Source organism: Arachis ipaensis, chromosome B4, assembly GCF_059453495.1.
Source record: "Arachis ipaensis isolate K30076 ecotype BB chromosome B4, ASM5945349v1, whole genome shotgun sequence".
Classification (NCBI taxonomy): Eukaryota; Viridiplantae; Streptophyta; class Magnoliopsida; order Fabales; family Fabaceae; genus Arachis; species Arachis ipaensis.
Genome location: NC_142439.1, coordinates 138,769,658 through 138,913,836, shown reverse-complemented (window position 1 = coordinate 138,913,836; position 144,179 = coordinate 138,769,658). Strand labels below are relative to the sequence as shown.

At 34.3% G+C, this 144,179-nt stretch overlaps 10 protein-coding genes and 1 pseudogene across 15 annotated transcripts in view; 6 read left to right on the top strand and 5 right to left on the bottom strand.

Moving 5' to 3' along the window:
* LOC107635191 (putative purine permease 11) overlaps window positions 1-1,828 on the top strand; it is a 2,520-nt gene extending 692 nt beyond the window's left edge. Inside the window, exon 2 of the mRNA XM_016338585.3 lies at window positions 461-1,828. Within this exon, the coding sequence (XP_016194071.1) occupies window positions 461-1,548 (1,088 nt within the window). The 3' untranslated portion in view covers window positions 1,549-1,828. The remainder of the gene's footprint in view (window positions 1-460) is intronic.
* Window positions 1,829-7,588: 5,760 nt separating this feature from the next.
* Window positions 7,589-9,137, bottom strand: LOC107635190 (uncharacterized). The gene has a single exon (XM_016338584.3). The coding sequence runs from the start codon at window positions 8,756-8,758 to the stop codon at window positions 7,829-7,831; it is 930 nt and encodes a 309-aa protein (XP_016194070.1). The 5' UTR covers window positions 8,759-9,137; the 3' UTR covers window positions 7,589-7,828.
* Window positions 9,138-17,299: 8,162 nt separating this feature from the next.
* On the bottom strand, window positions 17,300-22,672 carry LOC148569432 (uncharacterized). Its single transcript, XM_088485037.1, has 4 exons — window positions 22,104-22,672; window positions 20,364-20,645; window positions 18,301-20,015; window positions 17,300-17,709 (listed from the first exon to the last, which is right to left on the bottom strand). Exons 1-4 carry the CDS (start codon window positions 22,670-22,672, stop codon window positions 17,300-17,302), a joined length of 2,976 nt encoding a protein of 991 aa, XP_088341163.1.
* A 5,575-nt stretch (window positions 22,673-28,247) lies between these two features.
* On the bottom strand, window positions 28,248-33,736 carry LOC107635189 (flowering locus K homology domain). Of its 4 annotated transcripts, none has more exons than XR_015881344.1 (9): window positions 33,198-33,734; window positions 31,871-31,972; window positions 31,125-31,346; window positions 30,583-30,641; window positions 30,384-30,475; window positions 30,158-30,287; window positions 29,388-29,450; window positions 29,021-29,097; window positions 28,248-28,549 (listed from the first exon to the last, which is right to left on the bottom strand). XR_015881344.1 is itself a non-coding variant. In XM_088485773.1 (9 exons), exons 1-9 carry the CDS (start codon window positions 33,648-33,650, stop codon window positions 28,416-28,418), a joined length of 1,332 nt encoding a protein of 443 aa, XP_088341899.1. In that variant the 5' UTR covers window positions 33,651-33,736; the 3' UTR covers window positions 28,248-28,415. The 4 variants fall into 4 exon arrangements, 2 of the variants coding, with proteins under 2 accessions (XP_088341899.1, XP_088341900.1); XM_088485773.1 differs by having other exon boundaries at window positions 28,248-28,566; window positions 30,158-30,270; window positions 33,198-33,736; XM_088485774.1 differs by having other exon boundaries at window positions 30,158-30,270; window positions 33,198-33,735.
* Window positions 33,737-56,731: 22,995 nt separating this feature from the next.
* Window positions 56,732-60,336, top strand: SHOT1 (Mitochondrial transcription termination factor family protein). 2 transcript variants are annotated; one of them, XM_016341275.3, is made up of 3 exons: window positions 56,732-57,065; window positions 57,521-59,028; window positions 59,917-60,336. In XM_016341275.3, the coding sequence occupies exons 1-3, from the start codon at window positions 56,905-56,907 to the stop codon at window positions 59,967-59,969; spliced, it is 1,722 nt and encodes a 573-aa protein (XP_016196761.2). In that variant the 5' UTR covers window positions 56,732-56,904; the 3' UTR covers window positions 59,970-60,336. The 2 variants fall into 2 exon arrangements, with proteins under 2 accessions (XP_016196761.2, XP_088339220.1); XM_088483094.1 differs by lacking the exon at window positions 59,917-60,336 and having other exon boundaries at window positions 57,521-59,287.
* A 198-nt stretch (window positions 60,337-60,534) lies between these two features.
* Window positions 60,535-67,405, top strand: LOC107635188 (uncharacterized). Of its 2 annotated transcripts, XM_016338580.3 has the most exons (15): window positions 60,535-60,831; window positions 61,277-62,012; window positions 62,091-62,403; window positions 62,491-62,637; window positions 62,748-62,836; window positions 62,958-63,050; window positions 63,341-63,467; window positions 63,825-63,889; window positions 63,974-64,148; window positions 64,746-64,937; window positions 65,042-65,089; window positions 65,482-65,628; window positions 65,778-65,860; window positions 65,941-66,056; window positions 66,995-67,405. In XM_016338580.3, the coding sequence occupies exons 2-15, from the start codon at window positions 61,420-61,422 to the stop codon at window positions 67,063-67,065; spliced, it is 2,259 nt and encodes a 752-aa protein (XP_016194066.1). In that variant the 5' UTR covers window positions 60,535-60,831; window positions 61,277-61,419; the 3' UTR covers window positions 67,066-67,405. The 2 variants fall into 2 exon arrangements, with proteins under 2 accessions (XP_016194066.1, XP_020977589.1); XM_021121930.2 differs by having other exon boundaries at window positions 60,570-60,831; window positions 63,825-64,148.
* A 16,959-nt stretch (window positions 67,406-84,364) lies between these two features.
* Window positions 84,365-93,398, top strand: SYN4 (sister chromatid cohesion 1 protein 4). Its single transcript, XM_016338579.3, has 14 exons — window positions 84,365-85,040; window positions 86,413-86,674; window positions 86,770-86,867; window positions 86,987-87,036; window positions 87,449-87,541; window positions 87,735-88,491; window positions 88,910-89,353; window positions 89,455-89,605; window positions 89,966-90,102; window positions 90,356-91,311; window positions 91,614-91,641; window positions 91,899-91,995; window positions 92,169-92,298; window positions 92,791-93,398. Exons 1-14 carry the CDS (start codon window positions 84,917-84,919, stop codon window positions 92,887-92,889), a joined length of 3,426 nt encoding a protein of 1,141 aa, XP_016194065.1. The 5' UTR covers window positions 84,365-84,916; the 3' UTR covers window positions 92,890-93,398.
* An 825-nt stretch (window positions 93,399-94,223) lies between these two features.
* LOC107635186 (uncharacterized) lies at window positions 94,224-95,280 on the top strand. Its single transcript, XM_016338578.3, has one exon. It carries the CDS (start codon window positions 94,416-94,418, stop codon window positions 94,986-94,988), a length of 573 nt encoding a protein of 190 aa, XP_016194064.1. The 5' UTR covers window positions 94,224-94,415; the 3' UTR covers window positions 94,989-95,280.
* Window positions 95,281-97,371: 2,091 nt separating this feature from the next.
* LOC107635184 (phosphoglycolate phosphatase 1A, chloroplastic) lies at window positions 97,372-100,751 on the top strand. Its single transcript, XM_016338577.3, has 10 exons — window positions 97,372-97,807; window positions 98,572-98,639; window positions 98,743-98,835; window positions 98,930-99,001; window positions 99,142-99,213; window positions 99,379-99,438; window positions 99,521-99,573; window positions 99,697-99,794; window positions 99,950-100,049; window positions 100,320-100,751. Exons 1-10 carry the CDS (start codon window positions 97,528-97,530, stop codon window positions 100,528-100,530), a joined length of 1,107 nt encoding a protein of 368 aa, XP_016194063.1. The 5' UTR covers window positions 97,372-97,527; the 3' UTR covers window positions 100,531-100,751.
* An 11,255-nt stretch (window positions 100,752-112,006) lies between these two features.
* Window positions 112,007-117,293, bottom strand: LOC107638101 (protein FAR1-RELATED SEQUENCE 5-like). The gene is made up of 4 exons (XM_016341274.3): window positions 117,030-117,293; window positions 112,299-114,584; window positions 112,130-112,205; window positions 112,007-112,041 (listed from the first exon to the last, which is right to left on the bottom strand). Exons 1-4 carry the CDS (start codon window positions 117,045-117,047, stop codon window positions 112,007-112,009), a joined length of 2,415 nt encoding a protein of 804 aa, XP_016196760.2. The 5' UTR covers window positions 117,048-117,293.
* Window positions 117,294-130,741: 13,448 nt separating this feature from the next.
* On the bottom strand, window positions 130,742-131,572 carry LOC107637192 (uncharacterized; annotated as a pseudogene).
* Window positions 131,573-144,179: the final 12,607 nt, after the last annotated feature.

Below are 144,179 nucleotides of genomic sequence, written 5' to 3'. Positions count from 1 at the left end.
TATATAATCAATTATTAATGTTTGATGTTTGAAGACCAAGTTAAAAGTTTAACTGATCTTAATCTATAACCTATTTAAAATAATTAATTCTGAATTTGTTGCTGATTGTTTATCCAAATTTTACTTTACAATTATATTCTTTTATCCAATCTTAAACAGTCATGGCTACATTCAAATACGGAACTCTTCATGCTGTATTTATATATTGCATTGAATATAAATGCTTTCAATTTTCATATATTCACTCTTCAATGTTAGTGTATTGAAAATGGTAATGTATTGAGGACTACTATGTAGTGATAGTCTGATAGAGAGGTTGTTTAGGTGTAATTTCTATTATATTAATAGATAGTCTCTTTGTATAAAATAGTATTGTAGTAGTTTTATGTACCTATTGATTCAGTTTATAGGAATCAAGAATAAAAGAAAAAACTGAATTTGATGTTGCATCCTTTTGCAGATAACCAAGAACCCATGATTACAGATGGGACGATCACAAAATTACCATTGACTAAATACCAGCGTTGGCAATGGTGGTTCCTGGTTGCACTTAGCATATTGTTCCTTATTGTTGGCCAAGCTGCTGCTGTTCTACTTGGAAGATTCTATTATGATCAGGGTGGCAACAGTAAATGGATGGCTACTCTAGTCCAAACTATTGGCTTCCCAATATTATATATTCCATTCTTCATAATTCCCTCTTCTCCTGAAACTTCAACTTCTTCAGCTCCTCCTTCCATCAAAATCATTGCCTCAATATATTTTGTTCTCGGGATAATAATCGCTGCCGATAACATGATGTATTCAATTGGGCTCCTATACCTCTCCGCATCTACCTATTCACTAATTTGTGCATCTCAATTAGCCTTCAATGCGGTTTTCTCATACTTTATCAATTCCCAAAAGTTCACTGCTTTGATTATAAATTCTGTGGTGGTTTTATCATTATCTTCTGCGCTTCTTGCTGTTAACGATGACAAATCAGAACCGTCGGGTGCTTCCAAGAAAAAATACATTCTTGGCTTCCTCCTTACCCTTGGAGCTTCCGCGGTTTACTCTCTTTTGCTCTCCCTCATGCAACGGACATTCGAAAAGGTCCTTAAAAGGGAAACATTTTCCGTTGTTTTGGAGATGCAAATCTATACTTCACTTGTTGCCACTTGCGCTTCCGCTGTAGGCCTATTTGCAAGTGGGGAATGGCGTACTTTGCACGGAGAAATGGAGACTTTTGGTAAGGGACATGTCGCGTATGTGATGACTTTGGTTTGGACCGCAGTAGCCTGGCAGGTTTGTTCTGTTGGTGTTGTTGGCCTTATTTTCTTGGTGTCGTCGCTATACTCGAATGTTATTAGTACTGTCTCTTTGGCGGTAACCCCCATTGCTTCTCTTGTAGTTTTTCATGATAGCATGAATGGGGTGAAGATAATTTCATTGCTTTTATCTCTATGGGGTTTTGCCTCTTATATCTATCAGAATTATCTTGATGATACAAAAGCAAGAAAAAGACAAGCTGTTGAACCGAAATCACGCAATGATTCTTTATGTTGAGACTAATTAATTAGGAAGCATAACCAAAGAGATGCAATTGAATGACCCTTTTAGGTTTGGTTTTGAATCATTCAGTGTAGCTTATGGTTGCTTTAGATCTTTATAGCAGGAGTTAGTATAGTTATGGTTCTTGATCATTATAGATTTTGATCTATACTTCATTTGGCTTCTAATAAATGTAAAGGTTATATTTTGTGCCTCATTGATTTAATTTAAAGTGCTCCTTTTTGGATGGCTTTTGTGATCAATTGAAATATAAATTTGGTGGTTTTGTTAGAAATACTCGAATGAAACAGAATTTCTTATGTTCATCTTTAATGATCAGATAATATTCCAAAGTTTTGCTTTCTTTTAAATTTGGGTGTTGTTGGCCTGTTATGTTTTGGAATGCTTGGAACTAGACTTTTGTCATAAGAATAATTTTATGTTGTTGCCTATTTTTTTTCCTTCTTCTTAGTTATCATATATAGTACCAATTTGTTTTTAATCATAGCAATTCTGATTAACTGCTATAGTTTCAGGGATTCATTTCGGCAGTAAAGATCAACCAATTGGATAGCTGGTTGATCTTTATTAATATAACTATGAGAAAAATATTTTAAAAGATATCACACTTTAATGACTTGCTATATAACTAGTGAGAAAATTAAGGGAGTTTGAATGGAAAAAAAAAATCAGATTCTGAACCCTTCTTTGGCTGCAAAGCTCTTCCCAAGATATCCTTCAGTGCGGCAGGTCAAGGATTAATCTATCATACATCTTAACTTCATTTAAGAGTCTGGTTATTCAATAGATTGCTGTATATACAAAGTAGGATTCGAACTCTTGATAAACGCAAGATAGTTCTAAGGCTCTAAACTTTGCCATCCAACTAGTGAGATCATTGAAGTTGTCTACATGAAATAATTTTCTTAGATCTTGAATCCTTTTTTGGTTGAAAAACTTCCCTTCTAAGTCCTAACAAATCAAAAGTTTTAATGGAACAATATTATCAGCAAAATAACACTAGTAATGTCAGATTGTTTGAAATGGGTTCAACAAAGTGGTTATTAGACGGTTGAAGTAGGCATTGTTCTTTTGAACCAGAAAAGAAGGTGTACTGTGTATTAAAGACTTGGGTTTTCCAGAACAAAGGTAAAAGACATTGGTAATCACATTAATTGCCCATGAACTAATATGGGTCATTTATGAAGATAGATTTTATTTTAAAGTAAGGATTGTCCTTTGAAAATTTTAAAAACAAATTCTGAACTAACTATCACTTGATATATGAAACCGGCATAAAACTATATTGAGTCAAAGCTTAAAAAAAAAAAAAGAGTGACAGCCCTTTAAAAAAAAAAAGAGTGACAGCCTAACAGGAAAAGAAAAAAGTTGCATTGATTATATTTTGAAATATATTCCTAAGAAAAATAACACTCCTTCAAATTTCGTTGGATGCATGGAGACTTTTTTATTCTGGTATACGATAACTAAATCCTATCCTTAATCCTTAATAATAATAAATTGGATTCCGTCAAATCCACCATTTGAATCATTATAAATTAAAACAATCCTTATAAATGGACACATTAAAAAATATGCTAATTTTTTTTTATAATAAGCCAAATAAATAGTAAGGTAGCTGTTTAAATAAGTGATGTGATATGTGATCTTCTAAAAAATTCTCAGAGGTTGGAGTCTCTGAGAGTTTTTCCCAACCCATCCTCATAATTGCTCTTTCTCTAACTTGGCTAAACTTTTGTCCACAAGATAGGATTGATTTCTCAACTTCCCTCAATATAAGACATTATGACTTGACATTTTGCATTTTTAACAACATAAATCATATAACTACACAGTGTATAAATCATTTGTCAAATGTAATAAGGATAGACTAATATAATCAAATAATTATGTTTTACGCATGCAATTGAAAATCAATATGTTGATTTTTGCTAATGTATGGTAGAAGAATATCATTGAGAATCTTGTTAACGAGCTATTTAACATACTTGTTAAGATTATTAAAAGAATTTTTTTTTTGTATTTATTTATTGTATTAGAACTTGAAATTTTTAGTTTATTATATTAATACAATTTCTTACTTTTGTAAATTTAACCACGTATTGTTAGGACATTCATTTCAAAATGGGGGAGTTTGTTGTAAGAATTTAATCAAAGCTATTTCTTCTTCTCCGTTTTCTTCTTCTTCTCCTCTTTCTCCTCCTCTTTGTCTTTCTTCTTCTTCTTCTTCTTCTTCTTCTTCTTCTTCGTTATCGTCATCACCAATAATACCAACATTTTGCGAACATCTTTATTAGTTTTGATTTTTTATACTACCATCATTAAATAATTTCGGTTCATTTCTTAATTTATTTCGATTCATTTGTGTGTTAATTGAGGTTCACTTGATGCTGCTGATAAGTATCAACCAAATTTTTTATTCCTTAAGTAATTTCAATGTATTTTTGTTAATGATCGAGTTTTTTCTTAGCAAAAAAGAATGAAATTATTTATTATTACTTTATTCAATTGTATTAGATTTCATTCCATTCAATTTAATTTGTCTTGAAAGTCATTCCAACCATTGGAACAAATTATTTATCGACAATACACCTGAACTGCAAATGAACCGAAAATATTATTAAAACAAAATCATTGTATAATACCAAATGAACTGAACATTTATCCATTATATAAATTTAAATTCAGAAACACCTACGTCTAGAATAAACCGAAAATATTATCAAAGCGAAACCACTATATAATACTAAATGAACCGATTATTGTCTATTATATAAATTCAAATTCAATTCAAAATGTTAATTTTTGTTAGCAAAATATTGGTGTTGTTGGTGATTACAATAACCAAAGAGGAGAAAGGAGGGAAAAAGAAGAAAAATCAAACAAAAAAGAAGAAACAAGAAAAAAAACATCAAAACTTCTCATCATGCTCTTCTTTTCTTGTCTTGTTCATCTAATCAAATAAAGAAGAAGAAATACATAATGCTGCAAAATCACTTAATAAATTTGGATGTGTTTTTGTTCATAATTCAATTTTATTTGTGTTTGTTTTCGAATTAAGTTTATGTGTCGCAATCATTAAGTAATTTCGATTCATTCTGGATTTAAATAAGGTGCATTTAGTCTGTACTTGTTTTGAAACAAGTTTACATTTTGAATTTAATTTTTGGTTCATTTTGAATATAATTTCGATTCATTTCTGTTTTGGACAATTCAAAACTCTTCCTCCTCATCTTCTACTACTTTTTCACCGGGGAGAGAAGGAAGAAAAGAAAAAAAAATACAGCAGTAACAACAAAAGAATGACGATAATGAAAAAACACGTGAAGAAGAAGGAACGCGAGAAGAAGAAGAAGATGCACTTGTAATCATGCTCTTTTAATGAGAGTGATTTTTATTAGTGTTGAACTTACTTGAATGAATTTAAATGAAAAAATATTTGAATATGTAGCAACCTGTTTAATCTATGTATGCAATAAAAACTTAAAATTTTTTATTTTGTGTAAAATATTTCAGTTTTGACTCTTTAGTAAGTGTTTTTTTTAAAAAAAGGTTTTAACAAATATATATCCTAAGAACACATGTTAAATTTATAGACTCAAAATTTTTTTTATTAAAAATATAAAATTTAAATTTTCAACATATTTATTACATATAAAACAAGAAAAATAATAATGTTATTTCTATTTTATTAATATCACTTTTTTTTTACAAATTCATACAAACATATAACAATAAAACATGTGAAAAATGATATTATAAAAAATAAAAATAAAAACAATTATTTTTATAAAATAAAAATATTTAAAAATAATAATTTTAATATATATTTTTAGAACACATGTTAGCCTACCCAAAATAAAATGTTAACAGAATCTAAAAGTATATATATCCACCAAAATGAATGATATTTACTAGGGCCACCATGATCCATCAGACCATCACACACTATTGAATAGAATAGTGTATGGTATACTCTACTGTATAGCAACATTTAAATGGGGACAGCAAGGGGAATTAAGTGTTGCGGACCCCATAACATGAGAGCATTACCAACACTTTTAAAGGTTGTGATACAATCTCACACTTTTGTGTGTTCCAATTCATCACCACGAAACTCACTCAACATTTATTTCAAATTCAACTCATTTTGACCCCACCACTTCAACTCCTATTATAACCCTTTAGAGTGGGTAGCACCATTCATTTCATTTCATTATGCTTCTCAACCTTCACCACTATCTCCCTTTTCTCCAAACTTCATATGTCTTCCATTCACACTCGTTTTAATGATCACCCACTCACTAGTACCCAGCTAATTGTAAAGCTACAAACATTTATTTTCAAATTATAATTAAGGTAAATGAATTAATTAATAGCCTTAAGTTTAACATTTTGTACTTGATTCTTAGTTTATAAACAAAAATGTACTTCCATTCATGATTCATTCATTGTCTCATAAGCACTCCATTACTTTTTGGTTTTTTATTTTGATCTGATAAGCACTTGCTCTTCTTCAAACTTAATCCAGTTTAGCACATATTATGAAGAGGGAAGAGTGCACTTTTATTACCAATCTAAAACAGTTGCCATTACCAATCAATTTCTCTTGGAACCAAAATATTCCTAAAATGATTTTATTTGTATTGAATGTAATTAAATTGAATTGATTTTAAAATTGATTAATTATTTTACATTTCGTCCCCTTCTTTACACTGATATTTAGAGGATAAAATAGTTTTTTCTAAGGGTTTAAGTCCAAAATCAATGTAAATCTTTAAAAAAAATGAAAGGTTAAATACAAAGGGATATAAAATAAATCCATTAAATTTCAAAATTAATTCAGTTATCATTTTAAAAAAATCCAAACAAGATAATTGCTCTATAAATTAAATTAATTCCAGTTCCCAGATTTCCCAAACACATACTAATACTAAAAATACTTGAATTAAGTAAAATCTCTATTTCTTTGTATTTGTTTTACACTTCAGTTAAGATTAGTCAACTCTCCATTTTTTGTTTTACTAAAAGTATTGACACTTGATACTTTTTTCAATATGACTATAAATTTTTTTCTTGTTTTCATTAAAAATATAAAAAATTCAAATTTTTAATATATTTATTTTGTTTTTATTAAATAAAATATTTAAAAATTTCTATAATAATAAACTTATCATGTGTTCTTAGGCACATGTTAGGGCATATATTAACTAAAACTAAACCCTTAAATAAATTTTAGTGCGTTATAAAGCAAAAAAATTAAATATATGATTTCATACAACACCAGAATCGAAAAACAAGAAGAAATGGCTCAAAACCCTTCCTAATAGTTTAATACTAACAGGTTACATAAATAAATTTGTTTGACTACTTCTTAATTAGATAAGATTATCATTTGTAGCCAATGTACTATATTATTTTTTTATCGGAATTCCATTTAAGAATCAGTCCTTGGCTAATAAATTGCTGCATGCATAGGATGGAATTTAAACCCCACACTTGCTTAAAAAAATAGATTTTTATTATTGTTTTGATATTTTCAAAAATTAAATATACATTTGAATTTTTATCCATTTAAGCTTTAAGAGAATAATTCGGATAACGAATTAAAACTCTTAATCATTATTCTATTTCAAATTATCACTAAAAATAAACTAATCTGGATATTTGTACTTAAATTAAACTTGTTTAAATAATAAATAATAATAATAATAATCATTATCTTCAATTGAACCTCGTGATTTCAGTTCAAATTCAGTAAACGATTTTCAAACTCCTTCAATACATGGATTGAAATCTCCAGTTAAATGCTACCAACCAAGAAGGTGAATAAATACACCTTGAAAATGTTATTTATTCGTAATCCAAACAAGCATTGTTTGTGCCGAAAAGAATCAAATAGTAAGAATCATGAATTAATTATCACTAGACTCGTAGTCATATTAAGCATACATTAATCTAACAATGTAAGCAATTAAGCAAGAACAAACTGAGTTAACAAAGTAATAACACTGTAATATACAGAGGGACACTATATGCAATTTCAAAATTACATCACTCATATTTTTACCTATATAAAAGGACAAGAGAAAATTACTTTCTGTTCATCGCAGTGAACAATTGTGTACAAAGAACATTTATAACCAAAAAAAAATGTTTCAATTTTCTTCTATTTTCTTTTTTTCTGAAAAGAAAATTAGAATTTGCACAAACGAAAAGAATTTTTCTTTTAAAGAAAAAAGAGATGACCGTACCAGATGAAATGTCAACAGAATCAACGGTTGTGGTTAACTCTTCCAAAATCCGCAAGCTTCCTGGACCGGTTAGCGCAAAACGACGCTGCGGCGGAGAGGTGCGGCTTCGCCGCCGCCGCCCTAACCTCGACAGCCGCCGCCATCTTCGGACTCGCACGAACCAACGGACTCAAGCAAATAGCCATGCCTGAACCTGAAATACTCTTCGCATGCCCTAGCCGCGAGCGTCGCGCAGGTGTCGCCGTCGACAACGGCGTCCTTCGCCACTGAGGAGACGACTCTGAAGCGTATCCGCTTCCCGACGGAGACCGATCGCATTCGTCACCGAAATCGTCCGTTCTTACCGGCGACATTCCACGATCCGTCACTCGGTGGTGGTACCGCCGCCGTGTTCCCGGTGCGTGAGCTGAATTCTCTGCTGTTCCAGTCCGATCCTGATTTTTCCGGCGAGAAGGAAAGAACGTAGAGAACCACGAAGGAGACGCCGACGGCGACGGTTTCTCGCACGACGGATCCGTACGATACTTCTCCGATCTGGTCCTGAAAAGATTCGAGAATTTCCAGAACTTGCTCAATCGCTTCTTGGACGGCCTCGGTCCGCCTTCGAACTCGGAATTCCCGCCGTAGGTTGGGCCAAGCTGAGGCGTGCTGTAAAAGAGCCGGTCGCGGGCGTCATCGGAGGAGTTCCACGCGGCGGCGTAATCGGATTTCCGACGAGAAACGTAGGGAGATACGGAGCGAGGGAAGACTAAAGGCGGCGGGTTAGCGTCGTTGTTTCTGGAACGTTCGTCGGAGGTGCGGGAGGCGTTTCGAGTGAGTTGAACCTGAGCGTGGGCTTGGGCCTGGGCCTGGGCCTGAGCAGCGAGTATAGCTATGAGGCGTTCACGGAGACATGTGGCACAGACGCCGATGGTACTGCTAAGGTCAGGTAAGTGTTTCTTACACCTCATTTTTTTTTTTTTTAAATTTTCTCTGTGTGTCTTTTGCGATGCTTGTTGTGTTACGACGCCGTTTTGCAAGTTATGAAGTGGTTGCGATTGTGGTTTATGTTGGTGGTGGTGGTTGTGATTAAATTGGGTAGTGGTAGTAGCAGTAGCATTAGCGTGTGTATGGGTGTGTGTTGTGTTGTATTATATGAAGTGAAAAGAGAGATCTGATGGAGAATTGGGAAGGGTTGCGTTGTCTATTTCACACAAAATAGAGAGAGAGTTGGTTGGGGCTAATAAGTGTGTAGAATCTCTATTAAATTTAATTTAGCGTGAGAACGGGGCAGAGACACAGAGAGAGGGGTCAAACTTTTACTTAGCTTAGCTTACGGAAAAGGATGGCCGAACAGATTTGATACCAAGGCCTAGCTAGATAAGGAAGGATGCATGCTACAGTATAATGGAACAGATTCATCCACATAAAAATACAACATGTACAAGGGATTAGCCAAACTTATTTTCTTCAAAATATATTTTATATCTATAATTTAGATTTTCTTTGAGGTCATAATTCATCTTTATTATTGTGTCACAATATTCTTGTTAGTTTCTTTTTTCTTTCTTGATTTTTCCCTTCAAAGTATTCATAGTCCATAGCAATGACAAATCTTTTCTCTATTCATTGTCTGAAATTTGAATCTAAATGCTCTCCATTTATAAACTTAGGATCAAATTTCCACCACTTGATTAAGATATTTAATAAGGTAACTGCCAAACTACATTACGGTAATTTTTGTATTCTAATTACTTATTAGGATTAAACTAAGGATATATATGTTAAGATTACTAAAGCTTCTATAAAAAGTATATAAAATTAAAGCTTTTAATATATTTGTTATTTATTTAAAGTAAATTTTTTTTATAAAGTTATCAATAGTAATCCTAGTCATTAAAGCTTCGATTAATTCTTCAAGCATATAGTTTCATAAGTAATACACCAAATTAGTTTGTAATATTTTTCGAAAATACTACATGCACATAAAATATTAGTCACTATATATTTGTGTTGACTTGTTAGAATATTAGACAATTTGGTCTTAGAAAATACAAAATAAATTAGTTCTTAATTTTTTTTAAATTATAAATTAATTTTTTATCTTTCTGAAACATAATTCATATTTGGTAGAATGATTAAATTATCTGAAATTTTTTTAAAAATATATATATAACTAATATGTTCGAAATGAAAATTGTCAATTAAGGACTCATGTGATTCTTTTTTTACAAAAAAAAAAAAAAAATTGGAAATTGGAGATCATTCTCTTTAAATCATATACAATTAGTAAAAAGGTAAGATTTATCTCTTTCGAGTTTCTTTTAACGAACAAAACTACTAATTAAGTTAGAACACTTTTTGGTTAGATGACTAGACTACTAGAGTTAAAATTGTCAAAGCTCAATAAACATCAAATATCGATATTTTAAATAAATGAAAGAAAAATACAGATTTGCTACTAAATTTTTGGAAAAGGTAGCTTAGACCAATTTTATTTAAAATATCAAGGATCAGAATGCTAGAGTAATTATTTTGGACAAAAACATTACATTACTTAATTATCTACCATCCGTGGTGTAAAATTATAATTTGTAGTAGTGTCCATGTGCTTAAAAGTCAATAATCACAGCATATACTTGGGGAAATTTAGGGAAGTAAGTTACTCCATTATGACAATGTTAGTACATTTTTGTACGTATATGATATATTGACAAAGTTATAGCTATTATCGAGAACTTATACTAATCAAGCAAATGTTCTCATCGAAGACATTCCTGTGGTTTTCTAAGATTCATCAAAAAAGAGCTATTTTTAAATTTTAAGCATTTTAGGCTTTGATGTAAGTTTTAAAATTTCACAATTTTTAACTGGAGTTTTATATTAGAATATAATTTTATTTTATATTTTTATAGCTATCAGTATTGACTCTATTTGGTAACTCTTGGTGATATTTGTAAAAATAACATATGCCCACTTGAATACTTGATCATGTGATCCGCAAAGATGTTTTAACCTTGAATACTTATGTAGTGTTGGTGTTTGACTTTTTATACCGTGCGATACGGTAATTATGATGGTTAACTAATGACATGTTTGCCTTTGATGGTCAGATTTCTTGCTTTAATTTGTAGGCATACAAATATACAATGCGATTATTCCTTGGTTGAATCTCGAATCTTTCTGGTTTTTTTTTTCACAATTTTTTTTTCTTTTCAATTTTTTTTCAATAATTTTATAGAGTTTAATTTTAATGTGTTAACAGTATAAAATGTGTTTATACAATCATGTAATAACATCTATCCTTTTAAATAATTATTCACGTAATTAATGAAAATAATAATTATTGTACACAATGTATTAAAATTAAATTCTAATTTTATAATATTTATATATATAAAATTATGTAAAAACATATTTTCAGAAATTTTAATTAAAATTTGTGGATTTATGTGCGGTTTCAAGAAAGATCTCACTAACTAAAAATAATAACATTATTTAAAAAATGGAAAAAAAAAGTTTTAAATATGTATTATTTTCGCACAAAGTTACCAATAGTATTATATAAAAAATTTGAATTAATACTGGTTTCAGTGGGACTCAATTCTGTTGTTATATGAGTTACATAAAATAATGTTAGAGATAAATTTTAAATCGGTATCTAAAAAATTTTATTACTGACAAAATGGTACTTGATATTTGTTATTGATAAAATTATCCAAATTTTAAAATTTGATAAAAATGACTAACAGTCCTTATGAGTGATGTATCAGTTAACTATTATCGTAATTATAAAAGTTACTTATTTTTAATTTTTATAATTTTAAAACACTCTAATTTTAATTTTTTTAAAATCCTAATCTCTTTTTTCTCTCTTTCTTTTTTCTATAATTCTCTCACTGCACATTTCCAGCAATTCCCCTTTTTTCTTTCCTTTCGTCACTCGTCTCGGTTCTCTTCTCTTCATCAGCCCCTTTAAGTTCATCTCCATCTCTATCTCTATCGATTTTCATCCTTCCCCTCACTGTGAGTCAAGTAGTATGGGTTTCAATTTCGATCGTTCTTCTCTTATACTCTGAACTCTTTTATCTAGAACTAACAACATTTGCAATCTTGTAAGAGAATAGTAAAGAATGAAGTCAAAAGATTCAAGTGAAAAGATGATGGTTTGGAGACCCAAGTTTAAGCCCTTATTCTGTTGCCTGCAAGATTTATCGGTTACAATTACTCTTCCTCCTCTTCTTCCTTCTTCTCCATCTCCTCCTCCTTCCCCATGGATCCAAAGATGCAAGATTCAATTTTCAGTTTTACTTATCAGTCAACGAAATTTAACAAGAACGGACGGTTATACAAGCATGATATGTTTCTGAGTTTCAGGAGCACCAACACTCGCAACAATTTTACCGATCATCTTTATCATAATCTCATCAGGAAAGGAGTTTTCGCCTTCAAAGACAACGAGAGACTTTAGAAAGGAGTATCTATCTCATTTCAATTCCTACAAATTATCAAAAATTATTGCATTTTTATCGTTGTCTCTTAAGTGATTATGCTGCTTTCACATGGTGCCTCGATGAAATGGCTACCATTGTTCACTACATGAAAAAATTCAAAGAATTCAAACAAAATTTTTTTGGTTTTCTATGATGAGATCCTTTCGATGTTAGGAAGCAGGATGCTTAGGAAAGAAGGGAAAAAAGATTAAGATTTTAGAAAATTGAAATTGTATTTTTAAAATTATAAAAATTAAAAGTGGGTAATTTTTGTAATTATGATAATTGTTAACTGACACATCACTCATAAATATTAACTCCAGATAATTCAATTAATAGCTGGTCACTTTTGTCAAATTTAAAAATTTTTTAAAAATAATTTTATTAATAACAAAGATCAAGTACTATTTTGTGAGCGCTAAAATCTTTGACAAGGTATTAATTTAGTATTTACTTCAATAATACTAATATCAATTTAAGTAAATGCTATATTGTTAAATAATTTTGTATTCCCGTAATTTTAAAAAGTAACCATTATATTAAGATTTGTGTTATAGATCATTTCTAAAAAATTTTATATCAATCTAAAATTGTTTTATACTTTTTATATACTTAAAACTCAAATTACTTATATAACCACAATAATATATAATAAACATTATTTATGTCAGACTTTATTAAAATCTGACGCAATATCGTATAATAATTACAAGCGATAAAACTTTAATTGAGATGTGATAATGAAACTCATCTCGTTATATTGATGGTAACGTGATTACGAATACCTTTATACTTGTATATTCTTAATAAGAAAAAGAAAGCCATTAATCCATTTATAATTACTCCATTTTGTTTTTGGTATGACGTATCTGTGTTAAATCATTAATGGAACATTAAACACGTCAAAAATAAAGTAAAGAGCATTATTGTCACGCTTCATACGGTGCCTTAATTCATCTAAAGAAAGAAGTCAAACTCTGGCCTTTGTTCATCATTTTCATATGTGCGTTGTGCCAATCAGCTTTTGATCAATTAAGAGTCTACTTATAACGGTTATAATCTCCTTTATTCTTCTTTTGGCTTTTGTTTAGCAAAGTTTTATTTCAAATTTCAAATTTTAGAAGAGATGAGTTTTAAAGTGGTTCTTAAATTTTTATTTGATTTTTAAATTGGTTTGTGTTAATGGCATGCTAGCGTGGATAATTAGTTTCACGTGTAATAAAGTAATTAGTTTCAATGTGTTATCTGTGGGTTAGTAATATGTGATCTGTTAACATAAATGATAGTATTACTATCATGTTCTAAAACAGTCTGTATGTGGCGTTCTGTGTCACGTGTCAATAAATTCAAAATTTAGAATATGAATTTAGTATGTAAAATTAAAAGAGAAGAAACAAATTCGTTTTTTGGGCCAAATTTTTCTTTTCTTTTTTCATAAATTCAAAATCTCAATAATTTTTAATGTACTAATTTTTCTTTTATATTTTCACACATAACTTAAATAAACTTAGGATAAAGTTTAGTGTTGAACTTTTCTTTAAAAAAAAAATAGGATAAAATATTATTTTATTTCTCAACATTTAAACTAGGTATTAATTTGATATCTGTACGAGATGTCTCTGGTACGGTTTGAAAGGTGGATCGGGAACCCGCGGGCGAAGCTGGAACCGGATTGCTTGACTGGAACAGTGGGGGGAGGTACCTGCAAAGACACTCCGACGCTCAAGTCAGAATGGATCTGAGAGGTAGAAGGTGTGAGGAATCAATGAATACCTGGAGGGACCTGGGTCCTCTTATTTATAGGCGATGGTGAATATCTTTATCTTATCTTATTTGGCTAAGATAAGGGAGATATTTGAGTTCGAAAGTTGGTTAGAGGCTTAGAAGGGCCGGTTTTTGGGCCTTCGGGTCGAAGCGGGTTGTCCCCGGATAACCGGGTATGCGGGATCCGTGGGTCGGATCCGTAACAGTTGCCCCCGCAGCGGGAGAGCGAGCGAGGTCGGTCTGTCGCTGGGAGACGTTTTGTTATGGGCTCGATTTTTCCTCGAGTGCCCGTCTGATTTCTTTGAGATGAGGTCGGTGCCTCGGTCTTCGTATCGTGGAAGATTCGTCTGACCGTTTAGGTCTGACGTGACTCTTCCGTTTTAGTCGCGTCTGTTGCGTTCTTCGAGGCGTTACCTTTTTCGAGGGGGTATTTATTGCAGGCTTGTGCTTTTTCTTCTTTGCCCTCGCGTTTGCTTTGCTTTCTAAGAGTATTTTCGTCGCTTTACTTTTTTCAAAAACCGTTTTGGTTTTTCTTCTTCAGTTCCCTCGTTCTGCTTTTGCTTCTCTATTGCCTCTTTTTCTAACCAGAGCATTTCCCATTCTCCATTTTTGCTTTCTGTGGTTTCGGTCGGTCTTCTTCTGCGGAATCTTTCCTTCGGATTTTCTTCCTTTGATTTATCAGGTTAGCATTTCTCTCGTTTCTTTTTTTTTTTTTTTTGCTTCTTCTGCTTTGTTTTTTGCAGTTTTTTGTTTTTGCTAAGTGTGATTTTAGAGTAGTTTTGTGGCGTTTGTATGGTGGTTAGATAGTACTGTTGGGTTTTTAGAAAAGGGCTGGGGCGAGTGCCATCGTATGATTGGTGGTGTGCAGTGGCGGTGTTTGTTTTTGGTTTTATACCCGCCGTCGTTTTCTGCCGTGAGGTTTGGCTGACGGTGGTGCTCGTCGATATTTTAGGTATGGCTCGCCGACGGATGGAGGGTGTGAGGGCTCCGGTGGCCCCGGCGGGGGGTGTCCCTGACCTTTTTTCTTGGGTCACCACTGATGTTTGGGGGACACCGTCGCGGATGACGGAGGCGGACCTCCAACGGCTCCGTGATGAAGGGGCTGTTTGTGGGGGTGGCGATGCCGAGCGCCACTACGAGCTTGCCCTCCTTGGGGTTGACGAGAGGGTTTGCTATACTAATCTCGACTCCCCGACAGTGCCGGATTGGATGTGGGTGTATGAGGCGATGTTCACCCGGCTTGGTGTTCGGCTTCCCTTTTCTCCGTTTGTTCAGCAGTTGTTGAATCGGTGCTCCGTGGCGCCGTCCCAGCTACATCCGAACAGCTGGGCGGCAATACGGTCTTTTGAACTTGTTTGTGATTATTTAGAGCTACCTGCCTCAGTAAATGTTTTTCTTTTCCTTTTCTTGTGTACTCTTCCGACTAAGGAGGGGAAGCATAAGAAGGGGTATGTATCTTTCCGAGCTCAGCCCCACCGTCGGGTTTTCGGTTTATATGAAGACTCCTTCCATGGTTTTAAGAGTGGTTACTTTAAGGTTCGTCCCGCGAGGGGGCATCACCCTTTTTGGTTGACGCTGGAGGGTGAGCGTCGGTTCCCCACTTACTGGAACTTTAAGGCTGGTCCGTCCGTTTTTACTCGGGTGTCGAAAGAGTTCTTGTCCTCGGAGGAGCGGGATATCGCTCTTGTCCTGTGGCAGTTATTTGGGGAGCATCCTCTTAATCTTCGGGACGTGATGGGTGATCCGGTTGCTTGCCGGTCGTATGTTGGTGTGTGTCCGTTCTTTTACTTGTTTTTATGTTTTGTTTCCCGTTTTCGTAACTTGGATTTTTGTTTCTTGTTTCTTTTGCAGTTGAGATGGCTGGTGGCTTGACATCCTTGGCGCGTCTGAAGGCGGCGATGGCCCAAGAGGAGGGGTCGTCGTCCCCGGCTACTCCTGTTTCTAATCCTGCCGTGGAGTCTCAGCCGGTTTCTCAGGAGGTGATTTCCTCGAGTGCGCGGGCCGATGCTCAAGTTTCCCCTGGCCCTGCGAACTCTCCTGAAGTCGTCGTGGTGACGGCTGCTGAGGCTTCTCGGAAGAGAAAGAGGCCTGAGGACCCGAGCAGTGAGACTTTTGAGGATGAGGGTCTTGTGCCCAGCGTGATGGATCGATGCTTCGATGCCCCGGGGTTTATTGATCAACACTTGATGCCTGGAACGGAGCCGTTTTTTGATGGCTGCGACGTTTCGTTCCAGGCCAAGTCGGTGTATCGTGCTCTCCTCCGATCTGCCGTTGTTGTTCGGAAGGCTGAGCCTGTGATGGCTCAGGTCGGTTTGCTGGACAAGAAGCTTCGTCATTCTCATGCTGAGGTAGCCAAGTTGAAGGGGGAACTTGAGGCTGCCGAAGCTGCGAGGGAGAGGGCTGTGAAGTCTTCTGAGGAGGCCGGGTCAGAGATTCTCCGACTTGCCGAGGTTGAAACTTCGCTTCTCTCTCAGTTGGCAGAGGAGCGGCAGCGGGCTTCTGATGTAGGTTCTCAGGCTGCCATGCTTCTTGCCGAGTCGGAGGCTCTAAAGGCCGAGGTTGCTGCCTTGAAGAGGGAGAGGACGGAGTTACTAGCTGATGCGAAGGATGCAATTGCGGCTACCGAGGAAACGATGAGGGCTCAAGCTTCAGTGCTGGCTCCTGGTGTGGATATGTCTGTGATGGGGGCCTTCAAGACTGTTCGCGATGGCCGGATCGTTGACCTCGAGTAGCTTTTACTTTTATCTCTTTGGATTTTTTTTTTTTTGAACTGTGCTTTTGGTTATTTCCGGATGGCCGGGGGCCGTGTATTTTGATTTTGGAATACTTTATTTTTGTTTTAATGGTACTTATCGGCCGTTCGGGCCTTTTGTATGTTCCGTTGTTGTTTTTGGGCCGTCCGGGCCTATCATGTATTCCGTTTTAGGCTATTTAGTGTGTATTTCGTTTGTTTCCTCGGACCGTCGTTTGGTCGGGTTCTTTTGTGGATATCCGCGTGTTTGGGCCTGGGGGGTGATCAGTCCCCCAGTTGCGGCCGTGTCTTTGTTCCGTTTTTGGGATACTAAGGAAAATAGAAATAGCTGTTCTAATGGAATTTTTATTGATGGTTGGGCCTCGTTAAAACCCTCCGTTGGTGGCGGGAAAGAGTACCCGAGTTTAAAACTTAGATGGAAAATAAAACCTTAGAATTTGTAAACTGGTAAGAGAAGTACAAAAACAGAAATGAGGACAAGGGTGCGACCTTTGTAGGTTGGTCTAGGCGTAGTATCGTCGCAAGTTGGCGGCGTTCCATGTTCTCGGGACTTCGTCGCCGTTGAGCCGTTCGAGTTTGTACGCTCCTTTTCCGATTACAGCCTTGATTCTATATGGTCCTTCCCAGTTGGGGGTGAGCTTCCCTTTTCCTGGGGTCGGGGGACCGATATCGTTTCGTCGTAAGACGAGGTCGTCGGCCGCGAATTCTCGCCAGATGACTCCGTGATTGTATCTCAGGCTGATTCTTTGCTTTAGGGCTAGCTCCCTGAAATGGGTTATGCTTCTGGTTTCGTCGATGAGGTCTCGTTTTGCTTCTTCGTCGTTACCTCCTACCATTTTCCTGGGGCTTGGGTCTCCGATCTCTACCGGGATGACCGCCTCGACACCGTATGTTAGTCGGAAAGGTGTTTCTCCTGTTGTCGTTTGAGGTGTGGTTCGGTATGACCATAGGACCGACCCGAGTTCGTCGGCCCATAGCCCTTTGGCTTCGTCGAGCCGCTTTTTAAGTCCTTTGACGATTATTTTGTTTGCGGATTCCACCTGTCCGTTTGTCTGGGGGTGTTCTACCGAGCTGAAACGGTGGGATACACGCAGCCCCTCTAAAAATTCTCTGAATTTTTTGTCGGTGAATTGGGTTCCGTTGTCCGAGATGACGATCTCGGGGATCCCGAATCGGGTGATGATCTGGCGCCAGAGAAATTTTCGGCATTGGGTTGCCGTTATGGTGGACAGAGGTTCGGCTTCGATCCATTTAGTATAGTAGTCTATGGCGACGATGAGGTATCTGAGTTGGCCAGGTGCCGTAGGGAAGGGTCCGACGAGATCGATGCCCCAAGTGCCGAATGGCCGCTCTGCCGATATGGTGCTGAGCTGGTGTGGTGCGGCTTGGTGGATATTGACGTGTCTTTGGCATTTGTCGCAGTTTTTAACTATTTGTATGGAATCTCGGATAACCGTGGGCCAGAAGTAGCCTGCTCTGATGATTTTTTGGGCTAATGTTTTGCCCCCGACGTGGTGACCGCAGCAGCCTTCGTGGATTTCACGGAGTATGTATTCCGTGTTCTCGGGTTCGATGCACTTGAGCAGGTGTTGCGAGAATCCGCGTTTGTATAGCTGTCCTGCGACAATGGTATAGTTGGCGGCTTCCCTTTTTATTCGTTTTTCCTCTTTGGGGTCTGGTGGCAGTGTTCCATCGAGGAGGTATTGCAGGATAGGGTAGGTCCAAGATCCCCGGTTTGAGATTGTCAGATGAGCATCGGTCGTTGTTGACACGGAGGGTGTCTTGACGACTTCCTGGATCAGCGACTTGTTACTGTGTCCGGGTTTGGTGCTGGCTAGCTTGGAGAGTAGGTCTGCCCTGGCATTTCGTTCCCTAGGAATGTGCTGTATGGTAATGTGTTCGAATCCTTCCTTTAGTTTGTTTACATTGGCGAGGTATTGTTGGAGTAGGGGATCTCGTGTCTGGTAGTCTCCGTTAATTTGGGAACTGACTACCTGAGAATCGGTATTTACTTCTAGGACCTTTGCTCCGACTTCCCTGGCTAAGGATAGGCCTGTCAAGAGGGCCTCGTACTCTGCCTGGTTGTTTGAGACCGGGAATTCGTATCGCACTGATTGTTCGATCACGACTCCGTTTTGGCTTTCGAGAATGACCCCGGCGCCTCCGAAGGTGGTATTCGAGGAGCCGTCAACGTGTAGCTTCCACGATTCAGGGGTGGAGTCTCCTGGTGTCATTTCGGCGATAAAGTCGGCCATGGCCTGTGCTTTGATCGCGTATCGAGGTTCAAACTTGATATCGAACTGGGATAGTTCGATGGACCATGCTAGCATTCTTCCTGCTAAGTCGGGTTTTTGTAGTACCTGTTTGACCGCTTGGTCGGTTCGGACCGTCATGGAATGAGCTTGGAAGTATTGTCGTAGGCGTCGGGAGGCTATAAGGAGTGCGTAAGCTAGCTTTTCTATGCGTGAGTAGCGAGCTTCGGCATCTTGTAAGACTTTGCTTATGAAGTATATGGGTTTTTGGTCTTTTTTCTCGTTTTCTCGGATTAGTGCTGCTGCAAGTGCCTCCTCCGTTATGAAGAGGTATATGTAAAGTGTTTCCCCTGTCTGAGGTTTGGCGAAGATTGGTGGTTCTGCTAGAACTTTTTTGAAATGTTGGAAAGCTTCTTCACATTCCGTCTCCCATTTGAAGGGTGTTCCTTTTTTCATTAGTTTGAAGAAGGGGATTACCTTTTGAGCCGATGCCCCGAGAAAACGTGATAACGCCGTTAATCTGCCGGTGAGCTTTTGGATTTCTTTGAGGTTTTTTGGGTTTGTCATTTCAAGGATGGCACGGCATTTCTCTGGGTTTGCTTCGACTCCGCGCTGTGTAATCATGAAGCCGAGAAACTTTCCTACTTCCATTCCGAAGGCACATTTTGCCGGGTTGAGTCGCATTTGGTGCTTTCGTAGGGTGTTCATTATGACCTCGAGGTCGTTGGTTAGTTGTTCGCCGGATTCGGTCTTGGCGAGCATGTCGTCTATGTAGACTTCTAATTTGTTACCGGATAAGTCTCGGAAAATCTTGTTAACCAGTCTTTGATAGGTTGCTCCAGCATTTTTTAGACCGAAGGGCATTACTGTGTAGCAGTACGTCCCGTCTGGGGTGATGAACGCTGTTTTCTCTTCGTCTGGTCGGTGCATCGGAATCTGGTTGTATCCGGAATATGCATCCATGAAGCTGAGGTATCGGTGACCGAATGCAGCGTCTACCAATCCGTCGATGTTTGGTTGGGGGAAGGCGTCCTTCGGACATGCTTTGTTGAGGTCCGTGTAGTCGACGCACATTCGCCATTTCCCATTAGATTTTTTCACTAGTACGACGTTGGCTAGCCAGGTCGTGTAGGGGAGTTCTCGGATAAGGTTGGCCTCGAGTAGGGCTTTAACTTGTTTTTTGACTTCGGTGGCTCGGTCCGGTGACATTTTTCTTCTCCTTTGTGCTACTGGTTTGGCTTTGGGGTCCACGGCTAGACGGTGGGACATTAGGTCAGGGTTTATTCCCGGCATGTCGGCTGGCGTGAATGCAAACAGGTCTCTATTTTGTTTCAGGAGTTGAGAGAGCTCCTCTTTGAGGTCATATGGGAGGTTCCTATTAATGAAGGTGTATTCATCCTTGGTTGGCCCTATTTGTAGTTTTTCCATATCTCCTTCTGGCTCTGGCCTGGGTTGGCCGTCTTGTCGGGCATCCAAATCGGCTAGGAATACTCCGGCCGCATCTCGGGATTTCTTCCTTAGGGCTAGGCTGGTGTTGTCGCATTCGGCTGCGACTTCTCGGTCCCCGTGGATGGTGCCGACGGAGCCGTCGTTGGTTCTGAATTTCATAAGGAGGTATTTGGTAAAGATGACTGCGGAGAAGTCATTGATTGTTTTCCTTCCGAGGATCACGTTATAGGCTGTGGAGTCTTTTAGGACTACGAATTCAGATAGGATTGTCTTCTTCTGGCTGCTCGTTCCTATGGTGATGGGAAGTGTGATTGAGCCATCTGGTTTGAGGAAGTTGTCTCCGAGTCCCGTGACGCCATGGCGGTGTGTTTGGAGGTTGTCGTTGTGGAGTCCGAGTTTATCGAAGGCTCCTCGAAAAAGGATGTTTGAGTCTGCCCCGGTGTCTACCAGTATCCTTCGTACGAGTCCTGTTCCGATTCTAGCTGAGATGACGAAAGGGGCATCCTCGGCTGAGGTGCCGTGTTGGCAGTCCTCTGGTAAGAACGTTATCGTATTGTCGGCTGCGGAGATTGGGACTTGGTTCCTTACAGCCATTACCTTGAGGTCTTTCTTCATTGTTAGTTTTGACTTGCTTGATGCGTCCTTGCCTGTGATGACATTTACTATGATGGTTGGATCTTCCTCTGGGCTTTCCCTGGGGGGTTGCTTTTGGGTTCTCGGGTTACGTCCTTCCTTCTCCGACGACCTGTCTCTCTCCGCGCGTCTCGGTTCTCTGATGATTTTGGCAAATTCTGGGAGTTTGCCGTCTCGTATGGCTTGTTCAAGGGCGTCTTTAAGGTCGAAACAATCTTGTGTTCTGTGACCGTAACCTCGGTGGTATTCGCAGTAAAGGGTTTTGTTGCCTCCTGTCCTTTCTTTGAGTTGCCGGGCTTTCGGAATGATGCCTCGATCTGCTATTTGGTGGTATACCTCGGTAATTGGTGCTGTCAGGGGCGTGTAATTAGAGAATTTGCCTATTCTTGGTGGTCGGCTTGTCGGCCTGGGGTGGTCCCGTTGATTCTCTTTGAGTGTTGGGTTTTGGTGAGAAGCCGAATTGCCGCGCTGGGCGTTGCCGTGCTGCCGCTTGTTGGCGGCGACGACCTGGCTGACTTCTTCGTCGTTGATGTAGTCTTTGGCGACGTTCTGGATCTCATGCATGGTCCATACCGGTTTGGTGGTGAGGTGTTTGCAAAAATCTTCGTTCATTAGTCCATTGGTCAGGCAAAGGCTTGCGACGGAATCCGTGAGTCCGTCGACCGTTAGGCATTCGTCATTGAAGCGGTCGAGGTATTTTCTTGTGGATTCTTCTTGTTTTTGCGTGACCCCTAGTAAGCTGATGGGGTGTTTGGCTTTGGTGATCCTAGTGGTGAACTGGGCCATGAATTTTCGTGTAATATCGTGGAAGCTGGCTATGGATCCGTTTGGGAGGGCGTTGAACCATTTGATCGCTGGCCCAGCGAGGGTTACCGGGAAGGCTCTGCATCGGACCGCGTCGGCCGCTCCTTCTAGGTTCATTCTGGCCTCAAAAGCCGTTAGATGTTCTTGGGGATCCTTAGTTCCATCGTACTTCATATCGGTAGGTTTGTCGAAGCCTTTGGGGAGTTTTGCTCTTAGGATTCTTTCTGTGAAGGGTGTAGCTCCCATTATTATATGGTCGTTTCTCGTGCGTTTGGTGTTTCGGTCCCTCCGATCTTCGTCTGAGTAGTGTTGATAACTCAGATCTCGAGAAGCGCTGCGGTTATGTTTCTTGTTGTATCGCCGTTCTGGCAATTTCTCGTGTCTGTGATCTCGTGATGAGCTGCGACCGTCTCTTCTGTCGTGTCGTCGGATTGGCGACCTACCGCGGCGTGATCTTGATCTAGAGGTTGCATGGCTTCCGTGCTCGTTGTTGTGTTTTCCTTTATTGGTTATCTTGCCTTCGAGTTCCTGAACTCGGAGGCAGAGATCCTGGATGATCTGCGCAGCTTTGTCGCTGGCTTTCTCAGGATGTCGTCGGTCCGTGACGTCGTGATCGTTCGCGTTTTGGACAGTGCTTGCTATTCTCGCTTGGTTTGTGGCTTCACGGTGCTCGGGGGTTGGGTTAATCAGTTGAGAGTCATTCTGGCTTGAGGGGGTTTCCTCTAGGGCGTCCCCCATCAGGCCCAGCTGGCGCAGGTTTTCCACAGACGGCGCCAATGTACGAGATGTCTCTGATACGGTTTGAAGGGTGGATCGGGAACCCGCGGGCGAAGCTGGAACCGGATTGCTTGACTGGAACAGTGGGGGGAGGTACCTGCAAAGACACTCCGACGCTCAAGTCAGAATGGATCTGAGAGGTAGAAGGTGTGAGGAATCAATGAATACCTGGAGGGACCTGGGTCCTCTTATTTATAGGCGATGGTGAATATCTTTATCTTATCTTATTTGGCTAAGATAAGGGAGATATTTGAGTTCGAAAGTTGGTTAGAGGCTTAGAAGGGCCGGTTTTTGGGCCTTCGGGTCGAAGCGGGTTGTCCCCGGATAACCGGGTATGCGGGATCCGTGGGTCGGATCCGTAACAATATCTAATATTTTAAATGTTATATTTATCTTCGAATTTAATGTTATTCCACCTTTAAATTTGATACGAATAATTCGTATATTGAAAAGCCAATAACATTCGATTTCAATTTATAAGTAAAATCGATCTACCAATGATCACTAGCGTAAAAACTTTTTCTTTAATTTTGGAGTATTGATAATTAATTATTAGAATTTGAAATTTTATACAAAAATAATTTGAGAAAAAGAAGTGTTAGAAGAAAATTTTAGTTATATTTTTTTAATCCGTACAAAAAGATATAACATAACTGATAAAATTGTAACATCTACAACATTCACTTTATTAATTATTCATGTTAAATTTAACATAGAACAATATTAAATTCATTTAAAATTTTTTGAAACAAAAATAGAACGTTTGTAATATTAAAAACCAACTTAAAAATTTAGTCCAAATGCTAAAGATTAAAATAATATTTTATTCATAAAATTATCTTTACATAAAAAAAACTATTTTAAAATATTCATCATACAACAAATTATTCATGAAAAATAATAGCAATATAGCTTAACTTATATATTAAAAAATATTAAGTCACCAAAAATAAAATATTAAAAAATATTAAAACATTATATGAATACTCTAATTTCATTTATAACGATAACATGTATATACATATGGATAAATTATGTTGCGATATACCATATACACCACTAATCACTATGTCAACATCATTATACGTGGTGAAATTATATTCTTATACATGACAATTTTTTTTATTGGACAGGATCTACTCCCATATATCAACATGCAATGTTAGCATATGGTTAACTGAAAATACTTAACGAATTAATATGAATAATTGAAAAACAACTTAGTAATCGTCTTGAGTTAATTAACAATTTATTGACTAATTTGAGGCTTGGATGAAATGTATTTGAGGTTTAACTCTTCGGAAAAAATTTAAAATGTATGATTTGCTAGAGAAAATAGTTTTAATTGTTAATATTTTAAGTGCGAGAAATGTACGAAGTTAGTCTCACATAAAAAAAATTATAAAATAAAAGATCTATTGACTTAATATCTTAAGGTTTTGAGTTTGTAGTGATGACGATGAGCCAACAGTCTTGCTATATTTAGGGATGGCAATATCACCCAAACCCGAGAGTATCCACCCCGCCCCAATCCGTTCGGAGCGGGTTCTTAGGAGGGGTGAGGCGGGGTCGGGTTTAGGTAATACTTGCCTCTACCCGTCCCGCTATATATATAATATATATAATTTTAATATATAATATGTATAATATATATAAAATAATTAGTAAATGATTAATAATATTGTATCATATTTAAATTTTTACTTTAATTTATGTTATGTATGTGATGATAGTTATATAAATTTTAAAATTTAATTTTATTTATTGGATTTTAATAATTATAGAGGCGAGTAGGAGCGGAGCGGTACCCGCAGGAACGGGTTAGACTTCAACGTTTTACTATCCGTGAGTAGAAGCGGGACAAATTCTATGCGAATTGTTGTACGGCGGAGCGGGGTCGAGTAGAGCAAAAATCCGCTCCTACCCGCTCCGTTGCCACCCCCAGCTATATTATTAGAGTCAGATTTCCTCAGACTGTATGATTAACTATCGTTTGGTTGCAAAAACAGTATGCATATATCAGCGGATACGTACATAAGTATACTTTTTTCTTTTAAAGAAGTATTTATGAAATTTTGGATAGAAATATTGGTCATGTGGAACCTTTTTTTCTTGGTCCAAATACTATTCATAAAAATAGCAATTTCAGAATTTAAACACCGGATGTTACAAATAAAGTGTGCGCGGAGATCATAGACTATTTCTTTACAAAGATACCAATTTTGGATAGATAGCTGTCGGATTTCATTTTACTCATTTTAAAACACCATACTCTCATAATTTATTCAGAAACATCACAATTCCACAATTTGGCCTTTAGACCCAATTTTCTCAAATATTAAGTCAAACAGAAGCGATAGATACGTGCATTGTTTAGCATCCAATAATTAGGGTTTAAAAAAAAGGCGAGATAAAAGTAATCTGCTAAGAGATTTGGATATTTGTAATATAATTTTGTTTTAACACAAGATAAATGTATGAGTTTTATCCGCATCAAAAAAGAAAAGAAGCAAAAGAAAAGTATGAGTTATATATACCAAAAAAACAAATATTTAACTTACATAATTAGATTGTGTAAAAGAGAATCAAATTTTAAATTATTTATAATAAAATTGTTGAAAAATAATTTGAATGATTAAATAATTTATCTCACGTGATATATGCCATAGAGGATTAAGAAGCATGCCAAGCTATGAATATGTCATCAAATAGTTCAAAATTAAATATAAAGGAGTTTAAACATATTTGAAAAATAATAAAAAAATCAGTTCAAATATTTTAAATTTTTTATTTAATATTTATTGATTATCATGAGAATAATTATATAATTTTAAATATAATAAATATATAATTACTAATATTCTGTATATAAAATTATAAATATTATATTATATAAGATAATTTTAGATATTGTTTTTTAACATTATCTAAAGTAGTTTTATAAATCCGGTTTCTTGTTGTATATGGGAGTGAGGGAGTCTCTTTCGCTGCTTTTTCTTCCCACGGTTAGTTGTAAGAGTTTTGTAAAATTAGCTCTAATAATACAATTTAGGAATGAGTTTTGCAAACGAAATATAAAGTCAAATTCTAAATTGAGCTCTAAACTATATTCAATCTTATAATACCTATACAAATTGTGAAACTAGTTGAAGCGATATTAATTATATATAAGTAATTTTATAGATAACCTGAACCTTTATCCACATTTTTAATAAATGGAAATTCGTGAAATCTAGTTTAGATAAAATATTATTTAGTTGACACTTGACAATGCTATCTAAGTTGTAATGGCTTGACATCATCACACAAACGTCATAAAGACTTTGACATATAGTAATGAATTTAAATTAGTCATCATTGGTTGTTTCTTCTCGTGTAGAATAGTATTTGTGAATTTTGTTCTATTTCAATCTCATGCATTAAATTGATGAAAATTCTTCATGTGGAGTTCTCTTCTTTTTTCTTTTTTTTTTTTTCTCTCTCTCTCTTTTTCGTTTTCTTTTTCTGGTTATCACTCTGTGTGTGTATTTTAATTTTTATCAAAATTTGAGAACAAGTTTGTCTTGAGTCTTGACTTTTACAGTTTTACTTTGCTACTATCCATTGACTTCCTTAAAACGTGCATTAATTAACCACTGCCATACTTTCACCTAAGCGTAACAAAAGTGACTAAGGGAGCCATCAATCAATGACTAGGTTTTCATTTAAATCTTCCTAATTACTTGAAGATTTTTATTTTATTTTCTTAAAAGTGCTCCTGTATAATTTTTAGGCACTAGTTAAGAAAGTTGACAAACAAAAAAAAGTGGATTTTAAAACTTTTCTTTTTAATGGCACTCTTTTTCTTTGCGAAATATCTAAATAATATTGTCTTTTTTTTTATATAAAATGAACATTTTTTTCATGCAAAATTAATATAATATCATTGTAGTCTATTTTACCAATATACCGTACAATAATCATTATATTATATAATAGTGATAATTATTTGGTTGAATCAAGTTAAATAATAATAATAATAATAATAATAATAATAATAATAATAATAATAATAATAATATATTATTTTTGTAATAAATTTTATTTATTTTAATATTTTATAACATAATATAAAAAATAACTTGTTACAAAAAGTTTAATCTAAAGTATTTTATACATTTCAATATTAATGATAAAATAAATAAAACTTAGTAATTAATATATTATTATTATTATTGTTTAAATCAACCAAACAATTATCATTAATATATATATAGTGATTATTGAAAAATATTTTGGTCAAATAGACTAAAGTGTATATTATTTGAATCTTGTAAAAGAGAGCGTATAATTTATAGATAGAGGTTAAGAAAGTGGCATATAGATATATTGCAAAAGAGCAGAGTGTTATTTTATATTTTCTTTATCTAATTGATTTATGCCTTTTTTTATAAGAAAATTAATGAGTTTATTTTATTCTTTATGATGAAAAGATTACAGAAGATATAATTCAATTTTACAAATATAACTATTAGGGCGTGCTTGGACCCTAAGAAAATGTATTAATCTTGTGAAACAAATAACACAACACGTAAGTCGAGAGTCTGCGCGAGGTTTATAGACACGAGAAACCTAACATAGTGAATTCATTTACCAAATCTATTCCTTTCAAGCAATAAATAACGGGGTTTGCATTTAGAAAAAAAAAAAATTGTTCAAAGCTGAACTATTCAATGTGTATTTAATATTTTATCTAATAAAGAGCTTTCTTCTTCAAATTAATGTTTTCAACAATCAAAGATATCGTTTGTTTGAATCGTAATTTATACGAAAGATATATGGTTGGCCGCAAGTAATACATTTGTTATATATGTATTATGTAATGATAATTGGTCTCAAGGCGGAAGAAAATTTTAAATTCTAGTGTAGATAAAATTTAACCAAGAGCTTTTAATTATGATAGTGAGAGAATTTACAAATGATTAAATGATCATCTTTAAATTTAAATTATTCTGCTCTCTAGAAGCTCGGCTCATTTGTCTGAACTCTGTAATTTGCATTATTTTAATCGTGGTCCTCAGAGACTAATATCTCAACTCTCAAGCAACAATGATTGATGAAAATGATCAACCTAAAAAGTAAAAACTTTACCTCTTCTTTCTTTCTTTATGCTTTTGGGCTTTTGGCTCTATTTTAAGGATTTCCACCCCCTTTGACTTTGAAGCTTTCTAACCTTCTTTCTTCCAGCAAAAATATTTCCATCTATAGGTAGCCTTTGACATCATTATCATCAAAACTGACTCTGATTTGAGCACAATATCTTTCCATTTTGCACTTTAGTTTAACATACACAGTATCTCTCTTTCATTTTATGAGAATCATTTATTTAAAGTAAACCATAAATAACTTTACGGACATACGGCTTTCAAAAGCCTTAGCAACACCCTTTAGTCACAAATAAATGAATAATAGCATGTAAGACGGCATAAACTCATAAAGCCAGTCTTAAAAAAAAAATTTCAAAGCTAGGCCAAAACCTCAATGTGTAAACACAAGATTTTTATACTAGAAAACATATATATCTTGAACTATACTAAAACAATTCATATGATACATGCTTAGAGAAGTTTCAAAATAAACAGCTGAATATCCACTACAATTATAATATATTAATATATTAATATAACATTATTAAATATACGGCAAACCAAAGCTATCCACTAAGTCAACATCTTAATCTTATTAACATAAACAAGCACCAGACCCAAGGGCAAGGGGAAGGGAACCAACATATCTGGGATTCATGGCAGTAGATCGAGTGATAGACAGGAATCTTTTGAGGTTTGTCATCTTTGGCAACTGAATATACCAGAAATCTATTAATTTCAGATGAAATCATGGCAGGTGTTCACAGATACAGCATGAGATGAATTTATGCTCCATATGCGTGTGCGCGAGCAGCCGCACAGGCGCACATCGAGCATGACATGAATAATGTAACTATGTAAGCAAGCCAGCAAAGTAAACTAAAAAAGCTGCAACTTTATTTAGAAACATCTGTTTGTGAAAAAAAGGGTATAACAAAAAAATGTAAGCCAGACGTGAATACCTTGTATCCAATAATCATTTAATAAGACCAATTTAATTTAATCAACTAGAACGCTAAACAATTTTGCACTGTCAATGAGCCACAAAATCTTGCCTTTTGAAAAAAAGGGTTAATTACAAGAAGTAAAGAAATGTAGCTATTACAAGGATAAGGCTCTTTCTTGTTTGCTAACTCTAACAATAGTTTTACAAGTTCAGTTGACCAAATTCTTGATTACTTACGTCGATTGTTGAGCGCCAGCTTGTTGTATCAACTGAGAGTATATATATTCATCAACTCTCTGTTTTGCCAATGCTACCTGCTCAAAAAGTCAAGTTACAACAAAAAGTATGAAAAGCATTGAAATAGTCCAAAACCAAGGGGAGAAAAATGCTTGTTAGTTATGACTTCCCCAATACCACAAATTTACAGCAATAAACAATAAAAAATATATTCAAAATTCTTGGACAAGTAAAAACTAACACCAAAACATTTTTGATAGAGGGACCAAGTTAGAAAAATGTCATGCATATGGACCAAAAATACATTTTAACATTTTTTTTTTAAAAAGGAAGATTACTATCTAATAGTCAGTAATAAATGAGACACCTGTTCAGCACTGCCTCCAAATTGAATATGCCTATGCTTCTGTTCACCTTTTCCGCCATAAACCTGCAATAGTTTTGCAATCGATTAAGGTATAAATCAGTTCTGCAAATTCAGAAAAGACAGTAAAGAGTATTATAAATAGTGACTGAATTCAACAACAATCATTTAATTTACACCATATATAATGGAATATAAGAAAACACATTCTTTGATTTATGTACCACTCGCCTTTAACTTTTATGTCAACAACAACCAAATCTATGAGACTGTTGATTTCTCAAGTTACCTACAGCTGAATTGGTGAAATAAATTAAGTAATAAAACATGCTAATTGCTTTTTCAAATAAAGAACTTAATCACAAAATCCTCAAAGGTTTTCCATAATAGTCATTCAAGTAATGCAGAATTTCAATTTCCTCATACTTGGTAATGTTTTATTAAAACTTTTTTGTTCCCTAATGCAGTGTCCATGTTCAATATAAGCACTGAAAAGTTTTTCACCAAAAAGGTAGAACACAAATATAGGTCCAAAATGGATATTGGTATGTCTGAGTTTATGACTCTATGTTTTACAATTTTGAGTCTTAAAATGGTTTCAAATATATTCACTTCATTTGTGACATGTTTCTGATCCTATGCTTATGTTAGTAGCATCATAACATGAATGCAAGTAGCCCCCCCAAAAAAACGACATAGGCCTTCAAATTGATGCTCACATACTTGAGCCATGGATCTGCTTCAATCCCAGTAGAAGAGACTAGACCACTAACCTTTATCATGGCTCCAGACTCACTTCTGATCCTTGATATATTTGATCCGCATCTACCAATCAACCCACCAACCATTGTTTCCGAAATCAGCATCTCGAACGTAACATAATCAACTGCAAGATTGGTTGTCCTAGAGATGAAGTGGTTGTAAGACAATATCCAAAACTTCTTATAACTGCTAAAAAGGCAGCTGAAAGTTGTTCTTATATAGAAAACAATAAATAACCTGAAGTTGGATCAAGATATGTTTGTGATGGTCGAATTGCAGCATAATTATATGTTGGGCTGATTGAAATAACTTGTCTCGGGGGGTTTTCCCTAAAACAATGAGTAGATATATAATGTCACACACAAAAGAGAACAATATAAATTTCAAATATATATTGGAAGCAGATTTGAAGATTATACAAAGTTCACTACCACACCTTAGTTGACAACCTATCTCCTCCAAAGCCTTCATTACTGCAGGAACATCTCCTGATAGCTAAATTAAGATGAATGTTGATTGAAATTCAGTTGCAGAATCAGATAATTGAAAGAATTACAGAGTAAAGCATCTAGAGATTTGGAATCCCCTTAAGAGCAGACATAAGTATGTATAATGATCTACATCAAATTATAAGTTTGCTGATAAGAGAATTTACCAGCAAAATTTAGAATATTTAGATCCAACTAATTATAGCAGCATTCATATCAAGGAGAGAAATTATCTTTAGTCTAAGATTTCATAATACATCTAAAACTTTGATTCGGCCAAATTAGATAGATAATCCTTCATCTAAGAAATAAAAATAATATATTATTCAAATAATCATTTTTTATATTTAAACCATAGAATCAGGTATACTTCATGAAGATTCAAATAACAGAACCCCCCCCCCCCCCCAAAAAAAATTTAATATAAATTAAGTCAAAACACTTAATCTTCCATAATTAAAATGGATGAGCAACATTTTAGACATCCAACCTGTACAACTCTATCAGATTCAAGGGCAGAAGCACATAAAGGCAACTGGTTTGGTGCAAGAACTGTAATTGTGGCACCAGAGGAATTCCTCAACTTCTCAATGTTTTGACCAGATACCCCTATCAATCCACCTGCCTGGGACCCAGCAATCAAGAGTCTTATTGTATTGGCAGCCACATGTCCTACTGCAACTTTTAATGCTTCAAGATTGCTATCATCTTCCTGTTATAAGAAATATAACTTCATCAATTCATCTACTGGCAAAGACGGACAGAAGTAGCACCCAGTAGGGCCAACAAAAAAAAATTACTAACTTACGTGCATATTGGTCTCAAAATAGTGGACACAAATTTCTAAGTGGTAAAGTACCAAGCATAAGTACTCAACAATGATTAGGTTAAAATACCGAACATGGTTTATATATTATAGTTGATCATGCAAAAAAGATCTTCCAAATTGTGATTCATGACTCACGAGTATGTATTGTTTCCAAAACTTTGCTCTATCACACATCAATTTAAAAGTTGATAGATAGAGTAAATGAGTAATGACATGGTAGTGTTATGAATTAATAAAATATACACTTTCTATCAGAATATAAATATAAATATTTAAATTATATGCATATATAAAATGAATAATAATACTAGATCATTTTTTTAACGGTAGTGTCAATGAATTCAAGTCATAATGTAAATGAGTGAAAAGCTTAACATTGTAAAATCACTCACTCAAGATCACTTTACCTTCAAAATTAAATTGGCTATTTGCTCTAGAGCTTTCTCTGCGTCAGTAACCTTTTCTTCATTGTCTTTAGAACTAATAATGATAACACGCTCTTCATGTCTCTGCCCAGACGGTTCAGCAAACAATAATTACTCAGAACAATAAAGTAGAAATTATCTTATAGTTGTATGGTAAAATTCTCCCTAGAATCTGAGTGGTGTCCCTTAATCACAACTAACACCCGAAGCTCCTTTCTGTTTCATCCACTTAGGTTGGGTCCTATTAATCCACCCTTTATTTTTTCATTAAATTAAATGTGTTGTAATAGTAAAAAATGTAGAATTGGTCAACCTGATAAATGTTTTGATTTTTAAATCAATTGTCTTGGAATGTAAAACATATTTTATGATATTTTCTTTAAGAGAGGAATAAGGAAAACATGGCCACCAACACTATCCTATCCCTTTTATGTATAGTAGAAGTAGATAAAAACCAAGAAACACAAACTGTTTGAATTGTTATGTTATTATATCTTCCCAATTTGCACCTCTAAGCTAGGAATCATAAGCTTCCTGTGAAACTTTAATTCTATATACTTTGTCTTACTTTTATTAATATAAAATATAAATGATAAAAGATAAAGAAAACTGCTTCCAAAGCTTGTCTCCACAGCTCTATCTTCCCATTTATTTCCTCTTCCAATTATCTAATAGGACTATCTGCCTCAAACATGCACTATACAGTGACTTGGATATGTTCAATAATCATATCCTAGACCAGGTGAAAAAAGAAAAGAGGAACAAAAAAAAGCCTTGTACACTGATGTAGTTATACTGTTATAGGAAATTTGTTGTCACTCAAATTGTGTTCTTACTTCTTACAGTAGTTACATTATCCTTCTTTTTTACTGCTCGAATGCACACAACCCAATCTCCATTCTGCTCAAGAGTCTTCACAAAACCTCCATCAAAGCTTAATTCTATGTATTTTCCACATCAAGCAAAATCAAACATGAATATTTTTAAATCCGCCCAAGCATAAAACTACGTTAATATGAGTCCCTTCTTGTCTTAAACTGTGCAAGTGTGCATAATTGCACATTTCAAAAGCTTCAGAGCATAGCTGAGAAGCATAATGTCTCGGATCATAGCAGATTAGTAACAGTAAAGATAAACACGCTTTCTGAGCTACCAAACTTGGTTCCAAATTCCAAATCCAAATTAGGGATCCCAAACAGAAGAAAAACCTAACCAAGATTTTACCCAAGTTACCTCCCCGAACTATTTTTTTCCTCTCTCAATATTCAGCAACAAAAGACACTAATGAAAAAACAAATTACGTGCTTACAGCTATAGCGTCGGCGATTTTGATGGTGGCTCTGGTAGCTTCTCGAATCTTCTGTATTCTGCAACCTTCTTTCCCAATGACCTTCCCGATCTGCCTTGACGGAACCACAATCCTGAATATCACGTCCTGTCCCTTGGCGCGCTTCGCCGCAAACAAATCTGCATCGGCGGCGGTGCCGGGAGCCTCGTCCTCACGGCGGCGCTTGCCGCCGGACGATGGGGTTCCGGCGATGGAGGAGTCATAGGAAACCTGGAGCGGAAGCTGGTGGTGAGGGAGTGGAATATGGTGCATCTGCATCTGCATGGGAAGAGGCATGCTCATGGGCATGGGCATGTTGATGTTCATGTTGGGGATATGCATGTGCATGTTCATGTGCATAGGAATGGATGGTGCCATTGGGTTCTGCTGGGGAACCATGGGATTTATTGGAATTTGACCTTGCTGCTGCGACATAGATATTAGATAGAAGTAGCTGGTTTTGGAGGGTTTGGGAATTGGGAGATGGAGATCGGAGAAGAATAGAGGAGCTGGTTTTCCAGGGAACGACGATATAGGGTTTTGTGGATGTGCAATGACCAATATGCCCTTCCTTTCTCCAGCAGGTACATCCGTATAAGTTTTTTTTTTTTTTTTTTTTTTTTGGTTTCCCAAGGTATCCCCCAACCCGGCAGGTCAAGGACTAATCCGTCGCGGTACTGAGCACCATTTAAGGGTTTACCGCTGGCCAATGGGTTGCTGCATGTACAAGGCGGGATTCAAACCCCCGACACTTGCTTAAGCGGACTAGTGAGCTAACCACTAGACCAACCCAACTTGGTTACATCCGTATAAGTTTATTAAGGGCTTGTTTGGGTTTTTTTTTTTTTTTTTGAGTTATTTTTTTAAAAAATCTTACGAAGAAATAAAAGTAATTTTATATTTGGATATTTTATGTAAAAAATATTTTTATTTATTAATTATATTTAGATATAATAATATAAAAATATTTTTTTATTTTTTTAGTGTTTTTATTTTTATTATTAAAAATTTACTAAACACGTTAAAAAATAAAAAAATCTTTTTTATTACAATTTTTTTTTATCAAGATAATAACACCCAAACAAGTACTAAATTAATAAAATTATGCATTCAAGCAAAATATTTAACCAAGTTTAAACAAGTTGTTATAACAATTTTTCAAATCATGTGCTTTTTTCTTTTTCTGTTTCATTCTTATTCTCTTATTCCTTCTTCTTCTTCCAATTTGCGCACGCAGGTTTTTCTTCTTCCCTTATTCTTCTTTTTCTCCTATTGCTTCTTCTTCTTCTAAATTCACATAGGCAGGTTTTTCTTCTCCAATATTGCATCTTCTTCTTTTTCTTTTCTTTTTTTTCGTTATCGTCATTACCATTTACCAATAACACCAACATTTTGCAAACATCTTTATTAGTTTTGATTTTCTCTACTGCCGTCATTAAATAATTTCAGTTCATTTCTTAATTTATTTCGGTTCATTTGTGTGTTAATTGAGGTTCATTTGATGTTGCTGATAAGTATTGACCAAATTTTTTATTCCTTAAGTAATTTCGATTTATTTCTTAGTTTAATTGAGGTTCATTTGGATCCAGAAATGAATTCGATGTGTTTTTGTTAATGATTGAGTCTTTTTATTATTTGTTCAAATCTAAACTAATTTTGGTTTATTTGTCTGCTAATTGAAGTTCACTTGATGTTGTTGATAAGTATTGACCAAATTTTTTATTCCTAAGTAATTTCGGTTCATTTGGATTCAGAAATGAATTTGATGTGTTTTTGTTGATGATTGAATTTTTTTTTACTATTTGTTCAAATCTGAACTAATTGAATGGAATAGAGTGGAATCTAATACAATTGAATAAAGTGATAATGAATAATTTCATTCTACTTTGCTAAAAAATTTGGCCAATACTTATCAGCAGTATCAAGTGAATCTCAATTAACACAAACACATCAAATTCATTTCTAAATGCAAATGAATCTCAAATAAACTAAAAAATGAATCAAAATTAATTAAGAAATAAAAAATTTGGTCAATACTTATCAGAAACATCAGGTGAATCTCAATTAACACATAAATGAATCGAAATTAATTCATAAATGAATCGAAATTATTTAACGATGGCACCAGAAAAAATCAGAACCAATAAAGATGTTAGCAAAATATTGGTATTGTTGATGATAATTATAACGGAAGAAGAAGAAGAAGGAGAAGGAAACAGAGAATGAGAAGGAGAAGATGAAGACGAAGAAAAATGTATTTTGCATTATTGAAACGCACGTGTGTACACGCTGGTGTGATAAAAGTAATTTTTGTTGATTTTGGGCCAACTTGATTGGATTTAGTTACCAAAAACAATTAGATGTATAGCTAGACTGTTATTAAACTCAATTCGCAGTGATAATTCGAACTCCCCATCTCCACTTGAGTTTCACATCCGGTTATAAAAATTAAACTTCTAGAGTTTAATTTTGAGATTTTTTTTAAATAAATAAATTAAATATTTTATTTATGAATATACGTCATTTGTAACTATTTACTAATTTATGTTGCTTTATTTATTTTATTTATAGTGTAAACAAAATAAGTTTGCACGTATCACGTTTACACATGTGATATCTGGAGAAGAACGATCAACACTGTAAATGAGATATTGAAAAAGTTATGACGTTTGCACTATAAATGAGATAAAGTATGACAAATTTTGAGCCGCTATAAAAGAATCTGTAACTGTTCCGAGGGTTACCTGAAACTGGAGGTCGATCTCGGACGAGATCTTCTGTGCTGGTCGGAGATGACGTGTCCGACTGGCTGGTAGCGGCCGGAGCTGTTGTGTCCGACTTGTTGGACTGGCTGTACTGCTGATCCTTGGTCACCGGAGGGTGGGGGTACCTGCAAGAGACTCCGATGCTTAAGTTAGCATAGGTATTAAGCAGGTTTTATGTAGAATCAGAGTATGAGTTATACTTGGGTGCTCCAGTGTATTTATAGTGGTTGTAGAGTGACCTTTCTAGATAAGATAAGTTGGTTATCTTATCTTATCTTATCTTCTGGTGAGGTCAGCTTATCTTCAATGGAACCGCCTTTATCTCTATAGGCTTGGATTGCCTTTGGATTTGTGTCGTGTTCCTCTATTTGGGCCCTTTATTGGGCTCTCCTGTTGATTTGGCCGACCTCTTTGAGAAGAGGTCAGGTAGCCTGACCTGAAGAGGTCGGTCGCTTTGTCGCCAATCATCCTAGGTCGGGTAGCTTGACCCAAGGTATGAACAGTGCCCCTGCTTGAGCTCGGTCTTTTTGTTGAGGTCGAGTCTTTGACTTCGGTCCTTCTCTGACGAAGCCGAACTCAAACATTTTGTCGATTTCTTCCTTTTGTAGAATCTTTTGAATGTAGAACGTTTTTCTCTAAAAACGCGCGCTTTTATATCAGCGCTTTGTTTTTGGGAACGTGAGAGGGTTTAATACCTTCATTAATTGGTATTAATTGCCCCGTTTTCTCTTGGCTTTTTATTTTGAATTTCTCAATCAAAAACGGTTTCTCTTCTTCGCTCTTCTTCGTAACTTCTCCCTTTACTCTCTCATTTTCTGATTCTTGCCTGGAGTTCGTAGTTCCTTCCTGCAACGTCTGTTCTGCTACTGCTTTCTGTGGAAGAGGGTTGATTTCCAGATTTCTCCTTTCATCTTCGCAGTTTTCCGCTTCGAGGAGTGGCTTTGTTGCTTCTTCTTCTTCAGCTTTCTTTCGAGGTTTTCTTCTATTCTCCAGGTTCAATTTTTCCTCCTCTGTTTCTTTATATGTCTGTTTTTAGAAAGTTTGATTTTTGCTCAGAGAAAGTTTGGATCTTTCTGCTTTTACTGTGCCTGATTGTTGCGTGTTCTGGAATTTCTTCGTTTTTTGTGCGAATCTTTTTGCTTTTCTTGTTGCTTGAATCTTTTTTAGGGCTTTTACATGTTGTCGCCGTTTCTGCTTGCGCCTTCGATGATGGTTTTTGCTTGATTCTGAAAAAGGTTGCATCTTTGATGATTTTCTGCTTGGCATTTTTGATGTTTGACAATGCTTTTTGCTGATAGACTGTAGAAAGGTAGTGACTTAGATGACTTTGTGTTTTTACTTCCTTTGTTTCATTTGAAACCTTATTTTCTTGTTTGATGAGTGCCGGGACGTAAGCTGTAGAAATTTCCTGAAACCTTGCTTTGTTACTGCCTCCAAAGGATGCCCCAGGACTTTGGTTTGAGTCTTGGGGTTTTCCTTTTCTGTTTGTTCGCCTGTATCATATTGGTCGAGTTGTTTTGCCCCTCGTCCGAGATGTTTTTGGTAATCTTGTCTTCTTTTCTTATTGTAGGATTAGTTGGTCTCGTGTCTTCTCGCAATAACGTTGTAGAGATGTCTTCCCAGGTTCCCGAGGGCATGGCTGATTGGGTGGACTCAATGGTTCTTATGTGTGTCTCTTTGGTTGATTCCGAATTTTGTGCGCAGTTTAGGCAGTTTCATAGGGTCTGTAGTAATGCTGGTGATGAGAAGAATTATGAACTTGTCCCTCCCTCTTCTGAAGAGAGAGTTTGTTTCTCTACTCGAGTTGTTAGAGATCACCCTTTTTTTCTATGCTTATGACTTCTTCTTTGGTCAGCTGGGTATCACCCTTCCTTTCACTGAATTTGAGACCAACCTGTTATGGTCCTGTAATGTTGCTCCCTCTCAACTTCACCCTAATTCCTGGGGTTTCATAAAAATTTTTCAATTGTTGTGTCATGGTTTTGGTATTCCCACCTCACAATCTCTCTTTTTCTATCTATTTGTCTTAACGAAGCCCGGAGTAGTAAAAAAGAAGGCGGCTTGGGTCTCCTTTCGATCCTCCCAGGGGAAGAAGGTCTTTTCCATGTTTGACGAATCGTTTTGTGATTTTAAAAACTACTTTTTCAAGGTCCGAGCTGTTAAAGGAGCTCGGCCCTTTTTTCTGGATGAAAATGATGAGCCCACATTTCCCTTGGAATGGCAAAAAGATGTGAGAGTGTCCAGATACACGTGGGAAATGTTAGATGAAGCTGAGTGGGCTTTCGTGACTGTCTTGGAAGAACACTAGGGTCAACCTCCCCATCTTGATACAAAGAAATTTTTAACCAATCCCTCTCTTCTTCAAACTGAGCTGGGTATTTTACGTTCCTAATTTTCCCTTTATTATCTGTTTATATTGCTCGTAAAAGCCTTTCCGACCTGCAGCTTAATTTCTTACTGTTGTGTTTTCTTTGCAGAGGCAATGAAGAATAATGAATCCATGAAGGCTTTTAAAAGAGAACAGAAGGTGACTGCTGCTAAAAACATCTCGGCCAAGGCGGCCGGGGAGGGATCTTCCCAAGTGCGTGTGAAGCCGTCCATGATGAGTTCTCCTGGGGCGAGGAAGGTGATCCCCACTCACCGAGTTCGTCTGGCTGACCCTCACCCAACTTCTGCCGCTTCTTCTGGCGCTCCTCCCAATAAGAAACAAAAAACAACTGAGCCTTTCAACCTTGATGCTCCCGACTTTAATGCAATTGAATTTGTGGATCAGCAAATCGGTCCCTATGGTGCCCTTTCCATGGACGATGTGTCCATCCTTCATCATTTGGAATTTATGACCCGAAACATCGTTAAGATGGCGTATATGGGGGCTGCTCTGTACCGAACTGCTCAGAATCTTCCTCTCCATGCCACTAAAGAATTTATGGAAGAGACTAAACAGGAGTTCGACCGGATGAAGGGCCTGAAGGAAGAGCTTGAGGTAAAGGTAGCCAAGTTGGAGAAGGATCTGGAGAATGAGAAGGCGAGTTCCCTCTCTCTGGCGGCTTCGGTGAGGCTGGCCGAGGATACGGCTATGGGACATAAGGACAGTTATGTGACATCTTATCGGGAGGTTGAGCGCCTGAGGGAGGAGTTAAAGAATGCCCGAGCTGATTACTCCGAGCTTCAAAGTCATCTTGTTGGCAGCGTAACTGGTGCTTACGAGAACCTGAAGGAACAAGTTCGGGTTATTGCTCCCGAGGCCGACCTTACCCTCTTCAGCCTGGATAACGTTGTCAGGGATGGCAAGATTGTCCCTGATGACGAGGATGATGATGTTGAACCTCCCCCTGTGTCCTTTGTCAAAGTGTCGACTTTTTCAGCTCCTCCAGTTGTAGTCGATCCGGATTGCCAGATTCTGAACCGGGAGGATGAAACTGTGGATGCTGTGCCTATTCAGGCTCGCCCTCCTTCTCCTTATCCTGATGCTGCCAAGAAGGATCCTGATGTTTGCTGATCTCTCTCTGGATATTTATGCAGCTGGCCCGGCTTGTGGGCTTTTAAACTTTGTTTTGTTAATTGCTGACATTTTCTAGTTTCTTGCCTAGCAACTTTTTCTTTGAAAAACAAAAGTAGCTTGCTAGCCTTTTGAGGTAAATTTTTGGTGGCCTCTAAAGCTTTATAACTTTGTAGATTATATCATGCTTTTTGCGCTTGACTTGGTATCTCTTCTGTTCTCTGATAGTGTTGGAACCTTGCGGCTCGACCTCTTTGGATTGCTTTGTACTTTATTGTTTGTAGCTTGGATCCTTTGAGGCTGTGGGTCCAACTTGCTTTTTCGGTTTTCTCGCTCTTGCTTGCATTTTTAGCACTTCATAACCGATTTCTTTACGTTGGTCCTCTTTCTAGTTATTTCTGTAATCCTCTTTCTTGGACCTTTGTCAGGTCTCTTTCAGGGATTACTTTTATAACTTGGTTTTTGTAGGAGGCCGACTTCGTTAGGTCGATCTCTTCTAAGTTATTTTTGTAATCCTCTTTCTTGGACCTTTGTCAGGTCTCTTTCAGGCATAGTTGTAAGAACCGGACCGGTAATCAAACCGGTCAGGTCACTGGTTCATTGGTTTATTGGTTCAACCGATAAACCGCTGGTTGAACCGGTAAAACCGGTTTCACATAAATAAAAAATATAAAATACTAAAAATAGTCATAAAATTAATAAATTCAAAATACATATCGTTAGTTCTTCACCAACATTTTAAAAACAACCAAGTTTCAAAGTCTAAATATAACTAATACAAAGATAAACATGAAAGTAGTTAGTACTAGTACATTAGTATCTTAATTAAACACAATATGGATAACAATTCATAAACTAAATCCAAGGAGTGATTTCAAAGTCGGCAAGTTGCTCTTCATCTGACAAATGTGGAGCTACATCCTGATTGGTTTCATTTTGATTTGCATTTTCCACAGAATTATTAGCTCCATCTTCATCCCGATCATTTTCCACAGAATTATTCGCAGCAGACATTCTAAAAGAATATGGAGTAGCAAAACCGCAAAATTATAAAACAATAACAATCCTAAATTAGTAAATTCCCTAGTTCCTATTCCCTATTCACCAAGACAGCAACCTTAAATGCTTAAATAGTTAAATTCCCTATTCAGCAAGACAAACATATTCATATTTCATAGATTCAAATCAAGCATATAATTCAACAGTTTCATATTTCCAGTACAAATCAACAAAACAAGTAAACAACAAATTTACAACTTACAAGTCAGCAAGGATATTCAGCTTAACAATTTCAATAAGCATATTCAACAATTTCATATTTCAAGCTTTCAACAAGGATATTCAGCTTAACAATTTCAACAAGCATATTCATATTCATAACAGCAAGTCAGCAAGAAGTGTAGAAACAAAGTAAGTTTTTCACAGAACAGAGCGGGTGTAATGCATTTTTCACAGAACAATCATTAAATTTAAACTTCTAGTGCAGAACAGAGCAGAAGCAGATTACAGAACTGGTCAACTGGAGCTTACCTGTTTCACAGAGTCACAGAGCAGAAGGGCGAGGCAACGGCGAGTTCGACCGGAAAAGCAACGGCGACTGGGCGACGGCGACGGCGCTGGAACGGCGAGTTCGACTGGGCGACGGCGACGGCGATGGAACGACGACTTCGACTGGGCGGCAACGGCGACTTCGCGGCAACGGCGAGTTTGCGGGTGGCGCCGTCGCGGGTCTGTATCTGTCTGTCCTGTTCCTACTCCCTTGGTTGAGTTGGTTCCTTCAGAGTTCAGACCGGCGGTGAGACGAAGAGGATGACGGCGGGCGGCTGGGGGCTGGGGGCTGGGTGAGTGAGGTGAGGGGGGCTTAGGCGCCGTTAGGGTTGGGGCCTTGGGGGGAAAAGGGGAAAGTGAAAACTGAAAACTGGGGTGGGGGGCTTAGGCGCCGTAGGACTTTTCTTTTTTTTTTTTTTAAAAAAAAATAAACCAAAACGACGTCGTTTTGGAAAAGAAAAAAAAAAAAAAACATTTCCGAACCGGTCGGTTAACCAGAAACCGCCGGTTTTCTGGTTTTCATCAAAACCGGCCGGTTCAACCCGGTTCGAAACGGCTCTCTTCCTTATCCGGTTACAGCACTCAACCGGACTGGTTATGGGTCCGGTTCACCGATTTTCCGGTCGAACCGGCCGGTCCGGTCCGGTTCTTACAACTATGCTTTCAGGGATTACTTCTATAACTTTTTTGTTGTAGGAGACCGACTTCGTTAGCTCGATCTCTTCTAAGTTATTTTTTGTAATCCTCTTTCTTGGACCTTTGTCAGGTCTCTTTCAGGGATTACTTTTATAACTTTTTCGTTGTAGGAGACCGACTTCGTTAGGTCGATCTCTTCTAAGTTATTTTTGTAATCCTCTTTCTTGGACCTTTGTCAAGTCTCTTTCAGGGATTACTTTTATAATTTTTTTCATTTTGGGCTGACTTTGTCGTGTCGGGCCCTTCTAAGTTAAAGTAATCCTCTTTAATAGGGTTGGCCAGACCTCTTTCCAGGGTTTACTTATAACTTGGGTTGACTTGGTCCGACTTCTTAACGTCGGCCAGTCTTTAAGTTATTATTTTAGCAATCCATAAGACCTCGTCAGGTTCTTTTCCGGATTGCTTTCGATAACTTCTTACATTATTCTGTGTTCATCTTTGCCAATTTGTAGAAAGTGGTTGTTATCTTTAGATCGTCTTTTGGGTGAATCGCGTTTTCACCTTTATCGGACGGTTATCTTTATCGTGATCGTGCAGTGAAATTGTTTTTCACTTTCTGCCGATCCGTTGCTTTATAATCGGGCGATGAATGCTTCAGATTAATGCGTCTTGAAATCTTGTAGAATATCTAAAATATATTTTATTCAAAGAAAAGTGCAAATATATACATGTGGGAATTTTTCATCCCTTTAAGTCGGATAGTGTCTAAGTCTCAACTTGGTGCCTCGTTAAAAAACCTTTTTAGGAAAAAGAGTGCATCCAATAATAAGGTCTTTTACTTTTTCTAACTGTAGTACCTTCTTAGGTTGCATGCGTGCCATGATCTGGGAAGCTCTCGTCCATCGAGTTCGGACAGTCTGTAGTAGCCCTTCCCAAGTACTTCTACAACTCGGTAGGGTCCTTTCCAGTTAGCTGCCAGCTTTCCTTCTCCAGGTCGAGTTGTTCCAATATCATTTCGGATTAGGATGAGATCATTCTCCGCGAAACTTCTCGGCACTACCCTTTGATTATATCTGGAAGCCATTCGATGCTTTAGTGCTTCTTCCCTGATCCGAGCTCTTTCTTGGATTTCAGGTAGTAGGTCGAGCTCTTCCCTCAGAAGTTGGGAGTTTGCTCCCTCATTGTAATGAACCACTCTAGGCGATCCTTCCTCGATCTCTACTGGGATCATTGCTTCTATTCCATATGCTAGCCGGAAGGGGGATTCCTTCGTGGTGGAATGTGGCGTCGTTCGATACGCCCATAGGACTTGTGGAAGCTGTTCTGCCCAAGCTCCTTTTGCATCTTGTAATCTCCGTTTTAACCCAGCCAATATAACTTTGTTGGCGGCTTTGGCATGTCCATTGGCTTGTGGGTGTTCAACGGAGGTGTACTGGTGCTTTATATTTAAGTCGGCTACTAGTTTTCTGTAGCCTGCATCTGTGAATTGAGTGCCATTGTCTGTGGTTATTGAATATGGAATCCCAAACCTTGTGACAATGTTTCTATATAAGAATTTCCGGCTTCTTTGGGCGGTGGCGTTGGTTAGGGGCTCTGCCTCGATCCACTTTGTGAAATAGTCTACCCCTACTATGAGAAATTTAACTTGTCCTGACCCCTGGGGGAAGGGGCCGAGAAGATCGAGTCCCCATTTTGCAAACGGCCAAGGCGAAGTCACGCTGATGAGCTCTTCTGGCGGGGCGATGTGAAAGTTGGCATGTTTCTGACATGGTGGACATGTCTTTACAAATTCTGTAGCTTCTTTCTGTAGAGTTGGCCAATAAAATCTCGCCCGGAGTACTTTTTTGGCGAGAGCTCGTACTCCGAGATGATTACCACAAATGCCGCCGTGTACTTCTTCTAGCACTTCCCTTGTGTTGGAAGTCGGCACGCATTTTAGTAATGGTATTGAGATCCCTCTTTTGTACAGGATGTTGTTTATGATGGTGTAGTACTGTGCCTCCCTTTTTAACCTCTTTGCCTCCTTTTCTTCTGTGGGGAGTGTTCCTGCTTTGAGGTAGTTGATTATGGGGGTCATCCATCCTTGGTCCTGACTTGTTATGGCTAGGATTTTTTCTTCTTCCGAGATTGACGGGTTCTGTAGCATTTTCTGGATGAGACTTCTATTGTTGTCCCCTGGTTTGGTGCTGGCTAGTTTCGAGAGTGCGTCAGCTCGGGCATTTTGTTTGCGGGGTATGTGGCAGATCTTATATTCCCCGAGTTGTCCGAGTTGTCCCTTGGTTTTATCCAAATACTTTTTCATGGTGGAATCTTTGGCTTGATAGCTCCCTGTTATCTGTGAGGTGACTACTTGTGAGTCGCTGTAAATGTTGAGTTTTTGAGCTCCAACCTCTTTAGCCAGTTTCAAACCAGCTAATAACGCTTCATAATCCGCCTGGTTGTTTGAGGCCGGGAACCCGAACTTGAGGGAGAGCTCAACCTGGGTTCCCTAGTTGCTTTCTATTATCACACCTACACCGCTTCCAGTTTTATTTGAAGAACCGTCCACATAGAGATTCCATTCTGTGGGGGTTTCCAGGGCATCTGTGAATTCTGCGATAAAGTCGGCCAGATACTGTGATTTGATGGCCGTCCGAGCTTCATATTGGAGGTTGAACTCTGATAACTCAACTGCCCATTGTAAAATTCTGTCTGCTAAATCTGTTTTCTGCAGTATTCCTTTTATGGGCTGGTTAGTTCGAACCTTAATGGTATGAGACTGGAAGTACGGGCGAAGTTGTTGAGATGTTAGGATGAGAGTATAAGCAAATTTTTCTATTTTCTGGTAGTTCAGCTCGGATCCCTGTAGCACTTTGCTAATGAAGTAGACGGATTGTTGCCCATTTTCGTCTTCTCTGACTAGTGCTGAGGCTATTACCCGGCTTCCTACTGCGAGATATAATATGAGCGGTTCTCCTTCTCGTGGTCGAGATAAGATAGGCGGCCGTCCTAAGAATTCCTTGAAGTCTTGGAAGGCTTGTTCACATTCTGTCGTCCATTCGAACTGCTTTCCCTTCCTTAAAGTAGCATAGAAGGGGAGAGATCTTATCGCTACCCCTGCTAAGAATCTGGATAGGGCGGCCAATCTCCCGTTGAGTTGTTGTACTTCTTTGACACAGGTGGGGCTCTTCATGTTGAGTATGGCTTGACATTTATCCGGGTTTGCTTCAATTCCTCTTTGTGTGAGCATGAAACCTAGGAATTTGCCTGCTTCTACTGCAAAGGTGCATTTTGCGGGATTGAGTCGCATGTCGTGCTTCCTTATAGTGTCGAACACTTGAGCCAGGTCGGACAATAATAGATCTTCGCTTTGTGTCTTTATCAACATGTCGTCCACATAGACTTCCATAATTTTTCCGATGTGATCTAAGAAGACTTCATTCACTAGCCTTTGATAAGTAGCTCCTGCGTTCTTGAGACCGAAAGGCATCACGATGTAGCAGTAATTTGCTTTCGGCATTAAAAACGAGGTCTTTTCTTGATCTGGTGGATACATGGGAATTTGGTTGTATCCCGAGTATGCGTCCATAAACGAGAGATATCTATATCCAGAGGAAGCATCTACTAGAGCGTCGATACTTGGGAGTGGGTAAGGATCTTTTGGGCAGGCTTTGTTGAGATCAGTGTAATCGGTGCACATTCGCCACTTCCCATTTGATTTTCTCACCAAGACCACGTTGGCTAGCCATAGTGGGTACTTGACTTCTCTTATGAATCCTGCCTCCAGTAGTGCTTGCACCTGTTTTTCCACAACTTGGGATCGCTCTGGCCCAAGTTTTCTTCGTCTCTGCTGCACCAGCCGAGATCCTGGATAGACCGCCAACTTGTGGCACATTAGCTTGGGGTCTATGCCTGGCATGTCTGCGGCTTTCCATGCGAAGAGATCGACATTATCTCGTAAGAATTGTATCAGTAATTCTTTTGAGTCTCCTCTTAGGATCGTTCGGATGTTAGTTGTTTTGTCCGGTGTGTCTCCGATCTGAACCTTCTCTATCTCGGCTTCTGGCTGTGGACGGAGTTCTTCTCGTCGCTGAACTCCGCTAAGCTCAATTGTATGAAACTCTTCTCCTCTGCCTCTGAGGTTTAGACTTTCGTTATAACAGCGGCGTGCCATCTTTTGATATGCTTTTATCGTGGCTATCCCCTCTGTAGTTGGGAATTTCATGCATAGATGTGGAGTCAAGACTATTGCGCCGAGTTGATTGAGAGTTGTTCGACCTATTAGAGCATTGTAGGCTGAACTTACGTCGACCACAATGTAGTCTATTTTGAGGGTCCTGGATTGATTCCCTTTCCCGAAGGTTGTGTGTAGCGATACGTATCCCAGTGGTTGTACCGGGGTATCTCCTAGTCCGAACAGACTGTTCGTGTATGTTCTAAGTTCCTTTTCTTCTAAGCCGAGTTTGTCGAATACTGTTTTGAATAAGATGTCGGCAGAACTCCCTTAGTCTATTAATGTGCGGTATAGATTGGCGTTTGCCAGTATGATAGTGATGACCATGGGATCGTCGTGTCCCGAGATGATGCCAGATGCGTCCTCTTTAGTGAATGTTAGTGCAGGGATGTCGGGTGCTTCCTCCTTTCCCTTGACATGATATAATTCTTTGAGATGTCTTTTGCGAGATGATTTGGAGATCCCACCTCCTGTGAATCCGCCGTGTATCATGTGGACGTGTCTTTCTGGTGTCCGAGGTGATCGTTCAGTTCGTCCGGCATCTTCGTCCCTTCGTCTCTTTCTTTGGTCCTCATCTCTGTTGGCCAGAAATCTATCTAATTTTCCTTCTCTCACCAATTTTTCTATGATATTTTTTAAGTCAAAGCACTCGTTGGTGGAGTGCCCTCGGACTCTATGGAATTCACAGTATTCATTCCGATTTTCTCCTCCCCTTTTGCCTTTGAGTGGCCGCGCTGGGGGGATTTTCTCTGTATGACAGACTTCTTTGTATACGTCGACCAGGGATGCCATGAGAGGAGTGTAATTATGGTATTTTTTATTTTCTCCCCTTGTCAATCTTCTTCCCTTTTGGATTCCTTGTCTTTATCTCGGTAGGGGGCCCCAGATTTTGAGGTTTCTCCCAACTGAGCGTTTTCTTCCATGTTGATGTATTTTTCTGCTCGCTCTTGTACTTCGTCTAGGGAGGTAGGGTACTTCTTTGATATAGATTGGCTAAAAGGTCCCCCTCGTAGGCCATTGATGAGTCCCATGATGGCAGCCTCTGTTGGTAAGCTTTGTATGTCCATGCATGTTTTGTTGAATCTTTCCATGTAGTTGTGGAAGCTCTCCCGATCTCCTTGCTTGATCCCTAGTAACCTGGGGGCGTGCTTGGCCTTATCTTTCTGGATGGAGAATCTGGCTAGGAATTTTTTGGCCAGGTCGTCAAAGTTTGAGATGGACTTTGGAGGTAGGTTGTCGAACCATCTGATCGCTGTCTTCGTGAGAGTTGTTGGAAAGGCTTTACAGCGAACGGCATCTGAGGTGTCGGTGAGGTACATTCTGCTTTTGAAATTGCTGAGATGGTGGTTGGGATCTGTGGTGCCATCATACAAAATCATATCCGGGAGTTTGAAGTCTTTTGAAATTTTGGTTTTCATAATTTTCCTGGTGAATAGGTCTTGCTCTTTGCGTGAATTTTCGTCTAGGGTGGTCCGAGGAGCTTTTGATTTGATATCGGCTTCTAATTGCTGTAGTTTTTCTTCCAATTCTCGACGTCGCCGTACCTCTCTTTGTAGATCCTTTCCGATCTCTCGTTGTTGTTGGGTTTCTTTTTCAAGTTGCTTTAAGCGATCTTGAAGCGCTTCTATTGCTCCCGGATTTGGTGAGTTTTTGTCCCCGTTGGATTCCGGGGTATCTTTCAGTGTAGTGTCCGCGTTTTTGTGCGGCGTTCTATCTTCTAGATCTGAATCGTGGTCATTGTCATGGTCGTCCGCCATGGTGATGGGATGACTTCCAGGTTCTCCGGCAACGGCGCCAATGTTCCGAGGGTTACCTGAAACTGGAGGTCGATCTTGGACGAGATCTTCTGTGCTGGTCGGAGATGACGTGTCCGGCTGGCTGGTGGTGGCCGGAGCTATTGTGTCCGACTTGTTGGACTGGCTGTACTGCTGATCCTTGGTCACCGAAGGGTGGGGGGTACCTGCAAGAGACTCCGATGCTTAAGTTAGCATGGGTATTAAGCAGGTTTTATGTAGAATCAGAGTATGAGTTATACCTGGGTGCTCCAGTGTATTTATAGTGGTTGTAGAGTGACCTTTCTAGATAAGATAAGTTGGTTATCTTATCTTATCTTATCTTCTGGTGAGGTCAGTTTATCTTCAATGGAACCGCCTTTATCTCTATAGGCTTGGATTGCCTTTGGATTTGGGTCGTGTTCCTCTATTTGGGCCCTTTATTGGGCTCTCCTGTTGATTTGGCCGACCTCTTTGAGAAGAGGTCGGGTAGCCTGACCTGAAGAGGTCGGTCGCTTTGTCGCCAATCATCCCAGGTCGAGTAGCTCGACCCAGGGTATGAACAGTAACCATTTGTATTTTCCACGAACATTTTATTTTTTCTTCTCTTCCATTTTTTTCAATAAATTTAATAAAAATATCTAATGGTAGTATATATGTTGTTGTAAGTATGTATCTTAATTGTCATATAAGAAATAGTAACACTGGAGTTATATTGAGTGTGATAATCCTATTCTGTTGCGTACTCTGAGATTAAATTTTTTGTCTGAGTTAAAGAGTCTAATATTGACGAATCTCGGTACTAACGGGACAAAAGAAGTTGGAAGAGTTAGGTATAGGTTGCTAGCACCGATAAAAAATGGAGTTTTCGATTTCTTCTATTTTGGCTCGATGGCAAATTGGCAATGAGCATGTGTGCCTCATGTTTGATATCCACAGGAGAATCATAGCGAAACAAGTAATGGAGCTTTTTGCGGAAGTTGGTGGTGGTAGATCTGATCACTTGAATTTTATCCAGGATGACCCACCTCTTGTACCACTACTGTTGCACCGTGTTAATCCAATGGTAGACTTGGACATGAACGGTAAGGAGTTCGATGAGGAGTATGTTACCGATAGCAATGATAGTAATTTTTCTGAGAATGATAAGGAGAAGTTCATACCAAAGACTCCGATCAGTACTTCAGTAATAAACATAAAAAGAAAAACATTAAAACAAGTTATAAGCATCGAACAAATTTATCAAACAAATATAATTAACATTAAGCATTTAATAACAGTAAAACAAGTTATTTAGCATATTCAAAATTAAAATTAAATATATAAAATTTAAATTAAAAAAATAATAAAAGGCTATACTTTATAATAACCTTTTTAATATCAAAAAATCCGGTAATAATTCTTTAGATGTTAATGAGTCAAATGATGATTTAACAAATTTTTAAAAATCGTTTATTATTTCATTTTGAATTTATAAGTTTGTAAAAATGTAAATTTTTAGGAATTTGAACTAAAACACAAAATTTGAATTTTTATTCTTATTCGTTTTGATTTTTATGATATTTTATTTGAATTCAAATGGAAGTCTTATTAACATTTATGTTTTAAAGTTAATAACATAACTTAAAAATAAAAAATGTCAATAAGTTGTATAAGTAGTAAATCGAATTAGTTTGATTCGATTTACTGTATATGGGCTGTTGCAATCGATCTTCTTGACCATGAACCAGGTCCAGGATCTCGGTTGTATGAGGACAGTCCTTGTTCTCGGGATGGTAGACCTAGGGATGGAAATTTTCCCCGGCGGGGCGGGTATCCGCGGGGATTTACCCGCCGGGGAGCAGATTTGGGGAGTATTTTCTCTCCACAGGGAACGGGGGTACGGGTACCCGTGTAATAAATGGGGTGGGGGCGGGGATAGAGGTACCCGCTCCGTGGGTACCCATTTAATATCTATATATATAAAATTACAAAAATAACCATATATATATATATATATAAGTTAAAACCCTAATTTACAAATTCACCGTCACTCCCTCATTTGACCCTCTTTTCTCTGTCGCTCTCTCACGCTTTCTCAAAAGAGCCTCTCTCTCGCACTCTCAATCTCACCGGTCACCATTCACCGCCTCCTTCAGTCCTTCTTCCTTCTCACTGCATCGCCGGCGTTCTTCCCTTTGGTCCCTCACGTCGTCGTCCCTTACCTTCCTTCATCGCTACCGCCGTTCACTTTCTTCCTCTTATTGTGTCCTCGCTGCTCACAGCTTCGTCGTTGTCGCCTCTGCTCTACGCGATGCCTCAGATCTGCAACATCAGCGACAACTCTTCAACACGACGCCCTTCAACACGACGCCTCTGCTCCACAACGCCTCTGCTCTGTGACGACACATCAGATCTGCGACGTCAACGACAAGTGTTATCCAACATCGCCTTTGTTGAGCGAAGATGATGACAACTCTGCTCCATAGCTGGTTTCTGTTTATTGATGAAACTGATTTTAATATATATTTTGATTTTTCATTGATGAAATTGGGTTTAGGGTTTGATTTATGGGTTTAGGATTATGGTTTCTATTCTGTTAGTTGATAATTTTGAGTTCAAAGTTAGATTTTATTGCTGTAAAATTTGATTTAGGGTTTGGATTTGTAAAATTGGGACATATACTGTGTTTATTTTGATTTTTCATCAATGAAATTGGATTTAGGGTTTGATTTCTGGGTTTAGAATTATGGTTTTGATTCTGTTAGTTAATAAATTTGAATTCAGAGTTAAATTCTATTACTGTAAAATTTGATTTAGGGTTTGAATTTGTAAAATTGGGACATCTACTGTGTTTATTTTGAACTGTTTTTTTAATTTTTATTGATTATGTTTTTTCTTCCTTCAAACCCGTGGATATCCGCGGATATTTGAATATCCGGCGGGTACCAGGTCCCTGTTACCCGTCGCGGAGATGGGGCGGGGACGGGGAGTGTTTTTGGAGGCAGGGCCGGGGGGTGGGGAGCATGTCCCCGCCCCCATGGGTACCCGTTGCCATCCCTAGGTAGACCTCGGAATGGGTCCTCCTCGGTTGAGAATTTTCTGAGGTCCCTTCCTCGTGAAGGCCTTGGTGTGGTGGTGAAGGAGGAAGCACGAGGGCATGGCCTTCTGGCTGAGCTTCTTGCTCAGATTCAGATGCTGTGTGGCCGTCTTCATACTCGTGATCCGCCATTATCAGAGGATGAATTCCAGGTCTCCGGAAATGGCGCCAATGTTCCGAGGATTATATAAAACGTTGATTTGGGCCTGAACGTGAGGTCCAGGTGACCAGGTCCCTTAGTAGGGCAGCGTTCGACTTGTTGGTGACGAGGTGTCGGTTGTTCGAGTTCCTCGTGAGGAGGTGGGGGTGGTACCTGCAAAAGACTCCGATACTTAAGTTAGCAAGGATTTTAGACAGATTTTTAGTATAGTAGAACGTGAATTATACCTAGGGATTCCAGTGTATTTATAGTAGAGCTGCTAACCACCTCTGTTAGAGTAATTCTATCTTTTCTGATAGATAACTATTCCTTTTATCTTGGGATTCTGTTAAGATCTCCCTTCTAGACGTAGCGGAGAAATATCCGGAGCCAGCAGTTATCCATCAGATCAAGTAGAACTGATCCTCTTTATTGATGTCCGACCTCTTTAAGAGGTCGCGTTTTATCGTAAAGGGCCACTTTATTAGTGGTCCTTTTGTCTTATTAGGCCTGACTTTTATTATTGGACCAGGGCATGAACATTTTTTATTTTGAAAAAAAATCAAGTTTTAATTCCTAGACCACCTTAAAAGGCTATACTTTATAATAACTTTTTCAACATCAAAAGTTTCGGTAATGATTCTTTAGATGTTAATAAGTCAAATGATGTTTTAACAAATTTTTAAAAATCGTTTATTGTTCTATTTTGAATTTATAAGTTTGTAAAAATGTAGGTTTTCTGGAATTTGAACTAAAACAAAAAATTTAAATTTTTATTCTTATTCTTATTTATTTTGATTTATTTATATTTTATTTGAATTCAAATGAAAGTCTTATTAACATTTATGTTTTAAAGTTAATAACAATTAACTTAAAAATAAGAAATTTTAATAAGCTGTATAAGTAGTAAATCGAATTAGCTTGATTCGATTTATTGTGTATGCGCTGTATAGTAATAAAATAAATCAGGTTGATTCGATTTACATATATATGTTGTATTAGTAGTAAATTGAATCAAGCTGATCCAATTTACTTGTGGTACAACATATACATGGTAAATTGAATCAAGTTGATTCGATTAAAATTGAAAAAAATGTAAATCGAATTTATTTGATTCGATTTACATACAAAATCAAAGGAAATATGCATGTAACCAAATTCAGTTTAAAATACCTGTATAATTTTTTTGTCATTCAATTTATCTATATAAATTATCCTAATTTTGATGTAGTCTTTTATAAATATTATTAGAAACAATTATTCTCCATATATAAGCTATTTTACTATACAAGTCCATACAAATCATTTTTTCCTAAATTACTCTCATGCACACGTCTTATGCACGCATATTTCACGCGCCTCTTAATTTAACAGATTTCAATTAATACGCGCACGTTCTTCTTCGTGCCGTTACTGCACGTTCTTCTTCTTCTTCCTCCTCCTCTTCCTCCTTCTTTTTTCATTGGAATTTCTTCTCCTCCTTCCTTTTCTTCCTTCTCCTTCTTATCTCCTTGAAAATAATAAATAATTCAAGTTCATATTATCAATTGAACCAAAACGAAATTGATTATTATTTTGAATCCAATCAAGTACTTAAGGCGTGGTTCGATTCTAGTTAATTTTTTCGTTAGTAGTTTATGATTTTGTAGGTGAATAATATTTTATCGTTGATGGTTTGAATTGAATGTAATATAAAAGTTCTGCATTGAAGAAAATATTTTTCTATATTTACAGCAAATTTGGGTGTAACACGAAGATATTTGGGTGTATTCTTTAAGAATTTTTGGTGTATGTGTGTTGATAAATTCTGCATAATTCAAAACTCTTCTTCTCACTCCTCCTCATCTTCTGCTGCTTCTTCTTCTTCTTTTTCATCATCATTATCATCTTTTTTTTATTATTTTATCTTCTCAAATTTCTTCTTATTTTACTCTTTTAACAAGAATAAAAATCAAAAAAATCAAAAAAAGAAAAAGAAGAAATACATAATGGTACAAAATTACTTGGAAGAGGAAGAACTTACATTCATTCAATAAAAAGAAAGAAAGAAATAAGGAAAAAAAGAAGAAGAAAAAATGCAGCATTAGAAGAAACACTTTTGGTGTAACACGAAGATATTTGGTTGTAATACAAAGATATTTGGGTGTATTGTTTAAGAATTTTCGGTGTGTATGTGCTGATAAGTTCTACATAATCCAAAATTTTTCCTGTTCCTCCTCCTCATCTTCTGCTACTACTCCTTTTTTTCATCATCATCACCATCTTCTTCTTCTTTTTTTTCTTATTCATCTTTTCCTTTTTGTTTCACCTTCTCAAATTTCTTCTTATTTTACTCTCTCACCAACGAGTTAAATCTCAATATGACCCCTGAAATTTAGTTCGATACTCAGAATGACCCCCACAATTTTGACGGCCCCAATTAGAACCTTCAAAATTGCAATCGTGGCTCTGACTTGTCCCTGCAATTATCTCCATCACCGGGATGCTGATCTAATGCAATTACATGACACGATGGACACTACTTAAACGACGGGACATTGTTTTCACGCCCAAACCCTTTGAAAACCACGTCGTTTCAGTTGTTTTTTAGTTAAAACTCTCTTTCTTTCCACTACGACGATCATAAGATGCAAAACATCAAGAAAACCCTTACAATACGTAGTTTCCAAAGGGTTTGAATGCGAAACCAATGCGCCGTTATTTAAGTAGTGTCCACCCTGTCATGCAATTGTGCCAGATCAGCATTCCGGTGACAGAAATGATCGCAGGGGTAGGGCGGAGCCATGCTTGCAAATTTAAGGGTTCTAATTGAGGCCAACGAAATTATGAGGGTCATTCTGAGCATCGGATCAAATTTTAGGGGCCAAATTGAGATTTAACTCCTCACCAACATCACCTTCTCCTCTTCTTCCTCATTCATTTTTCATTGGAATTTCTTCTCCTCCTTCCGTTTCCTCTTTCTCCTCCATCATCAGTTATCTCGTTGTTGAAGATAATGAATAATTCAAGTTTAGATTATCAATTGAACTAGAACAAAATTGATTATTTTGAATTCAATCAAGTGGTCGAGGTGTGATTCAATTCTAGTTAATGTTTTTGTTAGTGGTTTATGATTCTGTAGGTGAATAATGTTGTTTTTGTTTGTGAAAATTGTTGTTCATCGTTGATGGTTTGAATTGAATGTAATGTAAAAGTTCTGCATTAAAGAAAATAATTTTCTGTATTTGGGTGTAACACGAAGATATTTTGGTGTATTTTTTAAGAATTTTTTGTGTATGTATGCTGATAAGTTCTGCATAATTCAAAACTCTTGTTCTCCATCCTCCTCATCTTCTGCTGTTTCTTTTTTTTTTTATCATCATCTTCTTTTTTTTTCTTATTCATATTTTTTTATTTTATCTTCTCAAATTTATTCTTGTTTTACTCTTTTAACAAGAATAATAAAAAAAATCAAACAAAGAAGAAGAAACACATAATGGTACAAAATTACTTGAAAAAGGATGAACTTACATTCGTTCAACTAAAAGAAAGAAAGAAATAAGGAAAAGAAGAAGAAGAAAAAAAAATGTAGCACTAGAGGAAACACTTTTCTGTATTTGCAGCAAATTTGGGTGTAACACGAAAATATTTGGTTGTATTGTTTAAGAATTTTCGGTGTATGTGTGCTGATAAGTTTGGCATAATTCAACACTCTTTCTCTCTCTCCTACTCATTTTCTGCTACTTCTTCTTCTTATTTCATATTTTCATAATTCTTCTTGGGAGGAAAAAATCAAACAAAGAAGAAAAAAAATACATAATGTTGCAAAATCAATAGAAAAAGAAAGAGAAAAAAATGTAGCAACAATAACAGTAAAAAAAATGATGATGAAGATGAGATACGCGAAAAAAAAAGGAAGAGAAACGCAAAGAAAAAGGAGAAGAAGAAGGAAGAGGAGGAGGAAGAGGAGGAACGTGAAGCGCGCTATGAAAACCGTTGAGTAGCATGCGTGTTAACACGCTCGTATGGGTGAGCGTCATTTTTGTTGGGTTTAGCCCAACTTGTATGACTTGTAAACCACCGTATGTGTAGCACTTCTGTATTAGAAAATAAAATTTTTTCATCTTTAAAATTTAGTAATTTTATATCAAAATAATTTTTTATTTTTTTAAATAATCAAAATTATTTTTTAAATATAAAAAATTCGATATAATTTTGTTCCATTCTTTTATATACCTTCTAAATAATTATCCAAATATATTTAAAAAATTTGGATGAAATAAACAAACCGTAAACTAAAATACAAAAGTTGTTTATTGGGTACCATTTTGGTAGGGGCAATTTACATAAATAAATTGTTTGTCCCTCAAATTTACGCAATTGCATTGTTTCAAAAATAAAGACGCAAATACATTGTTTCATATATCTATAGAAGCCGCTACTGCCAGTAGCTGTTTATCAAAACACGTAATCCGCTATAGCCAGCAGCGGTTTATATGCGAATGGGGAACACAGAAACCGCTGGAGACTGTCGCGGTTTCTGTTTGTTGATGCTTAGCCATAAACCGCTACTGGCAGTAGCGGTTTATGTGTATTGGGACATGTGCGTAAACCGCTAGAGGCAGCAGCGGTTTACGTTGAGCATGAAAACAAATAGTAAAACTAATTTTTATCTAAAAAAATAATGCAAAATAAATAATTAATGGTATATACTATTTAAATAATATTATAAATAAAAAATTTAATTTATCATTTCACAATATAATTTAAAAAATATAAATATGCATGTAATAAATTTTTTATTTGTATTTATTATTAAAAGTGAGATCAAATTACAAATAAAAAAATACAGTCTTCAAAGTATTCAATTATATAAACCAAAACTAATTTTTTTTATTCTCATCTCTTTTAAAATTTATAAATAATAAAATAATTTATTTTTAGCCAAAAGTTTACTAAATCATATATTTTTCTCTTTAAAAATCACTTCATTCTCTTTTATTTATATCAATCATACAAAGGAGATTGGAGAGTTTGGAAAATAGGTTGTGTTCTTTGCTCCTGATTTGCATTTGAGGTTCTTGCTAAATGATTTTTTTTATTTGTGCAACTTTGTTGTCTTATACCAAAAAATAAAAATTATTTGTATTTTATAGTTGATTAATTGGATAAATAATAGTGATAACATCATAATTTTGATGAATAAAATAAAAAATATAAATATGCATGTAATAATTTTTTATTTGTATTTATTATTAAAATGAGATTAAATAGCAAATCAAAGAGTGAGTACTCACAGAGTACTAAAATACATAAACTAAGACTAAACTTTTTTTTTATCTTCATCCCTTCTAAAACTCCTGAATGATAAAATAATTTATTTTTAGTAAAAAATTTACTAAAGCATACACTTTTTCTTTAAAAATTATTTTATTTTTTATTCATATAAATCATATGATTGCAAAAAATATATATTCCGTTTTCTTTCTCTCAATCTTTCTGTAACTTAATTTAGCATAAACAAACATTTTTTCTAATCAACGTAAATCGTTGTTGCCTCTAGCGGTTTACGCACATGTCCCAATACACATAAACCGCTACTGCCAGTAGCGGTTTATGGCCAAGCATCAACAAACAGAAACCGCGACAGCCTCTAGCGGTTTCTGTGTTCCCCCATTCGCATGTAAACAGCTGCTGGCTATAGCGGATTACGTATTTTGATAAACCGAGCGATTTCTATAGATATATGAAATAATGTATTTACGTCTTCATTATTGAAACAATGCAATTGCATAAATTTGAAGGACAAACAATTTATTTATGTAAATGGCCCTTTTGGTAGTCTAGGGAAAAAAATAAAAATTTATACAAGGTATGGAACAACTCATGAATGCGAAAGTGGAAAGCATAGTCCATGTAATATAGGACACTGCGTGTTTTGATTTCCTTCCACCAGAAATTCTGGTCTGTCTTTGTTGTGCGTCTTCTCCGACACGGTAACAGACTAACATGCCAACCTTATTCTCAAATCCTCCATTTCTCTGCCGACACTTGATGCCATGAACCTCTTTCTCCTCCAAGTGCCCATGTTCTCCCTGTTCCTCCGCCGCCATTTCTTCTCCACCAAGCTCCCTACCCTCTCCAAGGTCCCCACGCGCCACAGAACCTTCGCTCTCCGTGAAGCTCAGAACGCCCTCACTGACTACCTTCATGCCACCAGGTATACTTACTATAATACCCCCAACTCTGTTATGTTAGTTGCTCCGCTAGTTAGTTAGTTGGGTGGTTGGTTAATGAGCTATTATGATGCACAAATAATTCATTTTCACTCCAATTTGTGTATTTCTATCAAATACTTCCATTTTGTACTTATTAAATTTATAGCTAATGTTTTCATATAAATTGTCATACCATATGGTCGGAAACATATCAATTTGCTACTCGAAAGATTAGATGTTCAAATTGGCCGACTAGAGATACAACAATGAATCAAATTAATCTTTCAGGAATATGTTGATTATTAACCATATTTAATGCTTGTTTCCGTATTGTTATTAGTGTAACATAGCTTAGGCATGTTATTATGTGTGCAAATGTATAGTTCATTCCTTACACAGTTACACCTATTATGTGTTTGTATATATGCCAGTTGAGCTAATGAGAGTGTGTTACTAGGTGCTTGCCTTTTACCTATGCAGAGCACATTGGCAACAAAGCCCTTTGTTCCCTCATGAGTCTCATTGCAAAGGTAGATTTTTCAGCCCCTACTTTCTCTAAAAGCTTTCAGAAGTTCCTTAGGTACCACCCTATTAATGAATTCGAGGTCTTCTTCGAGAGCATAGGGATAGAGTACAGTATGGTGTCTGAGTTGTTGCCTCGTGACAAGGTGTTCTTTTCTGAAGATGTGATCCTCTTTGATGCTGCTTGCACTCTTTGTGATTTCGGGTTTCCCTGGGAGAAGTTGGGGTTGTTGTATATGGCAGAAAGTTCAATATTTGGCATGAATGCTGAACAGTTGAATAGAAGGCTTTGCGGATTTAAAGGGTTTGGTTTTGGTAGCGTTGAGGTTATTGGTATATGTTTGGCTTTCCCTTTTGTTTTACTTGAGGAAGGCCAAGTGAGAGCTGGAAGAATTGAGCGACTGTTAAGTGATCTGAAATTGATATTTTTGGATTTTGGGTTGGGAAGGTTTGTTGAGGGAGATGTGGATTCTTGGCATGAGATGTGTAGAAAATTAAGGGTGTTTTATGATTTAGATAGTCAGAAAGGGGAGTTAGGCGAACTAATCGGAAGGCATAAAAGTATATTTATCGAATATACAGAAGAAGAGTTGGTTAATAAAGTGGATTATTTCTGTAGATTTGGTGTGAAGAAGGATGAAGTGGCTCAGTTGATTTTACAGTGCCCGGAAATATTGAAACTGGATCTGGAGAAACCGGTATTCAATGTAATGAAGCTGTTGACACACTTTGGCCTTAGCAATGAAGATATAGAGGAAGTAAGTCGGAGTTATGGTCATGTTATGGGAACAAATAAAATGGCTAATCTTCCTAATGTAATGAAGGCTTTAGGCTTACAAGAGTGGTTCTTCAAGAAAATCAAGGATGGAAATCATATGTTGTTAGCAGATTATATCGCAAGATATCCTAAAGAAGAACAGGATCTAGATTATCAAGAAAGTTTAAGGATAATTAGAAGTTTAAAAACACGGGTTCATAATATCGGTAAATTAAATTTCTTGCTTGGCTTGGGCTTTGGAGAAAATACTTTGTCCATAAACCTTTTGAATCATCTTCATGGCACTAGTACTGAGCTGCACGAAAGATTCGATTGCCTCCTACGTTCAAAGATTGAATTCTCCCGGCTCTGTATGATGGTAAGAACAACCCCAAGGATTCTTAACCAAAATTCGGAAACCATTGAGCAAAAGGTGAATTTCTTCCACCAGGAAATGGGAACTACTTTAAATCATGTGGAAACTTTTCCAGCAATATTGTATTATCACTTAGAGGACCGGATTATACCTAGGTACAGATTCCATAAGTGGCTTTCAGGAAAAGGTCTGAGTTGTAAGAAATATTCTATTCGAAGTATGATTGCGAACAACGAAAAGAAATTTGTGGCTCGTGTCTTCAAAATTCATCCGGCTGCTCCAAAACATTGGTTTGAGCAATTCCGGCATGGTAAGTTGCCAGTGTAATTATTTTGGTACTGAAACCTACATTGTATATGGTGAACTTCACTCAAACGAATAGCTTCAAATACATCTGTACAGAATATTCTTTAACTGATGTTGGAAAACTTTATGACAAAGATCTATGTATAAAAAATAGGCTGCAAATATCTTAGTTTAGGGAAAGCAACTTGAACTTCTGCAAATGCTGATTTCTGCTTTCATGAAGTATTTATGTCAAAGGTTCTCTAATACACTATTCGTTTAAATATTGTTCAATTTTACTCCTGTGTTTAGTTTTTGGGGCATTTCACATCCCCTTCTACACATGCTTGTATTGATACTAATTGTTCAGGAAAGCATATAGTTGTATTTTAGTTATCTTTCCATTGAATATTTACATATCTTGAACCGTTTCTTCATTTATTCAGCTTAATGGTATTCTTGCTTTCTCTTCTTTCAATTTTTGCAAACTCGGCTCACAAGTCACAACTGCATTGTTTTATGATATTTCTGTTTATGAGTAGTGTCCTACTGTCTTCTTTTGTCATGAAGTTTTGTAGTTTCCTTGAATTTTTTGTCACACCAGAAATCATGGCATCATTAACCAAAAGGTTTCGCCATGACTAGTACACTGTCTGGTCTATGTTGTCGACTTTATCTTTTCGCTACAAGGCTTGCTTGCTGCTTGTTGTTGTTGTGAGGTTAGTTTCTTTCAAAGCAGTAAAATCAGCAGTGTTTCATCTGATCCATTTTGGGAACTCTTTTTGAGTATTCTTGCTGCTAAGATATGTCACAGGTGATTGTAGTAAACAAATAAGTAAAGATTGACAAGTTCAAGTTCTCTAAAGTCTTCTTGTTCATAAATGAAAGCAAACTTGTGCCTCTTATTTTGCAGAAAAAGATCATGAAAAAATTGAGAGTTCTGAGTTACTCCATGGCACATGTTAAATGCAAGACTCCTCCAATCACTTCAATGGAAGACTATATGGAAATTCTGAATAGCAAATTCATAATATTATATTCCTATAACGAAATTCCGAAAGTGCCCCTTAGGAGGCCTAATCTGGCAGTGTGGAAAATGGGAATATACTGATTACCAAGAAGTGAGGGGAATAGAATATACTGATAATAGGGTGGTGAATGAAATTGAAATCAGAATATACTGATCGATACTGATTATGATCAATTGCAAAATTTCATTCGTATATATTTTCACTTCGAAAATTTTATGGTGTAACTATAACTATAACTAACATGGTAAATGATTATAGTCTATTTTTTATATAATAATACTTTCATCTATTTTCACATGTAAGTTTAAAGTTTCAGTAAGGTAGTATACACAAGCAGAATTCAAATTTAGATAAGTTTATCCTTTTTTGTAAAAAAAAAAAAAAAATCGTAGATAACAAATTAAATTCTAATTATACAAAAATAAGAATAAGAAATACCTGCATATCGTATCCTAATACACATTTCCCTCAAATTTGCACGTGGAGTGTTTGTCGAAGTCAGTATTTTAAATCGTATAATTCGAAATGTTGAATAGAAAGCCTATACTATTCTCAGTTCTTCTTTTCCTGTTCTCTCTCCCTCTCTCTCTCTCTCTCTCTCTCTCTCGTTAAGGCGTTGTTGTTTCTCGCTGCACGAAATAGAAACAAGGAAACAAATACAGATGATATAGAGCGCGCGCATTTACGCTCCGGATTCCACTTACCGTTTTGGATCGTTCTCAAGCTCAACAATTTGTCTCTTTTTCTTCCTTCGACTTATTTTGAGCTAAAAATGTGATGTGTGTGATACGTTAACTGTAAGTGTCTCTTTCCTCTGATTCCTCTTCTTTCTTTCTGTCGGATTGAATTCAATTATAGACTCACCTGTACGTGGAATTCGAAATGGAAGATAATTATTAACGGAATAATTATTTTATTTTATCTAATTGCTTAAATTGAAGGACGTTGTTTGTTTGAGTCACATAGCTTGTCACTGTATATATGCTAGAAGGCTGGAATTTTAAATAGCAAAAATAAAAATTGATAGAATAATTTGATGTGCTTGTTAGTTCTTGATCGGGTAAGTTCTGGAAAGTAGAAATGGATCTTTTCACAACAGAAAACTAAGCAATGAATATCTTAACAGGCAGATATAAAGAAAATCTTTTTTGTTTCCTATTGGACTATATTTAATTAATTTGGCTGATACTCTCTCTCCATTGTGTTTACTGATCATGGAAATTTTGCGAAAAACAATTGTAGTTTTTCTTGCACAGCTGCACTTTACAGGGGATGAATTTTCTGCACTTCATGTTATTGGAGCACTAAGTTTACTTGAGAGTAGAGTATTTATTATTTTGGAATATTTGACATAAAAGGCTGGGGAATTTTTTAGCATTGTTTTTATGGCTTCAAGAGTGATTTTGCAAAGGAAAAGGAGCCTCTTGTTCAATCCTGTGAATCAACATGCTCGCTTTATTCTTGGATTCTCAAGCCTTGGGCATGGTCAAGCATTTGAGTCCAGTGATTGCGAAGGTTTGAGTCAGTCTCCCTGCTGTTCCCCGGCAACTACCGGACACAATAAACTGGGAAGAAGCTCATCTCCTGCCCAAAAGAATGATTTAGCAGCTCTAGCAGCATCAAGAATTTTCTTGCATAATTACTTTAGGATTTCAAATAGTGGATTTAGAATTGAGATTTCTCCATCAAGATCCAAGTGGTCATTCCAACATGTGCATTACATTTCCACGGCTTCAACTCATCAATCTGGATTGGCTAGCAGTAATGGGGGAAATGAACAATCAGATGCTAAACAGAAAAAGGAAGCTTCACCAGAGGAATGTGATGAAGCTGTTCAAGACTTGAGTACTATAAAAGCTAAAGCCAAGGCTAAAAAGTTGGAAGAATCAGATAAGAATGCCGAATCTATTATTAAGAGCTTATGGGCTAAGATTCTAGGAATTGGTCCAGCTATCAAAGCTATTATGTCAATGAGCAGGTTTAAAATTTACTACCTCTTGTTTCTTTGTGTGGCATAAATGTGTATACGACACTTCTCTGATTTTCCATTACCTAGGGATGACTGGGCCAAAAAGCTTCGCCACTGGAAGGATGAGTTTATATCTACAATGAAACACTACTGGTTTGGTACAAAACTACTTTGGGCAGATATTAGGATAAGCTCCAGACTATTGTTGAAACTTGCTGGTGGAAAAAGTCTTTCTAGAAGGGAAAGGCAGCAACTCACACGGACAACAGCTGATATTTTCAGGCTAGTCCCCGTTGCTGTATTTATCATAGTTCCATTCATGGAGTTATTGTTGCCTGTATTCCTGAAACTATTCCCCAACATGCTTCCATCCACTTTCCAGGACAAGTTGAAAGAAGAGGTAATTATGATGTACTCGTCAAATGATGCATGCTTAACTGCTAGCATGCTTTATTATCACTTAATTCTGGGAAGGCGTAACTTGCAGGAGGCATTGAAGAGAAGGCTAAATGCAAGAATTGAATATGCCAAGTTTCTTCAAGATACCGTAAAAGAAATGGCGAAGGAGGTTCAACATTCACGAAGTGGAGATATAAAGAAGACAGCAGAAGATCTTGATGGGTTTATGAACAAGGTCAGCTATGTTCTTCATAGTGTTGTTTTATCTCTGAGATATCCTCTTATGGCAATATGTATATCGGGGAAAAAAATTTTAAGCATTTGTTTATTATTCTGTTGGAACAGGTTAGGACAGGTGCCCGAGTTTCAAATGATGAAATTTTAGGGTTTGCCAAATTATTTAATGATGAGCTTACCTTGGATAACATTAGCAGGTTGGAGCTTCTGCCATTGTTTATATATTCCACCAATTGTGCAATTGAATTATAAATTTTATATTTTAGGAATCTGTCTATCATTATTAACATGCTTTTTGGCTGTGAAAATGGAGAACAGGCCCCGCTTGGTAAACATGTGTAAATATATGGGAATCAGCCCATATGGCACTGATGCATATTTGCGTTTCATGCTCCGCAAAAGATTACAGGAGTAAGATTCATTTGTTATTTTGTTCCCCTTTTCTCTGATTCTTATGCATGTGTAGCTCATTTTATCGTCTAACTTAGTTTTAGAGAAATTTCATTTTCAAGCTTCATTATAGCATCTTAGTCTCTGGTTTAGATATGGATTTGTTTTCGATCATAGGTTTGTTGTGCTGGTATTGACTTCTCACTTGTTTGTTGGTTTGTTCTTCATGCATAATTCTGTTATTGGGAGAAGTATGTATTAAAACATTATTGCCTTGAGGGTCAGTAGATGTGAATTGTTTTGGTTTGCAGGATCAAGAATGATGATAAATTGATTCAAGAAGAAGGTGTGGAGTCTCTTTCAGAAGCAGAGCTTCGTCAAGCTTGTAGAGATCGAGGATTACTTGGATTACTTTCAGTGGAGGAAATGCGACAACAGGTTAACCATAAATGAGTATATGGAATTTTTGGCACTGAACAAAATATTCTGAAATCAGCATTTTTATGTTAATTTACTAGTTGTTCAATTTTTAATCATTAAGGAGTTGGCCATATTGCTACATTCATAGCAATTATCATCTCATAGTTCTTACTTTCAGAAACCTTTCCTTTTGCAGTTTTTGCTCTGAGAGCCTCCATCTTCTCATAATTGCTTTTTCAAGACCCTTCCTCTTATTAAACCCATTTCTAATATAGTTGGAAAAATTTTCTTAGTGTTGAACGATAGAAGCCATCTGGTGTTTGAACAAATGCCATGTTCAGCAACAGTGAATATAATTATCATCTCTCTTTGCAGCTTAGGGATTGGCTGGATTTGTCTCTCAACCATTCTGTGCCATCTTCCCTCTTAATTCTTTCTAGGTATTTTAATATTTATACGTTAACTTGTTATCTATTTGAGGATTTTCATTCTGTAAAGGTATGCCTCACTCACACCCTCTGTAGAGCATTTTCTGTTTCAGGAAAGGTGGGGCCAGAGGAAGCTGTTCAAGCTACACTGTCTTCTCTGCCAGACGAGGTTGTAGATACGGTTGGGGCAACAAGTTTGCCTTCTGAAGATTCTGTTTCAGAAAGGAAGAGGAAGTTGGAATTTTTAGAAATGCAAGAGGAGCTAATCAAGGTCAGTTTATTCATGCATTATTTGTTGTCCTTGGGATATTTATTTTCCGGCACCAGAAAAGTTAGTTTCATATGTTACAACTAGTATCATTAGTATTACAGAGAAGAATGTTGAATTATGTATAGAAATGGAGAATTCTTCACAATATGCCTAGAACCCTAAATCAATTACAAATGTTTATACTTCTTAAGGTAATTCTCAATCCCCGATTTTTTTATCAAAAAATTAATTCTCAACCCCCAATCTCTCCCAAAAGACCCAAATGAATAGATGTTCTTTTTTTCTACTTTTTCTTTTTTATTTATACTAGCTCCTACTACTAACTTCTAACTAGCAAAATGCCCAATACAAGTCCCATCAGTCCATGACTTTATCTGTAACTTTGTATAATTACTGGGTGCAGGAACATAAAATTGATTTAAATGAATAACACATTTAAGTTAATGAAGCCAATGAGAAATTTACAATGATTTTCATCCTATTAAAATTACTTAAGGTTAAGCAGCCATAATATACTGATTTTGTTGTTGAAGTTGCTAGGCTTTTAGTATACTTGCTGCTTTAACTTGGACTGATGGTTACAAAATATTTTCATAGGAGGAGGAAGAGAAAGAAGTGGAACAAGCCAAAGTGACAGAATCCGTTGGTAGCAAAAGGGATTTACCATTGGAAGAGATGGCTTCTTCAAAATCTAAACAAGCACAAGAAGAAGTAAAAGCAAAGGTACTGGACAAGCAGGAGCAACTTTGTGAGCTCAGCCGTGCATTAGCTGTTTTTGCATCAGCATCTGTAAGGAGTAGATCTTCTTTTTCCTTTTCAATTAGTGCTGACTGTTAAGGTTTTGTCATGAATTTGTGAATGTGAACCCATTGATTTGTCTGATAAATTTTCAGTCAGTTAGCAGAGAACGTGAAGAATTCGTGAGGCTTGTCAAAAAGGAGGTATGCAAATTGTTATAGAATTCATATGTCTCTCTGCCTGTGGGAATGGATACTGCATGGCACATAGTTCACAGGCATTTAAAGTCTTAGCATTCAGATAGCAACTTCTTTCTTGAATTTCGTATAACTTAACATTGTTAATAGGTGATTTGCTAGATAAAAATGACACATTTTATAAGAAGCTTAGAAATTAATGTTTTTGTGCCCTCCCCCCCCCCCCCCCTCCTCTCTCTTCTGCGCGGGAAGTGGGGATGAAATAGTTTTCTGTATTTGAAAATTGATTATTGTTTTTGTCATGGTTGTCGTTGTTTGATAAACTCTCTATTGAGTATATCAAGCCTAGGCACAGCTATTTTTACATAGAAAATCAGTTTTAACCTCTCACTATGCAGGTAGATCTGTATAATAGCATGGTAGGGAAAGAGGGTACTGATGCTGAGCAAGAAGCTAGGAAAGCCTATCAAGCTGCAAGGAAGGACAGCGATCGTGCTATGGGGATAGCTTTGGAAGACAAGGTTTCTTCAGCACTTGCTGACAGGGTAATTCCATTCATGACCTCAAGTTTTATTTGATGCCGCTTAATATTTGTATAACAAAACAGAGATTAGCTATTAAGCATTAACAGAATTATGTTCTGAAGTGAAACTGGAAAGAGCTGACAACAATGGGAATTTCACGTGTATCTTAGGTTGATAATATGCTCCAGACACTTGAAAAAGAAATTGATGATGTTGATGCTAAAATTGGAGACCGCTGGCGGTTGCTAGACAGGTTTGACCATGTTCAACTATAAATCTCTATGGCTCATTAAAAAAAAAAAACAACTAAAATGTTTGACCATGTTCTGGCAGGGATGCTGATGGGAAAGTAACGCCTGAGGAAGTTGTAGCTGCAGCTATCTATCTGAAGGACACGCTGGGTAAAGAAGCAGTTCATGAACTTATCAGCAACCTTTCCAAAGATAGTGGTCAGTTCACTTTCCATTTTCCTCCCTTTTTTTCCCCTATTGATCAAATAGATATCAATTATGGATGTCACCAACATGCCCCCTCCAATTAATGCAACAAACGATATACTATTCTAATTTAAAACTACAAAATGCACCTAATGCAACATGAGATTATCCTTTTCAGCTTTTGTGTTCTTTTTCTTTTTTTTTCCAACTTTTCAGTCTTATAGTTGTAAGAGTCTCATTTATTGTATGAAACAAGTTATTTGTACTTGACTTTACTTGACACCAAGTCGACTCATTCCCCTCCACCTTTGGGGTGTGGAAGTCTCCTCCAATGGTGTTTTTCAAGTGAATAAGAACAATTATAAGTAGTTACGAATACAAACAAATCTTAGAAGTTAAGCCTGTGAGTTGAGAGGGCAATTTAAAACTCCATGTAGTTTCCAAATTACTTAAATATGTTGATACCAAAATAGGTGTTTGCTTTAAGGTAGTACTAGCGCCTTAGGGAGCTGCATTTTTAGATTTTTAGACATGGATGTATATATTCTATATAATATAGAAGTACAAAATTAACCATAGTATGTGTAATCACTAATCAGCCTTCATAACCTGAAGATACCGGGTTTGGTTTCCCACAGTAGCCATTTTGGAAATTTTTAAAGGCTAGCACAGACGACATGGTTTAACTGACTGAACCAAATCAGTTCACTGGTACTCAACCTGCTCGGATTTAATAACTATAGTAATATATAAGTATAGATATGAAAATTAATAGAGTTGAGAAGAACTAGCGATGACAAAACCCAATTCCCAAATGTATAGATAGAATAATAGAATATATAGCGATAGGTAAGATTATAAATAGGAGCAGATAAAGAATCTAAATTTGTCAATTAATTTAACTACCAGAGTAAATAACTACTACTATTTGCACTTTTCATTTTAAGCAGATGGCAAAATTTTGGTGGAAGATATTTTGAAACTGGGTAAAGAAGATACAGAGGAAGAAACAAGATCATGATATTATGTTATTTTTATTATTTTCAAGGTATTAGACAAGCTAGTTACTTCATTTAATTTGTGAGATGTATTTGACACACTGCCATTCTATTCCTTTCTGGGGAAATGTAACCCCCCCCCCCTCCCCTCCCTTTTTTTTTTCTCTTCCCCAAACTAGATTTTCTCTAAAAGGAGAAAGAAAAAAAATCCAAAGCAAAAGGGGAAAGGGAAAAAATATAGCAAAAATAAAGAAAGCAAACTAATGAAACAGGGATCATATTCAAGTTTTCAACAAACTTGGAAAATGAGAAAGCATGTAAATGGTACATTTAATCCGTATTTTAGGAATATGCTTATTCTTATTTATAATATATTTACAAGTTTTTTTTTTTAAATAGGGATTGTAAATACTTCTGAATCAAGTATCCGATATTGATACACTAGCAAAATGTTATCTATATTAAATAAAATCTATGCAGTCACCTCCAATTCTTTAATTCCTTCCGTATTTGAATATGAATCATGATCAAAGATTTGGTAGCCTTTTCTTAGAGGAATTTGAGAAATTTGGTAAAGCGATAAAGTAAAAAGTTAATTACCATTGATTTTGTAATTTTTATAAAAGAATTATTAATTCTTCACTTTATCATTTTACTAATTTCTTCACTTTAAAGGATCTTGATTTTTCTTAGAGAATAGAGGGGTGCCTGTAGTCTTTTGACTCTTTTCTGAAATGTTTATAAAATTTTCACGTACCTTTTTTAATAATTTTGATAAAAAAACTTCCCCCATTTTTCAATTTAAAACCATTTATTTTCAGTGCCATTTGGCATCTGTTTATAACAAATGTGATGAGACTTTATAAATTCCACCAAAGCAAGATATTGCATGAGAGCCAATGAGTTATAACTCAAATGGCATAATCTCTCCATACTCAATTAAGAGGTTGCGGGTTCGAGTCTCTTATCTTTGGTTAAAAAAAAAAAAGATATTGCATGAGACAATCAATTTATATCTGCAGTCTGCAGAAGAAAGATCAAACCCCTGGTTATTGACACAAGTGACAAGATATATATGCTCTTTCAAAATTCTAGAAATAAGCAAGGGTTAAACTTTTCAATGTATGAAGCTTGGCAGAACTACTTGCTGAGAAGATTGAAACAAAGGATAGCTTGCTTTGCCAGAACTATTGGAGATTTCTTCAAGAAAGAATTTCCAACTTTTTTATCAACTAAAATTTCATGAATAATTTGATTCTTTATTTTCGGAAGTGTGTTTTTAGAGTATAATTGCTTTGGGTATTCTAGAAAGAAGAATGGGATTTTCCTTATTTGGACAAAGGAATACTTGACATGTTGATGATTAAAGTAAAAGGTGAATAAAGAAACAGGTTAAAATAGAAAATTGGATATAAGAGGGGTTAGATTGCGATTTCAAAACAAGTACATAAGTAACATTCACAAATATTAGAAGGACTACCAGTGTTCCGTCCTAGGACGAGAGTTATCAAATCTTTGGCCATTAATCTTAGTCATACCAAAGTAAGATATTATGTTTGTTTGGGTGTTATTATTTTGATAAAAAAAAAAGATCTTTTTTATTGAAAAAATATTATTTTTTTTTAGTTTATTTGGTAAATTTCTAATAGTAAAAATAAAAGTACTAAAAAGAAAAAAAAAAACATCTTTTTTGAGAAGTTATAATTTATATCTTTTTTTAAAAGATTTTTTTCCTTAAAAAAAAAGGATGTTTTATAATCATTGATAGATAAAAATATCCTTACTAAAATTTTGAAAAGACATATTTTATTCCCTTTCTTTCATTAATGAATGTATTACATTAATATTCAAATCGTGCAACATTTTGAGATAAAATCTTTAATGATTTGATATAAAATATAATCATATATAAAGATAAAAAATATATTAATATCAAAATATAAAAAAGTAAAAAATCTAGAATGATTTACTAATAAAAATATAATATATTCCTTTAGTTTTTGTGTGATATATATATATATATAAAAGAAGGTTGAAAGTTAAACATTATTTTCTGGTATTGTTCTTCTGCATACTTAACAAGTTCAAGACATCAGGTTCTTTTTTTTTTTATCCTTTCTTAGCGTTATGTTCTTTACAAGTTATTGCTATACTGATAAACTACTCCAAAACACACAGAAAATTGTAAACAGGGAACAAACAGTTCACCTAATTAATAGGTCACAACGTATTTAGACACTCATTATATTTCGTTTTCTATAGTTTATTCAACATGCATTGTGCAACACACATTATATATTTGTTCATTCACATGCTACAACTTATTTTAGTTTTATTATTATTTGCTTTCTTTTACTCTTTCTTTTTTTTATCATTTTATCATTATTGTTATTATATTATTCGTAAATTTTTATTTAGTTTGTTATCACATTCCTTTATTTTTACTTGGTGTGTTATTATATTCACGGTTATTATTCATATTATAATTTGTTTTATTAACATCATATATTATAAAATTTGATATAATTTATATAGTATAATTTCAAAACTAAATCTAAAAAAAAAATTTAGTCAACTGAATATTGAAAATAAAAATGCAACAAATAAAGAAGAAGTAGAAATTGTAAAAAAAAAATGGGATGATTGAAATATTGAAATATTTTTTGCTATTTGTGTAGAAGAGATACGAAATGGTAACAGGTCTAATAAACATTTTAATAAAATTGGTTGAAAAAATTTACAAAAAAAATTTAAAGAGAGAATAGGACTCTCATATGTGCATAGACAACTAAAAAATAGATATAATGCTTTTAAATCTTATTTTTAATTATGGACGAAATTAGTTGGACAAGAGATTAATTTTGGTTGAAATCATGAAAAAAAAAAACAGTGTTAACTTTTTTGAATCTTGGTAGACTGATAAAATTAAGATATGTTAATTTTGCATTATAAAATAATATATAAGTTAATTTTATTTTTAAAATTTATTAGATATTTTTTATATTTATTTTTTTGAATATTTTAAACAAATTAACCCATAATTCACTAATTTTAAGAATGAAGGTCATAAATCTTTAGATAGACTTAAACAATGTTTCAAGGACATCATAGCTATTGGTTATAGTGTTTGGGTGCCATCGGAAGATTCAAATATTGAAGAATTTAATAATCAGAACAATGGGGATTTCGAGAGTGGATGTGACATTAATTATACAAATGAATTGTTTGAAGAAGACATTGCTAATTATACAGTTGTTCAAAGCCCTACTAGAAAGAAAAGAAGGAAGACTTCTAGCAAAAAAGTTGAGAAACAAACTGGAATAGCATCTAGCTTTTGACTCCACACCAACCAAAATACGATCAAATGAGTCCTGTAATCTAAGTGAGTCCTGTAATCTAGATGTTATTCTAGCTTGTTTCTCAACTTTTTTGCTAGAAATCTTCTTTCTTTTCTTTCTAGTAGGACTTTGAATAACTGTTATAATTAGCAATGTCTTCTTCAAACAATTCATTTGTATAATTAATGTCGTCTCCATTCTCAAAATTCTGATCTTTCGATGGCGCTCAAACACCATAATCAGTAGCTATAATGTCCTTGAAACATTGTTTAAACCTATCTAAAGATTTAGGACCTTTATTCTTAAACTTAGCGAATTCTGGATTAGTCTGTTTAAAATATTCAAAAGAATAAATATAAAAGATATCTAATAAATTTTTAAAATAAAATGAACTTATGTATTATTTTATAATGCAAAATTAATATACGTTAATTTTATCAGTTTAGCAAGATTCAGAAGCTAACACTATTTTTTTCTCATGATCCCAACGAAGACCAATTTCTTGTCCAACTAATTTCGCCCATAATTAAAAATAAGATTTAAGAGCATTCTATCTATTTCTTAGTTGTCTATGCACATATGGAAGTCCTGTTCTCTCTCTAAATTTTTTTTGTAGATTTTTTTAACCAATTTTACTAAAATATTTATTAGGCTTATTATTATCTTGTATCTCTTCTACAGAGATAGCAAAAAATATTTCAGTATTATAATCATTCCATTTTATTTTTACAGTTTTTACTTCTCCTTTATTTATTACATTATCATTTTCAATATTCATTTGACTAGAACTTCTTCTTGAATTTAGTTTTGGAGTCATACTATATAAATTATAAATTATATAAAATTTTATAATATGTAATGTTAATAAAACAAATTATAATATAAATAATAATAGTGAATATAATAACACACCAAATAAAAATAAAATAATGTGATAACAAACTAAATAAAAATTACGAATAATATAATAACAATAAATGATAACAAAAAATAAATAAAAGAAAGCAAATAATAATAACGTAACCAATTAAAATAACTAAAAGGTAAAGTACTAAATTGGTCCTTTATGTTTGGGCGTAATTCTGTTTTGATCTTTAAGGTTTAAAGTGTCCTATTTGAATCCAAAAATATTTCATTTAGAATCAATTTAGTCCCACAGTGAGGTCAAAGTTAAATAATTAACTAAATGTTCTACATAATAACAGTACAAGAACAAAATCGATAATCTGAAAAATATGTACAAGTTCCAGAGGCACAAAATCAACTGTTGATGCATCAATATATCTATTTATTATTTTTCTTATAATATAAATAAAATATTTTCTATAGAACTAAAGAGAATGATAAATAAATGTATTGATGCATCAACGGTTGATTTTGTGCCTCTGGAACTTATACTTGTTCTCCAGATTATCGATTTTGTTCTTGTACTGTTGTTATGTAGGACATTCCGTTAATTATTTAAGTTTGACCTCACTGTGGACTAAATTGATACTAAATGAAACCTTTTTAGATTCAAATAGGATACTTTAAACATTAAAGACTAAAACAGAATTACACCCAAATATAGGGACCAATTTAATACTTTACCCAATAACTAAATAAGTTATAGCATGTGAATGAACAAATATATAATGTGTGTTGCATAATGCATATTGAATAAATTATAGGGAACGAAATATAATGCGCGTCCAAATGACCTATTAATCAGGTGAACTATTTTCTTCCGTGTTTACAATTTTCTTTGTGTTTTGGAGTAGTTTATTAGTATAACTTGTAAAGAACATAACGCTAAGAAAGAATAAAAGAAATAAAAATATGATGTCCTGAACTTGTTGAGTATATATAGAAGAACAATATTAGAAAATAATATTTTAACTTTCAACTTTCTTATATGCGTATAACAAAAACTAAACAAATATGGTATATTTTTTTTAGTAAATTATTCTAAATTTTTTACCTTTTTATATTTTGATAGTAGTATATTTTTTATTTTTATATATGATTATATTTTATATTAAATTATTAAAGATTTTATCTTAAAATATTGCATTATTTGAATATTAATACGGTATATTTATTAATGAAAGAAATGGGATAAAAGATGTTTTTTTAAAATTTTAATAAAGATATCTTTGTTTATCAATGATTACAAGATATCTTTTTTTTTTTTTAAATCTTTAAAAACAATATAAATTGTAGTTTCTTACAAAAGATTTTTTAATTTTTTTAGTATTTTTAGTTTTACTAATAAATATTTGTCAAACATACTAAAAAAAATAATAATAAAAAAATTTATTAAAATAATGACACCCAAAAAAATACTTAATATTTTTTTCATTCAGAAATTTAAAGTTTTTTTTAATTAATTTGGCCAAAGAAAAATTTGAAGCTTGATTCTTATAAGGTTATCTATGTTTTTGTTTTTTTACGATCATTCTTTTGAGTTTCTTTCAATCGTATATTTATATGGAGTCGCCATAAGTTGGTGTGCTTCGAGATGGGCCACCAAATGAAAGGCTACAGAGGATCAAAGAGAGATGGAAAATACAATTAATGTGACCTGACCAAAAAAAAAAAAAAAAAATACAAAAAAAAAAACAAAAAGAATTTTTTTACTTTAAAGTTTTTAAAAAAATTTCAAAAATAATTTTAATATCTGAATTATTTAAATTTTATCCTTAGAATTATTATTTTTGTTAATCAAAATGTTTTCTTTTTTAAATTATCCCTATACATACTCATTAAATTCTATTATCATATTTGTATGTACTTAAAATCAATTATTCATATAAAATATATATTAAATATAAAATATATGTTGAAAATGTGTAAAAATTACAAATGTATATTAATGAATATTATGATATCACCTTTTTTTTAAAGTTTAAGTTAATAAAAAGAGGTATTTATCTTTTTTTTTTTTTGGAGATGATAAAGATCGAATTCTAGATCTTTCGATCATAAAAACTTTAGTATTATATCATAATAACAATGACTATTAATAGCTATTTTTTATATATGCATAATATTTGTGTGAATTCTATAATAAGTTTTAAATGTTAAACAGATTTAAATATAAAAAAAATAGATAAAGAATGATAATTGATGATGTTATCTTATCAAATTTCACCTATGTCTTTATAATTTACTTTTGATGTATTCAAATTATAAAGAATTGTAGATATTTATTGCATATAATTTTATTTTAATACACTATTAATATAAAATAGTTTTATACGTTCATTCAATTATATAATACCAAATTAATAAAAATAATTATTTTTTATATTGATTTCATGAATAATTATTTAAAAAAAATGTGATTGAATAATTATATAAAATATTTTATACTATTAGTATATTAAAATTAGACTCTTATATATATATATATATATATATATATATATATATATATATATTGTCGAGTAAATAAAAATATTTTATTTAACAATCTAATATTCTAATTGGAGAGCTAAGTTTTTTTATGGACACTCAACAATTTAGTAAAAAAAAAAAACATTTTTTCTTAAGCAGACAAAGTAAATAGAAAAAGAAAGAGAAAAAAAAAAGAAGAGATAAAAAAATTTGACTGTATTAATTTTGAAAAATTAGTTCCGAAACATTTTCTTTTCATCTAACTATTTATCACCTTAAAAATTTTGTAAATAAAATTGCAGGATTAAAAGATAATACAAAACTATTTTATATTAACAATATATTAATAAGTTAAAATATAATCTAGCATAGAAGTAATTAAAATATTTCTCATCGTTAATGAGGTTTGCTTTAAGGTTAAAAAATACATTTAAAAAATTTGTATTTCTAAGAATATTATAGCTTGAAAGTATTATTAAAAAACAATGTTTATTTAGGATTACACAATGTCAAAAATGATTTTTTATACTCTCAGGAATAAATTGTAAATATGTTTGTTTTATTATACATTTTTTAAAGAATAGTTTTTAATTTCAAAATTATCTCCAAGTAATAAAAGAAAAATATGGTAGAAAAAATATAATAATTGAGAACATAATACTAAATTTAAATAGAATAAACTATTATTTCTACTCATAAAGTTTAGACTGCTGACAAATCTATCCACGAATAAGTAAAACTACCATTTCTACTCGTAAAATATAGACTTTTACTAACAAACTACTCGAATCCTAAAAAATTATTTAAAATTCATAAAATACTATCTAATATAATCTAACCCTAACTTTTCTTTTTATTCCACACCACCATTCCCTCAATCCCAAATTCCACCACTATTCAAATTCCACCATCATCCAAATCCTTCTTTACCGCCACACTCTCATCCCCAACTACCATCATCACTGCCGTCTTCACCACCACTGTCATCACCGCCTCTTTATCTAATACCACGACAAAGGCAGAAAGAGAATGACAGTAGTGGTGGCTTAGCAGTAGTGATTCCAACGACCTCCAACAGCAACGGTGACAAGATCTGCGTATCATCGTCGCCCTTGCTCGAAGTTGTGTGTTCGCCACCGTTGCTGCTCCATCAACGAGGGTCGTGAACAATCTTTGCCTTATCCTTGGTTTTCGTGTTGTCTTTTACAAGAATGTCGTGGACTCTAATTGGGACCATTTCTGACAACAATCTCTGCGCCAGCACTTCGACCTTGAAGCGCTGCTCACGGAACTTCGAGGTTGGGGATTGAGGGGTTCGAAGATTCGGCAATACGTCAATGTCGTGGTTTTTTTTTTCAATTTTTAATTTTTGTTGCTTCATTCTCTAATTTTGCATCTCCATATTCTAACTTATTATTAAATTGTAGATTTGTAATTGTTGAATTTGAATGCTCAATTTCTGTTGTTGGAATTTGAATTTATGTTTGCAGTTCTATTGATTCTATTGTTGAATCTGTAATAATATGGTTCTGTTGAGGCATTTTTATTTGAATTTGAATGTGAATGTGAAATTCTGAATCTGAATATTCCTCCTCTTCAAAATGAATTTTTCAGTAGTGATAAGTAACGTCTCTTTTTAGTCATTCTCTCACTCTTTGTGTTTCGGCTTTTTCTCTCACTCTTTCTCCCTTGTTCGATGGTGGTAGTAAAGAGAAGGATTTGGGGATGGTGATGACGGCAGTGATGGTGGTGGTTGCAGATGAGAGTGGTGGTGTGGAAGGATTTGGGTGGGAGTGGTGGTGTAGAGTAAAAAGAGAAGTTAGAGTTAGGCTATATTAGATACTATTTTTGAGATTTCAAATAATTTTTTAGGATTTAGGTAGTTTTGTTAGTAAAAGTCCGTCTTTTATGGATAGAAATGATAGTTTTGTTTATTTATGGATATATTTGTGAGCGTTTTGAACTTTTATAAGTAAATGGGAAAATTACTAAACTAAAACATTTGGGATCCAAAAGTACCAAAATCCAAAATTATAGAAAATCCATGACTGCAGTAGCTGGAGTGGGCCGACCAAGTTCATCACATTTCTGTTTGCAATCCAACACATACATCGGTATAGCCAGGCCAATGCTGCCAAAGCCCAACTATAGTTGCCCATCTCGTCCAACCTCGCCACAAAGGACAACCACCGTATATAAACCCGATTTCCACTCTTATCACCAAACAACTGAGTGGATAGCAACATCATAATGTAAGCCCATGTATATATCTGTACGGTATCCTCAGTGGCATCCTGCTGCAACACCCTGTATCTCTCATGGAACCAGGTGAAGTGGACTGTAAACTGCTTTATCTTATTCGGCGGGGAAAGCTCGCCAAATAGTTCCACAAACCACTCCCAAGCGGGTTTGCCATCATCCATCAGCTTTTCGAAATCTATAAGGCACCCGAATACAGGTAAACCATCAACGGGCAACCCCAGCTGGTATACAACATCATGTAGCGTGATGGTGCACTCCCCGAATGGCATGTGAAAGGTGTGCGTCTCAAGACACCACCTCTCAATGAATACGCTGACGAGTGGCTCATCCAACCAAAACTACCTCGTGTTGAGCCGCGCTAGGTGGTACAAACCTGCCCTCTCTAGATATGGTATGATCCTGTTATGCATAGGCATATTTTGCTGCCTCCGGACACTACAAATGCACCTACTAGGCTGTAACATGTGAGAGAAATAACCAAAATCAAGTGAGATTCAAAATTAATAAGGCTTAAATTATAAGACTCAAATCTTTAATTCAAAATAAGCAAATACTAAATGTAAGATTATATAATCTAAATCTTAAGTTCAAAAAAACTAAACCTATAATCTTAAGTTCAAAAAAACTAAACTACAAAATTTATAACTTTTAAATTTAAGAATGCAAAATACAACCATTAGGTTCAATTTACAAAATTTAATCTTTAGGTTTCAAAATCTTAACAACCAAGACTACAATACTTGAATTTAAACTTACACATGTTTAAAATTTTAAATTTCAAAACTTAGTTTTCACATATGATACTTAAACAACAACAGTACAATTTGAATCCTATGTCTCAAATACAAGAGAATTATCATTCTACTTAAACATTTGGACCTATCTCTTAACTTCGAAATCATAAACTGGCCAATCCTAAATTATGCGTTCTAACTACAAATTCCAAAGACTACATTTCTCTGTTATATGAAATACAATAAATAAAAGATAGCAGACTTACCTCTTCGTTGATGCTGCCAGCTATGTGCGCAACGCCGTTGAGCCCGTAAAGACTTCGTTCATCCGCCATGGTCCGGGCCCAAGAAAAGTCCGAATGTCTTTCTCACCACACTTTTCTTCTTCCCCTCTCTTTAGAATGTCACTTTCTATCTCTAACAATTTGAAAGTGTCTCAAAATGAATAATCCGCGACACTCCTTTCGCGTATTTATACTAGAGCATAAACCGCTGGACCCCTTCCACAGTTTATGCTTATTTTGCCATCCTCACAGAAACCGTGAAACCCCTACCACTGTTTTTGGCCAAATGCGTGCTCAACGTAAACCGTGGTTCCCCACCAGCGGTTTATGAGTTTTTTGAAACCGTGGGACCCCATCAGCAGTTTACATAGTTTTGTAGAAAATTGCATTTTCGTATCCAAACTGCGAAAGTTGTATTTTGGTAATTTTGGAACCCAAATATTTTATTTTAGTAATTTGCGCTAAGTAAAAATAATAGTTTGCTTATTTAAATATTAATCTTTATTCTTTTAATATGAGAATATCAAATATTCACCTTTTGAAATGAGAATACCAATTTTTAATTTTGGCAATATTTTTTCTTATGAATAAATAATTTCTATGAGTTAAATTCTAAAATTTTAAATAAATATAAAAATAATATATTTTTATGAACAATTTATAAAAACAAATTAAAATCTTTTTAGAGTAAAGTATTATTTTTGTCCCCAACATTTAGGGTGAGTGTTAAGTTGTCTCTAACGTTTAAATCGTTCTATTTAAGTTCCTAACATTTTAAAATTGACTCAATGTTGTCCTGTTGTTAGGGATCTGTTAACGAATTGACGGCGGGATAAAATTGAGACGATTTTGAAATGTTAGGGACTTAAATAGTACGAAAACGTTGGGGACATAAACGATACATAGAAATAAATTTTAAATTTATACGTCACTAATATCACTCTTTTACGGTACATAGTTATTCAATTATTTTTTAATCACATCTAAGTAAACTACACTTAATCACATTACTTTGATTCTAAATAAATTTATTTTTTTTAATAATTTTACTCTTAAAAATTTTTACTCATCATGAAATATTTGTAAAATGACTAGAATCACTTTACTTTATTGTATATGTATCATTTTTTTCCACAAGTTTATGTACTAGTCATTCTACAAATATTTTATGATGAGTAAAAATTTTTAAGGGTAAAATTATAAAAAAGATAAATTTATTTAGAATAAAATTAATGTGATTAAGTGTAATTTATTTAGATGTGATTAAAAAATAATTAATAACTATGTACCGTAAAAAATTGATATTATTGAAGGATAAAATTAAAATTTATTTCTATGTATTGTTTTTGTCACCGACGTTTTCGTCCTATTTAAGTCCCTAACAATTCAAAATCGTCTCAATTTTGTCCCGCCGTCAATTCTTTTAACAGATCCCTAACGGTAGGACAACATTGAGCCAATTTTGAAATGTTAGAGACTTAAATAGAACGATTTAAATGTTAGGGGCAACTTTAAGACTTATCCTAAACGTTGGAGAAAAAAATGATACTTTACTCATCTTTTTAATAAAGTAATTAGAACCATTTTAGTAAATTTAACTTTTAATACAAAACAAAACACATAGATGAAATTATAACAATGATAAAAAAAATACCCTCTTTCTCGATTTTTTTTTTTAGAAAAATGGCAATATTTACTTTTTCTTGGGATTTTTTTAAATAAATAAAATAATTTTTTTTATCTTGTGGATATAGGTAATGTGTAGCGTTTTTATTGATTTGCACTCTATTACTTATCTCGTTTGTAGTGTAAATAAAAGAACATTTTGTATATTTCCTTTACATTGTAAACGAGGTAAAATACTTAGTGTGGAACGTGTATATCTCCTTTACTGTGTAAATGAGATTCAGAACGACAAATTTCGAGTAGTTATAAAAGGATCTGCGACCATTTGTATTCTCCAAACATTTCACTTTTTATTCTCCTTCGGTTTTCTTTCAAAAATTAAGAAAAAAATGTCTAATGGCAGTAAATATGTGGTTGAAAGTGTGTATCCCAATTGTCATATAAAAAATAGTGACATTGGGGTGATATTTGAGTGTATATGATAATCCCATTCTGTTATGCATTCAGAGAGTGAGTTCTTTGTTTGAGCTAAAGAATCTAATATTGAGGAGTATTGGTGCTAATGGTTGAAAAGATGTTGGAAGAGTTGGATATAAGTTACTAGCACCGATGGAAAATGAAATTTTTCAGTTCATATGTTTTGCCTCCATGGCAATAAGCATGTGCGCCTCATGTTTGACATCTACGAGATAATCATCGCGGAATAAGTGATAAAGCTTTCTGCAGAGGTTGGTGATTTTGGTGGCGGTGGATCTAACCACTAAAATTTTGTGCCGGATGACCCACCTCTTGCATCACCACCACTACACTGTGCTAGTTCAGCGGAAGACATGGACGTGGATGGTGAAGAGTCCAATGATGAGTATGTTGCCGATAGTAACGGTAGTAGTTCTTCTAAGGATGATGAGGAGGAGGAGTTTGTATACCAGAGACTTCGGTCGATGCATTAGTTTGGTATCTTCTGCCTGTTCCGCGACTAATTCCGGCCTTATTAGTTGTACTTAGTCACTATTATACATTGGATCTGGACGTGATGCACGAAAAAACTCCATTTTTCAATATGGGTGGGGATAATTACAACATAAATAGTGGTGTGGAGTTTCGGGTTGGCCACATATTCAAAAGCATAGAGGCAGTATTGCAAAGTGTGAAGAATTACAGTATTTGTAGAAGTGTTGATTACTGAGTCATGGAGTCGGATCGATTAAAGTACCATGTGCATTGCTGGCAATTTGTAACAGAATGTCCTTGGAGTCTCCGTGTTATCCTCCGACAGAATCTTGGATATTGGTGAGGTCAAATTTAATTGTTGTGTATATTCTTATTTATCATGATTATTTTGGTTATAAATGCCTATTATGTATATTTTATTTCGTTAGGGAGGTGCGTAGATTTGGAGGTGTGTATACCTGTTTAGTCCCCACCATGTCCCATGACCATCAATAGTGTCATCTTACCCTTATACAGTCTAGCCCATCAGTCAGTATCCCTATTCTACAATGTGCAGTTAGGTAGAACTATCACTTTAAACCCTCGTACAAAAAGGTTTGAATGGCAAAGTAAAAAGCAATTAGACAGATATACGGTCAAGGTTGTCAAACTCGCAAGTCTAAGTAAACTCATGGAGCTGACCTAAACTCGACTTGTAAACTCGACTCATAGACTTGTACAAATTTACTTGTTATGATTTTTTTTTTTAAATATATATATGTATGTATTTATTCAAATCTAGGCCTTCAAAATTAACAATTTCAACTTTAAAATACATAATAAATTGAAATGATACTACAATTATAACAAATACTTTAGAATACATATTCAAATTCTTTATAAGTATGCATCTAGTTCAATATAAAACACAATCAAAACTTTATATAATACACACACACAAAAAATCTTCCAGTATCTTCATCTTTTATGGCATCAACATCATCATTTTCACCATCTTCATCAGAAACATCATGTCCTTAAGGCTCAGGTTTAACATGACCAATAAGATCACCATTCACATTAATAAGGTTGTCCCTAAATTCTGCCCCTAAGCCAAATAATCAACTATAAATATTTAATCATATCATATAGTAATACAAACACACACTAACACTGTAATTTACAAAATTTACAACTACAATAGCTTTATGACATAAATCAACAGCATTCTCCAATAGAATTATAGTAAATTCAACTTTTTTTTTCTAGAATAATTTACAAAAATTGCCACTGTAATAGCTTTCAATAACAAATAACAACAATGATCAATACATACACCTATTTATTCGTTGGATATCAAAGTGAAGTCATTTTTTAGAATTCGAAATCCTCTAAATGCTTTATTTGCAAAAGTAAATGGTCAGATATTCATGACAAAGGGATTTTGCTTGTGATGAACCCGTGGAAACTATAGAATAAGGATTATCTATTTATGAATTTGTCTAAAAAAAATAAAAAAATATTTGAATGGAGCAGAGAAGCAACACAATCGTGCAGCTGTGCGCAAGTCAAACCTCTAAGCAGAGCAAAACAAAACATGACGAATGGCAACAGCTAGAGGAACGGTGGCAACATAACGGATGGCAAAGGCGTGGCGCAAAGCAAAGCAGAGCAGAGAGCGAGAGTGACCCGACTATGAACAGAGAGTAGAGAGTAGAGAGATGTGTGCGGATATGTGTGAAGTTGAGGAGATGTAGCCATGTAGGCGACCGACGGAGGAATGGCAATGAACGGTGGAGGCAGAGGCACAGAAGTCAGAACAGTGAGAGAGTGAATGTGAGAGTCAAAATGGTGGAGAGTGAAAGAGGAATGAGTGATTGAGCCAACCTTAACGTTATTCTCTCTATTTTTTTTATTGCCCAAAGCGACGCCGTTTTTGGCCAAAACGGGCACCCAATGCAAACTCGCTCTCAAACTCGCGATTTTGACCGAGTTTATGCGAGTTCAGTCAAGTCTACCCGAGTTTACTCAAAACCGAGTTTGTGTCCGAGTTAACTGGCGAGTTTGACAACAATGATTAGGAGGAGTCATATAATAAGGTATCGAGGTTGCTCCAAATATTGCAGAGTTGTTGTCTCGGAACAATATGTGATTTCAGGGTCGTACCGTACTATGATAGGCACTTGATGGTACGCGACTGCAGCCAATTTGATAAGGTATTCTAGGTCTTTTCTGACTGTGTGGAGGCTTTCAAGCATTGCAAGCCCTTTGTCTCCGTGAATAGCACATATCTGTATCGCAAATATGGTGGTGTGTTGCTAATTGGAGTGGCACAAGATGGTAACAGTAATATCCTTCCTGTGGCATTTGCAATTGTTGAGTCTGAGACTACAGAGTTCTGGTCTTTCTTCCTTACCAACTTGAGACGACATGTGACACCAGAAGACGGCCTGTTGATTATATCTGATAGATCCCAGGCAATCAAGGCTACACTTAGAGTTGATGATAGTGGTTGGAACCCTCCTAGAACGTTCCATGCTTATTGTGTCAAGCACATAGCCACGAATTTCATGTCTCATTTCAAATCTGCCAAGAAAAAGTGATATCTCATAAATGCTGCTTATAGTCTAAGCAAGACTGGGTACGAGTGGTACATGGATGCCTTGAGAGATTTATTGTGTGAGATGGTAGACTGGGCCGATAGATTCAACAAGAAAATATGGTTACAACACTGTAATGGTGGTTGCAAGTTTGGGTACATGACAACGAACTTCTCCGAGTGCATGAATGTAGTACTTAAGGGTAGGCGTTATTTATCGATTTCAGCCATCGTGCGATGCACTTGCGAGAGGCTGCAACAGTTGTTCGTCAGGAAAGGCAAAGAAGCACAGGCACAACTGGTCGCGGGAATAAGTTTTTTCCGTGGCTAATAGCTGCTGTCGAGAAGAACAGGGAGGAAATCTCCAAGATGCGTGTTACGCACCGCTACAGAAGGGCCTCAATATTTGTGGTTGAGGAGTTATAGCCTTTGGAGAATTGGTCTCAAAGTTCATTCCGTGATTGGTTGAGTGTAGACACGTGTGACTGTAGCCTTTTTCAATCACTTTATTTCCTATGTCGTCATGCGCTTGCCGCTTATGACGCCGCAAATGTCGAGTGGAGGACATATGTAATATGTTCATCCGGTGATATATGTTTAATAACAAACCTATTTGAAAAGGAAACATTTAAATGTCGAAATAAAAAGATAAAAAATATACTAAACAAGTATTTCACATTTCATAATTTAGTTGAAAACAGAATAATTAATTTTTAAAAATCAAACATCGAAAAAATATATCGACCGAACGTAATAAACATTAAAATATTTAATAACAGTTAAAAAATTATCTACCATAATCTAAATTAAAATTAAAATAAAAAATATAAAATTCAAATTAAAGAAATAAAAAAACGTAATAAATATTTATTTAATAAATTAACTTAACTAATAAATTAAATCATATCTATTAATTAATAAGTACTAAAAATACATTTTACCACTCAACATATACTACGTATATGAAAAGTACCCTATAATTATATACGTATTTAACTTAAATAGAGAAATAACAAGACTAACCTGAATGTCGATTGTACTAGGGATATGCCACGTCGCGTTTAGACAATGGCAGAGAGCTTGAAACAAAATTTGGAGGGACAAAAATTTAATAATAATATTTATATTAAAATAAAATTTATAAATATAATTAATCTTTAAGTTTGTTACTAATAAGATAATAAATAAATAATTTTACAGATAAAAAATATAAAATAGTTTATAATAGTACTCTTTGAATCTTTAGTGACTTGAAATATTCAATAATTGAATAATAACTAAACTTTTCAGCAATTTCTTTCTCAATTTCTTTCTTCATTATTTTCATTGCTAAAAATGATCGCTCTGTAATAGCGGTAGAAACTGGAAGAGTTAATATCAGACGAATCAATCTATCAATTAAGAGAGCTGCTTGTTAAATAGAGAGCTGCGAAATGCGAATAGAGAAGCAGCTAGTAAAGTATTTGAGCCGAATTATTTTTTATTTTTTGAAAAAATACTACTAAGTTTTTTATAAAAAGTTTGGGGGCTATGGCCTCCCATTGTCTCAAATCTCAATTAAGCTCCGCCCTTGCGTTTAGGCGGTTGATGTCCTCATCTCGTGTATCTGGTTGCGTCATTATTTTCGAGTATCTTGATAATATGAATAGAAATGGCTAGAGGTGGGAGAAAACAAGTTGAAATGGTTCAAAAGTAACTTCAAGTCACACAGTAAACGAGTTCAATATATAGACGCGACTATTACTTAGATGCACAAACATGATACGTACACAAATAATAAAATATACACAATGTTATTTCGTTTATCTATAAACGAGATAAATAATAAAGTGCAAATTAATAAAAATGCTACAAATTACTTATATCCGTAAATAAAAGATTTATTTTATTTATTAAAAAAATCCTTTTTTCCTTGTATCTTTTATCCAAAACAAGAATTGTTGAAGCAGTTAAAATGACAAAATAAAAGGCAGAAAAAACTATCAACTACTAATTTAACTAACTCAAGTAAAATGCAACAATGCAAGTACCAAAATTTTCAAAAGGCTTCTCTATTTGTCTTTAAGCCACATGCATTGACCAATCATATGCTGACACTGCCATTACACAAGATAACTTTGGTCACGGTTCGACAATCCAATAAATTATTTATTGATTAAAATGAAAAAATAAAAAATAAAAATAAACATCCTTATGTCACCGAATCAGACAGACTCCCTGTTTCTTTTTTTCAGTTTCAAAAAATAAATAGCATCAATTTGATTTCTGCATCTGAAAATTTTGCTCCTTTCTTCTCTCACTTGGTGAAAAAATACGAGGGAAATCCCAATTTTCAATTCAACGCGGTTTCAATTCTCTCACGACAAGAGCTTATCCATGTTCCTACTTTAAGCCCTTTTCTACTTCACCCTAGGGTTTCGGGATTCATCTGATCTTCGAGCTATTCACTCATGAAAGAGAAGATTCAGCTCAATTTCTCGCTGAGCACGTGTTTTCCAGCATTTCTTGAGCCCCCTTTTGCGGTTTCGGAGCTGGGTCGATTTGTGTGAGGAGCATTTAGGGTTTCGTGTTTTCCGTGTTTTTCGGGGGGTTTTGAGGTACTTCTACAGCTACGGTTTGGATTTGGAGTATGGGGGGTTAAGAATTCGAGTAAAGTTGGTAGTTTTCTTTTTGTTGCTTTGGAAATTGAGAATATTTGTGAGTGAATTGGAAGAGGGGTGAAGATGTTTTACTCTCAGTTTATTTTGGCGAAGAAGGGGCCACTTGGGACCATATGGATAGCTGCGCATTTGGAGAGGAAGCTCAGAAAGAATCAAGTGGCTGATACTGATATTGGTGTCTCAGTTGGTCAGTTACTTCTTACTTCAAAATCTTGTGTTTATGTCTATGCTTTTGGATTTGGTATTTAATTCTCAGAATTTTTTATGTTGTTAATCATTTAATATCCCGAAATGATTAGATTCCATAATGGGTATGCCACTATGACACCTTGTTCTTTAATGATACAGTGGCTTTGTGGATGAAATTAAGAACCTCATGTAATTTTAGTTTAGTTTTGGAATTTAATTGGAACTCAGGGTTGAAATTAGTGAAATTGACGGTTTCCTTCTGCAATATTTAGTAGTACTGAACTAGGAGTTGCTAGTATGGAAAAGAAACGGAATAGCCCAAGAAGATCTTTTATATGAGACTTTGACTTATCTGTAAAACCAAAAATTTTATTATTTTGGGGTGAAAAATTTAGCCAACAAATAAGACACACAGGTGCAAAAGAGAATATTTCCTCTTGTTGTCATTTATTGCCTTTATATATATACACATTGAGAAATAATTAATGATGTTCTGGAATACTAGAGAATGTTATGATAGCTACATCACCTAAGAAAAGAAAATAGTGCAACTTTATCTGGAACAAAAAGTTAGTAGCCTGGTTATTGCAAGAATTGAGAAATCATATTATCATTTTATATTGTTTGCCTTCCTTTGAATCCTAATGGGTCATTGTTTGGGTGAAAAATCTCCTAAGTGATTCTGGGGTAGTATTTAGTATGTAAAATTTTTTGGTTTTTCATTCAAAAGAAAAAGAAATTATCTTTTTTATGGCCAGCTTTTACCCCCTCTTTTTTATTTAATGAAGTTCCTTTGACATCAAAAGACAATATGAGCAGGGAGAAAACAAAATAGCATTTGATGGCACGTAATAATCCCTTATAATTTGATGGGCATATCATTATAGTACCTGTTACAATCCTTAGATACCAAAGCAAATAATACAAATATCATTGTACTTGCTCTTTGCCATGGAATCCTTCCCTCCAATATCTAATAAAAGCCATAATTCCCCCCTCCATCTTCTAAGGCATATTGATATAGGTAGACTACTTTCCAAATGAAGAACTTAACCTTGGATGGGAATTTTTTTAAATCTATTTCTTGGTAAAAACCTTTGTTGGGATAAATTTTTCTGGTAGGTTGACTACCACTGAAAATTTTCAATTATGTAGTCTGGTTGTAAAATGTGAGTGAAGGATTCCCAGACTAGCTGCTGCTGATGTGAAATCTTTGCACTCTTAGATGTTCCTTGCGGTGGGATCCATACCTGAGAAGAATGTGGAAATCAATTACACTTTATTACCTTTTCTATACCTGTGCTGCATTTCTAATTTTGATCATATCTTACTGGCTCAGAATATTTATTTGGTAAATATTTGATAAACAGATTCCATTCTTTTTCCCGACGTACCAATCGCACTCCGTTTGTCTAGTCATCTTCTGCTTGGTGTTGTGAGGATATATTCGAGAAAGGTGAATTACCTTTTTGATGACTGCAGTGAGGCATTGCTTAAGATAAAGCAAGCTTTCCGCTCCACTGCAGTTGATTTGCCACCAGAAGAGTCCACTGCACCTTACCATTCTATCACCTTACCTGAGACGTTTGATCTTGATGATTTTGAACTACCAGATAATGACATATTTCAAGGGTTAGTTTCAAAGTACTTGAATGGAGCCATCTTACTTCCTGCAGCAACATTGTTATTCACTTTATTTAGCTGTTTTTTTTATGTTGAACTTGCAGCAACTATGTTGACCACCATGTCAGTAGTAGGGAGCAGATCACTCTACAAGATACCATGGAGGGTGTGGTTTATAGTAATTCACAGTTTGGATTAGATGGTTAGTATTACTCCCTTTGCCTCTTGTTTCTCTTTCTAGATTACTTGGGTGTGAATTTTAATTACACAACTGAGAAACCTCAACTAAATAATGTTGAATGGCAAATGCATTTATTGCAGAGCGGTTTGGTGATGGTGATGCTTCTCAAATTGGTTTAGACCTTGATGAGGTAATTAGTCTTTCCTTTTTTATTTTTTAATCAGCTCTAAATGCATGAAGCATGATCTGTTGTGGTGGTATTGTACTATTGTCATATATCCATCTGATATTTGCCTACCTCTTGTAGACCTGATATATTTCTGATATTTCCTAGTCATTATCTTCATCGATTTGCTAGATTTATCTGGTACATCTTCTGTACCCCAAATATATTATTTGCTTTACTATTCAGGGCGATACTTTTTGGTGAATATATTGGAGTTATGCTATATCTAAACTGAAATAACACAATTGTGAAAGATGTGAAAATATCTTGATGTGTACTATCTATGGAGATCAATTATCTTTGAATTGGTGCAATTATGTAGAACAATTTTTCTCGTTTTAATTTTGATTTTTTTAACTTTATTTCTTAAAATCAGGTTTTGTTAACAGACAAAGCAGCTACTTTGGAGCATGATGACTGCAATGCTGGTCCTCAAGTGTCCCATCAAAAAGATGAAGTGAAAGAGGAGGTATGTGAACTTTGTTCAAGTCAAGTGAAAGTCAGGAACCCCATCAATGTTCACTTTTATTCCTTGTTCTCTTCATTTTTCTGTTTCCTTTATTGGGTTGGAGAGTGGATGAAATAAAAGTGCGGATTATTCATGTAATACTTCTATTTCCTTTCTTCTCATTTCAGTAAGTGATTTAATCGGTTTTGAACAGATTGATGATTTACCTGATGCTGCTGAAGCCGAAGGTCCATCTACTCCTGGACTTGAAGAGCCAAACTGGCTTGGTGCTCAGGTGGATCAGGTAAATAATGAAGCTGCTAATGATTTGGCAGACTTCATGTCAATGAAGAGCCAAAATGATTCTGTTGCACATGAAAGGGAGAATGATATAATTGATTCCTCCCTGCAAAATAATGTGAAACAAAATGGTGAAGATTTCCATCATGAAAATAGTGACAGCGAAATGGTTGACATGGACAAAGAAAAAGAGGAACAAGATCATTTGGAAGGCATGATGACGGATCAAGAAAATTTGATACCAAATAATCATGGTTCTGGAGCAACCGCAAATGAAACTGTTGCACCTCCTAGTTCTCATGTTACATCTGATCAAGAGAACCCCTCTGATAGACTTCTATCTAAAATGGATGGACCTCAAGAGCCAGAATCAGATGGCCATTTGGAGGGTGTTCCCTCATTGTCAAAGGATGAAGTTCTGGATGACCGTGAATTTTCTAAGCCCGAGGGAAATTTGAGTCCTGTCGATGAAGCTAAAAAATCCATTGTGACAAGTCCTGTAGGATCACCTAGTAAACCTCCAGATGTTGATGTTGAAGTTCAGCCCTCCCAGGAACTGATGGCAGCAGAGACTTTAAACCATGATTCTCATGAAGCTGAGCAGCCCACTGAGTCACTCCTTCGGCCATGCAGCTCCCATTTGACCCAGCCTTCTCCGTCACATGTCGAAGGTAATAAATTTAGTTAATATCTAATGCCTTTTTTTTCAATCACTTTTCTACTTAGGGAGAAAGAGCCATGTCTCTGTGACCTATGGAGTTTGGAGAAACAGGTTCTGTTATTTTTACATTTCTCTATTGCATGTTTCCGATTGTCTTGTTAGCAGCCATGTCTCTGAGACTGTGACCTATGGATTTTGTATTTTGTACCATGTTTTGCTTTCTTGGTATGCTTTCAAGTTGAGTTTCCTTTTTCTGAGCTGTTTTCCAGAATGAACTGCATCATAGCTGTATTATTTTCCTCTTAACTTTTGAGTTGATTATTTCTTTTTTAAGAAGTTACTTATATTTGTTTATGTAATCTTTTTTATGGATATATCCAAACTTGTAGACTCCACTTTCACTGAATATTAGTTGCTTCTTTCTACAGGTGAGAAGTGTCATGAAACTGATGTTCTAGATCCTGCGTTAGGTTACCAAGAACCTATAGAGCCATTTGTATCTGAAGGAAATCTGGATTTGGGGAAGTCAGATGAGCAACTTGGGAGCAAAACATTTAGTGATAAAGAAGAAAGCATAGAGAAATCTGCTGCTTCTGTGATGCCGGAGCCTGAGAAACTGCTCTCCCTTCCTTATCAACATGATGGTGAAGTAACTAATATGCTCTTGGAGTCTACTCCAGATAATCAGGGTGTATCTGACAGCCATACAGGTGCTGACAGAGGAAAAGGAATCTCAGGCAAAAAGCGCAGTTTTACAGAAAGTACTCTTACAATGCAAAGTAATGATTTGCTTGAATCATATGGTGGGGCTCAATCCAAGAGAAGTAGAGAGACTGTCCCTGATGATGATGATCTATTGTCTTCCATATTAGGTAGAATAATGTGCCTAAATGTTTTTGTGTGTGTATATATATATATATATTGTTTCTTTCACTTGAGTGTTGTAGCTGAAATGAGTTTGTTGTCACTTCAGTTGGTAGACGATCTTCAGTATTAAAAATGAAACCCAGTCCGGCAGTCCCTGAGCTAGCATCAACCAAGCGCTTTCGTAATGCTTCTGCAACACGCCCTTCTGTTTCAAAACGGAAGGTGCTTTTGGATGATACAATGGTCTTGCATGGCGAGTATGTTTCTATAATCTTTCCATCAACTTGCACATATTCATCTAGTTTTTGGTTTTATATATTTTATTTTATATTATTTTGTGTGTGTGTTATTATAATAAAACAAATAACATGATATTCTTCCTCGTGAATTTCATGCCTTTTACAATGGTCTTTCATGCCTTTTAGTACATATTCGTCTATTTTTGTTTCTTGCAAGTGGTCTTTTTTGCTCTATTAAACTGTTTTGTGACCTAGCTGTTTGATCTATTAAATGATACTTGAGGCTTAAAAGTAGCTAAAATCATGCATTACTTAAAAGAGAAATATTTTTGGTATGATAATCTCTTATAATATAATGGTGTTTCCCTTATTCTGAAGTACAATACGGCAACAGTTGACAAATACTGAAGATATACGTCGCATAAGGAAGAAAGCTCCTTGCACCCGTCATGAGATTATAATGATTCAAAGACAATTTCTGGAGGATGTAATTTTCAGTGAATCAATATTTACAGGTGAGGAGAAGCTATGAAGTTTTCAATGACATTTGATAATTCCATGCATGAAGTTTGGGATGGACAGAATTCATCTTTACATCCTAAGGGATTGTCATACAGATATCAGTTCCTTTTAGTTGCAGCCAAATTTTTACCAAAAACTTATGAGAGCATATTGTTTTAATTAATTTCACAGAGTGTCATCATAATCATTTGTTAATTATGCATTTATGCTTTGACATATCTAAGTATATTCACTTTTATCTTCCAGGTTGGTCTCCTGATTTGGTGGTTTTGCAAAGCGGGACGGTAGATTTCTCTGGTATCAAGGTGATTGATGATGGTTTGGATAGTTCTGTCAATGAAAAAACAAACGATCTGGAGTCCCTTTCTAGAACAAAGGCCGAAACTCATGACGCAGAAGGGAATGTTGTTCCTGTGAGTGTCCAACCCCAAGAAGTAGCAGAAGTGCAGCCTAATGAGATCTCTGTTTTGTCTGAGAACCACCAATCTGAAGTTAACTTGGGATCTCATGATACTGATGCTCATGAACATTTTGCAAAGGAGCCTCATGGTTCTCAGGATGCTGAAGTGAATAATGCCGGAGTAAATATTGAGATCTCTGAAGCCGAAAACTTATGTGTTGCCCCTGGACCTGGGCATGAATCTTCATCCTTAACTAAACTTGTTGAAAACAACCCTGTTGCGGATAAAACCAATGATCTTGTTGATTCTATCCATACAGAGATGGGCATCCCATCCGATCAGAATTTGAATACATCTATTCTAGAGGAAGGGCTTGCGGAGGATAAAGTCAATAAAAGTGGGGTAGATGCTATTGAAATTGCCGAACATAGTATGGAAGTTAGAACAGAAGTTCAAACAGATGGATTGGAAGACAATGGTTTATGTGCACCCTTGACTGCTGGTCCTCAGGAAGCCAATGAATATCCTAATAATCAGGCTTCCTTTAATGGAGACCTACCTACAGAAGAAAATTGTAATAAAAATGAGGATCAGATTGCCCATGACAAGGACACACTGTCTGGTTGTGTAGTTGGTGAAAATACTGAAGTAGATCGTCCAGAGTTTGCACTTCTTGTTTCAGATGAGAAAGAGGGTTATCTGAATGATACAGAACATCCACTCTATCAAGAAGATGGAGTACAAAGTATAACGTGGCCCGAGACCTCAGCTATTAAGAGTCCTTTTGTAGATCACAATGAAGTAAGTTCTGCAATTTGCCTTAAAATGTTTGCCCTTTTTGAGATTTCCTGTTAGAGTTGGATTATTCCTATTAACATTTGACACCTGTTATAACTTATAACTGACAAGAAAGCATTCCAGGTTTGTTTCAATGACATTGTACAATGTAAAATGAAATTTATGCCAAGTCTATAGTAGGATGTGTTTGAAAATGCACTGCTTATCTTTCTCTAACAATCTATAATGCTTATCTTTCTCTAACAATCTATAATGGTGTTTCTTATGCATGCCTAATTATTTTTCCTTTTGATTGTATGGTGCAGGAAAATGTCATGATTCCTGATGACACAGGTTTGCTTCTCAATCTTCCTCATTGTTGATGTTTAGACAAATTCTTAATATGCAATGTTTTTACAACCATGTAGTTCCCTATATACTCAAACAGTAGCTATTGATACTAGACATTGGTTCCATCATTTCAGCTTTGAAATTGCAAACTAATCATTAATATGTATTGGTTGGTGAAAACAGGAGTGATACTGTAACCATTGCTATCTTGTTTGTTTCTTTCATATGTTTGAATTCGCTGTCTCTATTCTTTTTTCCAGGATTTTTGAATGTTGATGATGATGAGATGATTGATGATGATGATGATTATGTACCAGAAGGAGGAGCCGATCTTAGTGGATGGTCTTCCCGGACCAGGTATGTTTATGTAAAGCTTTGTTAAAATAAAGTTCCTCTGCTTAGAAGATAACTGCATATATTTTTTCTGTTGTATGGTCTGCTTGCTATTCATATAAACTCACCTTCAATTAAATATTTTGTGATGCTTGTTATATTTCAGTAGCTAACTAATCTAATACATTTATCCTCAGGGCTGTTGCAAAGTATCTGCAGATCTTGTTTGAGAAGGATGATCTAAATGGAAGGCAGAATATTCATCTTGACAACTTATTAGCTGGTAAAACACGCAAGGAAGCATCAAGGATGTTTTTTGAAACCCTGGTATGTTCTTGAGGACTGTTTTCTGGCTGGACATATGTACTGGTTTTATCATCTAATAATGTAATGAATTTTTACATTAACTAGTGCCTATAATAATAAATTTTGATTCAAGTGTTAGAAATTACAAATTTTTACACACAAAGGGTATTTTAGAAATAAAAAATTGTGTACCAAAGCTTTCTCAATCCTCAATATATATAGTCGGTTATAGTAGATGCAGTGTGCATGCTAAATTTTCAAATAGAAAATTAAAAAAATCAAAATGGAATAAGAAAAAATCCATTGACTATTTGCTAGAGGGTGACACTTTGCTTTTATGGATCGTAATATTCTTGTTGCATCACTTGGATTTGCAATTATCCAGGATTTGACTGGTTTGTATCACAGTTAGCATGCTCATAATTATTAGTGTTTAATGCTATTTCCAATTTTTTTAAGCATACATGGCAACTCTTGCATTGTTTCAGATTTAACATTCAACAATGTTGGCAGGTTCTCAAGACAAGGGATTATGTTCATGTAGAGCAGCCGAAACCGTTCGCAAATATTAACTTAAAACCTCGAACAAAGCTCATGAAGTCGGATTTCTGAACCCTACATGTAGCAGTGGCAGATATAGTTGTAAAGAAAGATTCAAAGCAGTGGTGGGTTGTTTTGACTGAAAGTCTTGCAGCAGGGTCTCCCCCAAACGTTTTAGTTTATTATGGCTTTTCTCATTTATAATTTTTTGGAGATAGGAGAATTTAGATATTTAGTTTCTTGAAGTGGCATGAGTATCATCCATCTTATTGATTAATAATAGTAACAGAATATGGTAATATGGGTCTCTAATGTATATATTTTTGTAAAGTATCGCCATTTGTAACTCCCACAGTCACTAATCTTTATGTTGGTTGTAGCATTTCCCTTTAAACAAGATTGATATTCTGCCTCTTCAAGCTTATGTAACTTAGCTTGTGATTTAGTTCTGTACCTATTTTCTTTGTATAGTATGGTGCAAATTCCTTGTTTGTTGGGAAATTCACTATGCAGTATGCAGAAAGAAATATGAATTTATCTACGGCAGTTCATAGTTATATTTATTTATGACTTTGGGTAAAGGACCATCTTCCTTGAAGTAGTTATTGAATTTAATGGAGTTGTTCAAATAATATGATGTATTATTAATTTTGAAATAAATGTGGGTTTTATACTTTTAGTTTTAATAATTCTCATGATTTATGTCAAGAAATTCAGCCAAATTTTTTTCCCATAATCCTTTCAGTCTAGAAAAAGGTTAGGGAGCTAACTATAATTTAAGCCAATTCAACTCAATTTTTTGTATTTTTAGTTTTGAAATTTGAAAAATTAAGGTAGTAGGGAATTGTTATATATATATATATATATAAAACCTCGTATTTTTTAATTAGTTGGTTTTAGTTCGCTATTCTCCTAATTGGTTTTCTAGCAGAACAGATTCGTCTAACAAGTCTTGATTAATTTGCCATGGATCTCAGTTCTATTCAACGACTTGTTATTTGTCAATGGATTATTGAATACAAAAGATGAAATTTGAATAATTGACACTTGTTTAACGGAATGAGTGAATTAATCACTTGTTCAATCTAGCTTAAATTTGGCTAAATTTTGTAGTGTACTCAAAATTTAATTCGCCCCATTTGAAAATCATTCCATGGAAACTTCTGTATGCAAAAGAAACACCAATGGCAAAGAGGAGAAAAGCTTCAAAATACTCAGAAATAATGAGCTGGAAAAGCTAGCAGTAATTAAGTAATCAAATGAAAACAATTCTGAATCACCAAAAAGTGGATCCTTAACAAAGTCAATGCCAAGTGCCAACCCAAAAAACCAAAAAAGAAAATAGCTGTTAGCAATGTATCCGTTGCAACACAAACATGAACATGATGCTCTTTTCTCCTTATCCCAACAACGGTCACATTTCACAGCACACAAATATGACCGTTTAGCCTCCAAAACCTTATTATATTAACACAATCACCATCACTCACTCACTCCAACAAACAAAACTTCACTCTTCTTCATCCTTCAATCTTCAATAACAACAACATCAATTCAACCTTAGTCTTAAAGTTCCATTTCATTCATTCATTTCCAGAATGGGAATTTCATTGAACAACAACAACAATGGTTCAGTGTCTCCACAACACTACCACATCCACAAGGCCTTCCTCTTCAGCAACTACATCCTCTTAGGTGCAGCCTCCAGCTGCATCTTCCTCACTCTCTCCCTCAGGCTCCTACCTTCCCTTTGCGGCTTCTTCCTTATCCTCCTCCACGTCTTCACCATCGTCGGCGCTGTCTCCGGTTGCGCGGCCGTCTCGGCTGGCATCAGTCGATGGTACTCTGCCCACATGATCTTCACCGTCCTCACCGCCATATTCCAAGGCTCGGTTTCTGTCTTGGTCTTCACAAGAACTTCTGATTTTCTTGGACAGTTGAAATCTTATGTTAGAGAAGAGGATGGTTCTGTGATTCTCAAGTTGGCTGGTGGACTTAGCATCTTGATTTTCTGCTTAGAATGGATGGTTATGACTCTTGCATTTTTCCTCAAGTACTATCATTATGTTGAAGGTGAGAATCATCATGGTGGCGCCATTGTTGCTGTGAGGAGTAATAAGGTTCAGAATGAAGAGGATTTGAAGGATTGGCCATGGCCTTTCCAAGTTTAATTAAGTCACTGATTGATGATAAGTGATAACATTGCAATCTGCAATGGTGTGCCTATTATTGTTCTAGTGCTTCTATATTATATGATTAGTATTATTCATTAATTCGTTTTTTTTTTTTTGGAGAATTTGATGCTTTTTTCTCCAATAATAGAATGAGGGTGTGTCTTGTGATTTGATATAATCTTTTTTGGTTGGTATGTCAAAGTGTGAGTATCCTTATCATAATGTAATTAATGGTGTGGGATATATTTATTTTTATCATTGCTGGTATGAGAATTCAAGTATTGAATTACCATTTTTGCCTATATATATTATATAGTTGGTTGAGTTTGTGCTTCCATTTGGTTTGAATATTTAGAAATCTTTTTTAATATGAACAAGTTCATTGATTATTCTTTTTGCTAGAAAAGTCATCTTGTCCTGACAAAACTGAAAATAGAGTCCATTTCAATAATTCCAACAATTTGAGTAAGAGGGCAACCATAAGGCACTATATTACAAGTTTTTGGCTAGGAAAAATAATTCTGTTCAACAAGTGAGATCATAAATTGTATTTCAAAAAATTAAAAGGATGTTTCTAAAAATTTCTCATACTTCTTACATTAGCAAAGATGGAGTATATATATATATAAAAGATGAGTTCCAACTTCCAACACAGTAACCCCTACATCCCAGAATCCAGACGTGTGTCCAAGATTGGCTCTTTCAAGCTTGACGCGTGGACACAGATACACGTGCCTGGCAAACAAATGAGGAAAATCATAGTTCAAATGAGCATCATGAAGAATACACATGTGAAGTGTGTATATGTATATTGTAATCAAACTCTTTGAAGCGTTCTGTAATTTACCTATTATTAAATGAATCCTCAATTGTTAATGGTATAAATGCAGCCACTAATAGATATTTTAAAGAATGATATATTGCAGATTTCTTTTTTACAATGTAAATAATTTTTTATCAGCTTGCTTTGCTTTCCTTTCATTATGAGAAGGTGAACAAAAATATGAAATAGATATTTTTTATTAGCTCCTATGATTGCGTTTTGAAATTCCTAATTTGTGTTAGCTATCTCTTAAGGGTTTGATACCTTTAATTAAAAACCTGATATTCATTTAGTTCTTTTTTATTGAGGCAACCATTCATGTCTTTGATCACAAATTACAAATATTTTTCTTAATACTCTCGCATATCTACCTATGGAAGCAATTATGTCATAATCAAACAATGGATTGGGCAAAATAGGAAGCTCCAAGACCTAAAGGCAGTTAAAGTTACTGATTAAATACCAAGAACTTGAGTTTTGTAACATAAAGAGTCAAACATTACTCCACTGTAATAAAACATTTTGAACATAATACTTACAAAATTGGTAATAGGTGTTTAATTAACTTAAATCTATATAAAGTTTGGTCAAGTTTTCAGATTTAGTTAATTTTTATGTGAGACTCTTCTAACTTTGAAAACATTAATTTAGATTTAAAATTATTTTATTCAGAATTAATTATTTCTTTTTAGAATCACACATAAAAGTAAGACTTAGATAAAAATAGTCAATCATGACAAATGAATCAGTTCGTGCTTTATTAAAACTTGAGTTATAATATTAACTATGGTATTAATATATAATATTTTATTTATTAATATTAAAATATCTCATTTTAAATAATATTAATAAAATTTATTCTATATTAACTTTTAATATATATTCTTATAGAAACTTTAAATAATACCATATATTAACTATTAACAAGATTTTATATATGATTTTTCAATCCAAAATAAAAAATTAAAAAGATAAAATTTGAACAACAAAAAATAACTAGATCTAAATTCAATAGAAAGTACTCCATATATATAGATGTAGTACTCCCTCTTTAGTTGTTCTGCAAGCAAATACAATTTGAGTTTTCAAAATATAGATGCAGTTACATTCATCTTAGTATAATTACATAAATTAATATAATATAAGAATAATATTTTAAAAAATATTATTCATTTCAGACATTTTTGTTGAGTATATAAATATTGCAGTCTTTTCTCTCCTTGTTTTTAATTACTAATTAGTGATTGAAATTGTAATTATAAATAAAAAATAAACTTGAATGTTAATGGAAGGAGAAAATGAATACATATAAAAAATGTTTATGTGAAAAAAATGAATACCTATAGAGTAGTAAGAAATTAATTACTTGTTATATAGAACTTTTGACTTGTTTGATACATTACTGTTAGGGATATCCAACTTTATTGAATTCATTAAAAAAAAAACTTACAATATCAAGTTGTATGATTCAACTAAAAAAACTTTCACTGAATAGGTGTCAATTTTTTATATTAGTAAAAGTCCAAGACAATAACATCCATACATGAAGTAGATTATATGATCTATAAAGTGCATACATCATGGCCACTCAAAAACAAGAGGTTCCAACTCAATCTACATACACATGCCATCTAAGTTAGTCGGTGAACCCACACCACAAAAAATTGTTCTTAAACCAAAAAAGGAAAAAAAGGAACTTACACTAAACAGAAGATGCTTAGGACTGAGAGTGTTCTAACTACCCGTGCAGTTGTAACTGCACTCCCACAAACCCATAAAAGTAATAATAGTACATTATGGTTCCAATCAATTCCAAAAAGCTATAAATTGTGTTGTAATCCTTTATCTTTGAATAATTCTAGAAGGAAGGCTAGTTATTCTTCTTCTAACCGTTCAAGAATGACGAGTTTCACTACACGCGCTGCAGCACAACCTTTGAAAAATGCGGATGAGCTCATTGACTCCGTCGAGACTTTTATCTTCGATTGTGATGGTAGCAACACTTTTTCTTTTGTCACTTGAGTGATTCTGATTATGAGTTGCTGTTGTTTCTTTTTGGTTATTTTTACGAACAAGTTATCTGCAATTAAATTGATGCTTGTTTGTTTTACGGAAAGATGAAAAAGATACGGCATATCTCAATTGGGTAAATAGAAATTATTTTGAGTTGAGCTGATTTTGTGATTAGAATACTGTGAGCGAAAAGAATTGCAGAACACATTTAGTTGAAAGGGAGCTTCTTGGATGAAGAGTAAAATTGTGTAAAAAATGAAGATTTTGACTAAATTTATAGAGAACATGTCCATTGTACATGATTCTTTGGGTATTTTTTTATTATAAAGGAAATCATTCTTCACTCTTTATCGAAAGTTACAATGTACAGTAGCATCATCCTATCTGAAATGTTATTTTTGTTTAAAATTTGGACAAAACACTGGGATAGGTCTTTAGAAAGAAGAATATTATGTGTACTCAATTCGTCTCTATATTGCTGAATAGAGTGTGAAAATGATATAGAATGAGTCTCACACAGTCACACAACATTATTGCATGTCAGCTAGATGTATGAGATAAGAATGAGTACAAATAACACATCTTTAATAGGAAAAAAAAATTTAAATATAAGAACTTTACTTCTTGTTGAGTTAGATTCTTGATATTTCGCATCTTTTTATTATTAGAAAAATGGTTTATCCTCCCAATTACTAATACTGCATTCAAATGTTCACTTCTTTTCCATTTACACTTAATTTGTAGGTGTTATATGGAAAGGTGATAAATTGATAGAAGGAGTTCCTGAAACACTTGACATGCTTCGATCAAAGGTTGTATATTAATGTGGCCATTAGCCCTCTACCTGCAATTGCAAAATGTGAATAGTAATTATTCTTTAATTCATGATATAGAGCTTTTGATTAACTTCTCCAGGGAAAAAGGTTAGTTTTTGTCACCAACAACTCAACAAAGTCTAGGAAGCAATATGGAAAGAAGTTTGAAACACTAGGCTTGGATGTTAGTGAGGTTAGTCCACATTTTCTTCATAATTTTCCCTGTTTACATAGAAATTCTCAATCAATGTCCAGTTTAAATAATCATAATTTTAATTACCTTTTAGGAGGAAATTTTTGCTTCATCTTTTGCAGCTGCTGCATACCTGAAGTCCATTGATTTCCCAAAAGATAAAAAGGTAATGCATATCACCTTCTACTGCATATTTCAATACAATAAATTTCACAGAATCTTCTTTAAATTTGTCCAAACTAAGAATATTTTTTTGATTTTTTTATGAAGTTGAAAATAAAGGACTTATAATTAAGCATGATTCAGGTTTATGTCATTGGAGAAGATGGCATTTTAAAAGAGCTTGAACTTGCTGGATTTCAATATCTTGGTGGACCAGTATGTATTTAGTTCCATTATTAAAAAGCTTTAATGTCAATCAGATTTCATATCATAACATGCAACACTGTATTTTTCAATATTTAATATATGTATTGAATATTTTTCAATCGTGATTATTGATGTTTATCATTCTTTCTCCCTCTTTGTATGTTGCTCTTTTAGGAAGACGGTGACAAAAAGATAGAGTTGAAGCCAGGGTTTTTAATGGAACACGACCATGATGTGTGTACTTCCATTTCTTCATTTGTTATTTTTCATTTGATAGTATTAGGACTTCTTATTAAAAGATTATGTTTGTTATCAGGTTGGTGCAGTGGTAGTTGGGTTTGATCGTTACTTCAACTATTACAAAATCCAGTAAGATTTCAAACATTGACCACGAAACATAACTAGTTCATATGTATTTAGTCAAATTAACTAGTGGTGGCAGGTGATTCTTACATTTATAAGTGTGTTTTTTTTTCTCTTTTGTGAGTAAAGGTATGGAACACTCTGTATTCGCGAAAACCCCGGGTGTCTCTTCATTGCTACGAATCGAGATGCTGTTACACATCTCACAGATGCTCAGGAATGGGCAGGTTTATACTTTATTCTTCTTCTTTCCTTCTATTGATCTTGTTTCCGAAAATTTTGTATATTATAGTTAAAACAGCAATATTTCTTGATCTAAGCATGCTATGTTACATTTGTTATGATCAACATAATTGCTTAAAATTGTAGTTTGAGTTTTCAGGTGGGGGCTCTATGGTTGGTGCTCTTGGAGGATCTACTCAACGTGAGCCTTTAGTTGTCGGAAAACCCTCAACTTTTATGATGGACTACTTAGCAAACAAGTAAGATTTCTTTTTCCTTATTTCATACTATTGATGCGCGATATAATCCATGACATGGATAATATTATAAGATTGAAGCGGTATACATACATAAATTAAAATTCTATCACATATTTTGTTTCGCCACATTTGACAAATTTACTTCTACAACATGATATCAATGTATTCTTTCTTAAACTTATCTTCCAATACTGCATATAATTTTACATGTTAATTACAACATCATAAATTTTTCTTTGACTGAGTTGTAACCTTACTATGGAACAATAGATTCGGCATTGCAAAATCACAGATATGTATGGTTGGAGACAGATTGGACACTGACATATTATTTGGGCAAAATGGCGGCTGCAAAACTCTTCTTGTCCTCTCAGGGGTTACCTCACTGGAGACTCTTCAAAGTCCCAACAATTCCATACAACCAGACTTTTACACCAACAAAATCTCTGATTTTCTCTCTCTCAAAGCTGCGGCAGTATAATTCAACTAGAAAAATTCCGCGCTCTAAATTCATGTGCTCAACAAAAAAGGTTTGAAATGGCAATATCTTTTAGAATATTATTCTTATATTATATTAATTTATCTAATTATACTAAGATGAATCAGACTACATCTATATTTAGAGTATTGAAGTTGTATTTGTTTGCAAAACAACTAAAGATGGAGTATTACATCTATATATTTTGAGTACTTTCTATGGAATTTGGATCTAATTATCGTTTGTTGTTCAAATTTTAGCTTTTCAATTTTTTATTTTGGATAAAGGAAAAAAATCGTAACTAAGTCTAAAACCTTGTTCTTTGTCACACATCAAGCTTAAAAGAACCAATTTTAGACACGCATTTGAATTCTGGGATGGGGTTTATTATGTTGGAATTCATCTTTTTTTTTTATATATACTAAATAAATATATTTTTACTTATACTCATCTTCAGCATTTCTTAGAGAATGTAATCATGATAACTATATATATATATATATATATATATATATATATATATATATATATATATATATATATATATATATATATATATGTTAGAAGAATCGAAACAATAAAAGCATAAAATTCTATAATAAATATATAAAAAAGCTATATAAATATAGATGATATTAACTAATTTTAATTGATCCTAATTATACTTTAATATCCTCTTCAAATTCAAGTGGGAGCTAAGGATACCATTTTTTGCTTGGATATTAGAGTTCGAAAACGGGTAGGATGATGAGCCTTCGTGAAGATATATCTGATCCAGAATTTCAACAGCTATGAGACAAACAGCATCAATAAAGAGACGTTGCTGAACAAAGTGACAGTCAATCTCAATGTATTTGGTGCGTTAATGGAAAATAATCATTATGGGCAATCTGAATAGCAATGCGGTTGTCACACAAAAAATTAGTCGGGGACAACTAAGGAGCACCCAAGTTTTCGAGAAGCAAACAAATCGAGACCACCTCAATAGTAGTATCAGCGAGAGCACGGAATTCAGTTTTTGTGCTTGATCGAGCAGTGAGCATTTGTTTCTTGGCTCGCCAGAAAATGACAGAGTTACGAAGAAACAAACAATAACCAGTAGTAGAATGACGATCAGTTGTGTCACCAGTCCAATCAGCATCTGAGTATGCCTGAAAGAATAAAGAGGAATGGGCAGAAAAATGAAGACAATGAAATAGAGTGCCTAAGAATGCAAAGAGTTGACAAGAACCGGCTAAGAACATGAACTGGATAGGCGATGTCTGGTCGTGTGACAGTCAAGTAGACGAGACCTCCAACCAACTGTCGATAGAGAATATGATTATCCAAAACAGTGTCACCCATAGGGGTAAATTGAACATTAGGCTCAAGAAGAGTAGACTCAGTGCAACTATCTGTAATTCCAACTCGAGCAAGAAGATCCGAAGCATATTTAGCTTTAGAGAGATAGCTACCATCATCTGTGGATATGACTTCTAGACTAAAAAATAACTGAGAGAACCAAGATCTTTCATCTCAAAAGTATAGTGAAGGGAGGTTTTGAGATCAGGGATACCATCAACATCATCTCCAGTAATGATCATGTCAGCAACATACAAAAGTAGAAAAATAACTCTACGTTTACTTTTACGAATAAAGAGAGCATTCTCATAAGGGCTGCAAGTGAAACCGAATTTGTATATAGTGGTGCTAAACTTGTCAAACCATTCACGAAGAGCTTGTTTAAAACCATAAAGTGTCTTGCGAAGGGGACAAACTTTGCTGGAAGGATAAGGATATCCTGGAGATGGTTTTATATAGACCTTCTTTTTTAAATCCTCATTAAGAAATGCATTCTTCACATGCATCTGACTAAGAGACCATTTTTTGACCGCAATAATGGCAAGGAGAGCGTGAACATAAATGAGACAAGTAACAGGAGCGAAAGTCTCTTCATAGTCAATACCATACTCTTGCGTACATCCTTGAGCGACCAACCGTGCTTTATAACGGTCAATAGAACCATCAGAGCGAGTCTTGATCTCATATACCCATCTACTATCCACAATTTCATTATTAGAATGAGGATAAATCAAGTCCCAAGTGTGTACTTTTTCAAGTGCTTGGATTTCTTCCTACATTGCTTGCTGCCAAATTGAATTTGTAGAGGCTTCTCAGAATGACTGAGGTTTATGGTGATGAAGAATAGTAGAAAAATAATAATAATAAAGAAGATGAGTTGGTGAATTTCTTATCCTAGAAGAACGCCTGGAGGGAGGAGGCATGACAGTAGGAGCAGGATCATCGTCCGGTCTAGAATCATCGGGAGGTGAGAAGGCGGAAGAGTAGAAAGTTCGAGAGGTTGACTGGAGATAGAACCTGTAGAATCATCACTAGAAAAAATATCAATATTGGCATTAGTGAAGAACGGTGACTGAGTAGAAAGAATGGAATCAAAGGAGGAGAACTTAGAAAACATGTGATGTTCCCAAAATATAACATGACGAGATATATGAATACGTTTAGAAAGAAGATCCCAACAATGATAACCCTTGTATTCAGTGCCATAACCAAGGAAACAACACATGCGAACCCAAGGTTCAAGTTTAAAATGTCCATGAGGCTGAAGAAGAATAAAACAGACACAACCAAAAATTTGAAGAGAACTGTAATCTGGAGAAGTATGATAAAGAAGTTCAAAGGAAGTAATATTACCAAGGACAGAAAAAGGGAGTCGATTGATGACATGGATAGCAGTAAGGACCGCTTCACCCCAAGTATGCTCAAGACACGAAGAAGAAATAAGCATTATACGAACAGAGTCAAGAATGTGACAGTGTTTGCATTCAGCTCGTCCATTTTGTTGAGACGTATCAGAAAAAGAAAACTCAGACAAAGTACCATGTTCAGCAAGAAAAGTTAAAAGTTTGGAGTCATGGTATTCCATAACATTATCGCATCGAAAAATTTTAATGACCTTGGAAAACTGAGTTTTAATTATAGTGGCAAAGTTAATATAAATATGAGGTAGCTCATGGCGATTAGTCATCAAATAAACCCAAATAAAGCGTGAATAATCATCAATGAAAACTACAAAGTATCGAGCCCCTTCCATAAAAGCGGTGGGAGCAGAACCCCAAACATCAGAGTGGATAAGATCAAAAGAAGAGCAAGCAAGAGAGAAATTATTGTGAAAAGATAAAGCAGATTTTTTGATAGTTTGACAAGTGATGCAATCAAAAGACTTATGATTAACTTGACCCAAAACACCCTTAGACACAAGAGAATGCAATTTTTCTAAGGAGCTGTGGTCAAGACGATGATGTCATAAGTGAAGGATAGATGGAGAAGAAACAGCACAAAGATTTGACACATGAATATGAAGATTCTCGAGCTCAAACAACCTTCCAACCTTACGTCCAGTCCGGATGATCTGTCCTATCCGAGGATCCTGAACACGATAACCAGAAATTGAAAAATTGACATCAAAACTGAGTTCAACAAGTTAACCAACAGAGATAAGATTAAAGTGTAAGTTTGGAATAAAATAAGTATCAGGAAGATGAAGATTGGACTGTGAAATAAAACCCATATGTGTCTCATGCAAGAGGGAACCATCAGCAGTGTTGACAAAATGTGCATTTGTGGTGGTAGATAAAGATGAAAAAGGATGACGCAAATGAGACATGTGACTAAAGCAACCAGAATCAAAATACCATTTAGAATTACCTAGATGAGTGGAAATAGTAGTTGAGGTATTACCAGAAAATGATAGAAGTAGCTTAAGAAGAGACTCAATATTGGATGGAGAACAAAAGGTGGATTGAGAGAAGTAGAGTTAGTGGATTCAGTAGCAGTAGCAGCAGTAGAAGCAGACATATTCTTATTAGTGTAGTTGAAACGAGAATGATACTTGTTTTGATCCGAACGTGGTGGGCAAGTAGGACAGGTAGTAATCAAGTGTCCCAAGAGCTTGCAATAATGGCAGAATAGTGTTGGACAATGGTAGCTAATGTGAACTTTCTGCTTACATTTGCGACATTCAATAGAAGGATAGTATGAGAAGAGGTGTCCAGAATGGTTACAATTCTGACAGAATTTATCCTTTCTGTCTGTGGCAGCAAAGACATATGATTTTTTCATAATAGAAACAAAGGCGAAAGAGAGAAGAAACTATAAAATCGGGGCAAAAATTGAGAAAACGAAGTACAGAATCGAAAAGAGCTCACCAAAAAATCTTAGGGAGGGTCCCACTATCTACCATGTCAGCAGGAAAGGCCACGTGGCAATGCGTGAGAGGAGGAGGAGATCGCGTCAGCACTGACGCGGCAAGGAGGTGACACGTGGGTCGTGAGGAGGGTCGGGTTGAATCGGCAGAGTCATGGGTCGAGCAACGGATCCGTGGAGGAGTCGCAGCGTGACACGTGGCGCGATCGTGGGCGTGGATTCAACGACGCTGGAAATGTCTGGAGGGAGGAGAACCTCAAACGGACAGGGGACTTCAGGTGGCACGTTCGGCGACGATTCGAGAGGCGTTGAAATCGTGACAACGAGACGAAGATGATGACGAACCAAGACATCGGAAAAGGATCGAAAAACAAGGATAAAGAACTGTCAGAGGAGACAAAACATAAGAACTAGGAACTAATTGTCATTGAAAAAAAAAAAAACCTATATTCTTGATACCATGTTAGAAATAAGATAGTAATTTGAAGAGTGTATTATTAAGTGTGTAGTCGAAGGTACAATGTATAAGGGTATATATAAGTGTAAGAAGAATCAAAACAATAAAAATATAAAATCCTATAATAAATATACAGATATGCTATATAAATATAGATACTACTAACTTATCTTTATTGATCCAAATTATACTCTAACAGTTGATTCAGTTTTCATGGACCGAAAATGTTGAATTGGCCAACAAATTTAATAAAATCTCTAATTTTTCTTTAATCACAAATCCTAATCTCATCCTCTCCCAATCCCTCCACACTCCTCCCAATTTCCACCGCCATAACCTCTCACTCTATTCCAATTCTGACATCACTTTAACTTCTCATTATATAACTTGTTCTTCATCAACAATTACAAAAATGAATTTTTTATAGACAAAAAAAAAGATAGATATAAAAAAAAGAAAGATCGAGATTGCATGAGACTATGAAAACCTAATTATTGAGGAAGAACATTGTAGTGCCCTAAACTTCTTTCATAGTAGTAATTGGCAGTTACTGCTGTTAATTCTTTGAGGTTGAAATCTGGTAATTGTGTTCTTTTTTTTATCATCTTTATTGTGGTGGTGGTGTTCTTAGAGGTAGAGGTCTTTTCTGTTGACATAGGAGATGCTCTTGTGTGATTCGAGTGAACTCTGTCAAGCACTTCTTGAGATTTTTGTGAGTGATTATGGATAAAAAAATTGGTTCATTCATAAATTTTTATTATCATTTAGTTGCTAAAATTTTAATCTTTCTCCCTAAAAAATAGATGCATTTGGCTTGATAGTGATGTTGCATGATTGATGGTGATAATCCTCTATTAGTCCATTTTTATCTGTGAAGAAGAAGAATTTTTCAAAGAGAGAAAGAGTGATAATAGAACCAAGGAAAAATTAAAAATTTTATCAAATTTTGTTACCAACTCAATATTTTTCGTCAATGAAAACAAAATTAAATGATAGACGATTTCAATTAAATATGATGATGGTTTTGATGTCTAAAAAAATTATTCACATGACGTGATTATGTGGATCCACAGCTTATAGTGAGTACTTCACCTGTTGTATCGGTAGGTAGGCGAATTAAGAAACAGAAAAATTTTTATTTTGTCCTCTGTTAACGTGGTCATGAGCGCAGCTAGTAAACAACTCATCTATGGCTAGTAGAGCAATGGATCGACGTGTTTGATTAGTGGCTAGACCTTCGTATAGTGGGCATCAAGATTTTGCCTCTAATTTTTAGAAGGTATTGTCCTATTTTTGGTTATTTCCTTTGGCAAACAAGTGTAAATGGACTTTTTTTTTTTGGGTTTTAATTTTAATTTTGCTACTGAAATTTTTAGAAATCTCATTTCTTCACCTCCTCAAATCCACAAATTATATATAACACTTTACTCATAATTCAATTTTTATTAATTAAAAATCTTCACACAATATTCATTATTATTGTTGTTGTTGCCGACAAAAAAAAATTGATATTAATTTATTTAATGTGGTAGTTTAATTTAGATATTAATTACAATGAAATATTATATTATTAGAGTTTAAATTAATAAATAGTTAAAATATTATTTTTTAATTTACCAAATATTAAACCAGCACTTCTCCAAAAAAAACTTTACTAGTTGCAAGGCATTTTTTGTTCTATTTTCTATTTTCTCAGTAAAACATTAATTATGTTTCAAAAATTGCAATCTAAAATAATTTAATACAATAAAAACTCAAATAAAAGAAAAAATTTAAGAAATGTATGTCATAAATGAAGAATTTTTTATTTTAATAAATAAAATAAATATTTTTTGAGAATTTACCGATTTAAATTCTCTTGCTATATCTCGTTTATACTATAAATGAAATGATTTTTCACGTAAGTGTAAACGAGATATATATATAAGACAAATATTCAGCATCTATAAAAGGATGTGTAACCCTTAGTATTTTTCACACATATTTCATATCCTTTCTTTGTCTCCTTTTTCTCTCAAAACCAAAGCTGAATGGCCAGTAACAATCCATTCATAGTTGCGCTTCTTTATCCGAATTGTCGAATGAGAAATGGCGACAACAGGGTGACATTTGAGTGTCAGGATCCGATATTGTTTCGCACTCAGCGTGTGAAGACGTTGTCGGATTTGAAAAGTTTGATATTGAGCAAGGTTGGTGGGACACAAGTGAGAAAAATCGGAAGGGTGGCGTATAGGTTGCTGGCACCCATGGAAAATGGAGTCTTCCGGCTTCGACTATTCCGACTTCACGGGGACGAGCATGTGCGACTGATGTTCGACATTCATGGGAGGATCATGTGTGAACAGGTAATGGAGCTGTCCGCCGAGGGGGTCACGTTGGTAGTGGGGGTTCTACACACGAAACCTATGTGCAGGACGACCAACCTCTCGCACCACCGCCCATTCATGTCGCGATTCCGGAGCATGAGGCAAAGGAGGGTGAGGAGGAGTCGGACGAGGATTACGTGGCAGACAGTGGAAACAATGAGTCTTCCGATGGTGGCGATGAGGATGAGTTTGTGCTGGAGACACCTGCAGGGGCTGTGCGCGCCATGTGCTGCCTCCACCTCACCCGATTCCAGTGCTAACGGCTGTGCCAAGTCACTATCACAATCCAACCAACCTAACACATCGAAGGAGAGCATAAAGGGTTCATTAAGTAACATACCAAAAGATTTAACAAAATTATTTAACTCAAATACATAAAAAGACATTTCTCACCTCGCAGCCAGTGGATACTGATAGACGCCTCTATCTGGTGGACACCACTGGAAAAATCTATGATAAATCCAGGACATCAACAACGGAGTGCAGCCAGCGATATCCATTATGCCCTGCTGAGCCGCCAAAGAAAGGGACTGATACGTCCAGGTCAGCACAGCCGAGCCCCAGGAAAACGCTCTACACTCCGCAAAGTCCCGGAGCAACGGTAGCCAATGAAGGTGCACCAGATTGTTGGACTTGTCGGTCATCAGATACCCTCCGATTAGTAACATGATATAACACTTGGGGTACTGTCGGAGGGTCTCGGGATCGTTTGTCTGGGACATCTGGCGGACACGATCCCGTAGCCACACAAGCTTCAGGGTGAACGACTCCATCCTCTGCACCGCCTGCTGTGCTGCCGCGGGAAGCCTGGCACCGAGGAGCTGCTCCACCAACGCCCACGTCTCCGTATGGTACCACCTACCAAAGTCACAGAGGCACCCCCCGACGGGGTTACCGTCGCGTAGGCCTAAGTGGTACGCCACATCCTGCAGGGTGATAATGACCTCACCCCACGGGAGATAAAACGTGTGCGTCTCTGGACGCCATCGCTCCACCAGTGTCGAAATCAGGGAATTGTCAAAAGTAAAATCCCTGAGGGGCACGGTGTCGCCGAATCCGGCCTCAGCCAGATACGGGATGATGGCGTCCGGTGGAGGTAAAGTATGGCTCACTCGTCGGGGCAGTAGAAGGCAAGGCCTCTGAATAATGACAACCAAAAATAATATTTAAATTATATAAAATCAATTATAAGTTATAAATTATTTTTTAACATTTTAAAAAATTAATTTTACTTTTGATAATATTTATCTCTCAAAAGTCTCAAGATTAATTATTTTTATCATTACTTTTATTACAAATTAAATAATATAATACAAAAAAATAAGTCTTAAATTTCTAATAAAATAAAAATATCAAAATTTATTAATGTAAACCGTGTTATACTGTAATGGCATTAAATTTATAAATACTAACAACATAGCACAGGAATAACAGAGTTCCAAACTAATAATATTTATCTCATACCAACCTAACACAAGTGGATAGAGTTCTAAATTAAGCCTACAGACCTAACTCCTAACTCATTTACCAACGTTCCAGATCTTCATGACTACTCTAACAATGGCAACATCATTAAATTTAACAACCATAACGAAACTAACCTCGAAGTCGGCTGCCCCGGCGTAATGTGTTGTCTCGTTCAGCCTATTTATGTCCCCGTCATTCCCCACTTAGCGCGCCATCACCGTTTGGGTCAAAGGTATAGTCAGAAAGGGTTAAAAGAGGGAAGAAAGATGTTGACAAAGTCAAACTGGGGCCCGAAAGTCGGCTATAAACGACTTCTATATATAGACGCGCACGGGCCATATCTCGTTTACACTGTAAACGAGATATACACGTGTCACGCTGACGTGTCATATTTTGTTCACAGTGTAAACGAGATATAGCAAGGGAATTTAAATCAGTAAATTCTCTAAAAAATATTTATTTTGATAAATATTACATTTATTTAATTTATTAAAATAAAAAATCCATAAAATGAATAAATTTTATATTATTACATACTGCTATAATAATTCAATTATATATTTTTAAATTATAAAATAGTAGATGTAGTATTTATTATATTTGTAACTGTTTTATTATAATTAATATATAATAAATTATAATATAATTCATACTTGAATTTAATTCGCTTTAACCCCTTTTCATTCAAAATGCCTTTAGTTCAACCTACTCATTAAGACCAAATCTGTTATTCTTTTGTTTCATGTTTATTGGCACTTTTTATATGTTAATATTTAATAGGTTTATCTTTTTACATGCTCTAAAATATTATTCGCTAACTCTTTTTTATAATTAAATTAATAATACATTCTAGACAATTTTAGTTTTCTTCTTACATAATATTATTTATACTTTTTAATAAAAATATAATATTTTAAAATTAAATTTATGTTTTGTACATATTATAACTTTTAAAAAATATTAGTATTTAAAATTTTTTTTATTTCATAAATTTGATTTCAAATAAATTAACTTAGTACGACTCTATTATTGAATATATAATGATAATGACTTGAGAATTTTATTAAAAATAAGTGTGTATAATTTTAAAATTTAATAATATTTATCCATATATATATATATATATAACGAATTAAAGTTATGCCAATAAATAGAGTTTCATTGCATGATTGGGTTGTATTATTCACAGCCTCGCTAAGCCCAGCCCCGTAGCCCATGACATTTGAACGGAGCCCGGGAGACGTTTATATCCTACTGCACTATAAATTCGACTTCAACAACTTTTTAATTTTGTTCTCATTGCTCAACAGTTATTGCAACATAATTATCAAATTGGTCTTTTAAGCAAAACTCAAGAAAAGTTTATAGTAATTCACCGCACACAACACGACAAAAGTTTTAATTTCGACCGGACTGTATTTGACATACCAGTGTCACAATAAAGTAATGGCACACTTAAAAACTTTTCATATATTGACATACCAGTGTCATAATAAAGTAATGGCACACTTAAAAATTTTCCATCATTACCAATTAATATCTGTACAAAAATACATATTTGTCATATAATTTTTCTATTATACTACTATAAATAGATTTAATTATTTTATTATCAAAATTTTGATTATTCTATTATACTAGATTTGATTATTTTTGTAATTAATTATTTAGTTAAAAATGGTACGAATTAATTCTTTTTGACTTACAAGTCTTACCTAGCATAGTTCCCTAGCATGTAATACATTACCCCTAGCATAGTTCCCTAGATGTTATAGGAATCAGCATAGTTCCCTAGCATGTAATACATTACCCCCATCTGTGCCTCAATCCCTGTAACAGTGCTTTGTTGTCCAGGTGCATTACCATATATCTTCAAAGCCTTCTTCAAAAGCTTCAACCCTTTGAATCACAAATCAATGGTGGCAACATCTACTTCATGGCCATTTGCTGACATAGCCATGCTTGCAAGAACATAGTGCTCAAGTGCAGCCTCATAGTCACCCTTTCAAGAGCTGTCTAACAAATTCTTAAAACATTTATTATTAATGTATTATGTAAATCAAAGATATGATATGGCAAGTACTTTAAAATTCTAGCATAAAAAACTGAATTGGATTAATGTTTATGAATACTTGGAAGTTTCAAAATTATGAAGTATTAGCCATTTAGCCTCTTAATCCATGACAATAAGGGATGGGAACTCTGTTGAGCAGAATTTGAAAATTGATCCTTTTGAGCATATGTACCCAATTTTTGTTCAGTAGATCTTATACGAAAAGCTCTCCCAAACTATTCTTACAACATTGGCTTTCAATCTCTATTTCTAAGTAGTAAGTTTCTAGCAAAATGAGTTCTAAGAAGAGTATAAACTTGTATAGTCCCTGACAAATATATATATATATATATATATATATATATATATATATATATATATACACACACTAAGCTCTCATAGTAATTTACTAGTTTGGAGCTACCAAATATGTTCATGAAAAGAATAAAAGAGGCCACCCAGAGATCAACATATTTGATTCCTGTTTTTGAAAATTTTGAGGCTAATCATTTGATGAAATATGAGGAAAGCTTTAATGAATGACAAACAGAAGTAAGAACTAAAATATGACTTCAAGTGCAAATTCTAAATAAGGAAGGGAGTCAGCACACAATCATTAAAGAAACCAAGGTAAAAAGGACAAATTAATTCTTCTACAAATCAAAATAAGAGCCGGTAGAAGAGAGAACTATTGTCAAATAAAGATAAACCAATATAGCTTATGCTCAAATAAGGATGCAATGAAGTCAGGTCACAAGCATGTTGCAGATTAATGAGGGAACAACAATCCCTTATCTGAAATGAATAACTCATTCTCCTGTTCTAAAGTATTTAAGATTCAGAGTGATGTAACCAAGTTCCAACAGTAAAACTAATAGAAACAGAAAAAAAGTGCTGTTAAACTCCTCTTTGATTGTTGCAACGGATGGTTCACAACTCTGCCTCATCATCATCATCATTTGCCCCTAAAATTTAAGCAACATATTTTTAAGTTTAAAAAGAGTAAACTAAGTATAACAAAAAATAAAAAATAAAATTTAAAACATTTTATACCACCAGAATCGTAATCCATTGAGGACTCAGTCTCGCCACCACTCTGTTCATAATACCTTGAGGAATCTAAATATTCCTGGATCAAAACAGCAAATAGGAAGGCTTATGAGCTAGCCATACAATATTATATGTAACAAAATATACTTGAACTTAAATGTATTGAACTTACATCTTCCTCCTCAAACCATTCAGTGTGAACATACTCATCACTTTCAGCATCTACGAAGGAGTAGTCTTCACCCTCAATATTCTCCGCAGCGTCATCATCAAATTGGGGAGTCCTTTCATCCATTTTCTTCATGGAACACGTAGCAATGTTATGCCCACCCTTGCGACAGTAGCTGCAACGCTTAGGCTTCCTTGTGGTCTCTATCTCAGTACTTCCATTCTTTGCAAGGTCTTCATACATGTATTCCGCATGCTCCTCCATCATGTTATTGTCCCCGCTATGAGTCCTAATACATGAAAGTATATTTACCAATACATCTCGTGATTCATTAAAAATATCCCCTTTTAGGCACCCTTCGTTCATAATTTGTTTACACCAATGTGCCAAACATGCACGCCGACTGATAGCCAAGGAATCCTCCATCAAGCCGCCCATGTCATCATACCCACTAATGCCTTCCTTCGCTTTTCTAGTCCATCTTCGCAGCACTAATGATTTTGGCAGCTCTGCAATGTCTAGAAAACCCAAAACAGCAAGTATATGACTACATGGAATACCTATGGAGTCCATTCTCATGCATGAGCATTTAAATTCATCTTGCTCTCCGTGAAAAGACACATGCCATATCATATTAGGCTTGTAAAATTTTGACACCTGATAAATCTTGCAAGAACTCTTTTCCTCTTCATATATTACCTTCAATGTGCTGGCCTTGTGGAGCATTGAACGGAACAAGACAAAAATTTGCCAGGTATAAATGGTAGCTGCTGACCTTTCTAATTGTTGAAAGTGTGTCTGCATCACAGGTTGTCCAGTTGATGATTTAAAGTCTGCCAAATCCTCTCTGTGCCGCATGTAGCTCAAACAACGCTGGAAGTGTTGAACAAATTCTGTCAAATTATAGCGTGATTTAACATATCTTTTGAGGACAGCATGTAGACTTTCACACCTCGAAGTCGTTCTAAACCCAGCAAAGAATTTTCCTCGGATATGAGCGGTAGCCCACATGTTTCTTTTCCCATACATATCTGCTATCCATTCCCGATCTTCCACTCCAAAGAATCCAACCATTTCCTCCCACTTTTGTTCGAACACACCAACTTCGTAATCACCTAGCATTAACTTTGTAAACATTTTCGTAAATTGAGGTTTGTGAATATTGCTTGTTGCATTACGCATCAAGTGCCATGCACATAACCTATGATGTGCATTCGGAAACACCTCCTGAATAGCGATAGCCATCGATTGATGACCATCCGTAATTACTGAAGTCGGTATCTTTCCCTTCATTGCTATGAGAAGCTGTTTTAGTAACCACACATAGGTGCTTTTCCTCTCATTCGAAACTATCGCAGCACCAAATACAACGGTTTGATTATGGTGGTTAACTCCCGAGAATATTACCACCGGCAATCTGTATCTATTCTTCTTATATGTGGCGTCAAATGCAAGCACATCTCCGAACAGATCGTAATCCAACTGACACCGGCCATCACACCAAAAAATTTGCCGAAACACTCCTTCTCTGCCCTTTTCAACACTATAGAACAAGTTTCGATCCCTTGCTGCTAGCATTTCCAGGTAAGCCATTGCAGAGGTTAAATCATCAGGTAATTGTCTTCTTTGCTTCGCAACTTGATTGTGCATATCCTTAATTGAAAAATTAACGTTCTCATACCCACCACACTGGCTAGCTAATGACCCAAATATGTTTGGTATGCTGATCCCCACCTCTTTCATATGGTTCATTTGACTAATGTCAGGCTCAGTCATTTTCTTGTGAGATCTTAACATTCTTGCTAACTTTGGAACAACAAGATCATGATTGTGTTCATCACAAAAATCTCTCACTACCCAACTCTCAATTACCGCATCAAAGAAAACATGAAGTTTACTCATACAACCACATCTTGTCTCTGGTTTTGGCTCCCTAACTCGATTTTTCATATGGTTCCATTTTTCTAATCTATACCCTTCACAAGAACAAACATATGCTTTTTCTCTAACTTTTCCATCAACTATTCTACTCCTACTCTTTCGCACACTGAAGCCCCTCGTCTTGGCATATGAATTATAAAATTCGAATGCCAAGCCAAGATCAGCAAAGTGCAATTGACAAATATTTTTCATAGATAGACTTGAAAAATCAATCTTACCAATATCTTCCCAAGAGTTTATGCGATATTGATCCATATCCACCGCATCAGAAGTTACGTCTTCATCCACATGATCACTAACATTATGCACATTTTGATCACTTGTGTGTCTTTGACTATTTGATGCTTCCTGCAATTTATAGTGACTAACATTAATTACCCAAAAAAAATAGCATAAATTAGGTACAATTTATAATCTAATAAGCAAAATTAACCAAAAACCATTGAATTTTCAAAAAGAATCACAATACTAATTTCTGAATTTTCTTATGGCAGCTTAAACTCTATCTCGTCTCATATTTTGGTGATTAAGATCAATTATATAGATTCATATATGGGTGGGCATGGTTTGGATTTTATAAATCCAAACTGGATCCACTTCAGAACCAGTTTTATGGTTCATGAAACCAAACCAATACTGTGAACAAGAGGGATTACGATACAGCATTTTTACATGATCATTTCAAGTTAAACAAGAAATCTGTTTAAAGCTTAGTCACAAACTGAACTAGGATATAGTTAAATATATCAATAATAATAGATAACATTCAACAAATTCAAATTTAAGCATAAATCAACAATGTGGGTCTTCTTAGGAGACAAATATTCCTGCAGAGTTGCAGTAATACACGAATTTGGAATTACTCAGCACAAAATAAAACAACAAAATAACATTTAAAATTTTAAAGCAAGTAAAAGAACAGCAGTTATATGTGAGTATAATATTTTTTTTTTCCAATCCACTATTAACCTTAAAGATCAAACCTTAGAGAGAACAAGAACAATTATACTTTAACTAAATACGAATACAGATAGTCAGATATCACAATAGCTAGTTCAAGTTCTCTAAAGTCTTAATGACCCCAAAATAATCATAAGAAAACAATTTATATAAACAGTATTAATTTATTACCACATAACAATGCAACCTAAACAAGAAAAACCAACCTTCTATTCAATTTCAATCCTTCAGTTCTCTCAGTCAATGCTATTTAAATTTACGTTTCATAGTTACTTTTGCACAGTAAATAAATATTAAAAAATTATTCAGAGTCATGTATATTAGACGAAGAACCAACTTTAGTGGGGACAAAGAGGTGAGGAGAAAAGAATGACATGTTTCACGTGGAGCACAACTAGAAAGCCAAAGTCAGAAGGGCAGTCTAGGATCTCAAAAACTTGAGAGCTTTCAATCTAGCTATGCTGGGGAAGCAATGTTGGCGGCTTCTAACTAAAGATCACTCCTTATTCTACAAAGTTTTTTGGCAAATATTTTGGTTCTATAATTGAAAAGTAACTAAATGGCAAGTTGGTAACTAGTATTGAATCAATATCCATTGAAAATTAATTAGAGCTAATAATTTTACATATGAAATGGGTCAGGCAATTCATCGAACACCTGTAATGCAAGGCAGTGATGTAATAATATGAAGCATGTATAAGAAAGGGAATTACTGTGTGCAAAGAGAGTGTTCAGGGAATTTTAAAAAAAGTGTAGGAAAATTAATTTGCAATAAGTAATTTGTTTAATTTTGCACTGCTGTGAAAGAAGCTGTTTTTTTAAAATTTAAAATAATTTTAAAAAAATTAGCTGATTTTCTAACATTACTCAAATCTAAAACACTCACTTTACAGGCACTTGCTTAGTCAACCAATAAATTGCAACAGTTCATAATAAGCTTTAAGCAAAATGATACTACTGAAATCCAAATTAAAAGCCAAGGGCATATATATGCATGTGCCTAATAAATATGATATATAATCATGTATCAGAATTTAGGTAATTTTCCTTATTTCACAGTGACATAGTCATTTCATTTCACTACCGCACATGTTCTCAAACATAATGTAACACTAGTCAACAAGCATTCAAAGGTTTCCTTGAGTCAGTTGTTAAACTCATAATAGAACCATAAATGTAAACAAACAGTAGAGCAATTTTCAAACTAAACTCAACAACTCCGCTGTTGTAGCCTCCAAAAGTAATGAAATAAAAAACACAACATCAAATAGCTAGAACTCATAACTTGTTCAATACTTCTATAAATAGTTTGGCATAAGAAAAATCATGATCTAGATGAACTATTTTCTTTTACTCATTTCATTAAAAAAGAATCATCTATAAATAGTTTGGCATTCTTCTTTTAATGCAAATTGCATAACTAACTAAACATTGGTTACTCAAAGACAGAATATAAGAACAGGTTAACTAAAAACCAGAACATCAGAGTTTGTTACATCACTAAAAAGTAAGAACTGAGAAATTTACTTCTTACGCATCCACATCCATTCTCGTACCATTGTTTGTAAAATCCATGAAGCCTCATGCCTCACTATGTTAGATACCAATAGAACAATAATTGGCATGAATCTTAGCTACGCCAAGATACTTGTAGCACAAAACAGAACAAATATAGCCTACAACCCGTGAATCAGAACAAATAAATAGAACAAAAAAATTGAATGAAATCAACGAAAGGAAGCAATACAACAGATTCATACAAGGGATTGGAGGAATGCAACAAGAAGATAAAAGGAACAAAAAGAAAATTAAATCAATGAAGTAATTTCATACCTGAGTCTGAGGCTCCATTGTTACTCTGGAAGTGGAGGATGCAGGGGGAATGGAGCACCAGAGCGCTGACAACCACTCGAAGAGAGAAGAGAGAAGAGAGAAGAGAGAAGAGAGAAGAGAGAAGAGGAGACGGGGAGGGAGAGCCTACGAACGACGCTGGAAGATGGATTGGACGGCAACGGCGACGGCTTGGCTGAACGGCGACGGTGAATGCTAAGACCAGTGGAGAGTAGAGTAGGTGGCGGCAACTGGTGAGGCAACTGGTGAGTAAACAGGGGGAAAGGAATTGGGAATTAGGGTGTGAGTTTGGGGGTGGGGCTGAATTTGGATTAAGGGTTTTGTTAGTTAAAACATAAAAAAATTATTATTATTATTAAACCCCCATGTGGGGTATATTTTTAATTTATATTTTGTGTCTATTAGAAAAGCTCAAAAGGCTTGAGCTTACTAAAGACAGACCCTTACAAGTTGGGCCAAACCCAACAGAAGTTACGCTCACCCGCAAAAACGTATTAACACGCGCATTACGTTTCTAAAACACTCTTTTACCATTATGAACGACTCTTCATTTTCTTCCTCGATGAAAATCACAACTGTCATTTTTTTTTTCGTGTTTCTCCTCATTCTCGTCCTCTTCTTGCTTCTTCTTCTCCTTCTTCTTTGTGTTTTTCCTTTTTTTCTTCGCGTGTTTCATCTTCATCGTCGTATTTCTCCTCCTTCTTCTTTTGATTTTGCAATTTCTTTGTTTGATTTTTTTCTCCCAAAAAGAATTATAAGAATATGAAATAAGAAGATGAAGAAGAAGAAACAGCAGAAAATGAGGAAGAGGAAGAGGAAGAGGAAGAGTTTTGAATTATGCAGAACTTATCAGAATAAAAATACACCCAAATATCTTTGTTTTACACCCAAATTTGCTGCAAATACAGAAATGAGTTATGCTATGTGTACACTAAAATCAACCATCAAAGTCAGCCACCAGTATAAAATACATACTTGAATACAAATATACGTTGAAAATAAATTAAAGCACACATGTATTTATACACAAATACATTGGTAGCTGATTTTAGTGTACAAATAGCATTTTTGTACAGAAAAATAGTTTCTCTAATACTACATTTTTTTCTTCTTTTTTTTCTTATTTCTTTCTTTCTTTTAGTTAAATGAATATAAGTTCATCATCTTCCAAGTAAGTTTACAGCATTATGTATTTTTTCTTCTTCTTTGTTTGATTTTTTTGTTTTTATTCTTGTTAAGAGAGTAAAATAAAAAGAAATTTGAGAAGGTAAAACAAAAAAGAAAGAATGAATAAGAAAAAAAGAAGAAGAACATGGTGATGATGATGAAAAAAAAAAGAAGCAGCAGCAGAAGATAAGGAGGAGGAAGAAGAAGAGTTCTGAATTATACATAATTTATCAGAATAAAAATACATCTAAATATCTTCATTTTACACCCAAATATCTTCGTGTTACACCCAAATATATTCGTTTTACACCTAAATTTGCTGCAAATACATAAATGAGTTATGCTATGTGTATACTAAAATTCACCACCAAAGTCAGCCACCAGTATAAAATACATACTGGAATACAAATATACATTGAAAATAAATTAAAACACATATGTATTATACACAAATACATTGGTGGCTGATTTTAGTGTACAAATAGCATTTTTGTACAGAAAAATGTTTCCTCTAATGCTACATTTTTTTCTTCTTCTTTTCCTTATTTCTTTCTTTCTTTTAGTTAAATGAATGTAAATTCATCATCTTCCAAGTAATTTTGCAGCATTATGTGTTTCTTCTTCTTCTTTGTTTGATTTTTTTGTTTTTATTCTTATTAAAATAGTAAAATAAGAATAAAGTTGAGAAGGTAAAATAAAAAAAAAAAGATGAATAAGAAAAAAAGAAGAAGAAGATGGTGAAGATGATGAAAAAAAAAAAGAAGCAGCAGAAGATAAGGATGAGAAAGAGGAAGAGTTCCGAATTATGCAGAACTTATCAGAATAAAAATACACTCAAATATCTTTGTTTTACACCCAAATTTGCTGCAAATACAGAAATGAGTTTGCTACGTGTACACTAAAATCAGCCACCAGTATAAAATACATATTGGAATACAAATATACATTGAAAATAAATTAAAGCACACATGTATTTATACACAAATATATTGGTGGCTAATTTTAGTGGCTGATTTTAGTGTACAAATAACATTTTTGTACAGAAAAATATTTCCTCTAATGCTATATTTTTTTCTTCTTCTTCTTTTCCTTATTTCTTTCTTTCTTTTAGTTAAATGAATGTAAGTTCATCCTCTTTCAAGTAATTTTACAGTATTATGTGTTTCTTCTTCTTCTTTGTTTATTTTTTTGTTTTTATTCTTGTTAAGAGCGTAAAACAAGAAGAAACTTGAGAAGGTAAAACAAAAAAGAAAAGATGAATAAGAAAAAAAGAAGATGGTGATGATGATGAAAAAAAGCAGCAGCAGAAGATGAGGAGGAAGAGGAAGAGTTTTAAATTATGCTGAACTTATCAGAATAAAAATACACCCAAATATCTTCATTTTATACCCAAATATCTTCGTGTTACACCCAAATTTGCTGCAAATACAGAAAAATATTTCCTCAAATGCTGTATTTTTTTTTTCTGAATTGAACCACACCTCAGTCACTTGATTGGATTCAAAAATAATAATCAATTTTATTCTTGTTTAATTGATAATCTGAACTTAAATTATTTATTATATTCAACAACGAAATCATTAATGATGGAGGAGAAAGAGAAAAAGAAAGGAAGAAAAGAAAATCCAATAAAAAAAGAACAAGGAAGAGGAGGAGGAGGAGGAATATGTGGTGTTGATGACGACGATAACGAAAAAGAAAAATAACGAAGAAGAACATGCAGTAACATGAAGAAGAAGAAGAAGAAGAAGAAGAACGTGCACGCGTTGATTGAAAAATCTGTTAAGGAGGAGCGTGAAACATACGTGCCATAAGAGATGCGTTTTAGAAGTAAGTGAATTTCAAAACCTGTAAGACTTGTATAGCAAAAAGACTTATATATAGAAATTAATTCTAATCTATATATGTTTTGTTTCTGAAAAAACTTAAAATATGAAATAGATTAGGATAAAAATTAAAAAAATAAATAAATATTTCGTGTCTAAAATATGTCATCATGTCTATTTAAAAAAATGCCTCAATAAATAAATGGAAAAAATTACTACACCATTTTATGTAATCATGTCTATTGTAAAGATAAACACTATTTAATCACTCTTATGTTTCTCAATTTGACCAGAAGAGAAGATTGGTCTATAATCGTATTCTCTACTATCAAACTTGATTTTTTATTTTGAAGACAATTAAAATTTTTTGAAGTAGTTGGATTTTTTGGAACATTCTAATATTAATAGCAATTGTCTATACTACACTTGCGGTACATAATTAGTTCTAAATTTAGATAAATGAGGAGAGTTGTGTTAGGCTTTTGACAGCCAATATAAAAATGGTTTAATTATTCTGTTGGTCTTTATAATTTTGCGAAATTTTTAATTAGGTCTATGTATTTTTTTTCCTTTTAATTGAGTTCTTGCACCAAAATTTCTTTTTAATCGGATCTCTACACTTTTTTTTCTTTAATTTGGGTCCCTGTACGAATTTTTTTTAAATTGGGTCCCTATAAAATTAAACCAATTACTGCCAAGAGGGACCTAATTGAAAAAAAAAATTGGTGCAGGGACCCAATTAAAAGAAAAAAAGTATAGGGACCTAATTGAAAATTTCGCGAAACTATAGGGACCAACAGAGTAATTAAACCTATAAAAATTTAGTCGAATCTTCATGACATAGACTAAAGACATTATTGCGCTAAAGTTAGGTCGTTGCCCGGAAGCAACGCGCTATATGGCTCGCGTATAGTGTCAAATGAGCAAGAGTCGATGTATCAGTATTCGGGTGTAGTGTTAAATGAGTAAAAGTTTCCGCATTTTCATGAATGGACGAGGGTAAATAAGTTAGTTTATAAAGAAAAAGGTAAAGATAAAGATCAAAGCGACAGAAGGTTGAGATTTGGGACTTGAAACATAGGCACTCTAATAGGAAAATACATGGAGGCGGTGGATACCATGATAAAGAGAAAGATTAACATCATGTGCTTACAAGAAACAAAATAGGTCGGCGCAAAGGCTAGGGAGTTGAATACTTCCGGGTTCAAACTTTGGTATACAGGAAAGGTGAAGAATATGAATGGGGTATGTATTATCGTAGATAAGCAATGGAAAAAGGGCTTTGTGGATGTCAAGAGGGTGGGTGATCGGATCATCTCTATCAAACTTGTGGTGGAAGGAGGTACTTTTCATGTGATTAGCGCCTACGCATCGCAAGTGGATTCGGATGAGCAACACAAGATAAGGTTTTAGGAAGATCTAGAGAGTTTGGTCCAAGACATACCTTTTGAAGATAAGATTTTCTTAGGAGGAGATTTAAATGGCCATATTGGAAGAGAATTTACTGGTATGAAAATATTCACAGAGGACATGATTTTGGAGTGATCAATACTGATGGTAAAATTATTCTGGATCTTTCCTCAACTTTTGACTTTCTCATCGCAAATACATATTTTAAGAAGAGAGACAGACATCTTATAACTTATAGGAGTGGCATAACAAGCTCTCAAATCGACTTCTTCTTGTTGAAGAGAGTCGACTGAAAATTTTGCATTAATTGTAAAATTATTTTGAGAGAGAGTTTAACAATACAACATAGGATGCTCGTCATGCATTTTCGCATTGAGTAAAAGTTGAGGAAAAGACATCGTACAAAGAACTCAAGGACAAGGTGGTGGCGAATGAAATGTGAGGAACAAATAAGCTTCCTAAGACGGGTAGGAGAAAAGACAAAGTGAGAAGGGGATGAAAGCACAAAGGATATGTGGAAGGAGATGACAAAACTTATTAGAAGAATAACAAAAGAAAGTTTTGGTTAATCTAGAGGGATAAGACAAGGAGTCCTGTTGATGGAATGCGAGTATACAAGAAAAGATAAAGGCAAAAAGAGAGTACTTTAAATAGTGGTCTTTGTACCATAATGCAAATAATTGAAAAAAATATAAGGCGGCTAAGAAAGAGACAAAAGTGGTTGTAAGTGAAACAAGAAAAAGAGCATATAAAGGTCTCTATCAGCTTTATGCATGAACGAAGGAGAAAAAGGTATATATAGAATCGCAAAGAGCCGTGAAAGAAGAACGAGAGATTTGGATGAGGTTAAGTGCATAAAGGATAAAGACGGAGATGTTTTGGCTCAAGATGAGAAGATCAATGAAAGGTGGAAGAGCTACTTCTACGAGTTATTTAACAAATGACACAAGACTCTTCCGAGCCTTGGTTAGTTATGCATGAGGGAAGAAGATCAAAACTTCGACTGCTATTGAAGGATCCGAGACTTCGAGGTAAAAGAGGCTCTAAAGCGGATGAAAAATGGCAAGACAATAGGACTAGATAATATTCCGATTGAAGTATGGAAGGGTCTTGGAGAGAAAGGCATCAACTGGTTAACCAAGTTTTTCAATGAGATTTTAAGCTCAAAGAAGATGTCAGATAAGTGGAGAAAGAGCACATGTATCTACAAGAATAAGAGGGATATACATAGTTACAAAAATTATAAAGGGATCAAACTCATAAGCCATACCATGAAGTTATGGAAAAGAGTGATAGAACGGAGGTTGAAACAAGAGACACAATTAATAGAGAACCAATTTGGTTTTATGCCCGACAGATCCACCACTGAAGTTATATACCTGTTAAAAAAGATGATGGAGAGGTATCGTAGTAATAAAAGGGATCTATATATGGTGTTTATTGATTTAGAAAAAGCGTACGATAGGGTGCCAAGGGAAGTCTTATGGATGATTTTGGAAAGAAAGAGAGTAAGAATCGCATATATTCGTACAATTAAAGACATGTATGATGGGGCTACAACTAGTGTGAAGACTGAAGGTGGTGTGACAGAGAAATTTTCTATTGGTATAGGATTACATTAGGGATCAACCTTAAGTCTATACATTTTCACATTAGTCTTTGAAGTACTCACAAAGCATATCCAAGAGCGTGTGTCATGGTGCATATTTTTTGCCGATGATATCGTCCTTATGGGAGAGTTAAGGGAAGACCTAAATAAGAATTTGGATTTATGGAGAAAAATTCTAGAAGTGTATAGTCTGCGCATAAGCCGTAGTAAGACAGAATATATGGAATGTAAGTTTGGCCACTGAAAAAAATATCATAATACAGAGGTGAAGATTGGAGAAAATATTATACGAAAAGTTAAAAGTTTTAAGTATCTTAGATACATCATATAGGATAATGGAGAGAATGAACATGATGTAAATCATAGGATCCAAACAGGTTGGTCAAAATGACGGAGTGCGTCTGGTTTTATATGTGATAAAAAAGTGTATTTAAAACTTAAAAATAAATTCTATCGCACTACTATCAGACTGGCTATACTTTATGGTACTGATTATTAGATGGCCAAAAGGGAGCAGGAACATAAGTTAAGTGTGGTAGAGATGAAGATGTTGAGATAGATGAGTAGTCATACGCAATTGAATAGAATAAGGAACGAAGATATAAAAAAGAGAGTTGGAATAGCACCTATTGTGAAAAATATGATAGAATTGTCTCTCAGGTGGTTTGGACATGTAAGAAGAAGACTGACAGATCACCCAGTCATGAGAGTGGATGAGATAGAAGATGAATAAGGGATGAAATGCATAGGAAGGCCTAGGAAGACCATCCATGAGGTGGTCAAACAAGATTTATATATAAATGGTCTCTTTGTAGACATGATACATGATAAAACTCAATGACGTTGTTTGATCTATGTAGCCGACCCCACATAGTGGGATAAGACTTTGTTATTGTTGTATAATATTAATAGCAAGAATATTTGATACTAAAAAACAATCAATAAAAAATTAATTATAAAAATTTAATTATTTTTTTAAATGATAAAAGCTTACAAAAGAATTAAAGTTTAGTTTGGTAAATAAAAAAATCGTATGCTTATATTTTTAGCTTTTAAAAATCAAGAATATTTTTAGAAGTATCTAAAAAGAATTTTTTAAAATTAATTTATAATTATTAAAATTTAAAAGTCTAATATAACATCATATTAAATGTAATTATTGATATTAATATCTATTAAAAATTATTTTTAATTTAATTTATAATTATAAGGTGAAAATTCACAAACATTTGTTTTAATATGAAGTTGCTAGTTAACAACGGGCGCGTCTAAAGCGAGCACAATAATTTTGTGCATATTGGATGTGCCATTTTCTACAAACCATTAGTTTTACTAGATAAAAATCAAAGAATGTTATAAAAAAAAGTATTGATAGACTTTATAAATATAGAACATATTAGTATATATGTAAATGAATACATTTTAGAGTATATAACTATATACTCAACTAGGTCGTCTCTGAGAAATTTTGCATCGGATATTTTGGTTTCCAAAAAATTTTTATTACATAGAGGTCCTTAAATTTTATAAAAATAAGACATATAGATCATTTTATCACACTTTTAAAGACTTATTTGTCAAAATAAAACAACATATTTGACTAAAATAAAAATTTATATATGCTATTTTTATAAAGTTCAGAACCTCAATGTAATAAAAAATTTTAGGGACAAAAACGTTCAATACAAAATTTTTCAAAAATCTATTTGAGTATATACACTATATTTTAATATATAATATTTTAAAAATGACACCCATAATTTTTTGCTTTAAAATAAATAAATATAAAGTATATAAACAAATCTAGTTTTATTTGTTAAGATTAATTATTATGCGGTATTAATTTTAATTTAATTATTTTATATTAATTAAAAATAATAGATTATTTGTTAAAAATAAAAAATATTAGAATAGTTAATTTTGTTAAAAATATATTATTATGCAATACAATATTTTTAATCCAAATATTTGTACCTGTTTTCTTTTTAGTTGACAGTTAACACCACCATTGGTGAGAAACAAGAATCTTTTGGTAATGTATACTTGGTGATTTAAATTTTAATATCGTTAATTAAGTGAGAGGCTAATAGTTATGTATACATCATACATGTCTATTTTTTCCATTAACCTCAAATTTGAGAGTTAATTACATCAAAAAAGAACTATAGTTCCAATTAAATTTATGTAAAATTATCTAATTGCTAGTTTATTTTCCTATGGCCATAGTGGTTACTCGTTATACCTCAAAATATTTTATTGTAAATATATTATATATGCAAGATCAGTGTTAGTAACATAAATCCAATATATATATATATATAAAAGATTATTATTATCATTGTATATTATACTAGTGTTAAACCCGTGCGATGCACAAATTTACATTTAAATTTGATATGGTTGGTAAATTAATATTTTATAATCATAAATTTATCGAGTTTGGTATAACACTATCATCGTCATTATTTAACATATGCTGTTTTATCTTTATTCAAATTAAAATACAAATAGAACAGTTTGAAGTCTATAGTATTCCTGAAAAAATAAGAACATATATAACTGTAATAGTAGCATATTAATTTTATACTAAACTTTATATCAAAATGCTAATGAAAATTTACCGATAACCTAGTATCTTACTAATCTCATTAGAAAAGCAATTGACATATGATATTGTACTCCCTGTTACACATTTCATCTCAAGTCTAAAAGTAGAGTTATAGATAAATTAGTTATATCTACAATAAATATTTGTACAAAAGTGTAAATCATAACATGTTATTAAAATGAAAATAATATTTTTCTTACCTAAATATTGTTAAAAACTTTTTTGAACACAACATTTGTTGTTGTCTTGTTGAAGACTTTGGATTGCCGTATTAGTCCAGAATTAGAACCTTGAGGCTACTGTGACTCTTAACTCTTGGCAAAGCAACATAAAGTTGTCCATGAATGAACACTAATTTTGCCAAGTAAAGCCCTACATGTGATAATGATTGACCCTGACTTTTGTTAATGGTCATTGCAAAACACACTGTTAATGAAAATTGTCTCTATTGGAACTTAAATGGCAATCCTAAATCTGAAGGGATCAACTTCATTCTTGGAATGTACACTTTGTCGCCAATATTTCTACCGGTCACTATAGTCACTCGAATTACGTTGTTGCCAAGTTTGTTAACTATTAACCTTGTCCCATTGCATAAACCTGAAGTCTGGTCTATGTTTCGCAGTATCATTACAGCGACTCATGGCTTCAAAGTCAATTTGTGATTGGGTAGTCCCGAACATTTGATGTCATTCAGGAACTCTGGTGTGAACCACTCATGTTGCACATCTTCATTCTCATCAACTTGACATGTTGTGTCAAAATTTAGATACTCCTTTTCCATCCCTGGAAAGATTGTCAAGACAAAATTGTTTACCTTCTCGACACTCTCAAGCGTGGGTGCAAGAATGTCCTATTCTGAAAATACCCGTAATCTGACATGTTTGGTAACAAATTTGGATATGTAAAGACTACCAAATGAGAGAGAGGGTCATCAGTAACTGTAATCAATAGATCATCTGAAATTTCAACTTCTGACTCATCACCAATAACAGAACCAATATTTTCATTTTCAACATCAAGTATCCAATTAGCAAATCTCTTCATTTCACTTTCAAGTTGATCTGAAGAAGACATTAGAAACCTCATGTTCGTATGTAGCTTTAGAACTTTACAGAATAACCACATATGGGATGAATTAATAGCTAATGACAATATATCGTGTCTACTCCTTTTCGAAATCATCGAAAGTATCTGTTTGAAATCACCTCCTAGAACAACAACCTTACCACCAAATAGTTGATGTGTCTTATGTTGATCGATAACTGAGATAAGATCCTTTAGCATCTAATCAAGTACTTCAAAGCACATTTTATTGAGCATTAGAGCTTCATCCCAAATTATTAAGCTACTTTGGATGAGTAGTTCAACCTTCAAACTGCCATGCTTGATGTTGCAAGTAGATTCATTAGTAATTGTAATGGGTAACCTATAATGAGCCGTTCTGTCACTAAGTAGGAGTAAAGACACAATTTCACTGGATGCGACATTTAAAACAATCTTTCCTCTAAACTAAATAGCAGAAAAAAGTCCATTCTAAATAAATGTCTTACCATACCCACCATACCCATAAACGAAGTAAAAACCACCAGAATCTGTAATGACAACATTGAGTATCTCTTCGAATACTAACCTTTACTCATGAGTCATCTTTTGTTCTGTATATAAGTTTGTATGAGTCAACTCATTTGTGTCATATGCGAACTCCTCCTCTATTAGCTTATTCTAAAAAAGGCGAACATCAGACATCTTAGAATATGACATTGATTGATGGTCTCTTAAAGATCTTCCATTACTATTGAGTATCTTCTTAATCTCAATAAGGCATAAATTTTTCAATTCCTCATCAGTTATGTTTAGTCCTAACAAAAGCACATGATGGTTTTATGAAATATTTAATAACTAATTCAATAATAAAATTATTAATATTATTAATAAAATAAAAGTAATAACAGAATATAATTTTGATATAAAAGAAAGACATAATAAAATACCTTGATTTTTCAATGTTTTTTTCCTTTCATATAGTATCTCGTCTGCTAATAATGTCCAAGTTACATTCCAAACATGCTCTGATTTGCTAATGCTATTAGATATCAGTAGCATCGTAAATAGTTTTCTCAATTGATGACCAAATGCAAGTTCAGCTACCTCATTAATAGCTGTAATGAATTCGCTATCATCACATAGTAATCTCATGAAATAGCAAGCATCTTGGAAGCTAGAATATGTAATTCCATTAACTATCGTAATAGACTCATATGTTGTGCAAACTCTCTAAACAGCTAAATAAATTCTCATATAGTAAATATCACTTATACCCGGTGGAACATAGTTTAACCTTCCGATAAAATACTCTTTTTTTGCGTGGATGTCATTCCCTTGCTTCTCTATCATAAACAAATTGATTTAGAAACTCGGCATATGTTAAAGTTTGACGTGCTTCAAATTTTTTGTTGGCCTCCATCCATGCTAATAACATCGTACATTTTCCTTTCTTTTCTTCCATAATTTTCTCAAAATTGTCATCATCTTTTAAAATGATATTTTACTCTCCAGACAAATAAAATGTTAATGTTAAATATAATTTTTTATAACAAAATAAACAAAAACTAATTACAATTTAAAAACTAACCACTCATAAAATAGTATCAAATTATATACATATTTTATATTTTTAAAATTTAAAAATTAACAATTAAATTAAAATTTCAAACACAATTTAAAAAAATTAATAATTAGTTAATTAATATTTTAAATTCATAAAAATCAAACAACATAAAAAATACTTTTTTTGTAAATTATGCTTATTATTTATATTTTTAATATTAACATGCCATTACAACTTAAAAATTAACCACTAATAATATAATATCAAACTATATATATTTTATATTTTTAAAATTTAAAAATTAATAATTAAGTTAAACTTTCAATCACAATTTTAAAAAATTAATAATTAATTAATTATTTTAAATTCATAAATATCAAACCACGTAAAGAATATTATTTTTTGTAAATTCTACTTATTATTTATATTTTAATATTAACATGCTAATAACATTTTACATAAAAAGATAGAAAAAATATCTCTTCAGTGATAACAAAGTTTTTTCAACAAATTGAAATTCTTTAAGCAAAAAAAAGTTTAATATTACAAAAATATTCATAACAAAATAAGTTGAAATAACAATTTAAAAAGATGATAATAAACTTTTAAATACATAAATTTACAATGAAGTCAATATCCAATTTTCTAGATTTACAAAAACAAATATATGATTATCCATCATCGACCTCTAATTCAATAATATTGTACTTGATAGACTTGTCATCCTTTTCAAAAGTTATTTCACTTCCAATTTTAACAAGATATCCAATAACATCTATAATTAATTAAAATAAAAAAAATTGTTGTCAATAAGTTTGTTAAGAAAAAAATACAATTGAAATTATCAATGATATAAATAAATTGATCAATGATTTATACTTTTTTCTAAAACAATAAACTTACCAACCAAATAGGTGTAATTAAACCCACGAGCATTAAGAGTGTCAAAACTCATAAAATTAAATCCATATTGTGGGATACTTGACGATTCTAAAAGTATGTGCATATAGGTATGTTGATTTAAATTAACTACATACTCACTATGTGTAGTCTTGAAGTTATCCATATTGAGCCCAACACCAAAAAAACTTATTTGATAAGATATTTATTCTCTTAATAAATTCATGAATCGAGACATAAGAACCTTATTAACTAAGGCATGTACTTTTTCTTCCTATAATTGATAAATAAAAATCAAAGAACAATTAAATGGGGATAAACAAACAAATTTAAAATATAAATAATATAAATTTAATATTATTTAAAAAATTGGAAGAAAACTCATGCCTTCATCAAGCCAAATCATCTCAATTGAGTATGGCAATAAGAATTTCCGTAACTTGGTAGTGTTCATAACCTTATCACTCGTATACATACACACAAAGTCTGTAGGATTGATCTGAAAAATTTTGTGAACATGAACCGCTATTAAAAAAATAAAAAAATTAAAAGGAGTAATCAATTATACTAAGTAAGAGAGGTATGATGCTATGTATCTCTATTTCATATTTTTATAGTTGACTTATAGTTAGAATTTTTTAAAATTTAATTAATTTTGATTTAAATTTAAAATATAAAATTATTATTGTTACACAAAAATTAATTAAATAATTATTAATTATTATTATTATTATGTAAAAATTACTAATTGAATAATTATTGATTATTATTGTTATTATGTGATTTAAATAGAACCATTTCGTTTTTTCCAAAAATTTTAGTGCCTTCTTTTGGAATATGCAGTAACAACCTAAGTAGATCATGCGTACATTAGATTTTAAAAATGTAAAAAGTAACAACTAAGCAGATAATTTAAAATTTAAAAAATAAAAACCTAAATAAAATAGTATAAGTAAATAATTTAAAAATAAAAAATAATTTAAACAAATAATAAGTTATAATTTATAAATAAAATTTGATAAAGCTCTAATGCTGACACCTAAGTAAATAATTTAAATAAGGGTAAAGTATACATTTTGTTCTTGAAGTTAGCTAAAAATTTTAAAAATATCCCTAAATTTTGATTTATTTTAATTTTATCCATCAAATTTTTGATTTGCATTAATTTTATCCTAATTACTAATTTTTTGATAATTAATATTTTTCTTTTTAAATATATCTCTCCCTTATACCTATCATCATCATCATCACAATCCTCTGTCTCTTCTTCTTTCTCTCTTTTCATCTCACCGTCATCTCCACCACCATCACTATTATTGAGCAACCACTGTCAACCTCTTCCTTCATCGTTGCCGGCCAAACTCCTCATTCTCCTTCTTTCTCCTTTCCCATCTCTGTTAAGCTCCATTCTTGATGACCACCACCCTTTTTCTTCTTCTTCGCGAAAACCCAATACCGTCGAAACCATCGCTCTTCCTCCTTATCTGTTAGCAAACCTAGCTTCCTATCTTTTCATTGTATGTATATATCCTGTATGCCCTAATCAACAATAATACTAATAAATTAGGTCCCTCTTGTATTTGACTGCAAATTGAGGCCTAATTGAAGATTCAAAGCTTTGTTATTACTACTGTGACTTTGTATTTGATGATTTGAAGAATCAAGAAAGTTGCAAGGCTTGAAGATGTTGTAAGCCCTATTATTATTATTATCTGTATTAGTATTAGAGAAATTAAATATGCAAGAATCTTGCTGTGGAGAAGCAGCAGCTTGATATGATGATGGTAGAGATGAATACCAATTACTATTTGATGCTTTTTCGACCAAAAAGTTTGAATCTTGATCATTGGGGTTGAAGCTAATTTGGGATTCTTCACAAACTGTAAAGTCAGAATAGAAGTTGTTGGAAGAAGGATCATAGAACCAAGGTGTATTAGTATTACTGTTGTTATGATTATGATTATGGTAAGAAAAATCATGATGATTTTTGTTTGGAAAATTGGGCGGTTGAAGATAGTAATTTATGGTGGCTTTCCTTGCTTGAAGCTGCAACATTTTTTTCTTCATCCTCTCTTTCTTGTGAACATTTTGGTGCCTACCAAGTGCATGTAAATTTGCAAATTTCTTCAAACATTATTGGCACTCAAACTTCTTCTCATTATTATTAGTGGTTGTGGTTCTTTGATCTTGTGCTGTGGTTTTGTCCCCTCATGAAAAAACTGGGTTAGATGATGAATTCACACTTTCATATGATCCTTCTGTAGTGTTAGGATCTTTCACATTGTTTGAAGGTGGATTTAGCTCAAATCCAAATAGCCTTAGCCTTTTCTCCACAGAATTATTGCCATTTTCACAATCCCATGCGAGAGAAAGATCACACACATCCCTTTCCATTTTTTTTCCTAAGCTGGGTTTGTTAACAGAGAAGGAGGAAGAGTGATGACTTCGACGGTGCTGGATTTTTGCGAAAAAGAAGAAAAATGGTGGTGGTCATCAAGATGGTGGTGATGGAAATGGAGAGTCGGAGAAGAAAGGAGAAAAAAGGAGAATGAGGGTTTGGCTGGCGATGATGAAGGAGGAGGTTGACGGTGGTTGCTCAATAATGATGATGGTGGTGGAGATGACGGTGAGGATGAAAAGAGAGAAAGAAGGATAGACAGAGAATTGGGATTATGATAGGTATAAGGGAGGGGTATATTTGGAAAGAAAAATATTAATTATAAAAAAATTAGTAATTAGGGTAAAATTGATGCAAATAAAAAATTTGATGGACAAAATTGAAACAAATTAAAATTTAAGGATATTTTTAAAATTTTTAATAAACTTTAAAAACAAAAAATATACTTTATCCTTTAAATAATTGATTGTATTGAGCAAGGAGTTATTGTATTATATATCTCTAATACATATTTTTATAGTGGACTCATAATTATGGTTTTCTGAAATCTAATTGACTTTGATTTCAATAAATAACTATTTAAGGCGCTTTTGAAATTTAGTTTTCACGATAAAAACCATTTAAACCAATAATAAAAGAGGAGTGTTAGGGCTTAGCAACTTTTGTGTTTTGTAACCATCAGTTGGCCATCAATAGTATTTTTAATGATGTGAGATTAAATCCAATGGAGTGGAATCATTCAATTTTCTTTTGATGGTTAAATACTGGCTAACTTTTTAAAGAATTGTTGGCCCCGAGACTTTTCCATATTAAAAAGTAAATACCTAATCACCTAAGAAAACGCTTTTAAAATTAATAAAGTAACAACCTAAGCAAACAATAATTTATAATTTATAAATATAATTTAAAAAAATTTTAGTGACGACACCTAAACAAATGAATTCTCAAACTCAACGTATGAGCGCCACATCAACAGATGAGCTCCTCATTTGTATTACTATAAAGATAAAGATAAAGATTAAGATAAATTAAATACCTAACAACCTGAGGTCACCAAAAAAAAATACCTAACAACCTGAGAAAGCGAAATTTAAAAGGTAACCACCTAAGCAAATAATAATTTATAATTTATAAATAAAATTAAAAAAATTTCTAAAAACGAGACATAAGCAAATAAATTCTCAAACTTAATGTATGAGCGCCACGTCAGCATAAGAAATTTTCATTAATAATTTATCATTTTTAAAAATTTCAAGTAACGACACCTAAGTAAATAATTAGTTTAATAAAATTAAAAACTAAATACCTAACAACTTAATAAAACATAATTTAAAATTTAAAAAGCAACCACCTAAGCAAATAATAATTTATGATTTACAATTTATAAATAAAATTCTAAAATTTTTTAAAGACGACATCTAAGCAAATAAATTTTCAAACTCAACGTATGAGTGCCACGTCAGCACAAGAGATTCCTATTAATAATTTACAATTTTTAAAGATTTTTAATGACGACACCTAAGTAAATAATTTGTTCAACAATATTAAAAACTAAATACCTAACAATCTAAGAAAGTGTAATTTAAAATTTAAAAAGTAACTACCTAAGAAAATAATAATTTATAATTTATAAATAAAATTCTAAAAAATTTTAAAGACGACGCCTAAGCAAATAAATTATCAAACTCAACGTATGAGCGCTACGTCAGCATAAGAGATTCCCATTAATAATTTATAATTTTTAAATATTTCCAGCGAAACCTAAGTAAATAATTAGTTTAACAAAATAAAAAACTAAATACCAAACAACCTAAGAAAGCGTAATTTAAAATTTAAAAAGTAACTACCTAAGTAAATAATAATTTATAATTTATAAATAAAATTTAAAAAATTTCTAAAGACGATACTTAAGCAAATAAATTCTCAAATTTAACGTATAAGCGCCATATCAGCATAAGAGATTCCCATTAATAATTTATAATTTTAAAAAATTTATAGTGACGACATCTAAGTAAATAATTAGTTCAACAAAATTAAAAACTAAATACCTAACAACTTAAGAAAGCATAATTTAAATTTAAAAAGTTACCACCTAAGCAAATAATAATTTATAATTTATAAATCTAGTTTTAAAAATTTCTAATGACGACACCTAAACAAATAATTTCTCAAACTCAATATATAAGCGCCACGTCAGCATGAGAGATCCCCATTTGTATTACTATAAAAATAAAGATAAAGATACATAAATAAATAAAATAAACAAATAAAAATAATCTATGAACAAATAAAAACATAGATAACTTTATTAAGATTAAGTACAGAAAAACGCATAATAATAAATTTATATATCTTTAAATAAAGAGATTAAAAATGAATAGCTTATAGCTAAAAAGAAAGAGAAAGAGTACTTTTATTGTGCAGAGACAATCTAAAAAATAACAATGTGAATTGAATAAAAAAAATTATAGATATAACAAATAAAAAAGTTTAAATTTAAAAATTAAAATTTTTAAGAAGTTACTTAATTAAGAATTCGTGTTAGAATTTCAAATTTTAAAATTTTAAATAGAGATTCATGATTATCAAATAGAAATTAGAATTAGAATTTGAAAATAAATATTATTTGTCGATAAAATATAAAACAAATATTTGTTTTAAAATATAAAACTTCTATATCAATTTTCTATTTGTTAAAACATTTCGAAGTTTAGTTTTCTGTATAAAATCTTATACATCTTAGCTAACAAAAATTTTTAAATGTAGAATATTTTTAAAATGTTATACTGTTTAAAAGGTTGCTAAAACATAGATAAAAATAATATATTTATTATCACGTAGATAAACTTAAATTAAAAGTTATTATCATGTTTAAATTATTATTATTATGCTCAATTCTTTGTTTCCATGTTAAAATTTTAGCGGCCAATTCTATTTGTTTCTCAATTTCAGCATACTATCTAAAAGGGCATTCTGCATAAGTAATAATGATTGTCAAATACCAACCATACAAAGATGATAATTTATATTAAAGAAATACTTTCATAAAAAATATAGACAATGCTATTACAATCTATTATAAACTAAAATTTAAAGATTCACTTAAAAAGTTAATATTACAATATTAAAATATTTTTTTCTTAAAAAATGTTTCAAACAAATTAATTTATACGCATTCAATTTATACGTATTTTATACGCATGTTATCTAAATTAATTTAAAATGAACCACTTATAAACGAATTATATTTTTATGAACTCGATTTGCAATTTTTTAAAAAGAATTGAATTAATTTGCCAAAAATTATATTTATAGAAAATAAAAGGTTTAAATATATAGCTAAAAAATTCAAAAAGAATTGATTATCCATCGTTGATTTTCAATTCAATAACATTGTATTTGATAGATTTGTGATCCTTTTTAAGAGTTTTTTTCACTTTCAATTTCAGTAAGATATTTAATAATATCCAAAATGAGTAATTCTCCACGTACAAGTGATTTTTCATATAAGTCATACAAGTCATTTATAAACACGCCGTTTCACGTTTTTTTTTTTTGTTCTTCTTCTTCTTCTTCTTCTTCTTCTTCTTTCTCTGTGTCTCTTTTTCTTCTCTTCCTCCCTCTTTTTTTATTGAAATTTCTTCTCCTTTTTTCGTTTTCTCTTTCTCCTTCATCAAAATCAACAGAAAAAACGAAGAAACATTATTCAAGGTACGTTTCTTGCCTTCTCTTTCTCCTTCTTCTTCTTCTTGCTACACGTTCTTCTTCCTCTTCCTGTTCTTCTTCTTCATTTACGTGCTTTTCTCTTTGTTTTCTTTCTTCGTTATTCTCGGTTTCCATTGTTTTTTGACATCAAGCTCTGAAATCGTTTTTGAAGAAGAAGAAGCAGCAGCAGAAGATGAGGAGAAAAAAGAGAAAGAGCTCTGAATTATGCATAAGGTGTACTTCAACGAATTTTGGGTGTATTTCTTAAATTCTTTGGGTGTATTTTTGTAATCCTTTGGGTGTATTTCTATAATTCTTTGGGTGTATTGATTTCAAGAAGAAATATACTGTCTCTCCCTATATTGGGTGTATTTCTTAAATCCTTTGAGTGTATTTCTGTAATCGTTTGGTTTATTTCTGTAACTGTTTGGGTGTATTTCTGTAATCCTTTGGATGTATTTCTATAATCGTTTGGGTATATTTTTGTAATCGTTCGGGTGTATTTCTGAAGTTCCATCATCTTCAAAACAATTTCAAAGCTTGATTTCAGAAACTATGAAAATCGAAAAAAACAGAAGGAGATCGAAGGCAAAGAGAGAACACTTTTCCATACAAATCATACAAGTCATTTATATTCACGCTTCTTCTTCTTCTTCTTCTTCTGTAACGCGCGTGTTTCTGTAACGCGCGTGTTAGGCCCAACTTGTAAGACTTGTAAACAAAAATGACTTGTATGTGTAGCACTCCTCAAACTCACACAAAACTAAATTCATATTGTGGGATACTTGATGATTCTAAAGTCTATGCACATTAGTATGTTAATTTAAATTCACCATGTGTAGTCTTAAAGTTACCCATATTGTATCCAACACTAAAATATGTGATTTGATACTCCATTCCTTCTGTAAGCAAATTCATGAATCAAGACACAAGAATCTTCTTAACTGAAGCATGTATTTTTTCTATCTAGAATTGACAAACAAAAATAAAAGAATAATTAAAATGAGGTAAATAAACATATTTGAAATATCAATAATATAAATTTAATATTATTTAAAAAAGTGGTAGAAATCTCACATCTTCATCGAGTCAAACTATCTCAATTGGTGTTCATAACTTTATCGCTCGTATGTACACACAAAATTTAAAAGGAGTAATTAATTGTACTAAGTAAGGGAAGTGTGGTGCTATGGATATCTAATTCGTACTTTTATAGTTTAGTCATAGCTAAAATTTTCTGAAACCTAATTGATTTGAATTTGAATTTAAAATAAAAATTCTGACAACTAACTAAAAAATGATATGATGTAAACAAAATTATTACCGTTACATGAAAACTAATTGAATAATTATTAATTATTATTGTCACTAGCTTAGGAATAAATTTAAATTAATTCGAGTTGACTCATACAATAATTAGGTAAACTTATTTGCTTAGGGATAAATATAAATTAGTTTTTTCAAAATTTTAATTTAATTTTAATTTATGAGCAGATAACTTAAAATAAAAAAGTAACAACTTAAATAAAAAATAATAATTTATAATTTAAAAGAGTAATTTATAAATAACTTAAATTAAAAAAGTAACAACCTAAACAAATAATAATTTATAATTTATAAGTAAGATTTAAAAATTCAAAAGAGTAATATGTAAATAACTTAAAATTAAAAAGTAACAACCTAAGTAAATAACTTAAAATTTAAAAAATAACAACCTAAGTAAATAATAATTTATAATTTTTAAAAATTTCCTGTGACGATACCTAAATAAATATTTAGTTCAACAATATTAAAAACTAAATACCTAACAACCTAAGCAAGCGTAATTTAAAATTTAAAAAGTAACAACCTAAACAAATAATAATTTATAATTTATAAATAAGATTTCTAATGGCGACACTTAAACAAATAAATTCTCAAACTCAATGTATGAGCACCACGTTATCATAAGAGCTTTCTATTTATATTATTTTAAAGATAAAGATACATGAGATCAATGCTAGAGATTTTCGTTTCTAACTTGAGTCTACAAGCTAAGTATAAATATTTTTTTAAATAAAATATATATTACGAATATTCGGATAAAAAAATTATTATATAGTAATATATTGTTAGGAAAATTAACTATTACAATATTTTTAATTTTTCAATGAATAATCTGTTATATTTTAGTAATATAAAATAATTCAATTACTTTATATTTTATAATTAAAAATAATACTACATAATAATTAATTTTAATAAGTAAAAAATATTTTTACATATATTTATATGTTTTATATTTTTTATTTTTAAAATATTATATATTAAAATATATTTTATTGATATATACACTAATATATTCTGTATTTATAAAGTCTATTAATATTATCCTTTTATAATATTTTTTAATTTTTATTTTGTAAAATCTAATGGTTCATAAAAAATGGCATATCTAATGCGTGCAAAATATTATACTCGTTTTATATATATTCCGACGAGAATTATTAAATAATAAAATTTAATATATTTAACTAAATTGTTATTCAATTATTTTTAACTATTGACTTTATAATTGTACGTGAGTTTTTATGGTAATTATAAATACTATAATTTTTAGATCATTAAATTTTTTTTTGATAAATTACGTATTAAGAGTAGAAGGTTTACTAAAACAAATTTTATGTTTTAAAAAATTCATACACCTATATTAATTAACACTTCCACAAATCTGATTCTCTAAGAGAAAAAAATCCTATTGGTCCACAACTTGTAAGGAAGTGGGAACAAATGAAATAGAGGGAAGGAAGCCACCAAATATTTGGGTAAGATGGATGTGCCTGCAACTATACTTAGATTTTAGAGTACTAAAGTTGTATTTGCTTACAAATCAACTAAAGATGGAGTACTACACTTATATATGGAGTACTTTCTATGGAATTTGGATCCAATTATCTTTTATTATTCAAATTTAATCTTTTCCAATTTTTTATTTTGGATAAAACAAAAAAACATAACTAAAACTTAATTAATAGTTTTTTTTTTAAAGAAAGAGCTCAACACACATGTGGAGCATAGAATACAAAACAAAATAAAGCAGTTGTACAACTCCTATGTCATCTCCGGCATTGCCATCAACAACATAAATTATTCACAACACCATTCTCTGGCATATGAAAAGGATTGATCCACGCAATCTGTAACCCCTTTTTCCTTATTATGAAAAATGACATCATTTCTGCGTAACCATATACTCCAAATCACTGAGAAGAAGCAAACTATCCAATATCTGCGCACCTCTTCCCTCATTCGGACAGCTCTCCAACTCTGAAATTGCTGTTTCACAGTACCGGGCATAATCCACTCTTGTCCAAATGCTGATATCCAAGCACACCACACCTGCCAAGAGTACTCACAAGTAATAAACAGATGTTGTATATTTTCATCATCTTTCTTACACAGCATGCACATAGTATCATTCTGTTGTAGGACACCCAGTCGACTAAGTCGATCCTTTGTATTGACTCGGCCCACCAAAACAAACCAGGAGAATAGTTCCACTCGTGGCGGGACTAGGCCTTTCCAAATGTCTTTTGTGAACTTGTAGTTTAGAAGCTCCTCGTCCATAGTCTCTTCCTGCAAAACCTGCACAAATGAGTTAGTTGTATAAACGCCTTCCTTGTGAAACCTCCACACCACTCTATCTTGCACATCTGCTATCAATCTAACAGATTGCAGGACAAGTAGCAGCTGGTCCAGTACATTCGTCTCCCATTGTCGTAGCTCTCTTCTCCATTGGAAGTGCCACACCCACTCTATCCCATCCCAGAATCCACAATCCCCAATAACTGATCCTTTTTTGTTTGAAATCAAGAAGAGTCTCGGAAAGTTGTCTTTCAGCTTTCCCACTTGGAGCCATTTATCTTCCCAAAATCTGGTAGTCCTACCATCTCCTACTTCCATAGCAAGCCCATCAATCATCTTCTGCCTGACATGTTGTTCCTTTATTTGCACTTGACATATGTCTCTCCATGGTCCTCCCCTCTTTGGCAATATCTGAGTGGACAGCAGGTGATTTGGGTTCAAACTATTGCAAGAGCATACAATCCTCTTCCATAGGGGACAATCCTCCTTCGAGAATCGCCACCACCATTTAAACAATAAAGCCGTATTCCGAACCACCGCATCACCCACCCCCAATCCTCCTAACTTCTTTGGTGCCTGAACCATCTCCCATTTCACTAGTGCCATACCAGGTCGCCCATCATCCTTTCCCCAAAAGAATTTCCTCTGTAGTGAGATAATTCTCCGTGCAACCACGTTTGGCATCTTGTACAAACTCAGGTAATAAATAGGCAAGCTGTTGATAACTGACTTAATGAGTACTACCTTTCCAGCCTTGCTAAGAACCTTTGCCTTCCACAAGCTGAGCTTCTCTTCCACCTTTTCTATCACCGGCTTCCACGTTTTTACTAACCTCGGATTCGCACCTAAACTAATCCCAAGGTACCGAACCGGCAATGCTGTCTCCTGACATCCTAGAATCTGACACATGTGGCTGACCCATTCCTGGCTGCAGTTAACTGGTATCAAGTTAGACTTCTCGAAGTTGATGCTCAACCCAGACATCATTTCAAAACACCTCAATAGCCTCTTATAGTTCCTTATAGTTTCCTCTTCTGGCGGACAGAATAAAATAGTGTCATCAGCAAACTGTAGGTGTGATAGCTCTATTTTATCCCTACCAACTAACAGAGGAGATATCCGATTGTTCCTAACCGCCTCCCCAATCATCCTGTTCAGCACGTCCACCACCAGTACAAACAAACATGGCGATAAAGGGTCTCCTTGACGTAGTCCCCTCTCGATTTTGAGCGGTTTCGACGGTGATCCATTAATTAGAATAGATACTGATGTCGATGTAACACACTCCCTCACCCATGTCCTCCATGTTCTTCCGAAGCCCATCTTCTCAAGTACAATGTCAACAAAGCCCCATTTTACTCTGTCATATGCTTTTTAGAAGTCCAGTTTAATAATCGCTGACGCCTTTCTCTTCAGTTTTAACCATTGCACAGTTTCGCATGCTATTAGAGCTCCATCATGTATCTTCCTCCCCTTTACAAAGGCACTCTGGGATTCCCCAACTAAACCTGGCATTACACCCCTCATTCTCCTTGACAATATTTTAGAAATAACTTTGTAGACACACCCAACTATACTGATAGGTCTCAGGTCTTTTATCTCCTTAGCCCCAACAAATTTCGGAACCAACGCTACCCACGTGACATTAGCGTCTGTTGGCAAGCTTGCAGTCTCAAAGAAATTCAACACGGCCGCAGTGAACTCCCTTCCAATCTCATCCCAACACTTTTTTATAAAATTCATATTATAACTGTCACTCCCCGGCGCCTTAGAAGATTCACAGTCCCATACTGCCTCTTTCACTTCTTCTACTGATGGAAGCGCCTCCAAGGCTTCTGCTTCCTCCTTCTCCAGACGATTAACCAATCCATCCCTAAAAGTCACCTTTGGGGACGCTTCCTGGTGGTACAGCTGCTTATAAAAGTCCCGGATAGCAATCTTGATTCTTGCTTGATTCCTCACTAGCCTCCCATTGATCACCAAAGCCTCAATCCGGTTATTTCTTCTCCTCGCCGAGGCAATATTATGGAAGTACCTTGTGTTTCTATCCATCTCAGTAGCATATCTAGATCTTGACATTTGCTTCCAGTACATATCCTGCCTTACATACCACTTCTCACAGCACCTCACTAAGGCCCTCCTCCTTGCCTCTATTGTATTATCGTATCTTCCACTACTAACCATATCATCCGCCTTGCGTATTTCTTCCTCAAACCTCTTTATCCGCTCAGTCATATCCCCAAAATGCCGCTTATGCCATAAGCGTAGAGGTTCTGACAGTGCTTTCATCTTTTCCAGGAATTGTACATTGCCTAGTCCCCTCCATTCCTCCTTCACCATTCTCAAGAAACCTTCATGCGTGAACCAGGAGTCCAGACTACGGAACGGTCTTGGACCATCAAACCTTCTGATGTCTTCCATGATCAATGGGCAGTGATCAGATAAACCTCTAAACCCGCTTCTCAAACGCATCTCCGGGTACTTATCAAGCCACTCTACAGAAACCAAGCTCCTGTCAATACGGCTGCACGACTTTCTCCTAAACCATGTATACTTACAATCATTAAGTTCCAAATCTACCAGCTCCATATCATTTACCCATGTTCTAAATTCTGTCGCGGACGCTGGTAAAGTAGCAGCTCCTTTCCTTTCCTCCAAGAGCAAAATTTCATTAAAGTCCCCTAGAAAACAAATCGGTACCTGACACAATCCTGCAATATAACTTAGCTCCTCCCACATAGAGATTTTCTCAGCTCTCTCATGTGGTCCATACACCAAACAGATAGCACAATGAAAATTATCTTTTACTACAACTCCTTCTAAACATAACCATCTATTTCCTTTATAACAATTATACAGTTTAAAGGCTGGTTCATTCCATATTAGCAACAGTCCACCAGAAGACCCACTGGAACCTACGAACTCCCAACATGCTCTGTCACTTCCCCAGATATGAGCAACATCAAATTTAGTCATGACCTCCTTCTTTGTTTCTATCAGACCCAACATTTCTAGCCTAAATTTATTTTTAAAATTCTTTAACATACTAGCTTTTGCAGTACCTCCCAACCCCCTTATATTCCAAGAACTAAAAATCATTTTGCCAAGACATTACACACCTGTTTACGATTTTTTGGCCGGCTTCTTCGAGCTTTTTCTTTTTGCTTGGCCTGTCGTCGTTTCAACGCCATGATTTCGTTCTGCTCCTGCAAGATTGCCATGATATCTTCTTCATCACTGCACTGCGCACCTGACTCTACAGCTAATTTCCATGCCTCTTTGTTCTCTGCCATCTCTTCATCCCAAGTAAGTTTGTGCTCTTTGCTGTCTAACATTCCCGCCTCTGAACCAGAATCTGCGTCATTCTCATGTTCTTCTTCTCGTCCTTTACCTTTACTCTCAGCCGTAACATCCACCAAGAATTCCCCTTCCTCCAATCTGGAACCTATATCTCCTCTAAACTGGCTTTTCACCTCTGGATCGTTGCTTCGGGGTTTGACAGCATCAATTCTGTTTCCCCCATTTCGTGCTGTTCTCGTCCTTGGGGCAGCTTCAGGTGCTGCGTTCAACTCCACTTCCTTCCCCTTCAGTCGCCGGTCACTGCTGGCATAGGTAACCTCCTCGATAGTGGGCCTCTCTACACCAGTCCACCGGTCCTCCTTCTCCCGCGATTCGGCCTCCTGGTCGCCGCTTCTCCTTCGCCCGCTTTCATCTGCCATTCCCGATTTCCCCGCCGCACCCTCCATATCACCAGCAACACTGCGCAGAACTGTTGGCTTCCTCCCATGCCCGGTCGGTCTTTCACTCAGCTCACTTGTCTCCGACACGCTGTGTTGTCCAGCGTCGCTCCTGTTCGGCCAGCCTGCATCTTCTCCCAGCTGCGCCGTGCTTACCGTAGGTATCCTCGTGGATTTCTCTTCGTTTCGGGCAAGCATTGCAACCGGGTCAGACCCAGCCCGTTTTGGATACCCGCCCGCTGGCCCGCATCTGCTGTCCATCACCATCAGCCCATCATCTTGTCTCTTCTCATCCATAGTGGGCCTCCTTTTGTCCAGCCCTTTTTCTTTTCTTCCAGATCTGTTGTCAATCACCATCAGCCCATCATCTTGTCTCTTCTTAGCTATATTGGGCCTTCTTTCTTCCAGCCCATTATCCTTTCTTACATTTTCAAACTTATGGCACTCATAACCTTCATAATAATTGGAAACCATTTCTTTCGAATCCTTACTTTCACACGATCCCTTAGAATCCGCCCGCCCATTTAATTCTCCTTGATTTCCGTTTATAGATAATCTGTTTGAAATTTTGTAATGCCATTCGTTTAAAATGATACTTGAATTTACCACCCTGTCCCTACCCTGTTTGTCGTTCCTATTGTCAACCGTTGTCTGCACTACCGCCGGATCCCATGCCACCACCATTGGTTCACGCTGTATGTCTTCTTCATTTGTCATGTGTCGAACACTTGCCTCCTCTTTTCCTTTCCGAAAGCACTCCTCCCGATACACCTCTCCACCCACTTCTCGTACAAGGACGTCAAATTCACTTGTTCCTATTGTAACATGAATCCATTCATTGATCATATCAAAGGTGCATGTATCGATGAGGACTCTACCCGCACTGAAGGAAATACCCGATTCCGTCAGTTTATCACATTTCACTACTTCTCCCCATTGCTCTCCTATTTTATGAAAAGTGTTTCTTGACCATGCATGTATTGGGACTCCATAACATTCTAGCCATACCCTTCTCGACTCGCTTTTCTCGGTCTCATCCCATCTCCATACTATATAGAACATTTTTAATAATTCGTTCATTCGAAATGTGTAAGCTTCTTCATCTCTAAGCACCGAATTGAACGTTATCATTGCTTTATATGCCCCCAATTCCCTTACCTGTGTCACACCGGGCCAATCCCTATGAATCTTCTGCTGTAGTGAATTAAAATCAATCGCCTTCTTTGTGCCGCCTACAATACTTCTCTGTAACCAAACCACATTCTCACTCGATATCGGCACTTCTATCTTCTTTGTCCATCCATTACTACTTTGACCTTTTATGGGTTCATCTGATATCTGTCTCACCATTTTACCATCAACCACTCCCACCCTATGTACCCGTGTATTGTGGCTTCCAGCATCATTTCTGGTGATCACTTTCAGTCGGTTCTCAGTCGTATTTTGCACCGTAGCTCCTCTTCTATATTTCGCTTCTCCTACAAACAGCTTTCGTCCTCTCACCACCATGCTGTTCATGTCTGCAATAGCCTTCAAA

Bases quoted from the DNA above. Each gene is read 5' to 3' on its own strand.
- LOC107638101 (XM_016341274.3), bottom strand. The intron at 112,206-112,298 runs GTAAGTTCAATA...GTTTTGATCCAG, and splicing joins AATGGTTTGAGGAGGAAGAT to GAATATTTAGATTCCTCAAG. The intron at 112,042-112,129 runs GTATAAAATGTT...CTTAAATTTTAG, and splicing joins AATGGATTACGATTCTGGTG to GGGCAAATGATGATGATGAT.
- LOC107635186 (XM_016338578.3), top strand. From the start codon at position 94,416: ATGGGAATTTCATTGAACAACAACAACAATGGTTCAGTGTCTCCACAA.
- LOC148569432 (XM_088485037.1), bottom strand. From the start codon at position 22,672: ATGGGGGACGCCCTAGAGGAAACCCCCTCAAGCCAGAATGACTCTCAA. The intron at 20,646-22,103 runs GTACGATGGAAC...TATGAAATTCAG, and splicing joins GACAAACCTACCGATATGAA to AACCAACGACGGCTCCGTCG. The intron at 17,710-18,300 runs GCAAAACATTAG...AAACGACAACAG, and splicing joins CTGCGGTCACCACGTCGGGG to GAGAAACACCTTTCCGACTA.
- LOC107635188 (XM_021121930.2), top strand. From the start codon at position 61,420: ATGGCTTCAAGAGTGATTTTGCAAAGGAAAAGGAGCCTCTTGTTCAAT. The intron at 63,051-63,340 runs GTAAGATTCATT...TTTGGTTTGCAG, and splicing joins CTCCGCAAAAGATTACAGGA to GATCAAGAATGATGATAAAT. The intron at 66,057-66,994 runs GTCAGTTCACTT...CATTTTAAGCAG, and splicing joins CAACCTTTCCAAAGATAGTG to ATGGCAAAATTTTGGTGGAA.
- LOC107635189 (XM_088485773.1), bottom strand. From the start codon at position 33,650: ATGTCGCAGCAGCAAGGTCAAATTCCAATAAATCCCATGGTTCCCCAG. The intron at 30,271-30,383 runs GTTATTTATTGT...CCAATCTTGCAG, and splicing joins ATATCTTGATCCAACTTCAG to TTGATTATGTTACGTTCGAG. The intron at 29,098-29,387 runs GTGTCTCATTTA...CTTTTTGAGCAG, and splicing joins TTGGAGGCAGTGCTGAACAG to GTAGCATTGGCAAAACAGAG.
- SHOT1 (XM_016341275.3), top strand. From the start codon at position 56,905: ATGAACCTCTTTCTCCTCCAAGTGCCCATGTTCTCCCTGTTCCTCCGC. The intron at 57,066-57,520 runs GTATACTTACTA...GTGTGTTACTAG, and splicing joins GACTACCTTCATGCCACCAG to GTGCTTGCCTTTTACCTATG. The intron at 59,029-59,916 runs GTAAGTTGCCAG...CTTATTTTGCAG, and splicing joins GTTTGAGCAATTCCGGCATG to AAAAAGATCATGAAAAAATT.
- SYN4 (XM_016338579.3), top strand. From the start codon at position 84,917: ATGTTTTACTCTCAGTTTATTTTGGCGAAGAAGGGGCCACTTGGGACC. The intron at 88,492-88,909 runs GTAATAAATTTA...TTCTTTCTACAG, and splicing joins TTCTCCGTCACATGTCGAAG to GTGAGAAGTGTCATGAAACT. The intron at 92,299-92,790 runs GTATGTTCTTGA...CAATGTTGGCAG, and splicing joins GGATGTTTTTTGAAACCCTG to GTTCTCAAGACAAGGGATTA.
- LOC107635184 (XM_016338577.3), top strand. From the start codon at position 97,528: ATGCTTAGGACTGAGAGTGTTCTAACTACCCGTGCAGTTGTAACTGCA. The intron at 97,808-98,571 runs GTAGCAACACTT...CTTAATTTGTAG, and splicing joins TTTTATCTTCGATTGTGATG to GTGTTATATGGAAAGGTGAT. The intron at 99,439-99,520 runs GTGTGTACTTCC...GTTTGTTATCAG, and splicing joins TAATGGAACACGACCATGAT to GTTGGTGCAGTGGTAGTTGG.
- LOC107635190 (XM_016338584.3), bottom strand. From the start codon at position 8,758: ATGAGGTGTAAGAAACACTTACCTGACCTTAGCAGTACCATCGGCGTC.